This window comes from Anthonomus grandis, chromosome 14 (assembly GCF_022605725.1).
Source record: "Anthonomus grandis grandis chromosome 14, icAntGran1.3, whole genome shotgun sequence".
Lineage (NCBI taxonomy): Eukaryota > Metazoa > Arthropoda > Insecta > Coleoptera > Curculionidae > Anthonomus > Anthonomus grandis.
In genome coordinates this window covers 10,324,896-10,450,065 of record NC_065559.1, presented here as the reverse complement: position 1 = coordinate 10,450,065, position 125,170 = coordinate 10,324,896, and the positions used below count along the sequence as shown (strand labels likewise).

General features: G+C 33.9%; 3 protein-coding genes and 1 long non-coding RNA gene across 5 annotated transcripts in view; 1 reads left to right on the top strand and 3 right to left on the bottom strand.

Moving 5' to 3' along the window:
- Nucleotides 1-20,291: 20,291 nt before the first annotated feature.
- On the bottom strand, nt 20,292-22,094 carry LOC126744711 (uncharacterized). The gene is made up of 3 exons (XR_007663291.1): nt 22,024-22,094; nt 21,699-21,809; nt 20,292-21,131 (listed from the first exon to the last, which is right to left on the bottom strand). It is a non-coding gene; the product is annotated as an uncharacterized LOC126744711 (long non-coding RNA).
- A 2,461-nt stretch (nt 22,095-24,555) lies between these two features.
- Nucleotides 24,556-67,409, bottom strand: LOC126744492 (coiled-coil domain-containing protein 22 homolog). 2 transcript variants are annotated; one of them, XM_050451926.1, is made up of 8 exons: nt 67,173-67,409; nt 62,089-62,314; nt 61,741-62,008; nt 54,210-54,559; nt 53,943-54,157; nt 53,730-53,888; nt 36,974-37,139; nt 24,556-24,987 (listed from the first exon to the last, which is right to left on the bottom strand). In XM_050451926.1, exons 1-8 carry the CDS (start codon nt 67,220-67,222, stop codon nt 24,757-24,759), a joined length of 1,665 nt encoding a protein of 554 aa, XP_050307883.1. In that variant the 5' UTR covers nt 67,223-67,409; the 3' UTR covers nt 24,556-24,756. The 2 variants fall into 2 exon arrangements, with proteins under 2 accessions (XP_050307883.1, XP_050307884.1); XM_050451927.1 differs by having other exon boundaries at nt 67,169-67,408.
- Nucleotides 67,410-67,942: 533 nt separating this feature from the next.
- Nucleotides 67,943-97,069, top strand: LOC126744566 (Golgi resident protein GCP60). The gene is made up of 9 exons (XM_050452022.1): nt 67,943-68,130; nt 76,793-76,940; nt 77,171-77,311; nt 77,375-77,553; nt 77,607-77,761; nt 83,547-83,683; nt 83,764-83,891; nt 85,788-85,928; nt 96,322-97,069. Exons 1-9 carry the CDS (start codon nt 67,974-67,976, stop codon nt 96,516-96,518), a joined length of 1,383 nt encoding a protein of 460 aa, XP_050307979.1. The 5' UTR covers nt 67,943-67,973; the 3' UTR covers nt 96,519-97,069.
- A 6,440-nt stretch (nt 97,070-103,509) lies between these two features.
- LOC126744501 (malate dehydrogenase, cytoplasmic) overlaps nt 103,510-125,170 on the bottom strand; it is a 26,607-nt gene continuing 4,946 nt past the window's right edge. Inside the window, exons 2-6 of the mRNA XM_050451941.1 lie at nt 117,803-118,082; nt 112,891-113,092; nt 112,679-112,836; nt 112,477-112,623; nt 103,510-104,464 (exon numbers count right to left, since the gene is read on the bottom strand). Coding sequence (XP_050307898.1) covers nt 104,256-104,464; nt 112,477-112,623; nt 112,679-112,836; nt 112,891-113,092; nt 117,803-118,082 — 996 coding nt within the window. The 3' untranslated portion in view covers nt 103,510-104,255. The remainder of the gene's footprint in view (nt 104,465-112,476; nt 112,624-112,678; nt 112,837-112,890; nt 113,093-117,802; nt 118,083-125,170) is intronic.

Here is a 125,170-nt window from a genome sequence, read left to right as displayed (position 1 = left end):
CGAAACCTCCGGTAGGGCTCCGCCAGCAGTCATAATAAATGAATGCATGTATTAAAGTGGACCCTATAAGAATAAAGTTACCTAAGATAAAAATAAACAACCAAAACGAAACGCCTACTTATAGGTGTTTCGTTTTGGTTGTTTATTTTCGTTTTGGTATTTAATATATATATTATTAAGTAAATGCCCGACCTATTACATCGAAATGTTGCAGCGTTACTCGTACGCCACCATTCGCCCCCGGACTATAAGCAATCGAATGACCTCGGTTCGTCGCGCTGTTTCTCGTGCTCGTGCGTCGACGCGTACTTCGGAGAAAATCGTCTGGCTCTCCGAAGTTTCTGAGGAATTCGAGATGATTCGATGGTTGCTGGTATAATATAAAGGAGGATTGTTTGGCGCGGAGAATTTATTAATCAAGCAACGTACCGCAAAATTTACTCACACCGCGCTCAGTATTTTATGTTCGCTTGTCTTGTTGTTGTTCGTAGTGGTTGTAAAATCTTGTATTTCGTGTGTCAAGAAATACTATTTGTCATAAAATTGACCAAATCAAATTAGTGTTAAACAAGAATGGAACGCTGGCTTAAAGGTGTTGCAAAAAATGTGGTTCGCTTGGATGATGCGTCAAATTCAAATCAAGGTGATATGACGGCGTCAAGTTCTAGTTTTATGGTTTCAAGTTCAAGTAGTAAAACATCTAATGACACACTGAAGGTGAAAAAACGAAAGTATGACGAATCATACATTAATCTCGGATTTGTTGATTCCAACGGCTTACCTCTTTGTATGTTGTGCAGCAAACTCCTTCCTAATAGTTCGATGGTACCTGCTAAGATGCGCCGACATTTAGAAACTGTACATCCCGACTTCAAAAATAAAGATAAAGAATTTTTTTCTACGTAAAAAAGAACTATTATTAAGAAGCCAAAATACTATGACGTATGCGACTCAGACTGCGAATGAAAAGGCCATGGAGGCATCGTATTTGGTTAGTTACCGCATTGCCCAAGCAGGAGAAGCGCACACTATCGCTGAAAAGCTAATAAAACTATGTGTGGTAGATATAACAAAATGTATGCTCGACGAAAAATCTGTAAAGCATCTTTCTACAGTGCCGCTTTCGAACGATACAGTTACGCGCCGAATTGTCGATATCGCAGCAAACATAAAACAAGAACGGGTCTCACGGCTTCAAAATAACAAATTCGTCTTGCAAATGGATGAGTCAACTAATGTTGCTGGACTGGCCATCTTGCTAGTAATTGTGCGATATCCATATATGTAAACATTCACTCGAAGAAGACTTGCTTATGTGCTCATCGCTGCCTACTAACACAACCGGAGAAGAAATTTTTAACACGATTAACATATTTTTTGAAGAAAACCAATTCGATTGGAATGATTGCATTGATATTTGTACCGATGGAGCCAAGGCAATGACAGGTAGAACAGCAGGAGCAATATCACGAATAAAAATGAAAGCACGAAGTTCTAGTTCCAGCCACTGCATCCTGCATAGACAATCACTCGCGGTTAAGAAAATGCCACCAAATCTAAAATTGGTTCTTGATGAGTCAAGTCACGTCCACTACAATCCCGATTATTCTCAATATTATTGTGAAGATTATAGTAGCGATCATAAAACACTATTGCTCTATACTGGAGTAAGATTGTTGTCTCGGGGTAAAACTTTGACAAGGCTTTTTGAACTAAGAACAGAATTAGAAGCTTTTCTGACAGATGTTCCTTTTAATTTAAAAGACCGCCTGTCCGATAAAAGCTGGTTATTTAGACATTAGCATTTTTAGCAGACATGTTTGGAAAACTTAATTAAAACCTGTCACTACAAGGAAAACAGACAACAGTTTTCAATTCTAACAACAAAATAACTGCTTTTAAAAGAAAATTACATTTTTGTATTACTTGTTTTGGTAAGAGAGAAATCGAAAGCTTTTCATTGCTAAGTGAGTTCCTTAGTCACCATAGTCTTAGTGATACAGAAATATTTCAAAATAATATATTTGTTGAATTAATGCAATATCTCAATGATCTGCAAGGGACTTTTGAATCTTACTCTCCTGAAGAACAGAATACAAAACTGAAAATAAACGCATGGATTCAAAACCCTTTTTCATCTAAATTGCAGAAGCCTGAAAATATGTCAAATCAGATCTATGATTCATTTCTAGAAATGACATCGAATACAAGCATGGAATCATTGTTCAAAACAATTTCACTAAATGATTTTTGGTGCAGGGTTCGTGATGAATATCCACAACTTGCCACAGAAGCTTTGAATGTTCTTCTGCCGTTCCCAAGAACATATTTGTGTGAAACGGGATTTTCAGCATATATGGCTACAAAAAACAAAATACCGCAATAGACTGGATGTCGAACCAAACATGAGAATTCAACTTTCTTCTATCAAGCCTGACATTACCCAGTTAATGAGGAATAAAAACAATTACATGCATCGCATTAAATGAACTTAGTGTTATCATTTGCTTACTAACTCACTACTTACTGTATCTATCTTTTTTTGTATGATTATTAATAAACAATTCACATATAACTGCTTTTGCTTTTAGCTTAGAGTTTAAGGTTCCGTTAAAAATTTAGTTTTTTAAATGGGTTCCGTCACGAAAAAAGTTTGAATAACACTGATCTAAGTGATGAGAAAACTGTAGGCTAATATTGAGAATGTTACCCAAATCTTTAAAAAATAAAGTATCTTCAAAGGTATAGCGACCGATTATGCGGTCGAAATCAATAGTATGTCTAGAACAAGAAAAGGGCATAATTTTACTTCTAGTTGGATTAAATTCCATACCATTTCTTGCACCAAACTACTATAAAGGTATTAAGATTTTACTGTGATTTGTGACAATCATCAGGGGTATTGATTTTATAATTAAATTTTAGATCATCTACAATCAACAAAAATAGGCAGATAGTGAAGCATTCAGCTATATCATTAATAAGAAGTGGTCTATGATGAGAGCCTTGAGGCACTCCAGAAGAAACCTGAATGCCAATTTTACCGATCAGTCTGCGATCAGACTTTAGTAGATTTTGAACCAAGAAAATAAAGGTTTATTCTCATATCAGTCATTTTTAGTTTAGTATGCAACAAAATATTGTGGGATACAATATCAAACAGCTTGAAAAAATCAGTATATCTTGTATCCTCTTGATAAACCTTGTCCGAGGCAAGAAGTACAGTAGATTTGTGTCGCCAAAACCTAAACTGCTGAATAATTAGTAGGGGTTCACGGCTGATAAGGATACCAAGCTTTCAAATATTTTAGGGACTGCACTGAGTATACTAATTGGACAATAGCCTGTAGCAGATGTTTTATTGCCTAAGTTATGAACAGATTTTGGGAAACTCTCTTTTCAGAAATAGTCCAGTTTGAAGAGAGAGATAGAAGTAGAATAAAGTCGGCAAACCAGTCCAGGACCCTTGTTATTATCCAAGAATGAGAGTTTAGTAAATATGTTTTATATTTTAATATTAAGAGGAGGGATATGAGAATCGGATGCGGATAATTTATTAGTGACGACGTTAACATTATGGTGTAAGTAGAAAATTGTACAAAGTTATTCAGCAAACATGTTAGCACTCTCCTCATTAGCACATTTTGTCTTGTTTAATATTTTACTGTATTTGTAAAAGAACTATTTTTCTTTTATACTTAGCAAATGACCAAAATTTATTTATGTTAGAGCCAATAGCTGCTTCGGTGCAATGCATATATTGTGTCACATCCTTGCTTACCTGTCTAAACCTATAAAACTCCCGATAGTCGGTAACTGATCGTCTTTGTTTATATGTTTTGTGCATTTTTTCTTTTTGATAATACAATTGTTATGTTTAATTTAAAACCATTTTGGGAATTCTCTAGCTAAATATTTTTTTAGAAGTACAAATAAATCAATTGCAATAAAGATAATTACATAAAAATCATTTAAGCAAAGATTTAACTTTCAAGAGGAATATTTAAAGTGATGGGTAGACAACTGGAGAAACTAAAAATTAGTCTGCTTGTTTGACATTTCTTGAGGAGTCTTGTGAAGGCTTTTGTGTGAGGTTAGGTATAATTTAAGTTGAAATAAATTATGGAAATTACATGTATTTGACATACGAGTAGCCTGTGTTAAGTGCATAATACTTCTTGAGGTCCTGCTCCATTTATTATTACTAAAGCTGCCTATTTCCTATAAAGTAAAATCTGGCATTTGAAAAGCGAGTAAGTCCAATGTTTTAGCAAAAGCAATGAACAAGCAAGATTGAGCTGACGAACTGGATGGGGTATACAGGAATGTTAATTTCAAAGTTAGAAAAGCGCAATTTGGTACAAATGTTACTCAGGTGAAGCACCACTCCACTATGTTCTTCCCAACCCAACCCAACCCAACCCAACCCAACCCAACCCTCTCCTCTCTATGGGTGGCGTAACTTTTCTAAATCTGTAAAATCCATAAAAATTCTTCTTCAGGTTTGAAGGTTGACCTTTATTTATATTTTTATATATAAAATTACACATATGCGGTTTTCTCTTACGTAACATATTTAAGATTTTCTATCGATTAAGGTAAGATCTTATCCTACTGCTAGCAACTAACTGGTAAGATATGAATCGCCCTAAATAACATTTTCAATTGATACTTCAATTTATACAGTATTGTATATGAGTAAGACATATCACACAGCAAGACATATCACATACACAACTTTTATTTACAAAATCACGACAGGTTAGGTTAGGTGTTTTGTGAATGGGGCACCTTGTATCTCTCCACTGCGATTCTAGATCTATTGTGGCTCATTCCTAGGTGTGTATACTTCCCCAATCAAATTCGCCCTCTTTAAGAGTTTGATAATTTGTTTGGGAAAAGCATTCTTAATGTCTTCTGTCTTTGGTAAGGTATTGCCGAAGATGGCCTGCTTAATTCTCTCTAGTGGCGGACATCTGCATAAGATATGCTCTGCAGTCTTGTCTTCCTCCATGCATAGTCTGCATTCGGCAATTTTCGTCAGACTAATCCTATTCATGTGGTGACTCAGTGGTTGGTATACATTTCCATTGGGGCTTTTAGGTACTTCCTGTGAAATTCCCTTATGGTATCTGTTACCTTCCTTGTTGCGTAAGGTATGAAAACCTTCGCATGGTTGTATCCTGGTGATCCCTCCCAGTAGCGCTTTGGTTTGTTATGCACCAGAGTTGTAATTGCGGGTTTTGCCGACTTGAAGGCAATGCTTAACACTGGTAGCTTGTCATCCGTCTCATTTCCTGTAAGTCCAGCATGTATTGGAATCTATGTTAGTGGAATTCTGTTCCCTTCCCCTAGCAGTATGAGCTCGTTTTTGCAGCTCTATATTGGTCTAGACGTGTAGGTAGGGGATATTAGTGCTTTAAGAGCCGCCTGACTGTCACTTAGATTTTGATGGTTCTGTTTTAAGTTGCATTTGGTTAAGCATTCAGGCACAGATTCCAATGGCATATACTTTCTCCTGAAAAATTGAAAGAGTGTTTCCCAAGGCAGATAGATATTTCTGTCCTTGGGTTAGTGCAGTATATTCGAGCTCCTACTCCAAAATTGGTTTTGAAGCCGTCTGAACCTACTCGGATGTCCGCTTTCTCTAGTTCTATCCGTTTCTCATCCCAATCCGCTTGGTCTGGTATGTTGACCGAGTATGAACTTGGGTTTAGTATTTTTCTTGGCATTAGGTCTGATGGCATACCAAGTGTACTGTAATTGCACACCTTTTCAACCAGTTGAGAAGTTAAGTTGATTCCATTGAGACTTTGTTTGTCGACATAGTGCAGCCTATAAGTAGTGCCTGTGGCTTCTTCCTGCAGGTATAAATGTATTAATGTGAAGAGAGGTCATTCCAAGTAATATTTTTATGGCGGCTGTCGGAGTGATTCTGATCGCCCCCATAATAAGCAAGTAAGCTTGCCTTTGAAGGCTGTTAAGTTTTGTTTTGGCCAATTGTTGTGTTGCTTTGCTCCACCACACCACAGAGCAGTAGGATATCGTAGACCTGTGTGTATAACCACTGCATCTATTTTGGATTCATTCCCCAGGTTTTGCTGCATATCCTGCGACAGTTCCATAGACACAGTTTTGCTTTCTTGATTGTTTTGTCAAGATGTGAGTTCCAATAAATTATCCCAGGATATTTCGCCTCCGTTGCAAATTGAATGGTTTCACCTCTTAGGATTAGCGGTTTAAGTTCGCCCATATTTCTTTTTCTGGTGAATAGCAGTATTACCATTTTATGCGGATTTATAGACATTTCTTCCCGATCGCACCATTTTAGAATGATCTTCAATACTCGTTATAGTGCTGTTGAGATTGCTTTCTCATTTTTTCCTTTTAACAGGATCACCAGATCATGTGCGTAAGCTTAGAATTCGACCACCCACAGTCGAGGAGATAGTTGAGAGGAGATAGTACCTTTCTCTGCGGGCAGTCTTGCGCGACCCTGAAGTGCACACGTTCTCCCTGTAAGGTGGTTGTTATTCTTCTGTCACTTAGTATGGCTTTGATCCAGTTGCAGATAAGAGAGCTGACTCCTTTTGCTGCTATCGATTCATAGAGTGAGCGTGGCAGTGCATTGTTGAAGGCCTCTTCTATGCCTAAAAAGGCCGCCACTGTCACTTCCTTTTGTTTCAGTGAGTTAGTGATGCCCGTTACAAGATTTTTGAGAGCTAAGTTTGTTGATTTACCTGTCTGGTAGGCGTATTGGTGGAAATTAAGCGGGGGTTTCTCCAGCGCCACATCTCTGATGTGTCCATCAATAACCTTTTTCAGGGTCTTCAACAGAAACGATGTCAGGCTCGTTAGCCTGAGTGCAGATGCCCCGGCAATTGGTCGCCCGGCTTTCGGTATTTTTGTTACGTTGGTGGCTTTTTAGCACGTTAGAATGTACTCCCATGCTAGACTGGCTCTAAGTCTTGCTAACAGATGGGGTAAAAGTAAGTCCAGCCCAACTTGAAGAAACGCTGGACATATTCCGTCCCTTCCTGGCGATTTGAAGGACTAAAATGATTTAATAGCACCTTTAACCGCACAACAACAAATTACGGAAATGTACGGATATCATCAGAAACCGTAAGACATATTCTCAAGCAATATGAAATAAAGGGAAAAATAGCTAACACTGCTCCTCATCTCGCTAGACAGCGCATGGCAGCACGGTTAGCATTTGCAAAAGAGCACTGTAATATAAATGACTGGGCTAACCTGCTCTTTACAGATTAGTCGAGATTTAATTTTTACTCCTAATATCGACGAATACCTATTTACAGACCAGCCGGTAAGTGCAATTTTCAGTGCAACATAAGAACTTCCAATTGGAATTCCAATTCCCCGAAATTGGAAGCAACCAATTTCGGGGAGGGTCTATTATATCTTCTGGGAAGGAATATCTTTAAGGGATCACGCGGAATTGGTTTGCTGCTTGATGGGCGTTTTTTAGATACGTTAGAGATTTTTTGGAATAACCAGTGGCTAATGCTTCATTTATTGATAGCGATTTTTTTTTAATGCATGATAATGCACGCTTTCACGTAGCTAGAATAGTTACCGAGTCTTCAAGAGATCGATATCAGAGTTTTAGGCTTGCCAGCATGCAGTCTGGACTTAAATCCGATAGAGCATGTTTTGGCCTGCTTTACAGAAGTGTGAGATCTGGAAACACTAATTCAGCTAATCTTGAAGAGCGGCTACAAGTATTAATTGCTATATAGGAAAATTTTATTACTCAGGGATTTTTTTTTTAATTCAAAAGTAGCTTTAGCTGATAGCTTATCCCAATTTATATAATAGAGTTTATTAAATAGAGCCACTGTTTATGTTGTTTTTTTTCATCAAACCAATAAAAATTTGTTAAACACTACGTGAAACCCTAAAAATCAATAGAAATATTTCTATAGATTTATAATTATACAGTGCGGCTCTTAATAATTGTCCTCCCATCCCTCTTATCTTTTGAATGCGTTTCAAAAACTTTGCGCCATTTTGAGAATTAAATAGAAAGGGGAGTCATGCGATACATCGTTTGAAAGCTCCCACTGAACGCTTTATAGTCCTAGAATATTAAGTCATTACTTCTACCAATAGCAAAATGGCAGCGTTTTAAAATCTTATTTTTCGGATTGTTATTAATTTTTATTTTCTTTACTATACCTGTTCAGGTGTAATTTGTTTGTAGGTGTGTTTTTGTTTGTAGATTAATAATAATACAACTATTGTTTTGTAAACAAGAACTCTTCTAAACTCTCAAACCAGGAGTTCTTGTTTACAAAACAATAGCTGTATTATTAACCTATTGTCGTAATGATGTAGTTTAAAGTTTTTGTAAATCTATGTTTGGTCCCATTCTCATGTATCTTAATATGCGATTTTTATTAATTTTTAGTCGTTTTAATCTTTTAACCTTGTCAGAAATACTAGATCTATAAGATGTATTAACAGAACCCCTTAATTTGTTATCCCTGATGATGGACATGTTATATGTCCGAAACATGTCGGAGTAATATTTTTTTTATAAATTTAGTGAAGGATGAACAAAATACCTTTAGATACCCATTGACATTTTTAAGTTTAAAGGCACAATTAAGTATGTAAGATGCACTTAAAAAAAAACAGAAATTTAAATTAATAAAAAACAAAAATAAAGACAATTATGAATGCATAATAAACTTAATAATAAGACACCACACTCAAAAATATTACTGATGTGAGAAAAATTACACTGCATGACGATATTGCTCCATCATTTTTCTAAATAGAGGACAGTCGGTAAAATAGAGACCTTGTTATCCAGTATTAGTTAATTTATTTTATGCGTGCTTCTGTAAGAAAACATACACGAATAAATTTTATGCTTTTTGATAAAGAGATAAATAGAAAATTTTTTACAATAATACAGACCATACAACAGAATCACACTCGAGATGGGCTTTTACAAGGGCGTTATACTACTATAATTTTATATTAATATTAATATTCCTAAAGAACTTTGTGTTTTTTATAACAAAGTCAAGTACAGTGAAAGTCGCTTATAGCGACGGTGAAGGGACCACGAAAATTACTTCGCTATATCCGACCTTCATTATATACGACCTGTTTTTTTTTCTAGCAAATTCATAAAAGATAGACTTTACGATAGCCAAAAGAAATAAAATTCGCTATCCAATTTGTTTAAAACAATTTATTAACCACTAATTTACAAATTCACAACATTTAACAGATATATATGTTAGATAAGAATATACCATGAAACCCGATACCAAGGCCAACCCACATGTTTACCGTCTCAACCAGATCCGTAGGCGTTTCCGGGAATAAGCAAACGTAGCACCTTTTATGCTTAGCTGTTGTTTGTTTAAAAAGACTGTGGAAAGAACCTTATCTTATTGTTCTCATGATAGTCAGCATTTTCTGTTTGTATAAAAAACCATTGCTTGTTAGCTCAATAATCATTATTATTAAGTATTTAGTGTAAGATAAACCTATGTCGGTTTTTATTTTTGTAATTTGAAATAAAAGTTTTTTAAAAAAGTTATTTTTGAAATCCACAATCTAACATTGGCGCAGTCGGAACGGATAGTTAATACGCCGCGAAAACAGGTTGATCCAAATTCGCGAGTAATATTAGCTACAGTAAGAACCACTAGCACCCTAAGGTAATCCAGCGTCCTCACTCAGCAACAAGGGTACGGAAGGAACACCTGGTGAAGCCCCTGGTATCCAACAAGCAGAGAACAAGACAATGGTTAAGAAGATTCTTTTGTAAGTAAAAGCATTGAATCATTCGTTTATATTTTTGTTTTTGTGTATTTTAATATTTTATACACATTTTATTTTACTATTTTTATACTGTTCGATTTTCTAATTTCGTATTTCGAAAAAAGTATTTAAAATATTACAATGTCTACCACAAATGAAATTGAACAAACTGAACAAAATAATCGACAAGCGAATACGTCAGCTCACGATATTCACCTTGAAACTTATAAACTATCTGAAATTTTTTCTCTAATTCCTGAATTTGATGGCGATGCAATATTTTTAGGCTCATTTTTACATGCGTGCGATTGTGCTTACAACATGGCAGTCGGTGAACAACGCGATCTTTTAGTTATTCACATAAAAAATAAATTAAAAGGAAAAGCCGCACAACTTATTAATTCTAGAAATTTATTATCATATTTAGAAGTTAAGCAATTATTAAGTTTACATTTTGGTGATAGTCGAGACCTCTCTTCTTTAATCCAAGATTTGCAAAGATTAAAACAATTACCAAATGAATCCCCGTTAATATTCTTTAATAGGCTTCAAACTCTTAACTCTAAAATGCACTCTGCCGTGCAAAAACAAAATTTAACCGCACCTCAAAAAATAGCACAAACGAATTTAATAGACTCGATGGCTCTAAACACACTATTAACTGGTTTAGACCCACGTATTGGTCACATAGTACGTGCAAGTAATCCCAACAATTTACTTGAAGCTCAAGCTAGAATTAGGCGAGAATTGCAATTGTCCTATTTTGAAAACCAAAAACAAAATAGACCCATACAACCACATCCATCATCCAGACCAAACACTACCTTAAGACGCCCGCAAAATCCTAGTATAAAATGTTTTAAATGCGGAAGAATTGGCCATACTTCAATTGAATGTAGAATACAGTCAAGCCCCAGACCTAATATTTTTGGAAACCCAGCACCAAATTTAAATAGTAACCCAAATAATTTTCAAAGGCCATATTCACAAAATCAACCTTCATTTCAAAACCCTTCTAACCCCCAACCACGACCAAATTTTGGACAAAGTAGCCAAAACCAGTATCGTCCCAGTGTCATCCAAAGAAACCCAAACTATCAAAGAACCTATCATATGAACTTTGATGATGGTTCACAATATAACTATTTTGACGAAAATAATTATTTTGATGAGAATAGTTATTCTGATAACTACCTCGAGCAGTACAACTATTATTCCGATAATAGTCAAACCTATTATTACGATCAAAATGTCGAAGATTTTTCTAATCAAATTGATTATAATTTATTTGAACAACCAATAGGAAATCAACACGAACCTAATAATAACTTGGCAACACAACAAAATCCTTTAGTAATGTCAAATCGAAATTTTCCATTAATATCGAACCAAAACCACCCACCAGATCAGAAACAAACAGACCAGACAATGTCGCAAATTGCAACACAAATCCAAACATTGCGGATCAACGAACCGAAACAAAATCCCGAACAAAGCTTTCTTTAAATAATTTACACACCGTAAGCTCAAAAAACCTTTACTACATTTACGATGCTTCCAAAACATATAAATTACTCATAGATACAGGCGCGGGAATTTCAGTTTTTAAAGATCATGTTGCAGACGGTTTTAAGCAACGCTTTGCGGAAAATATTGTCGTACAAGGTATCACTGATCAAAAAATATTGATCCAAGAATCCACTTTGATTCCTTTTAATGTAGATAATCCTTGTAAAGTTTATATTTGTAACTTAGATATCGAATTCGATGGTATTTTAGGACTCGATTTTCTACAACACTATGAATGCGTTATCGACTTAAAATCAAAAATACTTAAGACAAATTTTAAAGATATTCCTATGTATAAATTTACACCAGAGGATGAAAAACCTGTAGTAAAATCAAACTTAGCTAAAAACTCTTCTTATCTACCTCAAATTCTAACCCCAACAGTTGCTACTGAAACTAATCAGCATTTTCAAAATAAAACAATAAAAAATAAAAATTTAATATCAATAGAACCCCGTACTGAAAAAGTCTTTAAACTAAAATGCAATTTAAAAAACACCGATGTAATTTTATTAGGTCAAGAAAAAGAAAAAGTAAAAGTCCCAAATGCTATTATTCACGTAAACGAACAGGGCGAATTTTTAACAACCATTATTAACCCTAACGCAATTGATAAAATAATCGATTTCTCGAATTTATCTTTTGAACCTCTACCTGATCTACAATCGATAAATAATTTTAATTATTATGAGTCAGCCGAACCTGTTGATAGACGGCAACTAATAAAAGAACAATTGAGAATTGACCACCTTAACGAAGAAGAACGTGAGGAAATTACTAAACTTTGTTTAGAATTTTCCGATATTTTCTATATCGAAGGTGATCAACTTACGTTTACCAACGAAATTAAACACTCGATTGATACTAATAACGCCAAACCCATTTACACAAAATCATATAGATATCCTCATATTCATAAAGAGGAAGTTAAAAGACAAATTTCTAAAATGCTCGACGAAAATATTATAAGACCATCCGTATCTCCCTGGTCAGCCCCGGTTTGGGTAGTTCCTAAAAAACTTGACGCTTCAGGCAAGCAAAAGTGGCGAGTAGTTATCGACTATCGTAAACTAAACGAAGTTACGGTTAACGATAAATACCCATTACCTAATATCTCAGATCTCCTCGACCAACTTGGTAAATGCCAATATTTCACTACTTTAGACCTAGCGTCAGGGTTCCATCAAATAGAGATAGACCCAAAGGATATTTCTAAAACCGCGTTTTCCGTAGAAAATGGGCACTACGAATTCGTTCGAATGCCATTTGGCCTAAAAAACGCTCCATCAACTTTTCAGAGAGTTATGGATAATATTCTTATGGGAATTTTAAACGAAAGATGCCTCGTCTACATGGACGACATCATAATCTATTCCCCTACTATCCACGAGCACATTAACCGCCTACAAGAAGTCTTTAAACGCCTAAGAAAATCCAATCTAAAAATACAACCAGATAAGTGCGAATTCTTACGCAAAGAAGTAGCCTATCTCGGACATTTAATAACAGAAAACGGTGTAAAACCTAATCCGGCAAAAGTCGAATGTATTTTAAATTTTCCAGAACCAAAAAATCAAAAAGACATAAAATCTTTCCTCGGATTAGCAGGTTATTACAGACGGTTTATTTCAAATTTTGCTAAAATCTCGAAGCCCCTAACAACCCTTCTTCAAAAAGATACCCCTTTTATTTTCAGTAAAGAATGTCAAGAATCTTTTAATACATTAAAAACTGCTTTAATTACTGACCCACTTTTAATTTATCCGAATTTCGAAGAACCGTTCATCTTAACTACTGACGCAAGTGCTTTTGCAATCGGAGCCGTTTTATCCCAAGGACCGATCGGGAAAGATATGCCCATCGCTTACGCATCAAGAACCTTATGTGCCGCAGAAACTAAATACTCCACTATAGAACGTGAGTTATTAGCTATAGTTTGGGCCGTAAAACATTTTCGACCGTATTTATTCGGCAGACAATTCACGCTTGTTACTGACCATCGTCCAATTACATGGTTATGGTCCATTCAAGACCCCGGAAGCAGGTTAACGCGTTGGCGCCTCAAACTCGAGGAATATTCATTTAAAATCGAATTTAAACCCGGTAAATATAATAAAAATGCTGACGCACTTTCTCGAATTAAAATAAATCACCTTAAGGAATGCGTAGATTTTCATAAAAAAGTAAACATTTTTGCTTTAGAAGAAGACACTGTTATCCCTGAACCGAGCCCTCAACCCTCATTTACTGAAGAAGACGATCGAAACATAACCGAGGAATACAATCGATTTGTTGATAATTATAAAACTAGATCTTTAATCGATTATTCTAAAATAGAGGTTACAAATGACCAACTACTAGACAAATCAAATAAAAATATCGTTACATTCTTTAGGCAAAACAAAATGGAAGATTTACATTTTAAAATTATTGACGACATTCTTGAAGAATATTTAGATTTCCAAGAATTAAAAATTAATGTTGCTAATAGTAAATCAGTTAAAAACCGGAAGTATTTAATAATCCCTTTACCATTTGACAATAATTCTTGTAGCCAACACTTGTTTTATTGTTTATTTAAATATCAAGACTTATTTGAATTAAATGAAGTTTATTGCATTGAAAATAATTTAGATCTACCTTCTCTAGAAATGATGTCATTTATTTTTGCCGACAAAGAAATCAAATTAAAAATTTGTCAAAATATTGTAACTACACCTGATGAAGACCAAATACCTATTATCATAGAACAATACCACCTTGGCAAAAACAATTTACACCGCGGAATTAACGAAACTTGTCGAAGAATTAGACAAAAATACAATTGGCGCGGTATGAATAAGAACATCGAAGACTTTATAAAAAAGTGCGAAATTTGCCAAAAAGTCAAAATTGTTAGGAAAAACTTAAGTAGACCTCTAGTAATTACGGAAACCCCCCGAACACCATTCGAAAGAATAAACATTGACATTTTTGAATACCCAACTCGTAACTACGCTTTAACCATTAACGATGAGCTCACGAAATTTGTTCAAGCTTATCCTTTACAAGACAAGAAAGCTTCTACCATTGTAAATACACTCTTAGTTTACTTCCAACACTTTGGTACGCCCCTAAGAATTCATTGCGATTCTGGCAAAGAATTTGATAACACACTTCTAAAAGACCTATGTCAACTTTTTGATACGAAAATAACATTTTCAAGTGTAGGTCATCCCGAATCGAATGGCTCTTTAGAACGTTTCCACGCGACCCTAGGCGAAATGATAAGAGTAAATCTGGCCGAACATCCCGAAGACCAACCCTTCTCGATTTTACCTTATGCTGTTATTTGTTACAATAACACTAAAAACAGAACACACGGCTTTACTCCGTATGAGCTTGTATTTGGCCATACATCAAATAGACCCCCAGAAACACTTTACAATCAAGAAGCCCTTATTTCAAAATACATCCGCGATCTAAATAATAGAATGAGCTATTTTTATAAAGTTGCTAGGCAAAGAACCGAACATGCCAAACAAAAGTCAAAAGAAAGATTTGATCAACGTATATCGGAAAAACAACCCGAATTCTCCGTTGGTGATAAGGTTTACGTCCGAGAATCACAAATAAAATCCAAATCAGAAAACAAATTTAACGGTCCGTATGTCATAACTGAAATCCTTTTAAATTCAGCCAATTTATTAAACCCCGAAACGAATAAAACAACCAAAGTTAATTTCGATAGAATGAAACCATATTTCGAATAGGTTTTATCTCCCTATCATTTCCTTGCAGGTTACTGGGATTGACTTCGATCGCCAGCAGCCAATACCGAATAACGCCCATTAATAATACAGTTGGACTCTTTTTCAATGAAGAAATTAACATTAAAATTTCAAACGACAAATGGACACTTTTAGTATATCAAGATTTACTTCCCTTTAAACAAGCAATTGAGCATAATGATAACATCCTAAACGGTTTATTAGACAGCCTGTCAATCGAAAAATCTAATCGAATGATGGCAGCTTTTGTTGAAATACAAACTCACACTAGTCTTCTTAAGCAAATTTCGAAATACGTAAACGTCAAATATCAAGAATTAATCATCGGTACTAAAGATATTAATTTAAGAGAAAAACGAGGAATATTCGACGGTATCGGAACTGTTTGGAAAGCAATAACTGGAAACTTAGATGCATCAGATGGACAATACTTTAATGACTGTATTGACAAAATCAATAGTAATGAGGCAAATATCGAACGGCTTATGCAACAACAAATTTCAGTTACAACTTCTGTTATAAAGAGTTTCAATTCTACCATACAAAAACTTAAAATCGATGAAGAAACCTTTAATCAGAATATTTGCGAAATAGAAACCTTAATTGCTTCACTTTCAGATGATCTAGCTTTTTATCGTGCACAATTTAAAATCCTAGACTTATGTGAATCGCTAATGGAAAGCTATACATTCATTAAAGACACTATAAATGACGCATTAAATGCAGTCACCTTTGCACGCTTAAAGATATTACATGGCTCTATAATAAAACCATCAGATTTAGAGGATTCACTTGGGGAAATCTCTCACTCTCTACAAAAATACAACTTACCTTTGCCAATTTCAACTTCAACTATTGCTCAATACTTAGATTTAATCGAATTAGATGCTTATCAATCTGATACAAAAATAGTATTTGTTTTAAGAATACCTCTTGTTGAACCCTCAGTATATACCCTGTATCGCCTTTATCCAATCCCGATCTTAGATAATCGAACAGGTCTTTATCACACAATATCAACTACGAATAATTATATTGCGCGTGATTTTGATTCATTGTTTTTCACTACATTTCAAAACTTGGACCATTGTAAAAATATCGACAGGGCAACGAAAATCTGTACTAATGTACTTCCGTACCCCATCGACAGTGATGCAATCTGTGAAGCACAACTCCTTAGGCAACATACAAAACTGCCTAAAACCTGTAGACCTTCCATTTTCTATGCAGAGGGTTACCATGTGCAGCCTATCCGTCAAAACTCATGGCTAGTCACAACATCAAGTCCAGTTCCAATCACCATTAAGTGTCAAAACAAGGGTATAGTCTCAGAAATTCTCACGGACAATACCATAGTAATTCTTGGAACTACCTGTGGTGCGTTTGTTGGAAGTACGAGGATCCAAGCTTCACTTGAACGAGAAACAAATGAGACTTCGTCGAAGCCAAACTCATCTCCAATATTGATTCCATACTCTTGCTGTGATCAATTGCCAGAGAAAACGAAAATGCCGAAACTGAAACCATTACGCATCAGTGAACTAAATGTTGATGACCTGAACATTGCCGAACATAATCTCAATCAGTATTCCGAACAGCTTGACAAACTAATCAATCAACCCTTCATCGAAAAACACATGAATTGGTTCACCATTACAACAATTGTATCCATAATTCTGCTCATAGTCCTTTACATTACTTGCAAATGCCGAAGACGTCGAACTCCAACCATTGGTATAGTGACGAATAGTTCAAACAATGATGACTTCCCACCATTCCAACCTAAGCCCAGAATACGGACATTTAGAGAGCAGCTTTCGAGGATGGTCCCAAGAAGACGTCCTAGTATCCACCTAGGAGACCAAGAAGAAGCAATGGAACTCAACACCAATAAGAGTTCTGCTTAAAAGTTGCTGTTTAGATTAACACCAACTTTTCTTTTAAAAGGGGAGCTGTTAGATAAGAATATACCATGAAACCCGATACCAAGGCCAACCCACATGTTTACCGTCTCAACCAGATCCGTAGGCGTTTCCGGGAATAAGCAAACGTAGCACCTTTTATGCTTAGCTGTTGTTTGTTTAAAAAGACTGTGGAAAGAACCTTATCTTATTGTTCTCATGATAGTCAGCATTTTCTGTTTGTATAAAAAACCATTGCTTGTTAGCTCAATAATCATTATTATTAAGTATTTAGTGTAAGATAAACCTATGTCGGTTTTTATTTTTGTAATTTGAAATAAAAGTTTTTTAAAAAAGTTATTTTTGAAATCCACAATCTAACATATATGTATGTATGTAGTACCTACAGCTTCTTCAGCTTTAAGACTTGAAATAATCTGTGATTTTACTCTGTTTCTTTGTTCGAGTATCATAATAGATGAATTTAATTTATTTCTCTAAATTATTAACATGGTTTATTAATATTTCATCCGATAAATAGTTATACAAAACAAACTTGTGAATAGTATTAGTGGCATGAACAGCTTCTACTGCAGATGGAGGTTGAAATTCTTCCCCTTCTGAACCCTCATCTTCGCTTTCCTCTTTGTCCTGAGAGAAGGATAAGATGTTGTTTATAATTTGTTCTTCACTTAGATTGTCGCATACTTCCAAACTATTTTCTGCATGTAAGAACTCGGTCCATTGATCATCTGACAATGCAGAACACTTTTTTATTACAGCCAGCGGAACCTCACCTTCCTCTTTAAAATTAACATTAATTAATTTAGCCAGTGGAATGTCATCTTCTTCATCAAAGCTATCATTTCTAACATCCTCATTTTCTACGAAGCCTCCATGTCTAAAACAGCTGGCAATTGTTTTTGATGAAACTCTATCCCATGCTTTAGCGATCATTGATACTGCATCTAAAAGGTTAATACAACACTCTTTGCCTTGTTTAGCATTTTCTATGATTTTCATTAAGTGAAACTTTTTAAAATGCACTTTTAATGATCGAATAATCCCTTGGTCGATTGGCTGCAGAACAGAGGTAGTGTTTGCTGGCAAAAACTCGAGTTTTATATTTTTTAAATTATCAACTTTCGGATGAGCGGGACAGTTGTCGTCTAAAAGTAAAATTTTTTTCTTGATCTTCACCAACTTTGCATCCCATTCACGAAGCATACTGACAAATAAATCAGAAGTCATCCGGGTCTTTTTTTTGGACTTGTACACGACAGGTAATGTCTTGATATGTTTGAAACATCGTGGATTTCTCGACTTGCCGATCACAATAAGTTTAGGTTTATTCTATCCTGTCATATTGGTAGCAACTAAGACTGTAATTCATTCCTTTGATAATTTTCCGCTGGTACAAGTTTCACCCTTGAATTTTAATGTCTTATCTGGGGTCAGTTTATAAAAAAGTCCTGTCTCGTCAACATTATATATTTCGTCATCCTTATATCCTTTTCGTATTTCAGGCCAGACAGTTGTTAACCAGTTTTCACGTACTCCTTTGATTATTTTCCCAAACACTATTTTATGTCTTTGACGAAAACGCTTAATCCAACTTTCAGAACATTTAAAGTCCACTTTACCCATAATTCTTCCAAAATCATTTGCTTTTGCCTGTAATATTGGACCGCTTATGGGAGTTCCACGACTTCGCTGACTTTTGAACCACTTGAGTAAGGCTTGATCGATATCTGGGTGTTGAGATAACTTGAGTTTTTTCTTACCTAATAAATTTTCGTTGAACGCTTCTTTAATTTTATCCTTGTTCTTCAAAATTGTGGATACACTTGAGTGAGATAAATCAAATTCAGTAGCTGCAGTAGCATTACTTTCACCAGATTTAAGTCTTGCGATAATAAGACCTTTTTCTTCAATTGAAAGAACTTTTGTTTTCTTTGACACCGAAGCCATTGTACAATGTTTGTAATCACAAAAACAAAATCAAAGCACATACGAAGGTAAAACAACAATAAAAAACAAAACATCAACCCTTTGTAGAAACTGTTAATCCACGCTGGACTGGAATAAACTACGCACAATACGTTTACGTCTATCATGCAGATGTTCAGAAATAGGGTATTCCCCGAAAACAAATCCTGTATTTCACTGCGGCAAGTCGTTGCTCGTCGGTTGTCGCAGTAACCGGTCTAAAAAATCCAAATTCAGCGAAATGAAGTCGTTAAGGTGCAGATCCACGATGAAAGTTTTTCATGACATTTTTGTGTCATGAGTCAAAAATTTCAAGTTTCATAGCGGAAACACTCTTGAAATACGTGAAATATTGTTAACAATTTCATGACACATTATTTCACGAGACATTTATTTGATGAACAAGTCTCAACGTGTATACGTGATATGCGCCGTGTTTCATTTGAAATATTTGTCTTACTTGCTGTACGTGAGTTGCAGTATTGTCTCTGAAACAAAACCGATATTCTGTGTTTGTGAGTTCGAGTTTGCTTAATGAAAATAAATGAATGAAATAAATGAAAAGAAAAGAAAAGCGTGTAGTCTCAATTGGTCAAGAGAACTTACATTAAAATTAATTGGATTATACGAAACCCATTTGAATTTATGGGATTGCTCATTAGAGCAATATAAAAACCGAAATTCTAGAAAGTCCTCCATTGATGCGATTTCAAATGCTATGGGAATATCAGAAGTTTAACAGTAGAATTCATAGCCTTCGGTGCTAGTTTCAGAGCATAAATAGAAAACGTAAAAACATTAAAAGCGTTCAGTCTACAGGTGATAATATTGTTATAAAATGGGAGTTTTATGATGCTTTAAGATTCATAGACTTGCCAACAACTGGTATAAATAAAACTATAATTGACTCACTGATAAGTATGTTTTTATTAAGTTTACAAGGTGCTGCAAAAATAATGGCGAAGTAGTCTTCGCCATTCACTTATACAGTGAGTCCCAGAATTAATAACTAAATTCATTTAAAATTTAGTGATCTGATTTTTGGAAAAACGGTCGGACCTGTCGAAATAAGTAGAATTCAAAAATGAATTTAAATAATCGGTATTTCCATTTAAAAAAATTAAGTTTATGGTCCCAACTTATTTTTTGTCTACCTTGTATATATGAATTTGCCATAAAAAAGACCGCATTAAAAAATAAAAATCGACGGATCCGAGCGTTTTTCCAAAAAGCAAATCTCTGAATTTTAAATGAATTTAGACATTATTTCTGGAACTCCGTATATAATATTTTATATATATTGATATTGCCATGGGACTTCCCCTTCCTCTTGAAAATATTATATTAATACTTCTTGTACTTCCTTGGCATCAAGATTTCCTCTAAGGTTTCGATTAACTTGTAGTGGTAGTAAGACTTGACTTTCCTGCCGCCATTCACCCGGATGAATATTGCCATTTTTGCGATTTTCAATACCAAAACTGCCATAAGGGTCGTAAAGTCTTTGAGAACGGGTTATTAAAAAATTGTGCAAAACGCATATTGCCGACACTATGGTGGACACTTTTCCTGGGTTCAATTCAATAGGTTTTCTTAAAACACGGAATCTAGCTGAAGCTAAACCAAAACAATTCTCAATTATTCGACGTGCACGAGACAGTCGATAAATAAAGACCCTTTGTCCACCATGCATATTTCGTAACGCGTAAGGTTTCATAACATATGGTTTCATAGCAAAAGCATCATCTGCTACGATAATAAATGGAATAACCTTAACACACCGTAGAAGTGGCCTAGGATGTGGAATATTCAATCTATTATCTAGTTTTCTTGCCAAGGAGCACGTATTGAAAACTCCTCCATCATAAATTCGGCCCACGCTTCCAACATTAATGTATATAAATTTATTACCTGCGTCGCCCAATGCCATCAAAACAATACTATGCATGCCTTTGTAATTAAAATAGAGACTTCCACTATGTTGAGGTGCTTTAATATGTATATGTTTACCATCAAGAGCACCTAAGCAGTTCGGAAAGTCCCATCCCTCAAACTGCTGTGAAATCTTTAACCACTCTTCTTCAGTGGTTGGTGTCTGCAAGTATAGCAAAGAAGTTTTGCGAGACTCTTTAACGTCAGATGCTTGCAACACTCCAGTGTCTTCTACATCACGCGAACCACCGTCATCTTGTATGTCTCAAGATACAACCACATCTTTAAGCTTGAGAAGAAAGAAAAAAAAAGACCAAGAACAACTCTTGCTGGACCGATGTCTTGGAGTTGGATGTCTTGGAGACCGCAGAGGCATGCAAAACGAGAAATACAGCGAATTATTTTAAATATGAATGACAGCTATGAGTCCAGGCTACATAATAATAATTTGTCTCAATCGCAGATGTCTATTAATCCAAGAGATCCAGCCATTTCAAGCGATATTTCTTCACGGTTGCAGCTGCCAACTTATAATAAACCTTCCCAGTTTCAATCCATTTGTGTAAATAATCCTTCATTGGCACCAGCAGTTAATGATACCCCGGTAGAAGACATTGTCGATGATCAGGATAATGACATTAGTCTTGTGAAGTATTATGAGGAAAGAGGATCTGCATTATTTAAAATGTGAAATACAACTTTTGTAATAAATATAATTCATGGAACTTACATGTAGGTATTCTTCTTTTAAAATATTATAAATTGTGGACTTCAGGTATTATTCTTGATATAGTACAAACAGGTATACGAAATAAATACATAAGTGAGTGGTAGCTATCACCTACAAAAAATATATATATTTATCATAAAATCAGTTCTTTAAAAATATTGACCTTTTTCGGGTTTCTTATTGGGATGTTTCTAGAACGGTTCAAAGCAATTGACCAAATGTCATTAAAATGATAACATTTGTCAATATTTGTATTGGTCTGCTGCTTTGAACGGTTCTAAAGCCGTCCCATTGTGAAATCCGAAAAGGGCTAATAACTACTTACCTGTTGCTAGAAACCGAAGAGTCAGTGCTAATCTCTCAGCTCCTTGTGAATTGAATTTCGCAAGAATGTATTCTGTTTTGCTATCGCAGGTTTTATTTTGCTAAATAAATACTGAAAATCGGCCGCTGACATCCTGAGAAAATTTTTGTACATAAAACACTCCTGATCCTCTAACTTTTCCAATAAGCTAGTCATTAAATCGTGTGTTTCTCTTTGCTTAATCCAATTGCGTACCCAAAATTTATGAGATCTTTTTTTTCGGGAAGCTAATAAATAATAATAAGCTGCAGCTCTTCTTCGATCTTTTTTGTAACCATCGCTTCTAAATACGCACAAACAATCAAATCTGTTTTTGAAGGTGGTAGACAATGGTACAGTGAAAACATCTTGTCGAACTTGCATTGTCTTATGTATTTAATGTAACACGACGTTTCGGTTGGTAAGTATCTCCAACGTGGAAAAGATGAAAGAAGATGTGGAAAGGAAAGTCATCCGTGAAAAGAGTTGGGGGGATGACACCCCTCCCTCTAGATCCTACACTGTCCTGAGAGTAGAGGCTTCCAGATTGTAGACCTGCTTGGAGGGATCGAAGTCGAGACCAATGACAGATTGGTGAGTTTTGATGTCGAAAGTCTCTACACGAATGTACCCATAGGAGAGTCTCCTAACATCATGCGAGACAAACTAAGCAAGGATGCAGCTTTCTTAACTCAGACCACACTGCCTCTGGACGGGGTGATGGAACTTTTGGAGATCTGTCTTTGTAATTCTTACTTTCAGGTCAAGGATAGATTCTACGCCCAAGACGAAGGACTTCCGATGGGTTCATGTCTTTCCCCAGTAATAGCAAACATCTTCATGGAATGGTTCGAGGAACATGCAATAGATGCCTCCCATTGCAAACCCAAGCTCTGGCTTCGATATGTGGACGACACCTTTATCATCTGGGACAAAGCGAAAAAAGCACTTGAGGAGTTTCTGCTTCACCTCAACAACTTCAGACCAACAATCAAGTTCCCGATGAAGACAGAGAAGGACTCAGCTCTACCTTTCCTAGATGTCCTCGTTAAAAAGGTCGGTGGAAATCTACGAACTTCAGTTTATAGAAAACCAACACACACGGGCCAGTATCTTCACTATGAGTCCAACCATCCTGCAATCACCAAAGTAGGCATCATAAGATCCATCTACAATAGAGCTCGAACCATCTGTAGAAGGGACGAGGATCTCAAGACTGAAGTGGATACCATCAACAAAGACCTACAACAGAATGGATATCCAAAGAAGCTAATAAGTAGGACAATCCAAAGGACGCGTCCAAATCAAATCAGAGACGAGGCCACCACGACAACCAGACTTCTACCCATACCTTACATTAGGGGTACATCGGAACAAATCCGACGCATTGCCAGCAAGTACAATATTAGAACTGCCTTTAGATCTAGCACCACTATCAGAAGCGTGATATCAAAGACCAAACCAGATGGCCTGTTGGATACCAAAAATTGCATCTACCAGATCCCATGTGAGTGCGGTGACTCATACATAGGTGAAACGAAGCGCCCCCTAGAAGTCAGAGCGAAAGAACATCGCAGCTGGACCCAAAGAGGAGAGGTTTCCAAATCCGGAATAGCAGAGCACGCGTGGCATAATGAACACAATATCCATTGGTCAGAAGCCAAGATTCTGCACAAGGAACAACACTGGCGGAAGAGGAAGTTCGTAGAGGCAGTTTTCATTTCACAGAATCAGGGGATCTTCAGCCAGCCAAGCGTCGATGTACCTAACATCTGGAAGCCTCTACTCTCAGGACAGTGTGACCTCCCCCCAACTCTTTTCACGGATGACTTTCCCTTCCACATCGCTGCACACATCTAGTATATAAGCCTATAAAATAGTAGTTTGCTGTCAGTTTACACTTGATAACGGTTGGAGATACTTACCAACCGAAACGTCGTGTTACATTAAATAAATAAGACAATGCAAGTTCGACAATATGTTTTCAACAATCATATCACTGTGGAAACAGCAGAATATAGTACAACGTGTTTCATGAACCAAAAATTTCAAACTATCGCGAAAACTTGTGAGTGAAGAAATTTTATCCTCATTGTGAAAACCCATGATGAAATAAGTGTCTCATGAAATAAAATTTTCATGACATTTTTATTTCAATGTGGACACGCACCTTTAAAAGCGACTTCGTCACTATAACCGCCGACGCTATAGCCGGACTTTTTTACTATTGAAAATATAGAAATCCAACCAAGATACGGGCGTTTGGTCGTTATATGCGACATTTCGTTATAAGCGACGTCGTTATTGGCGACTTTCACTATATATGATAAGCGGTTTTTCCAGCATGTTTATAATGAACATTAAATTTAAGACCACTCTCAAAGTAAACACCTAGGTCCTTGCTTGGCGGAGTGCATAATGTTCATTCACACACATTATCTTCTTTGTTATTGTTAATAAATGTTTTTTGACATTTTATATCTAAAATAGAACTAAAAAATAAAAATCTAAACGTCAACCAAATAAAACAAACTGCGAAACTTTTATTGAAAACTCAAATGTCGATTATTTACGTCACGTTCTCATTCAATATCATATAAAGTTTATTTCCTTAATCATAAGAATCAAACTATAATAATTCACTTTTGAAAAACAACTTAAAAAAATTTAGGTACACAATTAGTATCTACAAAGCTAGACATAATTTAATGTCCTTCATAGCAACAATTGAATTTCTTTTTGTATCTCAGTCAAATCTCTCTGGATCTTTCTCAGCTTATCACAAACGTCTTTATTTCTTTCCGCCTCAGTTTGCTCATCCAAATTCCGGAATTCCCTTTCCACTTGTCCTATATCTGATATTGCCTGCAATATCCGGTTGCATTCTTCACGAAGGGCCGCTAATAGTTTGTAGGCTTTTCTAGCTGATTCATCATGTTTGCAATCCTGAAAAATGCTTTTTTTATTTAATTGAACAAAAAAATTTACTACTTCCTATATCTAGTTATATTTCTTTATTTTCAAATTCAAATGCTTTATTTGCCCATATATAAAATTATAAAATACAGTTATAAATCTAATTAAAATTTCGACAAAAAGGATTAATTCTCGATTATAAAAACCGTTAATCTGTTGGTACAGACGAAATAACCCTTAAAAATAATTAATTTATATCACATAAATCAAAAAGAAACAAACAATAATAATAGTAATAATAATAATAAAGAAAATTAATCCAGAACGGAAGAGCGGCAGCGGATAAAAGAACCAAGGAGGGTAACGCCCAATATTTAAGACCCTAAAAAAAGCAAAAATGCAAAATGTCGATGTCCACAAGGGGTAAAGACAATTTTCAACTAATGACAATTAATAATGTTTTTTTTTATTTGTATATAATGTTAATTAACCTATTCTTTGTTAAACTAGCAACTGTGATTTAATTTTTTTAGAAAATACGTTTAAAGTTGTTTAATGCTGGATGGAGTACTATTCCACATTTTAACCCCCGCAAATTTAAAAGAGCGCTGAAATGGTGCGGTTCTATGGCGTGGCACAACAAAAATATCATTGTTTCGCGTCATGTCTTCATGCTCAAAATTCAAAAATTCATCTCGTAAGTTAGCCGGTTGGCTTTCCTTTATAATCCGATAAATAAAGTTAAACGTATGATGCTTTCGTCTGTTTGTCATATTTAATAAATTTTTATTATTAAGATATTGCGTTATATGGTTTCTATATTTTTTGAATTGCGTTTTTGGTACTTGAACATAAAGAGCGACCATATACCACATCACCGTAATCGAACAGAGATAAAACAAGGCTTTTACAAAGTAAATATTTTTGTTTTGTGGACAAGTTCCGTTTAAATTTAAAAAGGTTTTTCAGGCGTAAATAGGCTACTTTAATTTTGTGTTTTACATGGGGTTCAAAAAAGAGAGATTTGTCAAATATGATACCGACATTTTTTGCCTCTGGGACAATTGGAACACGAGTGTTATTTATATGAATATTTATCCGATTTTCAAAATTTCGCTTTAAATTATTATTCGAACACATCAAAAGAATTTTGGATTTTTCAGCATTTAATTTGAGGTTATGATTTTTTGAGTAGTTTTCTAGATTCATTAAATCAAACTGAAACTTATGCTGAAATGAATTATTATTCATATCTTCAATAGAAACAGGAATATACAGTTGTAAGTCGTTAGCATACTGCTGTAGAGTGAAAAAAGTAGGGGTGATAGTATAGAACCCTGAGGTACGCCTTGATTTGTTTGCCTAAACTGTGAATACTGTTTTTCTAACCGTTGGACTGTCATAACACAACTTTCACGATTATATAGATATTCTTTAAAGAAGTTAATTCCATATTCAGAGATTCCAAAATACCTTAGTTTAGCCAACACCATTTCGTGGTTAAGTGTGTCGAAAGCTTTAATAAAGTCGAGCAGGGCCACACATGTCGCTTGATTTTGCTCTTCATTCACTCTTACATCATTTAATATTTTAACTAAGCATGTTGACGTGTTAAATTCTTTCTAAATCCTAACTGGCAATCGGGAATTAAATTATAAGCTTCAACAAAATTAGAAAGCTGGTTATAAATATGTTTTTCAAACACTTTGGACACTGAAGGCAATATACTGATTGGTCTTAAATCCTTGTATTCTTTAGGTACTAAATTTTTAAAAATACTTTTTTATTAAAAAATACTTTTAGTTCATTTCGTGAGGTGAAGCTCGTGAGGTAATTATCACAATTCTGTTGTACCTCATTTGAACATTACATGTTCGATGTGAAAAGACGCTAAAGTTAACTAAGTTAAATAATTTGAAGCAATCATACTATGAATTATACAAGAACACTAGAGAGGAATTAAACCTTCTTTCTGCTATGGTTTGAAAGTAGTTCTTTTTTCTTTAAGTTTCTTTTGAAATAAATACGTCATATATCCACAGTTACCTTGAAATGCGAATATCTTATAAATTTAGTCTGTATTCTATTTGTGCCATATTTATGATCTATAAAAAATGAACTACTCAAGAATTTCTGCCACTTATTCTTCCCATACAGGGTGGAGACTTTAGCAGGAATAAATTCGCCAGCCCTTTTGAAAAAATATTTCTTGCGACATGTCTACTAATATTTTTTCCGTCTTTATAAATCTATTAGAATTTTTTTCAACCTCTCCGAAAAGGTGAAATCTAACTTTCCCTAACTTTTTTAAATAGAAGGATGCCACTTGTGGCTAGATTGTTGTAAAGCTCATTTAAAAAGGAAATTGGCGACATAGTTTTGAAACAAATTAACCCTTGACATTAAATTCAAAAAAAATGTTTAGAGTAATAATAATATTGGCATGTCTCATTTGCTGTATTATTAAATTTTAAAGCGCTATTATTTTTTTCTCAGCTTATTATGGGTGTTTATACTTCTGAATATAGATTAGGGTTTCTTAAAAACCTACCTATACCTGCTCGAGCAACGGCTACTGCATTGACGAGCCCTTCGATGACATAGGTCCAGTTCAATAAATTACACAGTTGTGATTTACGATTACATAAGGGTTTATTGTACCTTTTGGTTAGTAATAATTTACAGGTATAGACTAATGAACGATTTACAATGTTGAAGTTAGTTATTTAACAGGGTTTACAATATTAGTTGACGTTACCAGCCTTCCAGAATCACAAGACCAATAGCAGGAACTTAGCAGGAACCAGGAACGGCATTAGCACTAACGTCACCTTGGTTTGTGCAGCTATTGACAACCACTGTTGCACTCACAACGTTGCACTCACTTTCAGTTCAGTTTTCCACCTTTACGCACACTTATTCACTATAGACCTTTTTACATAACTTAAACTACTTTATCGTAACAATTAGGTATACATATATGAACTTTAGACAAATACTTAAACGGAAGAGAGTGAGAGAGAGAGGAATTGCTTGAGCCAACTTGCTCTTGACTAACTTATTTTCTCGGTACTTTAAGCTTTGTGAATTCCTTCTTCACTGGTGAGAGAAACCTTGTGTTTCGAGGGCGCGAGAGTAGGTACTTCTTTTTGCGGTGACTGAGTGAATACTGATTTTTTCTCATGGGACTCGGGGTGAAATGTTGGGTAAAAAATGTGGGATGCACGTGTGTCATGGGGCCAACACTTAAGTGAACTTAAGGAGAAAAATGGATTTTTAAGTGCACTTAAGCTAAACTGGCAACAAAGGCATTTCTTAAAAAGTAGGTAAAAACACATGTTGGGATTTGGGAGAAGGTTCAGGCAAAAATTATTTACTTGAGAAAAAAGGTATTATTCGTTTGACAACCATAAACTTCGATTCCATAAAATCATAAAATAAAATAAATTGTTAAAATTAACTTTTAACATACTCCCCCCTTTTGAAGGCTTTGCCTTCAACAAACATTATACATTATAACTTATAGACGAAACTTATCAAGAAATACTATGGTTAAACTAACTTACTATCAGATTTGGGCAACGGGCATAATTTGGTTATATTTCTAGTAAATATTCCATTTTTAGTCCTAATTTTTACCAAGCGTATTTTACCATCTCTATTAGGTAAAGTGTCTACTACTCTGGCCAACGGCCAATCAAGAGGTTTGGTGTTCTCATCTTTAAGAAGAACAAGGTCATTTGTTTCAATATTGGGGACTGGGGACATCCATTTAGGCCTATTCTGAAGATTGTTGAGATACTCTTTGGTCCATCTAGTCCAAAAGAATTGTTGAATCTGACTTAACCTTTGCCAACGATCTAAGCGGTTTTCAGGAATTGACGAGACATTGGGCTTAGGGTACGAAACGAGAGGACTTCCAACTAAAAAATGTCCAGGGGTAAGACAAGTCCAGTGGATCAGCTGATAGGGGAAGAAGTGGCCTGGAGTTTAAAATAGCCTCAATTTGTGCTAAAATAGTGGAAAAATCTTCAAAGGTTAAATTCTGGTTTCCAATTAATCTTCGTAAGTGATGTTTAGTACTTTTTATAGCTGCCTCCCAAAGACCACCCCAGTGAGCAGAGAAAGGAGGTATAAATTGCCACTGTATTTCATGGCATGAGAAAAATGCAGTCAATTGCTCTTGTGTCTGTTGTGACTTAAGCGTGTCATAAACTTCTTTAATTTGATTGCTGGCACCAGAGAAATTTGTACCATTGTCACTAAAAATTGTTGCCGGGCATCCACGTCTTGAAATAAAACGTTTAAAGCATGCTAAAAATGCTTGTGAAGAGAGACTTGATACTAGCTCCAAATGAACAGCTTTAGTGACCATGCATACAAATAAAGCGATATACGCCTTTTCAATTTTGGCGCGTCGAAGAGATGACGATTTAATAATAAATGGTCCTCCAAAATCGACACCTGTTGTTAAAAACGGTCTAGAAGGGACAACTCTGGATTTAGGGAGATCTGCCATAATTTGTTCTCCTGTTTTAAGCTTAAATTTATAGCATTGTATACAGTTTATAGAGATCTTTTTTATTTCTCTTAATCCATTTAGCGGCCAGTATTTAAGACGAATATTTGACAATATCGTTTGAGGACCAGCATGTCCTAACCTAATGTGTTCTTTTTTTAGCAAGAGTCCAACAACATGGTTTTTTGAGGGCAATAAAATTGGAAATTTTTGATCAAATGATATGGGTGCTTGGGATAATCTGCCTCCAACCCTTATGAGATTGGAGGTATCGATAAAGGGGTTTAACCTAAGGACTTGCTTGTTTGAAATTTTTCTTTCTTCTGACTTTAGTTCACTGATTTCCTTTGAAAACGTTTGGTGTTGAACTTGCTTTACTATAAAAATTTCTGCAGCCTTTAATTCAGTTACAGCTAAAGCACCATAAAATTTTTTACCATTACCTTTACAATTATTTACAAATCTATGTATAAATGCAATAGTTCGTTGCAATCGCGAGAAGTTAGAAAACCGATTAAAAAGTGTTATCCAGAAATCTTCGGAGTTAACAAGCAAGACCGTTTTTGCTTTTCCTGCTTCTTCTTCAGTGGAGCAAGGTCCCTTTTCATACATTTTTAAATTTAAATTCGGGTCCAGTAAGAACTTTGGGCCGTTCCACCAAAGCGTAGAGGTGAGAATCTGGTCTGCGGTAAATCCGCGAGAAAGATGATCAGCTGGATTATCCGCAGTTGGAATATGACGCCATTTGCAGTCTTGAGATAAAACCTGAATTTGAGAAATGCGGTTTGCTACAAACATATTGAAACGAGAAGGGTGGGCATTTAACCAAGCAAGTACAATCTCAGAGTCAGTCCAAAGATTAATGTTGTCAACTGAAAATCTTTCTTTTAATATGGAACACACACGAGTGACTAAATTGGAAAGTAAAAGTGCTCCACAGAGTTCCATGCGGGGAATTGTAATTTCTCTTATCGGGGCTACTCTACTTTTGGCAGTAATAAGTTGACAAGAGACATTTTTGTTAGGATAAAGGGCTCTTATATACACACACGCACCATATGCCTTCCTGCTGGCATCTGAAAATCCATGGATTTGAAGTGAACTGGGATTATTATTAGCTAGGAAAAAACGTGGAATTTTTAAACACATTAGTTGGGGAAGATCTTTAATAAAGGTGGTCCATTGGGTTAAAATGGGTTCTTTCAGGGGTTCATCCCAATTAATTTTTTCTTTCCAAATGTTTTGCATAATTAATTTAGCATTTACAACAATGGGAGCTATGAATCCTAAGGGGTCGTACATTTGCGCAATTTTAGATAAAACTATACGTTTAGTAATTATGCTTTCGGACCTAGTATCAGGTAAAGAGATAAAAAACTCATCTGAGTCGGGATTCCAGCCTACACCAAGGACTTTATTTGAAATTTCCTCGGTTTCTATGGTGAAACTTTCTTGGGACCCATTATCACAAGTTTTGGACAAAAATAAATTGCTATTTGAACACCATTTATGTAAGTGAAAATTTCCAATCTTGCAAAGTTCCAACAGCTGCCTATGTAATTCTACCAAATTTTCATAGGTATCTTGCCCACAGAGAACATCGTCTACGTAACATTGAGATAAAATAGCTTGAGACGCAAGAGGATAATCGTCTTTATGAATAATGGCAAGTTCATTCAGGGTGCGTGTAGCCAAATAGGGGGCACAGTTCGTGCCATAAGTGACGGTGAGTAATTCAATGCATTGCATTGGCTGAGAGGGATGGTCGCGCCATAAAATATTTTGCAGGTAAGTTTGATTTGGGTTAACGCGCACCTGTCTATACATTTTTTCGATATCAGAAGTGAGAGCGAATTTAAAACTTCGAAACCTAAGTAAAATATCAAACAGTTCAGGTTGAACTGTATATCCTTTATGCATTACGTCATTGAGTGATAGCCCAGAAGACGTTTTCATAGATCCGTCAAACACTACACGAAGTTTAGTGCTTGTACTGTCCTCACGAATTACACAGTGGTGAGGCAGAAAGTATCGATTTTTGTGATTTTCAGTTTTAAGGGAAAGGGGAATAATTCGTGCATGATTGAGTGAGATATATTCACCGATAAATTTTTTGTATTCAAGAAAAAGGTCAGGAGATTTTTGAAAACGCTTTTCTAAGTGGTGAAACCTTTTCTTGGCTAATGAATATGACTCTCCTAGCGGATGTGACTCTTGGGGCCTTTTAAGGGGTAAGTCGACTTGAAAATGACCATCTTTAAATACCGTGGTATTTTGAAAATTCTGTTCAACCATAGAATCTTCAGGGGATAGGGGTTTTTCGTGAGTGGGCGAGATATCTTCTAGTAACCAAAATTTCTCAATTAATGAGTCCAGTGAGCAATCTGAATTTAATGATTGCACTAAAAAGCAATTCTTAGAATTTGCCAAAGGGGTTTTGTGAACGAGAGCTTGGGAGGGGATTAATCCTGAAAGAATGTGGCCAAAGTAGGTACCTACCAACGTTAAAGAGTCCTTGTTAACCTTGGTGTATTCGCCTGAAAGAATGTGGTAGTATACATCTGCTCCCAACAATAAATCTATTGTAGAAGGCGTATCAAAGTAGGGGTCTGCAAGCGGTGTATTATTGGGAAGGTTCAACATAAATTTGTTGACTTTAAAGTGAGGGGATTTTTCTGTGATTTTGTCTAATACACAGCAGTTAACATTCAGGAAGTAATCGTGATTGTGACAGGAATGAATTCTCAGGGAAATTGCGTGATTAGAGTGCTTAATTTTGCCGCCAATACCAGAGATTTGTATTGGCTGCGTCTTAGGAGAGAGATCAAGTCTTTGAACCAGCGATTGGGTTACTATTGATATAGTACTCCCGGGATCTAATATTGCCTTTGCAATAATAAAATGACCATTCTTGTCGGGTATTTGAATCAATGAAGTACCTAATAAAACTTCATTATCTTCAGTGGCGAAAACTGACAAAGTCACAGGTTTATTAGCGTGAGGGCGATTCGAGTTCATTTCATTGCTTGTGCTTGGGATTTGTGGTTCTTGAGTCTGAGAGGAGCTTTGGCTTGAACCTTGATTCCGAGAATGGGAGCTATTTATGAGAAGCGAATTTCTGTTAAAATTTTGAGATCGTTCATTTTGGGTTTGAGGATTTGGCCTCCAATGTGAATTTCTGCTTTGCAAGGGCTGTGCTGCATCATCCATTGGATGCAAAAGAGAATGGTGTTTCATATGACAAATCTGGCACCTCTGAGATGTACAGTTTTTTACTTGATGCCTTGAACCGAGACAATTAAAACATAGATTATTATGATTAACAAAATCCTGTTTCTGTTTTAAACTAAGATCTTTAAATTTAAGACAAGTATAAATTTTGTGATCAGGGTGCTCACAAAAAGGACACTTTTGTCCTGCAACAAAATGTGAGCGAGAGTTTTGAGGAGAGTTTTGAGGTATGACTTGGTTGCCTTGGCGTTGCCCACCATGAGCATAGTGTGAAATTTTTTTAACAAAGGGAGTGTTGTGTTGAGAAGAGCGTCCATGGGAATAATTTCTAGTTGAAGGGCTTTCAGAGAGATCTTCTAACACCGAACAACGCTTTTCTAAAAAGCTTAGAAATTCTTCAAGCTTAGGGACCACATGTGAGGAAGAGCGCATTTGAGAACCTCTCTCGGATATATATGCCTTTCTTGTGCCAAAGTCTAATTTTTGAGAAAAAATATAAATTAAAATTAAATCCCAGTGGTCTACTGGAATGTTTTGATTTTTCAGTGAATCAAAGTTCTGTTTTATGCAAACTATAAATTCCCTAAGTGTGTGTGAGGATACCTTATTTAGGATAGGAATGTCAACTAAATTTTTAATATGGGCAAAAATAATTGATAATTGATTATCATATCTTTGTCTAAGGGTATTTAGGGCAATTTGGAGGTTGTCAGTGGTCAATTGTAAATTATCGACCAAATTTAGGGGTTCATCTCTTAAATAAGATTTTAAATAAATTAATCTTTGAATATCAGAGAGAGATTGATTATCTAGAATAAGAGTAGAGAAAAGTTGAAAAAAGGCATTCCATTTAGTGATGTCTCCGTTAAATGGAGGTATGCTAATTTGGGGCAAACTAACATTTGGGGAATGAGAGTGTTGGGGAACTATATGTCTTACTTGAGTTGGCGCTTGCGGGGAAAGTTCTAAAATTTTACGTTGCATTTTAGCAACACACGTTAAGTATTTGTCTTCTACATCATCCTTGTCTACTTTACTTATATCTAAAACTACAATTTGTTTTTCTACCTCTTCAAAATCTTTAAAAGCGTGGGTTAACATACTTTCACGTACCTGAATTTCTAAAAAGTCATGTATACTATCATTATTTTCTAAAAACCAATTAACAATTCGTGTTACTTTAGCCTTTAAATATCCGCGATTTTTAACCAACGCTTCTACTGATATTTCTATTCCTTCAGCCATTTAATTTTTTTGTTTTAGGCTTACAGAATAAACACAAAAAATGACGAGACAACCAGATGCTTATTTTTTGGGAATAGATTTTCTTTAAATTTAAACAATAATTGTTAAGAGAAAATAAACTAATTACCAAGAAACAATTTAAAAGAAAAAGTAAAAAGTGAGTTGCTACTTATTTCCAAATAACAATTATAACAAGTAAAAATAACAAAATAACAAGGGACAAATAACTAAAAGGTTTGTTAGTAAGTAATTAACTAAAATACTGTTTACTCGAAGGACCACCGACACATATGTCGGAACCAATTATATACTTTTTACACAAGAAGTATGTTTTGTTTTTGCTTAGATGAATCGTAAAATCACAACTTGGGAAGATCCGGCTCGAAGGACCATGAATATAGATTAGGGTTTCTTAAAAACCTACCTATACCTGCTCGAGCAACGGCTACTGCATTGACGAGCCCTTCGATGACATAGGTCCAGTTCAATAAATTACACAGTTGTGATTTACGATTACATAAGGGTTTATTGTACCTTTTGGTTAGTAATAATTTACAGGTATAGACTAATGAACGATTTACAATGTTGAAGTTAGTTATTTAACAGGGTTTACAATATTAGTTGACGTTACCAGCCTTCCAGAATCACAAGACCAATAGCAGGAACTTAGCAGGAACCAGGAACGGCATTAGCACTAACGTCACCTTGGTTTGTGCAGCTATTGACAACCACTGTTGCACTCACAACGTTGCACTCACTTTCAGTTCAGTTTTCCACCTTTACGCACACTTATTCACTATAGACCTTTTTACATAACTTAAACTACTTTATCGTAACAATTAGGTATACATATATGAACTTTAGACAAATACTTAAACGGAAGAGAGTGAGAGAGAGAGGAATTGCTTGCGCCAACTTGCTCTTGACTAACTTATTTTCTCGGTACTTTAAGCTTTGTGAATTCCTTCTTCACTGGTGAGAGAAACCTTGTGTTTCGAGGGCGCGAGAGTAGGTACTTCTTTTTGCGGTGACTGAGTGAATACTGATTTTTTCTCATGGGACTCGGGGTGAAATGTTGGGTAAAAAATGTGGGATGCACGTGTGTCATGGGGCCAACACTTAAGTGAACTTAAGGAGAAAAATGGATTTTTAAGTGCACTTAAGCTAAACTGGCAACAAAGGCATTTCTTAAAAAGTAGGTAAAAACACATGTTGGGATTTGGGAGAAGGTTCAGGCAAAAATTATTTACTTGAGAAAAAAGGTATTATTCGTTTGACAACCATAAACTTCGATTCCATAAAATCATAAAATAAAATAAATTGTTAAAATTAACTTTTAACAACTTCTTCCGAAAGAGTTCAATTTATTTAATGGTTTCATGGACGCATTTTGGGAATACAATGTAGAGATTTGTTTTTAATTACATTTGAAAATAAACCGGTTCCTTGCGAAAAAACCATATTAAACGTGGATTCAAATTTTGACACATCGTTTTGTTTTCAAGATTATTATAAATGCCACATTAAAGTGCAAAAACCTTCTATCGAAAGGGTCCAGGAGCAAGAACGACTGTTTGTAGTACCAGGAACTGAATTTCGCCTTTAAAAACTCAATGAAAGACTTTTTTGCTTATTAATCTTTACTACCCATGATTTAATGGGTAATTTTTTAAAATTTAATGGGTGTGTAACTAAAGGGTGTTTTTTTAGAGGCGGAGAACTTTCATTTGGCAACACTGTTTTTTATGACAGCCGACCTGACAGTTCTGGGTTATTTTTAGATTAGTTTGGTTTGGCAATTTATCATGAACAGACTCACGCCGGAGCAACGTTTCCAAATTGTTCAAATTTATTTCGAAAGACATGGTTCTATTCGAGAAACATATCGGGCATTACGTGAGTTTTATGGTGCTCATAATCGTCCTTCAGAAAGATTAATTCGAGAAACTGTTGATCATTTTTGCAACACTTTTACTCTAGTCGACAATACGCATCCCGTAAGACGCCGTACAGTGCGCACGCAACAAGCGATAGCTGCTGTGCAGCATAGTGTTGATAATGATCCAAATGTGTCAATTCGTCGTCGTTCTCAACAAGTGAACTTATGTCCATCCACTTTATGGAAAATTTTGCGCAAAGATCTCGGATTGCGAGCATATAAAATTCAACTTGTCCAGGAGTTGAAACCCCAGGATCATCTTTTGCGCCGTACTTAGCTGAATGGGCGGAAGGAAAGATTGCTGTTGATCCACGATTTCATATGAAAATTTTGTTCAGTGATAAAGCACACTTTTGGTTAAATGGCTATGTAAACAAGCAGAATTGCCGAATTTGGGGGGATGAGAATCCACGAGCTATTGGCGAAAAACCGTTACATCCAGAAAAACTAACCGTTTGGTGCGCTTTATGGGCCGGTGGAATCATTGGTCCTTATGTCTTCAGAAATGCTGATGGTCAGAACGTTACAGTAAACGGTGAGCGATACAGAAACATGATAACCAACTTTTTTGTGCCTCAATTGGAAGCCGTTGCAGAAATGTGGTTTCAGCAGGACGGTGCCACGTGCCATACTGCCCGCTAAACAATTAATTTACTGCAAGAGACATTCGAGCAACGAATAATTTCAAGAAATGGACCTGTAAATTGGCCAGCTCGTTCGTGCGACTTGACGCCATTAGATTATTTTCTTTGGGGCTATGTTAAGTCGCATGTCTACGCTGATAAATCCGAAACACTTGAGCACTTGGAAGCTAACATACGATGCGTGATTGCCGAAATACAGCCTGCAGTACTGGAAAGAGTGTGTGAAAATTGGACCTCTAGATTACGCCACGTACGCGTCAGCCGTGGGGATCACATGCCCGATTTAAAAATATTAATGCCAAAAAAAAAATCTTTAATATAAAAGCAAATTCGTTCATATCAATAAAATATTTTGTGTTAAATTTTAATTTAAAGTTCTCCGCCTCCAAAAAAAAACACTCTTTATATAAAGTTCAAATTTCTAGCAACTATACTTACGTGAAAAATTATTTCATCGCTAAGTGTAAACGACCTTTCTACTTGTCCAGTTAGATTTGATATATCCTTTTGCACCTTCTTGGTGTCCACTAAGATTTTCTGGATTTCTTTTTTTTGTTTTTTTATGTTTCCTACTATATCCATTATCCTCTTTGTGTATGCCGCTCTGAAAGAGTGCAATATACATTATGGTTTATAGAAAATATTTTAGGGCTACAAAAAATCTTATTAAAAAGATTTTAATAACTTATTTAAAAATGCAACACTGTGTCAAGTTATTAAACAAATCAAGTAGTTTTCGACTTTTAGTTTTGAAATGGAATATGATGTACAGGGTCTTTCCCCATATATTGACCCCCCCCCCTACAGGGATAATGCGAAAAGTAAAAAAAAAATTTAATACAAAACTTTTGGGCTTTTACTTTAAATTTTTGAATCCGATGTCAAAATTTTTCTTCCGTTTAGAAACGTCAAATTTTGACAGATGATCAGTTTTTTCTTATGGAACACCCTGTATATGATTTCATAGTTAAAAAGAGCTGAATTTTCTGATTTCAAATATATATAGTTTAACTATGTTTTATTAAACCGTTTCGGAAATATCGGGCTCCAAACTTTAAAAAAATAATATATTGAAGATCTTGGTAAGCGTTGTTGCTTGCATTGTTATTGTTTGGCGTTTTTTTTAAGATAAATAAATTAGCATCTTTTTGTTGACAAGGATACATTATTTTAACAATTGTTAAACTTTAATTTAGACGTAATTATAACTATAACTGCTCTATATGACCACCACCATTATCAATACAGTTTATATAATCCTGCTCAATTTTGTGTATTGTATTCCTTATAAATTGTCTATGATTTTGATTGATCATCTATCGCGGTAATTTTTTCTGCGGAGCTCCCCGACATTTTCAGTTCTCTGTTCGTAAACTTTATTTTGCAGGTAACCCCACAGAAATGAATCAAGAGGTATCAGGTCTGGACTGTTTGGTGGCCAACGAATTGGCCCAGTTCGTCCAATCCACAGGTTATATCTTTCATTTAAAAATCTCAAAACAGGTAACACATTATGCGGTGGGCCACCATCTTGATGCCAAACTATTTGCTCGTATTGCCTTATGGGTAGATCTTCAAGTTTAGCTTCAATTTGATAAGTAAGCATCTCTACGTATCTCTGTCCCATCAAGTTGCCGTTCTAAAAAATAGGTCCTATGACCTGGTCATTTAAAATTCCACACCATACATGTAGAGATTGCCGCCCTTGAAACTTAATTTCCCTTGTTATTCGGGGGTTTGTTCTTGACCAAAAGCGAACATTAAAAAAGTAAAGTAATGTAAAGGTGCACTCGTCGGTCCACACAACTTTTTTAAAAAAGTTATTATCTTCTTCTTTTAGCCCTAGCATCTCTTGACAACATTCCACGCGTTTATTTCTTTGCTCTACACTTAACACACTGGCCGATCGATCAAAGTAAATTCTCGCATCTTCTACGGAATGATTTGGGTGTTCTAAATAGAAATTCAACATTTTTGATGGGCAATTTGAGGGAGACAAAGGCCCGAACATGATAACGTAGATCTAAATGTATTCAAAAATTAGTAAAAACTTACCTACCTTCGAAATATAGCAAAATATGTAATTCTTCTTCTGGATCGACAAGAACTGTCCGACGTTTTCTTCGTAGAGTTTTCCTGATGCAAAATGCTCGTTCTATATTTTTAAACGTTTTTTTTGCCGGAATGGCAAGTAAAGGAAAGGTTCGACGATATTCCTCTCTGGCGGCATTTGCGTTATTATTATTTTTATAAAATATACGGCATTTTTTAACATTTATGGGTTAACAAACAAGAAATGACAATGTCATCTGAATGATTTGTTTTTTAATAAATGTCAAACAATAACAATGTAGTGCCTACCAAGATCTTCAATATATTATTTTTTTAAAGTTTGGAGCCCGATATTTCCGAAACGGTTTAATAAAACATAGTTAAACTATATATATTTGAAATCAGAAAATTCGGCTCTTTTTAACTATGGAGTCATATACAGGGTGTTCCATAAGAAAAAACTGATCATCTGTCAAAATTTGACGTTTCTAAACCAAAAAAAAAAATTTGTAAATTTTGTAATTTTGTAATTTTGTAAGTAAAACCCCAAAAGTTTTGTATTAAATTTTTTTTTTAACTTTTCGACTTACCCCTGTAGGGGGGGGGTCAATATATGGGGAAAGACCCTGTACTTCAGGGTATGGTTCTAGGACCACTCCTTTTTATCGTTTATCTTAATAGCCTGTTGAATTTAGAGGTTGGTGGGGATATTATCAGTTTTGCAGATGCCTGTGCCGTAGTCTATAGTGACTGTAATACAAACCTTTTAAAAAATACAGTTGAGAAGTGAAAATTCTCACATGGTTTAATAAAGTTAACTTATTCATGCTATCAAGCCAGTCATAATGTAGTATAGTTAGCTAGCTTCATTTTCCAATTTAAGAATAATATCACAATTTCATCTCAATGTTAAATCTGCTTTAGAACTTAACCCTCAAGAACTTTTGGTATAATTTAAAACAACAAGAAAAATTATAATAAGAGACCACAATAAAAACTATCTCTTTGAACAATAATGACGGATAATATGATGAATCTAATGGTCTATGTTTAGTTAATTTTTGGTAACATTTTGAGATTTATCCGTGCAGCGCATTAGATCTTGCAGTGTACTGATGGCAGGGGTCTATTGGAATCGATTGGAATGGAAAATGATTGGAGAGGCCTATGTTTAACGATGGATACAGAGGGCTGAATGATGATGATGACTTGGATCCTATTCTCCAGATGTTGGGAATATCAACTTTGGGCTAGCTGAAGATTCCTTGGTTTTGCGTGATGCAAGGTGCTTCCAGGAATTTTTTTCTTCCAATGTTGCTCTTTGCACGAATTCTTTGCGTCTACCTGATGTATGTTGTGACCATCAGACCAAGCGTGTTCTGCTATTCCTGAACTAAAAACCCTTCCAGTTCGGGTCCATCTTCGATGTTCTTTGTCTCGCCTATGTATGGTATGACTCTCCACCAAATTCACGGTACTAAACATCGTATGGTTGTCTTCGAAGTAAAAGCAGTTTTAATGTTGAATTATCTGGCAATTATTCTGATTTTCTCCGCAATTCCCTTCATGTAAGAAATCGTTAAAAATCCTGTAGAATCCTCAAGTTGCTGCGGCTCTTTTCTTGTTTTCTTTACAGGAAATCGAACTTTCCAACATCGGAACTCTTTAAATTCATGAGCATTATCCAGCCCCAACAAGAAATACGGACTTCCTTATACAAAACTCAGCTCATTTCGTGAAATTTCTTCAGGCCACTAACGTTAGACACAGCGATAAGCTAGTATGCTTTAATGCTGAAAGTTTATAGTTATACAAATGTGCCCATCTAAGAATCCCTTAACATCATTAAGAAAACTCCGACATGAAGCGACTCTTGCAGAGCGCACTAGACTTCTGCTGGAGGGACTTAACTCCTACTTTCAATTCAAAGATAGGTTTTACGCCCCGGACGAAGGACCAGTATAACAAAGAACCAACATACAGTGTATCCCAAAAGTTATGTCTAAATTCATTTAAAATTCAGGGGTGTGTTCGAAAAAAAAACGCTCGGACCCGTCAATTTTTATTTCAAGTTGCGCATTTTTGTACGTGAAGTTTGTATATACGGGGTGCTCAAAAATAAATTACGACCATCAACTTAATTTTTTCAAATGAAAGCACCTTTTTTTTATTTCATCTTTGAATTTCGCGTGGAATTCTACATATGTTTCATGCATCATGTTCTATACCTAACGTCAACAGTTATCGAAAAAAAGACGATTTATGTAACAAATAAAAAAAGAACAAAAATTAAGTTAAATGTTCAAAATGGTTGCCATTCAGGGCTTGAAAATATCCAAGGCGATCAATAAAGTCTCGTTGCACATTTTCAATAATTTCCGGAGTTATGGCGCGCACTTCTCTGCGAATTCTCTCTTTCAAGCCGTCTAGATTATTTGGCCTATTAACAAATACTTTCGACTTGAGGTATCTCCACAAAAAAAAGTCCATTGGTGTTAGGTCAGATGACGTAACAGGCCATTCGATGGGTCCTCTCCTTCCTATCCACCGATTGAGAAAGGTTTCATCCAAAAATGTACGCAAATTTTTGGGAGGAGCGCCAACTTGCTGGAAAATTAGTTCTTCGTCAGGATAGTCTGGGTCCAATGGATTTGGAAATAAAGCTAGTAATGCTGGAACTAATTCAAATTGGAGAAAATCGAGACTTGTCCCGTTAAAGTCTGTTCAAAGAAAAAGGCACTTATTACTCTTCCGCACTATTTCACACGACACATTAGATTTTGAGGATACTGGGTGTTTACCTTCATCATTCAATGCGGATTTTCTGTTGCCCAATACCATTCAAACAGAACGTGGCTTCATCGGAAAAAATAATATTTGTTACTAAATTATTATTTAGATTGCACATGTTTTGTAAGCGTTCACAAAACTCATTTCACCTATCGAAATCGTCATCAAATAACTCTTGCACAGGAATAACTTTGTAGGGGTGATATTTGTGCTTTTTAACTATTCGGTGAACTATAGATTTCGCCATGTGTAAATTTGCCCCAATCTGCGACAGAGGAGTGCATGGATTTTCTTCCAAAGAAAGCAAAACGTCAAGTTGTTCATTTTCATTTCGAGCAGGACGATCAGATTTCATAAGATCTCTAACATGACCGAATTCTCTAAATTTATTTTTTTTCGAACACACTCCTGAATTTTAAATGAATTTAGATATAACTTTTGGGATGCACTGTACATAGAGTGCTAAGTCCAAACTCAAGGTGTGGCTTCGATATGTCGATGACACATTTAGTATTTGGAACAAAAGCGATATAGAACTAGCAAACTGTCTGGAGCACATTAATAATATTAGGTCAAGAACCAAGTTCACGATGGAGTTGGAAGATAAGTCAGCAGTGCCCTTCCTAGTCATTTTTGCAAAGAAAAGCAATGGACACCTTAGGATATCAGTCTATCGGAAACCAACATACACAGGACAATATCTACATTACAACCCCAATTATCCTGGTGTAACAAAGCTAGGAAACATTAAAGCTCTATATAGGAAGGCAGAAAGAGTCACAGCAGCTGTGGGATTTAACAGGATTTTTAACGAGTCCGTACATTAAAGAAATTTCGGAGAAAAACAGGAAAATTGCCACAAAATTTAAAATGCCTTCACTTCGAAGACAGCTGAACAGCAAGAACCGAGTATACTAAATCTCCTTTAAATGTGGACAGTCATACATAGGCGAGATAAAGCGGCCGCGTGAAGTAAGGACAAAAGAACATCGGAACTAGACCCGAACAGGAGAGATTTTCAGATCACGAATAGCAAAATATGCTTGGTTTAAGGGGCACAACATATATTGGATGGAATGAAAGATTTTGTGCAAAGTACAACATTGAAAGAAAAGAAGATTCCTGGAAGTTACATCACGCGAAACCAAGGAACCTTCAGCTAGCACAGTGCTGATATTCCCAACATCTGGAGAATAGGATCCAAGTCATCATCATTATTCAACCGTCTGTGTCCATCGTTTAACATAGGCTTCTCCAATCATTTTCCATTCCAATCGATTTTGTGCTGTTTGTATCCAATTGCTGCAGATCCTCTTAATATTGTCCGACCAACGGGTCTTGTTCTACTTTGTCTGTTCTAGGTCTCCACCCAAGGAGCTTCTTTTCCCATCGATAACCCCATATCGGCGCTATGTGGCCAGCACAGTTCCACTTAAGCTTAGCGATAGCTCCAACGACACCACTGACACCGATTCTTCTGCGCAAATCCTCGTTTCTTATGTCGTCCCTCACAGTTACACCGAACATGGATCTCTCCATCTTCCTCTGTGTAAGTTTCTTACATGTTGCTGTTGTTAGTTTAAGGGTTTCTGAGCCTTATGTTATTACTGGTAGCACGAAATGATCGAAAGAGAGTACAACTATTTTTATTACTCGTATGTTCATTTAGCATCTGCGGAAGGTTAAAAGTCTCAAGAGTCAAAGTGAGAGGATTATTGAGGTTAAAAAGGTTAACATCAAAATCTCCATTGATCCACAATAGAGAAGCTTACATTACAATTAGGCGGACGAAAAAATACCCCAAAACCATATTTTCTTCTTTGAACTTTTAATTATTATATTTGTCTATACGTTAAAAACAGATGTGTAGAAAAAAATAAACAAAAATTGGAATTTAAAAATAATAAAGAAAGTTCTTCCATATAAGTTTTCCCAGTTTTGATGAAAAGTTCTTGGTACAAATTCCCACATATAGCCAACGACTCTAACAAAGAACGCAAACCATATAAGAACATCATTTAGTTGTAGTAAACCAATCTAATAGTATAAGTTTTTACTATTACAACTACCTTGCTTTTTTTACAATATTATTGCGGATTAGATGAGAAATAATTTCCTTGTTAGTAACCTGTACCTCTTAGCTTTTCTGAAAAACTAATCAGCTCGTATTTTAAAACAGCAGCACTTTCACCACCTAGATTTCTTTCACGACACTTTTTTTAAATGATGATGTCCTCTGAGGTCTCCATATTGGCTTTTTTATTTTCGATACGTTGTATTATTATTGTAATTGGTTTATTTAATAAAAACCAAGAATATTCATTTTCTATAGCTCTATAAACTAAAGTCGGCAGTACAAATTTAAATACTCAAGATGTCCAATTTGTCTAGACGATTTTTAAAACAGTTTACAGAAGGAGCATTTATAACATCTGCAGGTAGCGAACTCGAAACATCGAACACTCTTTTTTGGCAAAAACAGTTGAAGTGTGATGGCGAAGACCCCGATTTCTTTCAAACAATTTGTTTAGATCACAGCCCAAATAATCATAAAAGATTTTGACTTTTTTAAGTTGAATCTTATTTATTTAATAAGGTAGCTGCGGATAATCTGCTTGTATATAACACTACACAGTCCGCGTCCGCGTTAGGAGACATTTTTAAAATCATGTACTGTTTCCGATTAAACAACTTAAAATAGAACTTCCCTGTTGTTTGAATAACTGTCGCATCGCTGAAGAAAAGAACATATGGTTCTTTTTAATTAAAATAAAACAGTGATTCCTTAATTTTTTTCTCCAACGGTTCATTTTATCGATAATGAACAAGAGTGCCTTTTCTATAGTTTAAGGTTCAGGCTAGCCATATTTAATATTTCAGAGTCTTCAGGGGTGATCATACAGGGTGTTAAAAATTTAAGCATTATAATGTACAACCTAGTCCGCCCTTGGTAAAATAAACAAGTTAAATGTGTTTTAAGGACTCCGTTTTAAGAGGTCCTTAGTAGTGTTGATGACGTAAATTTTTTATTAAATTATACCAAGTACTTCACATAATTATTTAAGAAAAACCGATTTCCAGCGGCGTCTTTAAGGGGCCGTAGGGAGGGGCTATAGGAAATTTATTTATAGGAAAGTTCCATATTATTTTCTTATTTTCTACCTGAATCCGAGAGTTTTTACATATTTTCTGGGATACCCTGCATATATCTTTTAACGCCTCTACGAGATCTACCGCAAACCCACCACTATGGACAATGTCATCCAACACTCCTCGAACTCTCGACATTCCTATAAATTGGTATCTTTTAATTTCCTTTTTTATCGCCTTTTTACCTTTCCTCTTTCTAAAGAAACTTTTCTTGTTAAACTAAATATAATTAAACATATAGCTGTTAATAATGATTTTGCACTTAATACAGGGTCCGGCAAAATGATCTCCCACATTTTGATTTTTAATAAAAACGCCAATGTAAATGCTATTTATATTTTATTTTTATCAACTAAAAATATATGGTATGCCATTTTGTTTTTATTAAGTTTTGAAAATTACAGAGTCCAAGTGGCGACCATTTCTTTCGACACACATTCGAAGCTGATTTCTGAAAGTTTCCATTACTCGAGCAGTAATTTGAGGCGATATTCCTGTAATTTTTTTGGCGTATTGCTGCTTTCAATTCGTCAATGGTTCGGGGATGATGTTGAAGAACCTTCTCTTTCAGGTAGCCCCAAAGGAAAAAGTCGCATGGGGCAAGATCGGGTGAACGCGCAGGCCACCCAACGTCTCCACGTAACGAGATTACGCGTCCTGGAAACATTTCCCTTAACAGGTCGATTGTCCTTCTTGCCGTATGAGCTGTAGCCCCATCCTGTTGAAACCACACATCCGGATGTTCAAGTTCCCTAAGTTTTGGTTCCAAAAAATTACGTAGCATGTCGACATATTGATCAGCAGTTACGCAAGAAGGAGGGGTTTCTTCAAAAAAATAGGGACCCCAAACACCAAAAGAACCAACAGCACACCAAACGGTAACACGTTGGCTGTGAAGTGGCCTTTCATGGAGCTGCCGCGGATTTTCTGGTGCTCAGTAGCGAAAATTCTGCTTGTTCACACAGCCAGACAAATGGAAATGAGCCTCGTCACTCGTTATTAAAAGCGCATTTTGTGGGACGTTTTGAAGAATATCATTGGAATATTCTCGGCGATTTTTCCAGTCCCGTTCACTAAGTTCTTGCACGATCATCATTTTGTATGGGTGGAACTTCAGATCGGTGTGCAAAAATCTTCTCCCAGAACGATCTGACAAACGCAAAGCAGAAGCATGTTTAACAGCTGAACGTCTAGGAGATCGTTCAACTGCTTCTCTTACAGCTGCAATGTTTTCAGGTGTCCGAACACGTCAACCTGTTGATTTTCTTTTTAAGGCTGAAGCTGTAGCTCTAAAATTTGAAACCCACAACAGTATTGTTTTGCGATCTGGTACTGGATCATGTCTACCAAGCGCGAAGTGAATACGAAAATTTCTTTGTGTAGTAATCACAGATTCGTTACTTTCGAAAAATGTTTCGATAACGAAGGCACGATGCTCGCCCGTCCAGTCATGGCGACAACAGAAACGGCAAGGCGCGCGCAGCTAACCGACTACGCTAAGCTGGCTCCCTCTTTAGTGATTCGGGCTCAGTGGCGGCGCAAAATGTGGGAGATCATTTTGCCGGACCCTGTATAATTATTCGCCATTATTATAAATTTTACAATAAATACAAGCTCACCTACAACTTAATTCATCTTAATAATGAAAATAGCCACCTCTATAGATGAATATCCTTTTGTAGTAATATGTATTTTCGGCTCGATTTATAAGTATGTATGAAACATTTGTTATACAGGTATGAAAGTACAATATTCGATAAATTTTGATAGACATTTTGATAGATAAGTTAAAGACTATTGTAGAATTCGTCCAATGAGTATGGACAGGTCTCCAAAATTAGGTTTTTCATTACTTGCTTAAATCTATTTAAATGTAGTTGTTTTGTGGTTTCGGGTATTGCATTAAAAAGTTTTATGGCATTAGTCATATAGCCCTTATGGGTCAGACTAAGCCGGTGTTGTGGAAGTAAGAGATTTCCCCCATGTCTGGTGTCATATAAGTTCCTACTATTTACTGTGCTGAATCTAAAAGAGTGTGTTCTAGCAAACATCAGACATTGGAACAGGCCAGGCATTGTCATGATTTTTAAATTTTTGAATAAAGGTCTACAACTATCTATTGGTTTTTTGTTTTCTAGAATTCTGAGTGCCGATTTTTGCAACTTAAATGCTCTCTGCCAGTCAGCCGAGTTACCCCAAAATAATAGTCCATATGACAACTTTGATTGAAGAAGTCCCATATACGCCGTTCTACATACTACTGGAGGCACCAATTGAACAATTCTGCGCAACAGAAAAAGAACCGACGAGAGTTTTATTGCCAGATCTATTATATGGCTCTTCCATGATAATTTATTATCTAGATAAACACCCAGAAATTTGATCGCGTCTATTCTCTAATGTCTTTCCCTTAAAGAGAAATTAACCACCTCTGTTTGATTTAGTTTCAAGCATAGATTATTGTCAGCAAACCATACTTTTAACTTGTGAAGAGTTGCAGATCTGAATGCCGACTGAGAAGAGTTGTGTCATCCGCATATTGTACAGATATCACCTCTGAGAAGTGGGCGGGTAATTCATTTACATAAAGTAAAAACAGAAGAGGACCCAAGATTGATCCCTGAGGCACCCCTGTTGTTATTGGAAGTATGGAGGATGTTCTTCCTCCATAAGTCACCATCTGCTGACGCTCACAAAGGTAAGACTGGATAAGTTCCAGGCAAATACCCCGGATACCATAAAAATCCAACTTGCTCAACAAAATATTACGCGAGACACAGTCGAACGCTTTTGAGAGGTCGCAGAAAATTGCACCCACTGTCTTGCCCCCCTCACATGCATCAACCAGGTAGTCTACCATTACCCTGAGTGCATCAGCAGTGGATCTTCCTTTTCGAAAGCCAAAGTCCGCTGGTGAAAGTAAATTATATTTATCAAAAAAAGATATGAGACGTTGGTTTAGACAGAGCTCAATGGGCTTGGATAATATCGGTATTATTGATATGGGTCGATGATTTCCTGGATCATCCATATTACCCTTTTTAAATATAGGAACAACTTTTCTTATTTTAAGCTTTTGAGGAAATGTACCAGATGAAAAACATTTGTTTATTCTTAGAGATAGTGGTAGCGCCAAACCATTTGCAAGTTGTTTCAATATTTTATTGCTCAAACCAAAGATGTCTTGAGCAGAACTATCACTTAAACTTTTTAAAAGATCAATGACCCCTATTTCGGTAACAGGTGAGAGAAATACTGTTGAATTGTTATGTACATATTTTGCTGTAAATTGTACAGGGTCATTAGATTTTTGCAGTGTATTTGTAATTGAGTCAGCTATATTCACAAAGAATTTGTTAAACTCATCGGGAGTTACATTACATTTCAAATTACTAGGATCATTATTTTTTGTTTCTTTAATGATGTTCCAGATGGTTTTGGATTTGTTATGACTATTTCTAGAGTACTGTTATGTTTATTTAAGGTAGAAAAGAAGTTTAAATTATCTCTCAATCTCTTCAGTTCATTATTAAAAGATTTTTTTTTCTTTATTTGTGGTGAGAATTGTTTTAGTTTTTTTGGGAATATAAAAGTCTATAATAGACATTAGAACACTGAGAAATATTTCAAAAGAATTGTGAACGTTACAATTATCAAGCAACCAGTCAACGTTTAGTAATAAAGTAACACAGCGAGAAAATCTCTCTCCACAATACGGTCTGAACTTTAAGACCGTTGTGTGGGTGTTTTCAGTACTTTCATTTATTGATTCATATGTATTAGTAATAGCCATATGATCTGACATATAAGTGTCCCATAAAGAACATATACAATTAATTGCACAATTTGTTATGCAGTTATCAAGGCAACTACTTTTTGTGGTTTTTGAGATTCTAGTTTCGCTATTTACCAGGAATTTAAAGTCATATGTGCTGACAAGTTGGGTGAACTCGGCTGAAGTGAGGTTATCCGCTAGTAGATCTATATTAAAATCACCATAAATAAAGGTACATTTGCGTCTAAGGAATAAGAAATTTAGAACTGTATCAAGAATCTGAAAGAACACGTTCAATTTACCTGATGGAGATCTGTAGACACTCAAAACTACAACTTGCAAGGCTTCAATCTCAGTCGCAACGACTTCAAAGTGTGTCTCTATTGACATGTTGTCTATAGTTGGGATCTTCTTTACAAGAAACGGTTCTCTGGTGTAGATAAGGACTCCACCTCCTCCTGCTTCATTACGGCTGAAACTGTTAAATAGATGGAATCCAGGCAGAGAGTAACTTTCTACTGCTTGTTGAGGAAGCCAATGTTCGGATTGACATATTATATCAAAATTCTTGTTTTCAATCATCCAGATTGAAAACATCTCCATTAAATTTTTTTGTCAAACTTCGGATGTTAAGGGACATCATTTTGAGATTGGAAGTCGAGTGTAAGCGGGCAACTGCCTCTAATTCAGATTCTGGTTCAGATTTTTCCGTCCATCTAAAAAATTCCGTCCAAGTGAGAAGTTAAACCTTTCAAATGCAACATTCTTTGGCCAGAAGGAATTGCTGTAGATGGTATCCTTAAGTTCTGGAGTCCTACCATAAACTTTTTTTTGTCTGATTGGTTTTGTTTCGGGATACACTGTTTAACGTAGACATCAGTGCGATTGCTATGCTTGGTAACGTAATTTTTTATGTCCATACATGTCGGTGACAGTTTCATTAATTTTTGATAAGACCCAGACCCTTCTATTTTGATGGGCAGACGTGGAACCTAATTGTGTTTCATGATCTTCTCGACTTCCAATTTTAAGGTTTTTTTTCTAAAGGATCGACGTTCTTGTCTTCCTTGATGTTGTTCGAAGCTTCGCCTCTTTGATAAGGATTCTGTTTCAGAGTTTTGAATGTGTTGCTTACGAGATCTTTTGCCTTTTGCAAGCACCCAGGCATCACCACCGCCAGGCTCGAAACCTGGAGTATCATCGTGCGGATTTTCAGAATATTGTAATGAAGAGGCGGCATTGGACAGTCTGGGTACTGGGACCATACTCGAGCTACCGCTATCTTCACGTTGTTCAATGACTGATAACATTGATGACAGTGACACTTCAGTTTGTCTTTGTTTATTTTGTTTTCCCGCCAATTTACTAGGATCGTGGGGCTCTGCTTGTGACTGAGGCAGGTCCTGTTCAGAGTTTTTTACTTCCTTAGGGCGCACTGCGTGCTCGAGAGTCTGTATTTTTTGGATCAGCAAAAGATTATTCTGCTGCAAAAAAGTGTTTTTGCTTGACGATTCATCAAGCAGTTTTTTAAGGTAAACAATTTCTATATTGAGAAGAAGATTGAAGTTTTCTTTTAATATTTCAAGTTTCTGCTCACCTTGTTGGACCAGAGCTTCCAGATTACTTATTTTGAGTTCCTGACTTGCCGATTCTTTTGTGGGTTTTGAGGTTAGGTCTTGCACACAACAAATCATCAAGAATGAATCATCAAGAATGAATCACCTTGAATCATCAAGAGGTGTTAATTTGGGAAAATTTCTTGATAGGCACGATTTGTGATAGGTTTTCCCACAAACTATACATATTGTGTAGGCACAAACTCGCGTTTTACAGCACTCAAACTTATTTTTTGCCGGAGCATTGATTGTTGTTTCTTCGTTTGGCGGCGCCATCACAGTCATTTAATAAAATTTAATGACTGTGATGCCATTTACATAGGGCAATCGGGGCGTAAAATTTCCACCAGAATAAAAGAACAAACAGCTTTGGTGGACAATTACAGGGACATTGCCATGATCGAAATTAAATCGGCATTTGCGAGTCATTTATTAGCCTCCTTATATGGTTTTTTTTAACCCAGGGAATTGATATTTTACAAGAAGGCTCAAAGGGCAAAAAACTGGACTTCTGGTAAAATATTGTTGTGTGAATAGGTGGTCTATGGGTTAAACGCGCGCCTGTGATTCTTAAGGTTGCTGGATCGTTCTCCACTTGTGACATTTTACGTTTTTACTTTTGTATATGTTTATTGTTATTTACGGTGGATATTGTTAACCTAACCTAGCTTTTGAACTAAGGAGATTTTTAAATGAGCATCAAATATTATGGATGTACAACAAAATGCGGTAACTATTTTAACGTAACATGGCAACTTGTATATTTCTGTATATCAAATAAATTTATCGGTGAACAAACTTAAGGCATCATTATATTTTTAATCTGCCAATAAAAGCAGGCACCAAAAAATACATAAAGCTTACAAAAAATCTAAATGAGCTTCTAATTTTCAAAACCAGTTTACCAAAATACCAACTAAAGTTCAAAAACTCTACATGAGCATCTAATTTTCAAATTCATTTCAATTAAAATATTATATATTCATCATTTTTTTTTCTTAAAAGTTTTTATTCTGCATTCGGCAACAGCTTTCGTTAATGAATTACAAAAAAATCCGGCAACGTGCGTTTATAATGGAGCGACAGTTAAACAAACTGCGTTTGGGATTCCCATATAGGTTTATTGGTTATGGTGTGTATAATATTTCAGTAGTATAAACAGTTGTTTTATGCACCGTTTTATTCGTTTTAAACATTAAATAATCATGGAACTCGATACTGTTTTACCCGGTAATAGTTCTGAAGACAATATTCAAATGGAGAATGAAATAGAAATTCCTTCATATCGTTCGGACAGTGATTCGGAGATGGAAGAATTAGAGACAAAAAAAAGCGTGGCTCTTTGTAAGAAAATTTGCATGGGTTAAAGAAGCGCAGGAAGTTGTTCGCAGAAAATACTTGGTCTATTTTAATAACACATATGACTGAAGAAGGAAAGAAAAGGTTTTATCGCTGTAACAAAGTAAAACGTCGTGGCCCTCAGTGTGCGGCACAAATTTATTTACTGTTTGAAGCTACGTCAAATGCTGTTTTGCGCTATCGTGTAGAGGCTGCCCATAACCACGAGTCGATTGGAATTCGTTCTGATTACGGAATAAGTCAGGAAGTTAAGACAGAAATAAACAAACTATTTGATTTACATTTGAAGCCTAAAGCTAATTTAAAAAGTCTTAGTAGGATGGAGGGAGTAAAATTACCATCAATGAAACAATTGAACAATTATCTATCAAGTCGTAGACGTGTTAAATACGGTTCCTCAACTATAAGTCTAGGAGAACTGGAGCGATGGATATTAAATCATACAGCAGTTCCCGAGGACATACACCAAGTGTTTGTACTTTCTTATTATATATTCGAGGATGTCCTTTCGCTTTGCATTGTCTACAAAACATTTACTGGGGTTAGCAGAACGTCATGCAAATATTATCCATGCTGATGCGACATACAAGTTGATTTGGCAAGGGTTTCCGGTATTAGTTGTAGGAACTACAGATAAACATAGAAAATTTCCGAAAATTAAATAAAAAATTATGTCTAGGAGTTTCGACAAACGAGCGGCAGGAAGATTTTACCATGTTATTTAATAGTTTAAAAGAACAGGTTTTGTTTGTATACGGACATTCTCTACAACCGTCGGTATTAGTTTGTGATGCCGCAAAGAGCATCCAAAATGCTTTTACAGAAGTCTTTGGTCCTGAACCCATTGTGAGAATGTGTTGGGCACATGCAAAAATAAAAATGCAAACCAGGGTTGAACAAACTTGCTCAGACAAAAACGCCCGAAAGAATATATTACAAGACATTGTTGCTTTACAGTCCGTTACTTCTCCTGGACATTTTACTAGCGCATCACAGCGTTTTATGAGGAAATGGAAAACCCAAACTAATTTTATTAAATACTTTAAAGAAGAGTGGTTAACTCAAAATCTCAATTAGTACCTAGGTGCTACCCCAGGATCACCAGCCACAAACAAAGCACTGCAATCGTTAAATAGAACCATAAAAGATAGCAATACATTACGCGAAAGATTTCCTTTGTCTCGTTTTCTGGTTATCGCATCGGAGATGGTTAACGAATGGTCCTGCAAAACTACAGAGGAGACCTTTTCAATTACTCCGCTTATTAAACTTCCTGATTGGACAAAAGCATATCAATGGGCATAATTAGACAAAAAATAAAGGCCAGGAGGTCAAGTATTGGATGTTCAGGCTGAAAAACCTTGGGAAACTTTTGATGAATTCAAAGAATTTTTTTTCCACTTGGAGAGTAACAATTCCCAAAGAAAAAGATGATTGGGTGAATGGTAGCTGCAATTGTCCACAGTTTTTTAAGATGTATATGTGCAAACATCTTCTGGGCCTAGCAATTAGATTAAAATATACAGTTCCGCCTGTAGAGGCAAAAAATATTCATATTGGACAAAAAAGAAAGCGTGGACGTCCATCAAAATCCAAACCTGCTTTGGTAATTCAGTGATGTTTTTAATTTATTGAAGTCTTAATAATAATTTGGTTAATGTTCACTCTTTTTTGTTTTGTGGTTCAAATACTGTTTTAAAAATAGCATTTTTTGTTATTTTTGTTTTATAAATAGAAGACAATAAAGTATATTTGTGATGCCTATTTTTGTATTATTTTATGCTCACTAGCTTTTATCATATTATAAAGTATGAAGTTCAAACAGTTTTTAGAAGCTTTATTATTTAAATAGCTATCCAGATTAGTATAAAACAGCTGACAATATTAACTTTATTAGATGCGTAAGATTAGATGCTCAATAAGTATTTTTGTTGCTCCACCCAGTTTTTAAACGTGCTAAAATGTATAAAAACTGATGTCTGATTAAATACTACCCTTTGATTTGTTAGTTGTAATGTGACCTATGTAGCTGTAGATCTAGGTAAAAAGTTGTTTATCATATTTGATAAGCGTTATTTTTGTGATTTTTTTATTTATTTTTAGGCCTGATGATGCTCCGATAGGAGCGAAACACCTGTAGCGTTTAACGATTATATATATTTAATGAGACCGTGACTTGAAGTTTTTACTTTTGTTAAAGTTGTAAGCACTTTTGAAGAATTACAATGATTTGTTAGGCCAATGTCATTTATTGAACATTTATAATTTGCCCTGAGATGTTTCTTGCGTTTAACTATATTAAATAAGTTTTCGTTGATCCAAGGTTTGTTAGCTTTCTGTCGCATTGGCTTTTTGAGAATTCAAAATAATTAGCTAATAATAGGTAAAGCTAGTATTTTTTTAAAAGTAATTAGTTACTTATAATAATAAAGTATATATATAAGATATTTACCTGTTATTTCTATTATTCAAATCTTTGCACCTCTCAATTAGGTTTTCTTCCAAAACGCTCTTTTCTTTAAAATTGTCTACTAACTCCTTATATGTAGCTCTTAAATTATTTAATTTGTTCCTTTCTTCTTCATTTTTTAAGGTCTCCGAGCCGACCGAACTATTAAAATATAAAAAAATATAGATAATTTCAACATGAATCTAAAACACCCACCTTTTTAAAACATTCAGTTCTTGTAGTAAAGGCGTTTGAACTTCATTCCACTGATCGGCTAATTCTACAAGCCTATTCTCCAGTTTTTGAATAATGTTTTTTAATTTCTGTTTATTTTCTGGATTGTGTAGTACAGCCAACGTTTTCTTTTTAACATTAACATTGGCTATTAATTCTTCTAGTAATTTTTGTTCTTCCCCTTTTTGCATCCTGATCTGAAAAATATATATTTGTCACATATTTTACTTAGTTTTTGATTTAACTAACCTTCTCTAGTTTTTCTTCAATTTGACTGACGTCTGCTTGAAGATTAATAAAAGCACATTTCTTTTCACCTAATTCTTTTAAGAGAACGTCACTTTTACTTTCCTCTGAGGTTTGAAGGTTCTTATTCCCAGGTATACTTGTAGTACTGCTAAGACTTTCAATGGCAGTACTATTTGCTATATTGGCTAAAATTTCGTTGGATATACTTTTTGGAACTGAAGCCTTTGAGACAATTTGTTTCCAATTGGAATGGGCAGAAAAATCGGTATCATGAAATAACAGGGACGGGATAAGCTGTCTTCGATTACATTGGTCCGTTATGTTTGGAATGTATGCAGCCTGGTCAGGGCCTGTAATTATAAAATATTGAAAAACATCTTTGTGATAAATAAATTAATCCTACGTAAGTCATAAAGAAGTGAGCACTGGTAAAAACGCGTAATAGAATATAAAAATTAGAATATAAGAAGAAGAAGAAGAAGAAGAAGAAGAAGAAGAAGAAAGAAAGCTTTCTTGTTTCAACAAAGAACATTGTTATAAACAAAGCACAAACTAGGTATATACTACACTAAATACAACAAAAGCACAAATGTTTACAAAAAAATACAAGGTTTAAAAAATATATACAGGGTGTCCCAAAAGTGATGGATCAAACTCAAACAGGAGATAGAGGGAGTCATTTACAATCAAAATCACCCCCTATGTTGTTATGCAATTGTGAATAGGTTAAAAGTTATAGCCATATATGTGTATTTTTTGAATTCCAGCACCTTTGTCAAATAAAGGCTTTTAAAAACATTATACAGTTGATTAAACAATCTTTTTTTTTTATTGTACCTAGAAATGATGTGCTTCTCCAACAAAAATATGTTTCTTAAACATTTTTAAGAGCACTAGAAAAACAATTTTTTGGACTTTTTACAACTTTAAAAATAAGTACTTAACTTTGATGCCATTTTTTTGCGAAGAAAATACAAGACATGCGAGTGACCCTGAACCTTAAAAACTTCTTTAAATCATACTGATTCCAGCAAAGTACAACTTGAATAGATTATTAAAATTTCTTATTGTCTAATTAAATTTTAATTTTTTTAAGAAATAAACAAAAAAAATATTCCATGGCTAAATCAATATTTTGCTTTATTATTTTACGAAAAAATAATAAAATTAATATAGTAAAGTGTGTCAAAAATGTTTAAAAATACATAAGTATGTCGACTTTTAATACTGACCAATTTATATGCGGTTATTTTGAAGAATGTTGATTTGTCGTGTTTTTTGTCGTAAACAAAATTTAAAAATAATTTAAAATAGGTAGTGTTGTGTTGTTCAGGTACTGGCTAAGTACATACAATTTTGTATTATTTATACAACTGAACACATAATGCCTTATACCGTCCGTGAGTATGCAGAAATGCATTATGTTTATGGATTTTGTAATGGAAACGCTCGAGCGGCTGAAAGGGAATATCGTGAACGATTTCCTGATCGTGAACGATATCCTGACTATAGGGTGTTTCAACGAGTGCATAACGCATACGTGGAGAAGCAGATTCCTGGAAATCCTCGCAGAATAGGAAGACCTGATGAAAATGCTGAGGCAGAAGATGACATCATTGAAATGGCATTAGAGGAACCTTCAACTAGTGTTCGCCGCATATCAAGACGGTCTGGTATTCCGAGAACAACAGTACACCGCATTCCACGCAGAAACCAGTTGCATCCCTATCATGTACAACGGGTTCAAGATCTATTACCGGGTGATTATGACAAGAGGGTGGAATTTTGTAGAGAAATGCCTCATCATAATAGGCACAATTTTTTAACAAAATTTTATGGTCAGACGAATCTAGTTTTCAGAGGGCGGGAATATTTAATATTCACAATTTACACCACTGGGCATATTTTAACCCCAGAATTGTTAGAAATGACCGCTTTCAACATCAATTTAGTGTGAACATGTGGAGTGGCATTCTTAACGGTTCATTAATTGGGCCGTTTGAACTACCAGCCAGATTAAACGGTGAACTCTATAGATTTTTAGAAGAAAACTTACCTGTTTTACTTCAGAATATTCCATTAAATATTCGTCAATCAATGTGGCTGCAGCACGATGGAGCGCCCGCCTATTACAGCCTTCAGGTGAGACAGTTTTTAAATGAGGCCTACCTTGGTCGTTGGATTGGACGGGGAGGTACAATTCGTTAGGCACCGCGCTCCCCCGACCTCAATCCAATTGATTTTTTTCTATGGGGGTACTTTAAGGAGTTAGTATACGCCAGGGAAAATCGTAATGAGGAAGAGCTACGCCACCAAATAATTACAGCAACTAGATTAATTACCCAAAATGAACGTTCATTCAGAATGATTAAGAGAAATTTTATACGCCGATGTAGGTTATGCATTAGATTTCGCGGCAGACATTTTGAACACTTATTGTAAATGATAGCAAAGCTATCATGTAAAACAATAAGCCATTTTCTAATGTTTTTTGTACCTTATTGCAATCCACCAACCCAACAAAACACAATTATTTATTTTAAAAAATTGGTAAATATTGATTTAGCCATAAAATTCTTTTTTGCCTCTTTTTTGAAAAACTCAAAATTTAATTAGCCAATAAGAAATAATGTATTTAAGTCATGCCTTGCTGGAATCGGTATGAAACGTAGAAGTTTTTAAGCTACAGGGTCACCCTTATGTCTTACATTTTTGAGAAAAAATTAAGGTACTTATTTTTAAAGTTGTAAAAAGTCCAAAAAGAATTTTTTTTAGCTCTTTCGAAAAGTATTATTTAAAAAAATATTTTTATAAGAAAGGTACATCACTTCTAGGTAAAAACAATCAAAAAAACGCATTGTTTAATCCACTGTATAATTTTTTTTATAAGCTTTTATTTAACAGTGTGCTTGAATTTAAAAAATACATAAAAATGGCTATAACTTTTAAACTATTCACAATTGCATAACAACATAGGGGGTGATTTTGATTGAACATGACTCCCTCTATTTTGGGAAATAAAAAGCGTTTGAAAGGGAGTCTCTTAGTGATGTGCGTCGAGAACTTTAATTATTAATCAATCTAGATATCCAAGAACTTGTAAACCTCCTGAACCTCAAGAAGTTCAGAATTCAAAGTAGCAACCAGCAACTGACACTTAAAGGTTATTATATTTGTCTTAGAAACATTGAGTGCCAGCAAGTTAGCCTTACACCAATCTCCAAGAATATTCAGATCCGAGCCGATAGTTAGAAGTAGATCCTCCTTTGATGTGTTGTTCCACAAGACAGTGGTATCATCAGCAAACATAACAAATTTTGCAAAGATCATCAGATTTGGAAGGTCACTAACAAAAATGAAAAAGGATAAAGGTCCCAATACAGAACCTTCAGGCACACCTACAGTGATAGGTTGAACTTTTGAAGTGCTATTTTATAACACCACTGCCTGTGATCTATCAGAGAGATAGGATGTCTCAAGGAAACTCCACGAAAACCATAAAACTCCAGCTTGCGCAACAGAATTCAAAAAAATTAAAAATCAATATAAATTTAATTTTCAATTTGAACAGTGATCAATAGTAATTATACATCAGCACTATACAGTGTATTTTTAGTGCTCATTCCAATATTAAATGGGGGTTTTCTCAAAATTACAAATTTGCACCTTCGCGGTTTTGGCATTGGAGGGACGATATTGCTGTCTGTACCTAAGTTTTTCCTATACTTCAAATTCAATTTTATCATTATTACGGATCAAAAGTAAGTCCAGGAATGGTAATTTTCCTTAATTTTTTTTTCGATGGTAAATTCAATCTTGGGGTGTCGGCATGTTGATCGTTACTATCATCCCATATTATACAAATTTCATCAACATATTTCATAACATCAACGTTGGGTGAATATTATATTGTTCTAATAGTACCAAAAGCAAAATGAAAAATCATGCACTTAAAAATATCGATTAAATAATTTTTGTTACTGTTGTAATTTTTGGCTAGGAATGTTATTGGTTGTTTTAAGGAGCACATTAAATTTAAGATTTCATTTAAAGTTTCGATAAATATTTATTAGGATTGTTAAAAATTAAAATAAACATTTATCTGATACAACAAAAATAATTTATTTATATCTGAAAATTTACAAAAATAAAATATATGTTCTAACAACATAGAAAAAAACTAATATTCATTAGTGGTAATAATATTTTGTTTAGAAAAACGTAAACAGGGTTTTTAAAAAGGAAAAAACAGGTAACGTATATGTTTGAAACACTACCAAGATACATAACATTTTATTCATTTTTGTTTACCTTCTTTTTTTCATTTTTAAAAACTGGCGGGTTATTGTATTCTTTAAACAAATATTTCATAAACGTTACATCAACAGGGGGCATAAATTTAAATAATCTTGTTAGATCAGCTACTTTGGCAAACGGTAAGAGGCACTTTTTTGGCTCTGGTGCACATCGTACTTCAGGCAGATTATATGAAGTATTTATTTTGGTCCTAGTACTAGTCTGAGATATAATAGGAACTTCGGTAAAAGAGTCGTCATTGTGCTTAAGCTGGTAACTAATTTTGTTTGGATAGTCCCACAAATATGAGTCCCACATATTTTAATTACTGTAATGAAGCATAAGGAACTTTTTTAAAGTTTAGCGCCTGTGAAGCTTCTTTATATAGACCAAAATCTTATGCTTTCATATGAAATACTATAAAAGGTCGTTTCTGATTCACTGAAGGAAAAAGTCGAAGTAATCCCAAAGGGCTAAATATTTCTGCACCAGACAGTTTTCTTTCGATTTGGCTATGCAAATTATCGACTTCCTGGACACTGCTATGTTCCGGTTCTCCAAATTTCTGTGCTACTTCGTTAACAGAGGGATGTTTTTCTAGGAACTTCATCAAAGCCAAACTCATAATAGAGTTTTTGTTTTGAGGTACGCAGGAGTCAGACCACAAAACGATTTTTGAAATATGCGGGTAAGCTGCTACAACGCGTTCTAAAATTTTAATTAATCCCAAAGCAATATCACTTCCGTTCCTCCCATGCGTTCCTTCGCTCCAAATACAACAGTACGCTTGTTTGCGTAAATTACAGTGTGCAGTAAAGTTGTAGGTGTTGAGTTTTCTGCTATAGAAAAAACTGGATATGTTAGAACGCGGTAGTGCAAAAACGTTCTCTATGATGATTTTCAAATCCTTGTTTTTCTTCATCAGTCATACCATATTTTTGTTTTATTCGGTAGTCCTCGCACACATCACAACGATCCTTTTTTGGCTTTAAAAAATCAATGTTGTATCCATAGTTGAAAATATTTCTGTAAACAACCTTTGTAACAGGTTCAATTTGCTTTTCATTGCAAAATTCAGTGTACAAAGAATATAACTTATTAATACTTAGGTTTCCTTCTAAATATTCCTTTTTTGTGTCAGCTCGACAATAATGAGATTCTACTCTCGGAAGTTGACTAATCTGAAGTCGAACGTAGTCTTTGCTTGTATTACTGATAGTTTTCTTGGGATGACAACCTTGACGAGATGGTAAAGGAATTCCTGTAAGATTTTTTTTCTCATGAAAATAGTTGATTCTTTGTTGACTTATGTCCAGTGTCGTCAAAAAAATGTCTTGCATACGCGAATTTTTTCATCTGCTACGTGAAAATAATATTTAAATGAATAACTTCTACGTGATACTTCTCGATTGCTTTCGTATTTTGTTTATTCTTTCAGTATTTTTTGCGTAAAAGTGCCATTTAGCGTCCTTGGATAATTCCCAAAATTTTTGAAATATGGTTTCTCGTTCAGGTAAACTTATCTTCTTGCCACACAGAAATTTGCAAATGCTCTCACAATTTTTTAAAGTTTTTAAATTTTTTCGCTTGCGGATGTTACCTTTTAGATCTCTATGTTCCTTTCCTCTTTGGCACAAAACTTTATTAATATTCATTTTCCACATCTCAGGTTTTCGTTTTCGTTTTCTGGTAGATTTATTTTATTCAAAAATAGCGGAATTTTGCTGATTGGTTTCTTCGGATGTTTCAGAGTTGCTTTGCAAAGGTGTGTCTGCAATAAAGAAAATAAAAAATTATTATTTTTTACTAAAAAGCAAAAATTTAGTTTTAAAAATAATGTATATCTCCTTGGTTGCCTACCATTTTCCTGTGTAACGTTAGACATAAAACCTCTCATTCCTTCCACGCTTTCGTCAGATGGGACAAAATCTGGATCAAGATGCGAATCATCACTGTTCTCTATATACTCCATTCTTTTACGTGGATTCATTCCTGATGTTGATCTTAAATAAAATAATACAATGTTCTAAAAGCAAGCTTTAAAGTTCACAATTACACCACAAAATTTTAAAAAGATATTATTATAATGTTCTAACAGAAAAAAACGCATGGAAAATTGAGGTTAGAAAACCAATGTTTACAGTTAAACCAATTAAAATACAATTTTTTCTAAAATCCATTTCATTAAAACAATTCATTATACTTACGGCTCCATGTCGAAGTCCATTTTTTTCAAAGTGGCTAAAAAAACAGCACTAAATCGTAAAAAACCAGCACACGGTTTTAAAAAACAAAGCTCGATGTTGACTAGTGCGAAATAATATTATATTGTTCTATCAGCAGTTGGCTTTGAAATCTGATTGGCTCATCTGTTAGAACATTATAATACTAATTATTTTTTAAATTTTGCACATAGAACATTTTAATATCGGTTTTAACTTCGGTTGTAAGCAATTCAGATTAACGTTTTGAATTCTGATAGAACAATTAAAAAAATATATATTCAAATACATTCACGGAATGTTTCGCGCCAAAAATGCTGATAGAACAATATAATATTCACCCAACGATATCTCTTATAAAATATGAGGAAACTGGAAAATGCATTTGACATTATGTTCTCATAAGTTAACTAAGTTACTCATAAATATTTCACTTAAGAAAGGGGATAAACGGCCCCATAGCCATTATTTTGCTTATAGATTTCATTATTTATTTACAGTTTTTCTGAACAAATTCTCAAAGTCAAAAATAGTTTATTATTTGTTGTTATGTGTAATAATGTGCACGTCTTTATTTTCTCTCCCGGTTATGTTGGTGGATGTCTTAGATGTTTTGATAATTCTTGTTTTTGTAAGTTCTAATGTATTTAGGTTAAAACTGTATTTTTATTTAGGTCTGAGGATGTCCTGTAAGGCGGAAAAATGCGCGTCACCCCGTTGAGTTTATTTTAGACGCGAAACTTCTGACTAAAACTTTTGTTTTTTTATATTTAAATTAAGTCTCTTTCAGAATTATGGACGATCTTTTTATACTTAATTTTCTTTTGAAAATAAAATTGGAAGAATTAAAATTCCTTCCCCAACTAAGTGAAAACAGACAATTAATCGTATTAAGAACTGAAAATAATGCAAATCTACTATAGTTACGTAGTAAATACTCTGTTTTATAGGCCCAGTTATTTTTATAATCATAAACAAAAAATGCCGTTAAACAAAAACTTTAAAATACGTACTAAGGTTGTCTTCTGGAATAATTAAGCTAACTGTGTCAATAGGAGCACTGTTTCCAAAGCTATTAACGATATAGCCATCCTCGATCGGCCTAACTCCATAATGCAAAATATGCGATGGCAACCATGTTTTACTAAGTGCCTGTTGAAGTCGATCTTCTATTTGTTTGACTATTTTAGGCACATATCCGATTGGTTCTTGAGATTCCGCATTATTCGATTCCTTTGGAAGACGTTCTAAAAGGAACGTTAGTACCCTTCGAACTTCAACCTTTAATAACCGAAAGAGTTTTTAATAATTTAGCATGGCTCAAAATTATTAAACGTAATGTAATAATGCAGTAGACTTACCTCATTGCAATATAAAATTGTTTGATAACCCATATCTCCTTTAAACCCATATTCTTTAATCTGTTCTGCCAAACTGGAGGCAAACTTTATTCGGGCACTCATAGATGCTGGAAGTTTTTTTGGAAGCTTAATTTGAGGATTCATAACCTCTAAACATGTAGACACTGCATCTACCACAAGGTCTGGGTAAAACTGTTTCAGGTTTAAAATTTCTTCATCTATATCGCTAAAAATGTATCAATTCAATCAATATCAGCATTAAAAGTATCCTAAGCGTTTGTTTAGGGAAATTTAATTTCACATTTTCGATTTGTCGAACAATTGTATATTATGAATTGAAAGTGTATTTAGATTATATGTATTAAAATGTAATTTGGATTTACCTATAAATTTAGGAAACCATTGATCTTTATTAAATATAATAAGATTATTAGTAAAAATACTTTCTTTTAACACATTTATTTTTAACTCGAAAAATTCATCCGTTATCCCAAAGATGCTTGCCATACACTTTTATAAAAGGTAAAAACACAAAATCTACAGCATCACAAACACATTTAATAAAATTACAAAGGTTACATGTTTTGCTCGACTAGAGCATCATCAGACCATAACATACATCATAATAAACTATGATTAATAAATAAATTTATTTATATGTTAGGTGTTTTGTGTATGTTATGGTCTGATGATGCTCTAGTCGAGCAAAACATGTAACCTTTGTAATTTTATTAAATGTATTTGTAATGCTGTAGATTTTGTGTTTTTACCTTTAAAAAAAAAAAAAAAAAAAAAAAAAAAATATATATATATATTATATATATTTGTCGAGATAAGAGACGGAAATTGCAAATGTTAGCGGTTTTATTAAGGCTTTTTTCACTAAATTTTTTTAATTGTCATTCATCGAAACATATTTACGTTAGTATTAAAGATAGAATATCGAACTTTCAACATGTTTTCCTGCGCTGCTCTCCTCTGCAACAAATTTAATTCATTCTACCCAACATGTAAATGAGGCATTCAAAGAAGCTTGATATATTGTTGATGTAATTTATGCATAGATTAGATTCTTTGAAACATTGCAAGCGTTCAATGAGTTTTCAATACAAAATAATTTAATTATTTATTAGCTTTTGTAGGGATACTGTGTAAAATACAGCCCAACATCTGGTATGCTGCAAGGGCTAAATAGTATACAAAATTTTGCCATGATGACCTTGTTGTAGAAACAAACTGACTGGCTGTATTTATAATGCAGTAAATAATGTTTGAAAAAGGACCTGAAATTAAAAAAAATTGGATAATATACTTTGGTTCTTAACTAAACATAAATAACCATTGTAGTTCTTCAAGAGAAGATTGCAAAGTTTTTAAATGTTTACTTGATAGTTAATTCATTTCTCCAAACCTTCATTTAGAGCAGCCTCCACACATAGCACAAGATGTACAGATGTAGTTTATATAATAATATAAACGTATAAGTAAAGACAAATTTATATAGTAATACATTATTAGTGAAACTGTGTTTATTTTTCCAGATATATTTCAAGTCTAATATACTTCTATTTATGTCTTTTTATTTGGCATTAGTGTCGTTTATGCATTGAATAACTAAATATTAAATTACAAAGTTTTAGTAAATGTGTATTTTTCAATTGTTGAAAAATACAAATTTAACATTTTTATTTTAAATTTGTATTACATGTATGTTTCTGTTCAATGTGCTTACTGTTTAAATAAATAGTATTGCTTATCTATTTAGTTAGAATATGTAATTACTCAGTTGTACTTTTTGACTAGTAAAGGTAACTTATTAAGGTTTTTATGTTTGCATTTTGTTGCTTTGAGTATAACAATAGATTTTTTAGTTTCAAACAAATTTTAAAAAATGCACCTTACTGTAGGAATTAACTTTCATTAAGAAGTATTTAAGTTTTTAAAATCACTCATTTATTTAGTTATTTCTTTAATATACTTTCCTTCTTGCTAATATTCTTTATGCAAATTAAATAATTTTACACCATACGATTACATACATTTTAGTCGTATTATTATATTAGTACACATTTTTATATAATTTAATGCTTTTCCCTCAAAAACGTATAGATAATGAAATATATGCATAGTTACTATACTGCTATGGCTCTCCATTAATTAAATTTTTTACCTACCAACATATAATAGTATATTCAGTGTTAAGTTCCTGTAATCTTAGTCATTTATAAAAATTTATTAAGCCATTAATTATTGTTAGCTTAATATCTGCTATATTACCTGCAAAGTATAATAGAATAGTCTAACTTGCATACAGTTTAATTTTAAACGACATAAAAAATTGATATATATCAAAATGACTGTCAGACCTAGCCTTGAGGAATATCCCATTTAATGACCTATGAGTGATCATCATATAAGAACATCATTAACATTAACAATTTGATATCTATATCTATTAAATAATTTTTTAAGTGATGCTCCTTATTTGCAGTGTACCAGTGGTACACAGATGATTTTTTTGGCAGGCTTTGCTTTCTGTTATGACTTGCTGTTTTTTTTACTCTGGGAATAAATAAATTATTTTATGTTACATAATATTTAGTTTTATTTAGTTTATCACTTTCCATGTTTTCCTTAATATGTCAATGCTTTATTTAAAAAATTTGTTATATATTTTTTTTGTTGTCCCATTTAATTTCTAATATAAGTTTGGTCTTCTTGGCTTAATAGCTAGATGATTTCTAGATATTTTCTTTTTTTTTTGTTATAAACCATCCCAATTATTAAGCATTAAAAGAATATACAATTGAATCAAAGATAGGCCAAAGTCATTACTTACAACTTACATGTATTCGTGCATTATTAGAATGATTGCTTATCTTCAGAATATCTAAGAACACAATTTTTAATTTTAATTATATAAGAGCTTTCTGATTTTCACGCCAACCCTTAATGTCATATTTTTGCACCAAACAAACTTAAACACTGTATTTTGTTACTTTTGAACTTTGTACATCCTTTAATGCACTTTATTAATTTGTGCCTACTTAACTCTGGTAACAATGGTAAAGAAGCAAGCAGAAGTTGCTTAATTTATATTTGCTTCTATGCAAATACTTATGAAAAATAATACTATACTAACTAAAAAATAAATGAATTGAACATTAAACAAGAACTTAAGAATTACTATTAATACTCTGGAGAAAGAAAGTATTGCTCATGTAAATAATGTTAACGAATTACAGAAAAAGGATATTTCCAACCTTTGTGTTCTCAAGACGCATGCCAATTAGCCAAAAATTTAAAAAATATTCGTATTTGATCAAGAATGTTATTGCACCTTTTAAAACTTTGACTCCAATTTATTTCAACACCCTGTATACTATCATAACCAAAGTTGGTACACTTATGTTTTAAGTAGTCCTGAACAATAATCCAGTACCATTTTTCAAAAATAAATATCGTCAATACTACTCGATTTTTCGCACTTCAAACTTGAATACAGTAGGCCATGACTTGCTTTCTCTAAATGTCGAACTTGTCTCATAAGTGCCATTTTTGACCATCTACCCAACAAAAAAAAGTTTTTGAAAATTGGTCAAGAAACAAAAATTTTAGAGGGGTGGCTAACCCTTAAGTGGGACACACTGTATAAAGTAAAGATCTTAGGCAAAAGGTTAAAATTAACATAAAATTGGCTATCTATGTAATGTAGAAGTTTAAGTAAGTCTTCACTTCAAAATTACATTTGCAACAAATTATTTGATGAAAAGCAAATCTCAGATGCCATTAAAAAACTTACAGGAAATAGATCTATAGGACCTGATGGACTGCCTGGCTATGTAATTATTGACTACAATGATATATTAGTAAAACCTCTTATTCATATTTTTAGTCTTAGTCTACAATCTTCAGTATATCCAAAAGTTTGGTGTTTAAGCAAAGTAATATCAACATGGATTTTTACCTAAGAACTCTACATGGACCAATCTTACACGGTTTGTCAGTTTGTTCACAATGCCCTAAATGAAAAGAAACAAGTAAATATTATTTATACTGATATGAAGAAGGCATTTGATAAAGTCAAGCACATCAGCAATATTATAAAATATCTTTATGAAAACAATGTGACTATAAACTTAATTTATTTATTGCTATTTGTTAAAGTCAGGGGTGCCAAGTCTGATATCTACAGTAGTACATCTGGAGTCATCCAGAGCTTCAATTCAGGACCTTTATTATTTTTGATTGGTATTAATAACCCATGCACTGCAAGGGGTAACTCTGAAGCTTTGCTATTTACTGATGATTTTAAATTATACATGGAGATGGGGTTTGTCGAGGACTCCTCATGTCTGCAGAGAAACTTTAATAATGTTGTAGACTGGTGTACCTAGTAAAAATGCACTCTTCTCCAAAAACAAAAAATGTTCCACTATGTCTATAACCCTGAATCGTGATATTGTAGAATATTGTACAGAGGAAATTTCTTAAGAATATGTTTTTTTAAAAGTTTGGTTATAACCCCAAGCAAGGCTATGACCACCATTTACATTTACGAAATATTCATAAACTTTTAAAAAATGGCATGTCAGAACTGGTCCTATATATCTCTTTAAAATTTTAACCAACAAAATTGATTTCCCAGAAATTCTTTCAAAGTTGCTGGTCTTTGTAAATGTTAGAAATAGCTGACAAAAAAAGGTGTTTCATTTTAGTATTAATGTGTATGATTTGGATTTAGACTTTTTAGATTTAAATAAATTTACCAAAATTTATTAACCCATCTCAGACTCAGACCTATACATTTTAATATCAAAGTCATTTGTTAGCCTAAGAAGATAAGTTGGTGTTATTCTTTTTCTGTAGTGTTAGGTTTAATTATTTTTATTTTTTGTTGAATTTGAATGTCCATATTTTCTTTTATATGTATATTGGTGTCTGTAATTGGCCCCTCGGGCGGTTGTTGATAATAAATAAATAAATGATCCTATTTTTTTAAATTTCATTTACAAGTCGCATATTTTTTTACAAGTTACAGTTCTTTTAGGAATTACTTTAAGTTAACACCAGAACATACCTACCAATTTATGTGTCTGAGGGAATCAATAATTATCTTATCAATTTCTTCCATTTTGATTCTGAATACTAAAAACAAGTGGCACTAAGCAATTAATATAAATGTTTTGTAATTTTATTATTTGAACTATACTATAATTAGGCGAAGGCTAATGTAATTTGCACTCTTGAAATTTGAGTCTACCCTGTGTTTTTAGTTTAAATTTTGTGGTACATTTAAAAGAGTAAAAAACAACAAAAATCAGCTGATTTTGATTACCGACGGTTGACAATGTTGACATATAATCAGCTGACTATTAACAGTGTTGGCACTTTCTCGTAAAACAGCGAAGTGTGGCTCATGAAACTATTGTGGAGGTTATATTGAGGAGCTTCTACTCTTTTTCTGAGTAATCATACAAGAAACACACGTATATTACACTCAGGAAATATTACTATATTAGAATAATTAGGAAGAAATCCTTGATTATGAAGTCTTATTCAATTATTCATATACGCCGTGGGAAAAGTTGTGTACTGTGTAATAGTATTTGAGAAGTTAGTTTTACTTAGACTCATTAAAATTTAGCTTTATTTATTGTGGTACATACAGAAATTTAGTTTTCTAGATACCTAATAACACAAGTCTTTAGAAATTATTATAAAATTAGCGACAAACTTATTGTAAATATTTTACATTCTGTAATATATTGAGTATTGAGTGTAGGATTAGCTTAATATGTCTTTGCTGTCAATTGTCGTCTATGACAACTGACACTTGTATTGCTTGTAAACAAAATATTACAAAAAGCAACAAAACGTCAGCAATGGCCGAAGAAAATTCTGATGTGGCGAAAAACCTAAAAAAGTTATCTTTAAATGGTGATACAAACGTGCCATACCCTGGAAATGGAGAAATTAATAACTTAGAAGATGGCCTACCTTTAGCTGCGGTTTATAAGCTAGCCCTTAGCTTTTATAAAGGTACTTTTAGGGTTCTGTGGGTGGCATTGAATTTATCACAAAACCTATCTATGGATTTATATGTATCTCTTCCATGGAAAGCAAATCATTAGTTTACTAGTCTGGAAACATTTATATCAGTAATCTTAATTCAAATTATTAGAAATATACTGGCAAATAAAAATGAGACAATTTTCTTGATAAATTTTAAAGTAAAGCCATTGTATTAAGGATTTGTGGTAAAGATATAGTTTAGACCTAGCAGGATTGGTTTTCTAAAAGAAAAGCAAAAAGATTAGTTTTTACATTGTCGAGTACATTTTAATCATATCTGGAGTTAAAAATCCCTCCCAACCCAACATTCCTGCAAATCGCACTTAAAATTATGAGAAACAGGGTCTAGTTTCAACATTAAGATGTGAGTAAAGCTTGCTTTAATGTCATTTTACGAAAATGAGTAAATTTTTTACAGTAATATAAATTTTCAAAAATTCTTTTTCTGCTATTATTGGCTTTGCTTGGATTGAGTTGGGTCAAGTTGGAATTTTACACATATTAAGCTTTTTCCCATAATTGTAGGTGTAATTTTCAGAAAAGTTAAAGAACTTTAATGCAGGGGTTGACAACTTTTTTTACATCTATTAGTTTTCAATTTGTATGGCCATTTTGAGCTATTAAGTTCTATGTGTCTGTCAAACAAATTAAAAATCCAAGATTAAACAAATCATAATAGGGTTAATGCGCTAGTTCTCTATTATTTTAAATAAATATTTTTAATTGTGGAGTAATCTAAATATTTTTTTTTTACTAAAATTGTAAAAAAGTGTTATTTTGCTAGTTCTCGACCACCCCACATGATTCGTGACCATTTAAATGTTAGTTCTCGACCACTCTTTTTTTAAACAACTTTAAGGCGATTGGATTGCATAGTATAGACAACCTTAATAAAAAAGCCTTAACAAAAAATAACACAAAAACAAATATTTATTTATTTAAAAAAAAACACAAAACAAATAAAAATGCTCTATATAAGTAAAAAAAAACCAGATAGGAAATAGGAACAAAAAAGTTAAAGAAAAAAACATGTGGGTTGGTTTTTAATAATAAAAAATAAAATGAAAATTAGCGCTTACAAATAAAGTAAAAAGTTAAAACTAAATTTGAAAATAATGTACTTTAACATTCATCACATTTGTAGTCTTAAATTGGGGCAATATTATATGGGGTATCAATGAATTTGGTGCATTTTTTATGATACCATTTTTTACAATAGTCGCATCCTTTTTTTTTTTTATCATTGTCGTCCGTATCACTGTTAAGTTCTTCGAAGCATGTTGCAGATGGTATCTTACTCTGCTCTGTCAAGCTTTCAGGATTTTCACCATTTTTTTTTGTTTTTTCTTCAAAGCCTTTAAAGGTTTTTGCTTTTCTCCCTTTAATTTTTCTCTTTCTTCTTTTTTCTGAATTGTTTTAAGTTTCTTTTCTGTTTTCTCATTTTCTTTTTCCTCATAATATTTCCTCCACTCACTAGATGAAATTGCGCTAGGTGTATTCAAGATCGGTTTTTTTCTGTTAGTGTTACTACTTTGCTTGATTGGCTCAGGGTATACCAAATGATTGTCAAATGCTTTTGTAAAAGAACATGATGGTTTATTTGATGTTTGCAGAGGTAAGCTGTTGGTAACAGCTGATAATTTTAAGACTTTAACCTTTAGAACATCATCACAATCAATTCTTGCTTTTATCAGAAGTGGTATCAACATTTGCATCACTGGAAAAATGATCTCTTATAATATTAGGGGTAATATTAATGACATCATCAAGGTCATCACTTAAATATTCTCTAGTAGAATCAATTTGTATAATATTAAGGTTACCAGTAGTACTATCATTGTTAATATTAGAGTTATTAGATGTAATTAATGTAGGAGTACTTGACACAATGTGATCATTAAAGTTAGGAAAATCAAACACTACAAGTTCGTTATTTTCTAAGTCCTTCATAAAAGATGATGTAAAAGTATCACCTAAAGTAACATCTGGCAGTAAGTCAACTCTTATCTGATTTATATCATTATTAATTGATAAATCATTATCAATTATTTGCAAGTCAGGTTTACTTCAGCAAGAGGGTTTTATTTCTACTTCATGAGGCGTAGCTGCTTGACTAGATGGTTGAGAATCATCGAGAGCTTTTGGTGCTTCTATCCTATCACAGTATTTTTCGTAATACTATTGCGTTTTTTTGGACTTTGTTTTTCAATATTCTCTTGCAGAAGTTGTATTTCATTTAGAATTACATCAGGGTTAATTCCATAAGATTGTAAATTTTCTTTAATTGTTAGAATTACTTTTTTTGCTGATGTTAAGTCTCTTTGTGAGATCCTTTCCTCACTTGATCGCCTTTGCCTGGGTAATTTGTTTGTTGAAAGAGCTTCAGCTATATCCATTTTGTATAATCAACAGAATCAGCATCTAACAGAAACAACCCACATTTCCTAAACCCATTTTTGATACTCGCTTGAAATTCTTCTACATTGTTCGACAATACTTCATTGAAAATACTGCAGAAATTTATTTTGCTTACTGGACAATTAATATTCTCTGGTCTACTTTGCCAGTTGCGAACCGTTTTTTTCCAATCGGTTTTCATTGGTTTGAACAAACTTACATCTGCAGGTTGCATTATATGGGTTGTATTGGGGGGTAGCGCATATAAAATAACTTGGTTTTCATCACACCATTTACTTAACGACATAGCCATGTGTGATTTATGCCCATCAATAAAAATAATTAGTGGTTTAGGAATATTGTTTTCCAATGTCCATTTATGAAAATCATTCACGATGTATTCAAAAAAAACATCTGAAGTCATCCATCCTTTCTCAAGTTTCCGTAACTCCCATCCTTGTGGCATATTTTCAACAAGAGCTCTTGGGGGTCTCACATATGGAAATAATACTAAAGGTGAGGAAATGTTTCCACTTGCATTAAACATCATATATAAGAACAGTTATATTTTCCTTTTTGTTTCCAAGTTTAATGTCATAAAGATTTTTGTAGCCTTTAGGTCCCAGAACTTTTCCTGATTTAGGGCATAAACAAAACCCGGATTCGTCACAATTGAAGATTCTTGTGGGATCACTAAATATTTGCATAAGGTTGTTTTTAGTTAAATATTCTCGCAAATCTAAAAACCACTTTCGTATTGAAGTCTTACTGACCACTGCCCTAGCCTTATTAACGCGTTCCGCTTCTCTTAGAGATATTTCCGGATTCCTTTTTAAAAGTCCTAAATACCAGCTTTGTCCTGGTGTGTTGTCCTTAAATATTACCTGGCCAGATTCTTTCACTATCAGTGAGACCGTCTCTATAAGAGTATCTTTTTGTATTGGAAACCCGCATTTAGCAATATTTATAATCCAATTCCTAATACGTTTTTCCCCTTCCTCAGTTAGGAGGGGAGCAGGTCCAGGTTTTTTAAGTTCTTCCTGATAACCGATCAAGTAGTGTCGTATCGTCGTATCTTATCGTCTTTGGTACCAGATATTTTCTACTGGCCTCATGCACGAATTTTAAGTCCATTCTCTCTAATGTCTTTTAAAGCCGTTTTTAATTTTTCTTGTGAATACGTAAACATCTTTCTTTTTGGAGCAGCATTTTTTGAGTGAGTGCGAGAAGAATTTTTCTTGTTACGTGCCACTGGAAAAATAAAACATTTGCAATCAAGATAGAGGACAGTTCCGAACGAGCGGACTTGCCCGAGGCATTCCTTAGAGTTCAACAGTATTATAAATTTTTTCTGATATAGTGTGACATACTACAACATAACTGTTAGTACAGAGCATTTGCACAAACGACCCTGTTTGCCTCGCGAGGCAGTTTAACGCTCCAGAAACACGATGGGTGGTCAAGAACTAAATTTAAACTTTTGGAGTTCTCGACCATCAAACTTCAGCAGTAAATTTATAATTTATATGTTTTGAAAAGGGTGGTCGCGAACTAAACTAATGGAAATATCATATTTTTATTACAAGATATAAGAACTACCACCACATATTTAATTGAAATGAATATTTTAACATTAACAATGGTCGTAAAACTTTAGTTCTAGACCACCCGGCTGAGAACTAAAAATGACTATTATTTTGAATTCAGTTCGCGACCACCTAATATTTAGTATAAAAAAATACATTTTGAGCATAATTTTGTTGAAAAAATTATCAAAAAGTCTTTCTAAAGCATATATAATAAAGACACACAATTTTTTTTAAAAATCTGTTCACTTACTCGCTATTTTCTCTTGCAACACGCTTTACAAGTTTTTTTCAAATATACACAATAATGCTAATGCGTTTGTGGCACGATGTCAACCGATTTTTTGAGGTAATCCTTTTAGTATCATGTAGGAGGCGCTAAGTGTTACCGATGATCAAACGGTGTCAGAAGCAATTCCAAATAATTTTGGCGCGAAAAATCTGATTGTTTTCTTATTATTAATGTTTAAACACTCAAGTGGTCGAGAACTAGCGCATGGTCGCGAACTAGCGCATGGTCGTGAACTAGCGCATTAACCCTATATCATATGGGTGATTTGTCATATACATGATTTGTCACAAAGAAAAATTGATAAGTCAAGTGATCAGTTACCATAGGCTAAAGATGGCATTTTTTATAATTTTGTTTTGTTCATAATGTAGGATGTAAATCTTAACATTTTTCAATCTTATAAGTTATCCATTATTAATAATATGCCTACATAACAAAGAGAGCATTTTTACCCCTATAAGTTAAGTAAAATAAACTTGAAATAGTATATAGTGTGTCTACTTAAATTGGCAACATATGGGAATTTGTTTTATTGTTATTTTTATAAAAAAAGTTATTCTTTATTAAAAGTTCTGCATGGTCCAAAATCTAAAATACAATAATCATATATCAAATCTTTTAGCTGTATGCAAGGTTTGTTAAAAAATGTGGATTTTGCTCAAGAGCAATGTACCTTTATTTTTGACAATACCGAAAATTGTTATAAAGACAAGTTGGTAAGAGCTAAAAATGTTCAAATATGCAATTACTTAAAACATATTTTTTAAGAATTTTTCTGTAAATTGCCGTCGAAGATATACCTTTTGCTTTAAATAACTCCATAAGAAAAAATCGAGTGGCATAAAATCTGGAGAGTGAGGTGGCTATAAATTTGTGAAAACCTATGTATAACTCTTCCATTAAAACAGTGTTCAATACATTGTCTTATATCTAACTTCCTGTGGTATGGAGCACCATCCCGTTGGAACTATATTAATTTGTTGATGTTGAAGCAGGGAAATGTTGTCAAGAAAATCTTCTAATTTATTTTCAATAAAATTCGGGCTTGTATGGATGAAATCGGTTCTTTTTTAAAATTTTTGAAAGTGTATCTTTGTTAATAGGGTATATATGATATTTTACTTTGTTATATGACATAGGCGCTGATTTTTTAGGAAGTTTGATTATTGAGAGCATTCTTTCAAATTCCATGTCATCATTAACAACCCGTTGTCGGCGTTTCTTGGTAAATTTATTACTTACATCACCAAAAATCTTGAATTTGGCCTTACTGTGTAATAGTGAAGATTTTTCTCAAGGTGTTGGTTATTAAAAATTTCTGTAATTAACACAATTGCAATTTTATCTTCAGTACTTAATGCTGGTGGCAAATTTTATAATAATTTTTTGTCAAATACTAAATACAACTAATGTCTTCAACCTTACTGTCAAATATTTTTTGCTGTAAACAAATTTGTCAGTGCATCCTAGATTTCACATAATTACACTTACATTAGAATTGTTATTATAAATGAGATAAAAAATAAGTAGTAGAATATAAATGCATATTCAGTGTAGTTTTTAGTTCTTAACAACTTCATTTTATAACAATTTTTGTTATTGTCAAAAATGAAGGTACTTTACTTTTGAGCACATTTTTTGACAAACCTGCTATAGGACTAATAAAATTTGATATTTGGTTCTTGCATTTTAGGTCTTGGACCATGCAGATCTTTTTATAAGAAATAACTTTTTTCCTAAAATTAATCAGAGAAAAGTTTTCTATATGTTGCCAAACTAAGTAGTCACACATCACACTGTAACTTACCAAGTTATGAGTCAACATTTCTGATCAGTCTATCCCACAAAGAGATATCTAGTTATCTGACAAAGGTAATAATTTTGAATGCTCAATTTTTCTTCTAATAAAAAACAATACTTACACTAACAACTGAAGTGCTTTACTTCAGTGATTAGAGTTCAAAAAATATTTCTATTAGATTATCACTTACTTAATTCCTACCTAACCAACATATTATGGAACCAATAAAATTATGACAAATGAATATTTACTAAAATAAAAAAACAGACAGGACAGGAGACTTATTATATTTCTAACTTGCCATATCCCAAAGGAGATGGGATTTTTGGTCATATATTGAATTGTGAGTGTCATATTCTGAATATTAGTTTATGTTTATAAAAACTTAATGCACTCATAAATATAGAGTCCTGTCCTAAATTTCAATATGTTTAGACATCTGAATCTAATTCTACATCTCAGCCTGTATACATGTGATGACAAGACCCTGATTGCTTGTTTTTGATCAATCGTAAAGGCTCCAACACTCTTTTTCCAAAACATTCCAAACTAGGGAACAGAATGAACATTTGTAAAATAACTTGTTCTCAAGTTCTATTATCAAGGTTGCTGAAAATAATTCTTGGACCTTGTTTCATCCATTTCAGGCTAGAAACTTGGTACTGGTGAACACGATGTTATGACTTCTTGGAAACCTTTTAACACAAATACTTTTCTAACATTAATAGTTTGTTCTATGTGTCTTCCTTCAATAGTAAAGGTGTATTGTTGTCCGAAAGGTTCAAAATGTAGAAAATAAATAGTAGTGAAATTGGTCGGGATGTTGGAAAAGGATAGTAAGTAAAATGGTCAGACTGAATATACATAATAAATAACCAATCTATGTGGACAATACCACAATCACATGTCATGTGGAGCTTTTGGAACTGGGCATGCTTTGTGAAGATTTGGCTGTAATCAGGCATTGGAACATCAATGTGTTGTAATTTCATTGCTCCTTGAATGATATCTGCTTAGTTTTTAATCTAGTGGCCGGTTTTTGGGAGTAGGCTAGGCAACATGGACTGCTTACATTGCTTTAGTTAATTCTCAACTTTAACTCTGCCTTAAATCATAATTTTAGAATCTCTGTGCTTAACTCATACACACAAATATTTGTTGTAATCCACTTCAAATCCACACAGTAACAACACTGAGTATACAAATTTGGGTAATACTCCCACACCTCTCCCAAGATCCGAGTTAGCAAGGATTTCTTTTTGGTATATGGGGTGAAAATCACCTATGACTAAGCATAAGAAGCCTTAATTTCTACTGTAAATTGAGGCAAGCAGTGAAAAAAAGCACGTTATTGCAACTTTGTCACCAACATGTAAAAACCTTAGATTATAAAGTTTCCATTGATTCCATTTGATTTGAAACTATTAAGTTTTACACATGTTGCTTTCCACTTGTTTCAAGGAGAATCCTTTGACTGAAATCATCACCTTTTCCTCACAAGTTGTAAATATATATATTTTTATTAGAAGCACATTGAATGATCAAGCTACTGCATCTTGAGGATTTGAAGTGATTGTTATTATTAGTTATTTAACAATAACTCTCACTATGTACCAATTCCATTTTTACTGTTTCTAATGACATCAGCTGTGACTATTTGATGATTATCTTAAACTTTTTAGAACAATTACATCTAATAATGATTTTCTTGAGCTTCAGCAGGATTTAATTTGATGATTTGCTTATGATTATCCAATTTGCTTATCCCATATGTCTTTAAGCAGTTATATTTTTCTTATGTTTGATCATGTCTAGAGTATGTTTCAGTTGAACATGAGTTTGTTAAGCAATTATCATTTAGGAGAAAGTTGGATATTTCTGAATTAAAATAATATGTAATAATAGTAACACTAGTAGGTATTGTAGTGTGTATTATTTTTTCAAAACCTTGCTAAAGGGAAAGAGTGCTGGGTCTTTTAAACCTTCATGTTCCAATCCAACAGATGTCATACAGAGAAGTTATAATAAGATTGGCAGTTGGTTTGACCTCCTCATGCCTTTTACTCAGTCTTGTCAATGTAAAAAAAAACCTGACCTGAAAGATTTTTTGTACATTTAAAAGCCTTTCATTTCTTGCACAAATAAAATTTGAATTTAATTGTACTGTTTTTTTGCAATTTTGACTGAGCATTTGTAGAAGAGGGTCATGTTTTACTTTACTAGAACTTAGATTCGTTCGCTTTAGAAATTAATTCAAAAAGTAATTAATTAAGCAAAAATTCTTCAATAAAATAAATACTTTTATTACTACAGTTTTGGGCAAAATTATAGTCACAATTAAATGACAATTGAAAAATTCAATATTAAATCTGGAAAAATTGCACTGTTTACTTATTAGGGGATAGTAGCATGCACTAGACTGTTTCTTGTGGAAAATGTTTCCCAACTCTGTGACTAAATTGTTATAGAATTAAATGATTTAATTTTAATTTTTTTGACAATTTTCTTACAGATTCTTTGTCTGTCATTATAATTCTTATATTTAAATTTCAGAAAAGGTTGGAAAGGCTTTTCACTTTAGCTATGAAGACAATCTCCAATTAATCGCATTCTCACAACAAGTAGCCCATGGACCATTAGCAGAGGCCATAGATAAACTACCACCTTTAGGCACATTAGATGTAGTTGGTAAAGACAGAAGGTAAATTCATCATTTACAATTTTATGAAAAATTCAATTAATGTTTCATATGGCTCTAATACAGAGTCGTCGTTAGATGATTGATGATTGAAGTCAAATTTTACCCAAATACATTTTTTTGTTGATCTACATTTTATAAATAATGCAAAAGTAGATAAAATAAATACTTTATTCATATATTGTATTTCTTTATTATGTCACCTATTGGGAAACTGTTTTAAACTAACTTAGGGAGGCATGGCAAAAACTTGGACAGTTATCGAAAGATCAAGCTAAACGAGGTTTTGTAGAACTGCTTAGCAGAAGATGCCCTCTTTTTTCAACCTATATTGAAGCACATAGACGAGAGAGAGATGAACAAAAGAGATTGGAGTAAGATAATATTGGAAGTAGAAAATGTTTTAATTATTTTAATTTGTTCGTATTCATTTAAAGAAAAGAAGAACTAACAAAAAAAATAGAAGAAGATGAAAATAAAAGAAAACAAGAGGAGGAACAGAGGTTGTTATTAGAAAAGATGCAAGAACAAGAGGCTATCAAAAGGCAGATTCAGTTGGCCTTAAATCAACAGACTTACGACCAGTTTAGAAAATATGCGATGCAACAATATCCAGGTAGGTTACAACTTAATTTTTCTTCTAAAATTACAACACGTCTTTATTTTTAGGAGATCCAGAAAAACAGGGAAATTTAATAAGGCAGTTGCAGGAGCAGCATTATGTACAGTATATGCAACAATTAGAATTATCGCAAAAGGAAGAGGCTACAAGTGATAAAAAGCCACTTGAGAATCAGAATATTGAACAGATAAGTAACGAAACGGTAAGTTGTATTTTTTGTTCACTTAAAGTGAATAGAAATTTGCTGTATTACGTAATATATAGTCGTGGGTACGAGCATTCTTTAATCTAGAGAAAATACATATGAAGGTTGAAAAATAACATAACAAAAAAACAAAATACACAGGTATTGCACATATTAAACTGTTTAGTGAAAATAATATAAGAAGGTTAAAATAAATAGAAACTTAAAAACCTAAGCATAGTTAAAATAATAAAATCCATTAGTATTTTTGTAAAAAAAAACAGCTGGCTCCAAGATAAAACATGAAGTTCAAAGTTAACATTATGTTAACCATTTTTAATACATACGTATTAATGTATCGCAATGTAACAAAAAAAGATATCTTTTAAGCAACCAATAAATGTGAATTGAAATTATTATATGATGATTCTGAAATTTTAGTATTATTTTTCAAAACAGAATAAAAGTTTATTCGTAAGTATAATATGCCTAAATATATTATCTTTACAGGTCAAATATCAGTCAGAATAGGAAAACATATAGGTTTACATATTATGCACCACATTTATTGTACAAAAAAATCACAAATATTAACTTAATTTAAAATATGGCAGTTCTGCAAATACGTCTCAAAGTCATAAACAGCAAAGTTCAGTAGGAAGTTCTTTATTATTTTTTTATAATTTATTTATAAAAAAATAATAAAGAACCAATAGATAGCCCAAAATTCATAACGGATATTTTACATTCTTTTTCCAAATTTAAATTCATGTCATCATTAAATTTTACTCATGGATATAGGCAGATTCCGCTCGCGAAAGATAACTGGAAGTATACCGGTTTTTAGTTTGGTGGCCGGACATATCTTTTTTGTACTCTACCATTTGGACTGTCTACAAGTATGAGCACCTTTACGCTCTGCCTTAATAAAGTTTTGGGAGACGGATTTTTTTCTTTTGTTGTATTTTTTATCGATGATATTTTGATTACCTAAAAAATATATCAAGAACATCTAGAGCATGTTTGAAACTCGACTAAAACAAACAGGTTTTATCCTTCGCTTGAAAAAACATAATTTTTTTCCCAAGTAGATATTTTATCTGGGATATCTTATTACTTACCGTTATACAGGGTGATTTTTAAGTTGATACTTTTTTTTAACTGTGTATAGAACTCGGTAAAATATAATTTTTTTTCAAATAACTTTTTTCGATACACTCAAAAACAAGGGACATACAGAATAAAAAAAGTGAATATGGGTTTGTTTCTCATCGTCTGTTTATGTTTAGTTTTTGCTTGAATTTTTTTGTATTATCGATCACGCATTGTACCGATCAGTTAGTCTTAGACACTTTTGGTTTATTGTTGTTAATTTTAAATTTGCAAATCCTAAAAATGGCACATCGTTATGAAAACAATGAACTTGTGGATATGCTGCTTATTTATGGAGAGTGTCTTCAAAGTGCTGCTGCTGCTTCGGTATTATACGCAGACCGCTTCCTTTGCGAAATCATCCTACACCCAGAAGTTTCATAAATCTTATTCAACGGGCTAGGGATACTGGCGATTTACGGAAACATCGTGGAGGGCATGCAGGAAGAGGAAGGAGACCTGAAAATGTTCATAGGGAAGAACAAATTTTAAATCTCATTAAAGAAGATCCAACAACAAGTACTCGAGTTGTTGCAGGGCAGGTCGGATTAAGTCAAACAAAAGTATGGACAACATTGCGCGAGAATCAATTTAATCACTTTCACGTTCAACGTGTCCAAGCGCTACTGCCTGAAGACTTCCCCCGCAGAGTTCAGTTTTGTGAATGGTTCCTACAACAACATGAAAATGATCAACATTTTTCGAACAAAATTTTAGCCATGGACGAGGCAACATTCACCCGAAACGGAATTAACAATTTTCGAAATACGCATGTTGGGTCTGTTGATAATCCCCATGCAATTCGCAGAACCAATTTTCAACACCGCTTTTCTGCTAATGTGTGGGCAGGAATTGTGAATGGGATACTTGTTGGACCATTTATCTTACCAGACGGTTTGACGGGCGATGTTTATTTGGACTTTTTGCAAAATAATCTGCCTGTTCTGTTAGAAGACGTGCCACTGAATATCAGGCAAGCTATGTGGCTCCTGCAGGATGGAGCACCTGCCCATTTTAGATGAGAAGTGAGCGAATTTTTGGATATGTTACCCAAATCGGTGGATTGACCGAATAGGACCAGTTGCATGGCCACCAAGGTCGCCAGACCTAAATCCATGTGACTTTTTTTTATGGGGGTATATGAAAAGTTTAGTTTTCAAGACACCTATCGACACACAAGAAGAACTAATAGCACGTATTGAGCAGGCTGCGGCAACAGTTAGACAAAAACCGATTTCTCTATTGCGTGCCGTTACGGAACAGTAGTTACGTCGAGCAAATCGTTGTGTTGAAGTTAATGGTGACAACTTTGAACAACTTATTTAAATTAAAGAGGACCGTATTGGACTCATTTTATAACATTTTGGCAATGCAATTTTTTTATTTTTCGCTTTTTTGAATAAAGTTGTTTGAAAAAAATGTTTATTTTACCGAGTTCTATACACAGTTAAAAAAAAAAGTATCAACTTGAAAATCACCCTGTATAGGTCTCTTAAATTTTCCTTCAGTTCTTGCCATAGAAAGTTTGCATAAAATTTCTTGTATTTTTTTTTTGCTTTTTATGTTGTTAGTTTTTGCTAATCTGTCCGGATGAAGTCGTATTTTTCTCCTTTTTTCCCTGTTTTGCATCTATCTTAATCATGTATGTGACGTAATTGTGTCCGCTCAGAGTTTCCTCATCTGAGACGTCTCAATTTTCTACTTTTATGCCTTTACCAAGCGTGATGTCTATGTAACTTTGTTCGTTTGGTCCTTTTGTATCGTTGTTTATTATGTTAAAATGTCTTTGGATTGCCCAAGTTATGAGTTTTAAACCTCTTTCGTGGGTATTGTTTCCGCCCCAAGCTTCCTGGTGTGTGTTTATGTCCCCAGCCAAAATATGCCTGTTCTATCTCTAATAGTTATTTATCCAGTTCGTCCGTCTTCTATTATTTTTCCCCCTTGTTCATTATATAAGTTTGTTATCGTCCAAATCAGGCCGTCCTTATTTGTATTGTATGTGCGTTAATAGTCGATAGGTCTATTCTCGACAAGGCTGTTCATTTGTTGTATACCCAAATTTCTACCTTGTCTTCGTCTGTTTCCTTATGTCTTTTATATCCTGTTATCCCTTGGCGTATGGTTCCTGTATTAGTATAATGTCCGGTCCGTATGTTTAGCAGAATTGTAGCTTCTCTGCCTCTGTCAATGTTTATTTGTAGTATTCTGAAGAAAAGGTCTTACTTTGAGTGTCTGTAGTCTATTCTACCCCGAGTCCTTTCTTTACGGTCTTTAAAGACCGGCCATTTTTTGTCCGTTGCGGTGTGGAGTCTTAATGCCCTCATCACACCGAAGTTCCTACAATTTTTGCAATCGAAAAAGCTTTTGCATCCTTTCGGATCGAGTCCGCCTTTTCCGCATTTGAAACACAATTTTTGTTCTTCATTTTTCCGACAATGTTTGATTATGTGCCCGTACTCCAGACATCTGAGACAATGTGCAACACTGGCCGCTTCTTTTATGTAGTATCGTCTGAAATCTATTGTTAGTTTTCCGTCCCTTAGTATAGATCTTATTGTTTGTGGGTCGGTCTGTATTATCGGCTTTTCTTTGTTTTGAATCTTACATGGCTTTCTCGCTAGGAGTTTCCATGTGCTCAAACTGCCCGGGGATCGGTAGTGACATGAAACACTAACGTTACCCACCTTTCGGTATTTTATTTAACAAATTTTGTCACCTTTATGGCTAAGATGCCCACGTGGACGTGCACCAGTCCTTCGTGCCACGAAGCTCCGCTTAAAAATCAGTGGGTAAAAGAGGGCTTATTTTCCTTTATTTTATTTATTTATTAAAGAAAACGTTACAAAGCATTATATTGACCCTATATCTAGTTTTGTTTGAGACAGATTTCCAGCAGATCACAGTTATTAACAATCTAAATTACTTGCGAGGTGTTTTATTTGTACATAGTTTTTCATATATGATTTTTTCTTCTTGTTACCGACATACATTAATTTATTGCTTTACTTTCAGGCTCATCGACTATGTTTGCCCATGCGTTTAATTGTTGTATTTGTAGCTCTACCTTTTTCCCCTTCTTTCCTCTTAGGCTTATCTAGATCCCCGTATGTTGTTTCTATATATTGTCTTATTTCTAGTCTCGTTTGTTCTCTACAGTCATACATTATATGTTCGTTTGTTTCTCGTCCTTGTCCATATGTATATAGTTCGTTTGTGTGTTTTAATTTAAATCTGTATAGGTAGTGGGTAAAGTTTCCATGGCCTCTCGCTAACTGTATTGCCTTGTGTGATAATGATATAAGTTATTCTCCTATATAATTGCAAAACTTGTAAGTTGTTCTACCTTTTTTCGACCGTTTCCCAGTGACTTTGCCACTTTCTACCTATTGTCTCGTTTCTTGTTTGTCGTTTCTTATCTTTTCTGCTTTTCCATTTTATGTCTAATTGTACTTTTCTATTTATTAATTTTTCTATATCCTTTCTTATGTGTCTGTCTAGTTTTGATTTTACTTTATTGCCATCCCATTACTCTATTATATTTTTGCAATGGGTGTATATTGTTATGTTTTTATATTGATTATTATTTATCACTTCTTTAATGGCTTTTCAGACTGCTACTTTTTCTGTTTGTGTTGCTTTAAAGTTCTTTGATATTGTTCAGCCCGTTATCTGTTGTTCCTTGGTTGTGCTTTTGATGGCATTCCTATTTCGTTTTTGTATTTCCCCTGACTACCATCTATATGTGGACTGACGAATTTTGGTTTTCATATTCTATTTTGTCTAGGTAACTTATCGATGGATAGTTTAGAGAGCCTAGCGCAGACCTGTTTTATATGGTTCTCCCAAGAATCTGTTGAGCTCAAGTAAACACTCAAAAATTTGATCTCATCAGAACAGCTACTTATCAAAGGATAATCTTTATTCTCTGAATGCGTCATCTATCTTTATAATCAATAAATACCCATATACAACACTGCAATAATTAAAGTTAAAAAGCACCAAAAACTTACAGGTTTTAGGTATATGATTTAAAATGTGTCGATTATTGTAGAGAATTTTTAGGAAAAATAGGATTTTTTAAAGAAAGTTTTTATATATGCTTATACATGCTTGGGAAAATCCAAGATTCCTGGCACTCTGGACCACCTTTACTTTTGTATTGTCTAAAGTTATCTCAATCTTTTTCTTTATAGTATTGATTTTATTTTAACTTTTAACATTAAATATGACTGATGGATTCAACTTCAGTCAATATAAATCCTGATTAATCAATTCCGCAGCCAAAGGATTGTTTTCAACATTAAAACTAAATTAAATCTGAGTGTCATCTGCATTTGCTTGTACCCTGCACCACTTTAATGATATCAAGATATCTGAGGTATAAATAAGAGATAACAAAGTCCCTAAAATAGATCCCTAAGGTAAGTGTAAATCACTGGAGTTTGCATTATTTAGTGCTGTTGTGTATTATATTTAATTTTAATTAATTATTTTATTTTAACCACACTATTTTTCTGAAGATGTCAGAATATGTAAACTGTTATTACATAGCATAAGCACGAGACCAATTTCTATGAGTAAAGTTATTTTAACTTAAAAAAAATCATTTGAAGCCTTTTGAACAGATTTTGTAATAACCTATTTATTGCAGATAGAAGAACAGCAAAATATCAGTAATATTACTGAATCTGAACAAGCGGATCGCAGATCTCAAGCCGATGAAAATGAATATCAAATATCCACAGCCAGTATGTGGACATTGCCTGATATAGAAGCTTTTAAACAAAGGTCAGTCCTCTAAAAACTCCTTATGAGTTTTTTTTTTTTTTTTAATTTAAATCGGGTTTATTATTGTGTACATTTTATAGGGTATCGCAGACTGAAGGTGATGGTGTGGTGAGGGTAGGGCATGGGGAAACTGTAACGGTGAGGGTGCCTACTCACCCTGAAGGATCTAGGCTCTTCTGGGAATTCGCAACTGATCACTATGACATAGGTAGGTTTTTATTTTTTTTCTATGTGGAAATTGTAAAAATCAGTGCAATTTATTAATATTTTCGATAGCATTACTTGAATATAGAGAAGTGATTTCAGTTAAAAAGTGATTATAAAAATATTTCCAATAATAGTTTAAACAATGGTGTCCATGTTCTGGGATGTATTTTATAAGTATTTGCAAGCAAATAGGGTAGGTAGTAAAATAAAGGTCTTATTTCACCAGAAAATCCTTTTTTATTATGACGACGCGCGTTTCGCGATTACAATCTTATCGCATCATCAGGTCGAGGACTAAAAGTAAAAGACTAAAAAATTTTTACGTTACAAAGATTTCTTTGTAACGTTCTTTCCTAATTATGAAAACTAGATATAGATGACTCCGTTGGTCGGATTAGCTTGAATGGCGGTTTTTATAGTTTTTTGGATTTTTTTGTTTATTGAGTTGTAACGGTGCTGTTTAGATGTTATTGTTTTAAACCTAAGTGTATTATTTGTTATTTTATGATGAGATTTACTCGTTTAATTTTAACTGTACCGTTAAAATTAAACCTATATGTGCTTTTGTTTTGACAAACCTTGTTTTTAACAATGTAAGTACGCTTTAAAATTTATTTTTATTCAGTATTTTACTAATTTTTAATAAGCGTAGTATCTATGTAAATTTTGTCTTTTACTTTTAGTCCTCGACCTGATGATGCGATAAGATTGTAATCGCGAAACCGGTCGTCATAATAAGAAAGGAATTTCTGGTGAAATAAGACCTTTATTTTCTACTCTATTTGCTTGCAAATACCTATAGAATTTCCAATAATGCTTTATTCTTACTATACCTCAATAATCCTTTAGATTAACTACAAATAATTTCACAGTTTAAGGACATTGGCATTCTGCAAGCATGCTTAATTAATCCAGTTACACTAATCAGATTTAGTATTGATAATTTGGACCTATTCCTAAAAACTGTTTTGGAATCATTCTTTACTTTATTAGATATCCCGATCTGACACTTTTTAACCCCGTCGTCCATCGTCTTCATTTGCACTTCATCACCTATTTCTTCCTCAAATACCCTAAGATCTTCTTGATCCTCATCGATCACTCAAAATGTAATTTTGGTCTGCTTCGCTGTTAGTATCCGAAAAATCCATTCTATCTTCACTATATAATCAGTTTTCCCATATGGATTGCAACTACTTATCACTAAGAGGTCGATTTCGTCGTATTTCAGGTGTCAAACTCTAAAAATACAAAATTTTGATATATTTACTACATCGGATAATGTTGCAAATACGTAACAAAACAAAAATATAAACTAGGCGCTAAATGCACCATGTTGCATATATACAACGTCCAGAAAACTATTTTTTTTGCATCTGCAGAAAAAAATTACGATTTTTGACTGAGAACAAATAAAATACGTACCTTTCTTATAACAATATTATTTTTTTCACAAAAGTATAAACAAATATGCGGGTTTTCCAGCAAGAGCAAAATACGTATATTACAACCACAATACTGACAAGCAGGGGACAACTAAGAATATAATTTCTAAATATAAGTATGTAGCATCATCTATGAGTAACTCTTTGTATTACACTCTTTAAGATACTGCGTTGTAAATATGCAACGATATGCACTCGCGAAATATTTTTTTCGTTAGCAGTTAAGGACACATGACACATAAGAATTATGTGTGTTCTTATGTGTTATGTGGTTAAGGATAGGTGAAATAGGTATGAGGCATTTTTGCAACATAATGCATTAAAGGGTTAAATAGAAAAAAAATTGTCCTAGACTGCAAATTCAATCAGTGGCGAAGGTTATCTGTAATTAGTAATATTGAAACAACATTTAAGAATGTAATGTAATGTAATTCTAAATATTTTTTCTTAAGGTTTTGGCATATATTTTGAGTTCGGTACACCCATGACCGATGAAGTGTCTGTACATGTTTCGGAGAGCGACGACGAAGAAGTTGAGCTCGATGAGGAGGAACTTTATGATGAAACCATTAGGTGCGATTTAGAATCTGGAGGTAAGTCGTCTATTATTTCCAGGCCAGAAACATTTTTTTTAATATCTTATGAGATTCTCTTCAAAGAGAAATCAAACCCAAATTTAATAATGTAAACCTTCGTTTTGGGAAAAATTGTGTTTAATGACCCGCAAACGTCTATACATTATTTTATCAGAAGCTACATAGTGTTTAAAAAATCAATGCAAAGCCTTTAAGCTTCAAATGAAATTTTATTTCATTTGATTTTTCTATATACAGAGTGTTTGTTAAGATATCTAATTTGTTATTTTAAATAAGATACCTTATACGTTATATTAGTTTTGCATTCTACTTTTCAATCAAAGTAGTTTTTGTTAATATATACAAACTTTTACTTTTTTGTAGAAGATATTAAGTGTTTTATGTTTTTTTTTAGCTGAATTCGGCCCTGTGTTTCACATTGTGTGGACTAAAGCAAAGTAGTTTTAATAATTAAAAATATTTCTTATTAATAAACTAAGAGACGTTTTCTTAATTTTTTGTTGGTTTGGGTACTAAAAAGTATACAGGGGTTAAATGTAATAAAAGTTCTCCCGTTCAACTTAACCTCATTTTGCTTGTTTTGTTTACTTTTATTTTATTTAGTTTTGACACCGGATGTAATGTGAACGTCAGCATTATATTTTATGTATTTATTTTTGTTTCAACTTAAATGTTGTGTTAATCTAATAGCTTTACTGGTAAGTCATATATCAACATTGTAATTTATGTCTATGCATTGTTGTTTTTATACTGGGGTTGCCTTCTTTTTTCTTTTAGATCTGACGATGCCTTATGGCGAAACACGTGTAATCATTTTTAAAAAATAAACATAATTTGAGACCATTGACTTTGTGTCCCTCCAATCTCTGAATTTTTATGTAGTAAACGTCTAAAATATTACTCTTATAATATTTATTTTTTTTTATTTATTTGTTTAAAGTTGTTATTACATGAAAAAATGTTTACATATGTCCAAATAAAATTCAGCACATCAATTTTCTAAAATTAATGCATATTTAGGGCTTATATCTATAACATATACAACTAAAAGGGCTCTAGAATAAAATAAAGAAAAATTAGGTTAAAAAAAAAAACGTGTTTACAATTTAAATTATATAGTTTTTCTGCATAAACTCATCTTTGCTGTAATAAACTTTACTAATTAGCAGACCATACATCCTTATTTTAAACTTATTTATATCAAGACCTCTGACCTCACTTGATAACTTGTTGTAAAATTTAACAACAAGGAACTCGGGGCCATTTTGGCATTTTATAAGTATTTAGTGTGGCACCGAGTGCTCTTTATTGCTACAAGTGGTTTTGCCATGGATTTCTCCATTTATGGGGTGTTTGATTTTATTTTGATTTATGTGAATTGAAAGTCTTGAAAATAATATAAAAATGGAAATGTAAGGATTATCAAGGTGATAAAACTGGTCTTGCAATCATCTCTATATCGAATACCAGCCACAACTCACATAGCTTTATGTAGACCAATGCAATAGCAGCATAAGGCAGTGCAGAAAAACGTGTAAGATATGCAGTCTTGGGAAAGAGCATAGATACCCTTGTGGCAAAATTACTTAATGCATATAGGGTTATGGATATCTTAAGAGCCACTGATTTAATGTGTGAACCCCAACTAAGGCTAGAGCCCAAATAGACACCAGTACATTTTTCACTTTTTCACAGGAAAAGGGGCCTTATTTGTCCGACATAGAGAGAATATTATATTGTTCGTCTTATCTTGGTTAAAAATAAGACTTTTTCGTGGCAAACATTGCTTAACTTCCAATTCATGCATCACATGCTTGGTCCATAGTCTCCTAAAATGTACGTCCACCCGCAGATGCAGAGGTATCTGCCTATCTGGTTAATAACTGGGAGATCATTGATATATGAGGAGACTTGCAATTGCTTTTGAGCAAAACACAGTTTGCCCAAATTTCATTTTTTGAATTATAGATGGCGTTATAATGTTTCCTTGATTGGCTATCATTTCATACAATATTGGATATCCAAATCGCATGATATCCTACTTAAAAGGTACTTTGAAAACTACTTAGACATGCAAAATGCATTTAGTCCATTACCAATTGACAAACGAAAAGCATTTTGTCCATAAGAGGAAGCAACCACATTTAATCCAGCTGTTTGTGTTTGGAATCATTGTTTATTTTGCGTAGTTTTTACAATACTTTAGTTAGTGTAGTGGAATCCTTAGATGGTGAGCACGTTGTTGGTGATAGTGACCGTGGCAGCAATGAACGCCAAGTAAATTTAACGTCAATCATCAACCAACATCATACAAATGTTATGATAGATTTACTTACTAATACAAACCCTGATCCCGATTTAGAACAATGTATTTATTTTTCAACATAATCTCCTTTCAGCTCTATACACTTTTCCCAGCGATGTTTTATAAGTTCGATACCCTTTTTATAATAAGAACTCTCTTGCGCCTCGAAATAGCCATTAACTGCAGACATCACTTCTTCATCGTTGGAAAATCTTTGACCACTAAGCCAGTTTTTTAAGTTTGGAAACAGAAAATAATCTGAGGGGACTAAATCTGGCGAATAGGGTGCATGAGGTAGCAATTCAAACTTTAATTCGTTAATTTTGGCCATTGCAATAACGGATTTGTGAGCTGGTGCATTGTCTTGATGAAACAACACTTTCTTCTTAACCAAATGCGGCCGTTTTTGCTTGATTTCTTCGCTCAAACGTTGCAATAAGTTCGCATAATACTCGCCGTTGATAGTTTTACCTTTTTCAAGATGGTCATTGAAAATTATCCTTCGCGCATCCCAAAAAACCGACGCCATGACCTTGCCTGCAGATGAAACGGTCTTCGCCTTCTTTGGAGCCGGTTCTCCCTTTTGAGTCCATTGTTTTGATTGTTCTTTTGTCTCAAGTGTGAAGTAATGGACCCATGTTTCATCCATGGTTATGAAACGACGCAAAAATTCTGCTTTGTTGCTATTAAATTTCGCTAAACACTCAATTGAAACATCTTCACGATACTGTTTTTGCTCCAGTATGAGCAAACGCGGCACCCATCTTGCACACAGCTTTCTCATGTCAAAATTTTCAGGTGATATGCGATGTACCGCACTTTTTGAAATGCCTACTATGTTCGCTAGCTCGCGCACTTTCAGTCGACGATCATCCGGTACCACTTTGTGAATTTTCTTTAAAATTTCTGGAGTCGTCAGTTCATTTGGTCGACCACTGCGATGCTCGTCTTGGCAGCTCGTACGGCCTCGTTTAACTCTGCTACCCAATATTTTACTGTTGTTAACGAAGGAGCAGACTCACCCAGAGTAGAATCCAGTTCAGCTTTTATATTGGTTGGGCTGAGGCCTTTCAAATAAAAGTATTGTATCACATAACAATGACCAATTTTCTCCATTTTCACAAATTCACTAAAAACGTTCACTATTGATGGCTGCCAAAAAAATACTAAACAACGTGGCGTCTTCAAACTTGAAACATATGCTTTATAGATTGTAGACTTTTTAATACACTGATATTTTTCAAAATTCTACCAACATCTCTAGGGCAGGCCGGGTACTTTTGAGACCACCCTCGTATGTAACTAAAATGTGGGCAAGTAGATCGAGAAGATGTCATTAAAGTTCGGGAAGTTTTTTATAATAATCCAAATAAAGTTATTCAAGATAGAATTAAAATATTATGAAAGTAAAAATAAAAGTGCATATATCATGTTTTAATAATAATTTTTCACATTTTTTTTCTATTGAAGAGAAATGAAGTTTTCCTTGTTTTATTGCTTTTTTTCAATTAGTGTGATCTTTTGTTTCTTCGGAATATAATAATAGATAAGATTTCTATATTTTGGCAATTGTATAACAAAAATGCTCTAGACAGTCTGAATGTAAATCAATAAGTATTTCAGCCAAGTATTTAGTAAATATTTTAACACAGGGTTTGGCAGTCCTGCTACTGATGTTTGTAGCTATTGTGTAAGAACAGAAAGCAAAATAGTTATGTCGCAAAGCTCTTCTGAAAAACAAAAAATTACCACTGAGCTAGAAGTACACAAATTTCGTGCATCACAATTCCATAAGTTAATGAAAGCAGAAGAACCAAATACAGTTTCATATTGCTTCGATGTACAGCAAATTCAAGCATTCCCTAACGTACCTATTCAGTAAAGAATTTTACGCGCAACAGTTGTCAATATATTTTTTTGCATTACCAAACTTTCAACATCAAGTGGGCAGGGGGGCTACTGAGACATCATCGGCTGTTGTCGATTTTTTGAAAAGAAAAAAGCTGAATTTCCTGATAACGTGACGTAAGTTAATTTTTTTGCAGATGGTTGTGGAGACCAAAACAAAAATAGTCATAGTCCTATGGTTGGAACCTTTGGTGTGATGCTCAAATTATGAGACAGTTTTACCACTAATCAAAACTCTTTATTTTCAATCTCGACACGTGTTTCGCTAACGATGTTAGCATCTTCGGGAGAAGATTAAAACTAAACTAAAACTACTTACAAATAAGGAAGGGAAATAGAAATTATATTTCCGATCAGAGGTCATTCCTATCTTCCCCCTGATCGTATCTTTGGACACGTTAAAAATATATTAGGGTTTCACAGTATCATAAAAACTCCAGATGCCTATTGGAATCTATACACTAAATTGGGTGAGGGATGAAAACGTGGAACCGACTGGAATTTGCTTCCTGTCAAAAATATGTTGTTGTGCCTGAAAAGTGAATGGCATAAGTTCTTGTCGAAGATTTTTTTACGAAAAAAAATGTTCACACTAACAATATTTTGGTTAGAAGTGAAGTACTATATCGTCCTTCAAATGAGACAAAAAAATTCCAATCTCTACTGAAACCCCACATACGATTCGCTTAAGTAGATTCACCGGGGCTACCTTTGGGTCATAAGATAAAGAAAAAAACTAGATAGTTTGAAAAAATTACTAGAATCATTATCTTGCGAAAACTAGAACAATGCTCCAGACTTGGAATGGTCAGTTCCAATTTTTGGAGAATGAGTTATTGAAGAAAACGAACAATGTGAGTGTAATGACATGGAAGCAGTTCATTTTATTTACGGTTTATGAAAAATTTAAATAAAGATGCTGCTAATGGAGAATATGGTTTTGTTTGAGTTCCTTATTTTATTTTACAAAACAAACTATATGAGTGATAAACAAAACGCTCTTTGTCCACTAGAGACATGCAAAAAGCATTTTGTTGAGCAGTTTTTTTGAAATATTAATACTATTTTTGCGTTTTCTAGTCTGTAAATCTATTAATTATTTATGCTATTTTTTCTTACAAATCGCAATTCAGGAACTAAGACCGTTTCCAAGCACCAGTTTTTCGCCTTTTCTGAAAATTTACAGTTTTGACCAAACCGCATTTTGCAAATCTTCTCCTCATATATTAAAAATAGTAGTGGACCCAGTATTGACTCTTGAGGCACTCGACTTCTGATCTAGCAGAAGCGACATTCCCTTAAGTCGAAACTATCTGTGAACGGTCGTTTAAGTATGTGTATCATCTTTATAGAAATACTACTAAATTGATAACGAGTTGATGAATTAGCAGAAACATACAATCAAAAACCTTACTTAGATCACAGAAGGTGGTATTGACATATTTTGTATTACTGAAAGCATTATTGTATGACACCAAAACCATTATACCAGAAGTAGTATTTAAACTTAATACTAAATCCAAATTGACGATCAGTAAATAAATTATTCTGCTCCAAATACTCCCAACATTCTTTTGGCGAAGCATTCTTCCAAAATATTTGCCAGAACTTCCGAAAATAAAAGAAAATTTGCTAATGGATTTGTGAATAATAACCCTAATTTGAGACATTAAAATTACCATATGAATGTTTTCAGTCAAAAACAGCAAACAGTTTATTTCAAAAGTCAATAATTTATTTCTAAGGAAAAATGAAATTCTTGTTTCTTTCAATGTATCTTCTTTGTTCTCAAGCATCCCTATATCAGAAACCTTGAAATATCTGATTGAACTTTTGGAAACTAATGGTTTCGATAATATCCAAGAAATAATTAAATTAACAAAACTTTGCATGTCACAAAATATTTTTCAATATAACAACTCGTACTATGAACAACTGGAAGGTACAGCCATGGATAATTGCTTCTCTCCCTTCCTAGCAGAGCTCTTTTTTGAGTTAAATGCAGAAAATACATTCCAATGATTTCTATTGCCATTATTTTTGACATTGCGTAGTCAAAGTCAAAATATACTTTATTTGCTAAGTTTACAAACTTGTGCTAAAAGCTTCCTAATCCTAGAATTTATAATACAAGTATTTATTTGGTTATACAGGATACAGGACAAAAACAAATTACAGAATCGATTTTGATTGTACATAGAAGCATATTTTATATAATCAAAGAAAAAACCAAAAAAGAAGAAAAGAAAAGGCGAGAACCAACATAAAACAAGAATAATAAAAAAAATAAATCTGATCAACAGATATATAATTAATTTAAAATGAGTCGTTAAAATACTCTTCAATGCTGTAGTAAGCTTTTGATAAGATTAATTTCTTTAGTTCTGTCCTAAACTTTTTAAGGTCTGTAACAGTCCTAATCGAAAAAGGAACATGATGAAATATTTTACGACTAATAAATATAAGAGAGTTTCTCGTAAGTGAGGAGGTGGGGATTGGAAGAGATAAGTTGCCCACTTGACGAGTATTATGACTGGTACAGGATGGTGGACTTACGGATTTATGTATAAGTGTTGCAGTTTCCAATATAAAGAGTGAGAAAACTGTTAAAATTCTTTCAGCTACAAAAAGAGGTTTTCAAGAGACTCTCAGACCAACACGACACAGATACCTTAATGCTTTTTTCTGAATAGTAAAAATTATGTTAAGGAGTCCCTTGGAGCACAAACCCCAAAATGGCAACCCATAACGGATATGAGAGTCTATTAAGGCGAAATAAACTGAGACGAGCAAAAAACCCCCCCAACTCATGCCTGGCAACCCTGACTGCAAAACAACCAGATGAAAGTTTAGCAGCGAGGCCTAAAACGTGGTTGTCAAACCTTAAACTCTCATCAATAAAGAGGCCGAGAAATCTGAGTGGGCTCTGCTCATCAAACAAAAAACCCTTTACATTACACTTAAAGCCCAGAACAAAAGTCTTATCAACATTGAATACAAGCTGATTGCAGATGCACCACTCTTTAATTTTGTGAAGGTCCTCTACTATGAGAGATCTGACTACTTTTTGATCTTTGTTATGCCACAGAATTGTAGTATCATCGCAAACTGAACCACTAGTCCATGCAGTGATAGAGAGCTTAAGTCATTAACGTATAATAAAAATAGAATAGGACCCAACACTGACCCTTGAGGTACACCACATTTAAGATGTGCTATCCCTGACCAAAATCCAGATGCAACCACCCTCTGGGTGCGGCCAGGCAGGTATGACTTCAACCACCCCAAAGCCACTCCCCTAAATCCGTAAAAATCAAGCTTTGACAGCAGTATTCCATGATCCACACAATCGAAGGCCTTGGACAGATCACAGAACACCGCTGCTGCAGCCTCCTTGGAGTTCATAGATAGATACACACTCTCCAAGAATCTGAAAATGGCATCCTGTGTGCCCTTAGATGACTGAAATCCATACTGATTAGGGGACAGCACATTGTATTTGGTCAAAAAAGAGACAATTCTCTTTTTTGCAAGCCACTCAAGAACCTTGGAGAGGGTAGACAAAATTGATATGGGACGGAAGTTAGAGGGTCGGTCCAAGCTACCACCTTTATGAAGAGGGATAATCATAGCTTCCTTTAAACAGGATGGGAACTCGCCCTGAAGAAATGACTGATTGATTGCCCAAACCAAAGCACCTAAAGCGCTCGCAGGCAGAAGTGACAGCAGACGTGAAGAGATACCATCGGAACCCGAAGACCTATGATTCCTCAAGCACTCAATTGTTTCAAGGACCTCGGTGGTATCTACAGGGTGGAAAAAGAATGATTGGTTGATAGCATTCCGATTAAGATACTGCAATGGATCGCCGTCTCTGGGAACTGCTTCCAGTAACTTCTCAGCAATATTAGAAAAATAGTCATTGAAATCATCGGGCCCCAAGTCCGATTCAACCAACCGCCGACGAGAAGACTGCCTACATTCGTTAATGATTAACCAACTTTCCTTCTGTCTGTTACCGGACGAATCTAAGCGCTCATTGTAATACAGTTCCTTTCTGACTTTTATCAGATGCCTATAAATTTTCCGATAGTCCTGAAAATAAGACCTGATGAATTGATTGTCAATAGATTTGCGAAGTCTTGCTAAGCATCGCAAATTTTGGGCAGATGTTTTTAGTCCCGCGGTGATCCATGGTTTTCGTCTCTTGGATTTAAGGCTAACCAAAGGAAAGCAGATATTTATTTTATCACGTAATGTTTAATAAAAGGAAGAAAATGGTCGTGGGGCAGCCCGAATTGCATTCCAGTTAACAGACGAAATGGATTGAGATTGACATAATTGAAATTGTTCTCACTAAATACTCTCCCAATGCGGCGGCCAGATTTGTTTTTAGAATCACCAGGGAATTGGACATACACCCCCTCGTGATCCGATATACCCACTGAGTGCACTGAACAGGTAACACCGTCCAAATTACTGCAGAAATAATCCATAGTGGTCGATGAAGAGGACGAAATACGAGTGGGTGCATTAACATGCATGGTGAGTGCAAATGATTTAAAGATTCCATCAAGAGAAATTCTTTGCGGTAAGGAAACCTCTGAATAATTAATATTAAAATCTCCAGCCAAGATAACACGCGAGTGAATAGGGAGCTGGGACAGAAGACAATCTAACCTGTCAAGAAACACACTGATATCCCCAGAGGGCGGGAGGTATATGCAAATAACGTACATATTAAACAATTTACAAAAACACACCGAACACTCAAAAACCCATTCAACTGAGGCATCACCAAACTTATCAACAGTACAGAAAAAGTTTTGAAAATGTCTCCTAATTAGAACAGCAGTCCCTCCATGCAGAGAGTTTTGTCTATAATAAACTGACAGTGGTACATACTCATCAATACAAAAACATTCATTAGGTCTAAGGCAATGTTCTGTTAATATAACAATGTCAGGAAAATTAAAATTAGCAAGCAGAAGTTGAAGCTCATCCACCTTATTCCGAAGGGATTGAATATTTAGTGAAAATGCACTACAATGCTTTAATTTTGATATTGCAGTTGAATGAAAGGGAGCGTCAACCTGTACCGTCTTATCTATAAAAAAGAGTCAGAACCAATCACACGCTCAGACGCAGTTCCCACGCTTTCGACAAAATTAGGTGATCTGTATAGTTTTAGATCCTTAGAATTATACAGTGGGTTTAGAAAATATTTTTTTATGTGGCCATGTAATATACAAACTAAATCAGCAAAATGATTAGCATAATTGCATTCAAGTATTCGACTTAGGTCAATGTTGTTTTTATGGAAAGCTTTATATAATGACAGATTACTATTATATAGTGGTCCAAAACAAGGGCTTGTCATAACGAGGAAAGTAGTTTTTTTACAGGGAATGATAAAATCGTTTATAATAGATGTAGGAGAATATGTTCCGTTCAACCACAAGATCACCAAATCGTTCTTGGTAAAATTGGAAGCAAGAGCTGAAGTAGTTAGTACCAAATCACGAGTCAAGCAACCAGGTTTTAGAAAATATTGAATGTTGTACACATGTCCCATTTTGTTACGTAAAAGCTTAACAAACAATCTATTACATTTTCCAGCTACAAACAGAAGCTTTGGACGAAAATCATCATGTTTGTTGTTTTGTTTATTGATCTCAGTACGCACATTCCTGGAGTCAGAGACTGTTGATACCACCTGCTGAGTTTTCAAGAGCTCAATCTCCAAAAGATGGCTTTCTTTTTCTGCTTCTAAAACTCTTATAGAAGTCACCATCCCTTCATTAATAGAAGAATACTCATCAACATCTCTTTGTAGCAAAGAAATTTGATGTTTATATGCAAGACTCTCGTTTTCTATAGCATGAATGTTGGTAATTAGGTCCTTATTTAAATCCGTTAATTTGTCCATTTTGAGTGAAAGATCCATCCGATATCTTTGATTTCCTGACCTATTAATAATAATAATAAAAACACTGTAGACTCTAAAAAAAGAGATGGGTCCTCTAATTAAAATCCCTACTCTGAGACTCTGTCCGAGACAAAATTCTTCTATCTAGCCGAAGTAAAATATGAAATTGAAAAAAAAAAACAAAAAACTGTTCATATATTGTCTGTTTAATATTTATGAGCTATAATAGATAATATTATTGGTTTTAGGTATAGATTTGTCATCGATAACAAAACCAACCGTAGTGGAAATAGTGCCAGTCTACAGGAGAGATTGCCAAACCGAAGTGTATGCCGGATCCCATCCCTATCCTGGTAAAGGTGTTTATTTACTAAAATTTGACAATTCATATTCTCTCTGGAGGTCTAAAACTCTTTACTATAGAGTTTACTATACGCAAAACTAGTATTTTTTTTGTTGCTTATTTGTTAATAGTATTAATGTTACGTGTTGTTATGGCTGTTGAAGCACATATTTGCGCTTGGTTTAACCCAATATGTTGAATTATTTTTTCAAGTCTTCCTATTCGCGATCCAAATCAGTAGAAGTTATGTGTGCTTAAAGTCATTTAACTTAATCCTAATTTCACATGTAATGTGTAGGTTTTAAAGATAATCAAATCTGTTTTTAAACTGGTCAGAGTACAGGGTATTTCTTACTTACCCTTTAGGTTTTTGGTTTTGTAAATAGAATTTTATTTGTAAGCACGTACATTTTATAGATTAAATCGATCCTTTAAGATCTCAAATCAACCAATAACATTTTGCTAAATAGAGGGTTGATTATTATTTAAAAATTTTATGTTGTAATTTATTTTTTTTGTATAGCAGACACGGTGGGTTAATCTAAAGATGAGCGAGACTTTGCTTTCACTTTTATAAAATAGTAAAAACTATTCCCACTGTCCCAGTTGGTCTGTTTAACTAATTGAATAAAGTATGTTTTGTGCAATACCAATATTTTGAATTTTTATTTTACTTTAGCAAAAAGGAGAGTTTCCATTGATGTTTGGTGGCAGGTATAGTAGAACATCGACCTCTCAGTATAGAATAACAATAGTAGTTTATTTTCAAAAGTTATAAAACCAAATTGTGGTATGCCTTAAGGTACATTGTCAGACCGAGTTGTGGAGGAAGGAGGTATTTATAGTTTTGCTCACCAAAAATTCACAATAATTGTTAATAAACGTTCATAAGTTAGTACTGTCGAAAAAGCAAAAGGCATTTTGCTTCTTGTATTACTCTCATCCACTTTTCCCTTCATCACTTTAATATAAGTCTCTAGGTATATAATTAAGTATTTACTTTTCGTTTGATTCACAAAACTATTCAATTTTTAAACACTATGACACTTTTTTCCTAAAACTAATAAAACTTTTACAACATTTAATGTCATTTGGTTATTTATTATACAGGGTTTCCATCTATAACCTGACACATTTTAACTGCTTATAAGTCGAGAACGGAAAATGACAACAATGTGCGGTTTTCACAGAACTTCATCAATATTTTTAAAGTTTTTTTTTGGCAGTGTTGCCAAGTTTCAAAATTTACCTGAAATAGGAGGAAAAAAATTGATGATTTTCAAAGGCCGATTTCTCAAAAATTTTAAACGTAACACCCTGTACTTTTTAATTTCACATGAAAGCCTGTTAAATCCCCTTTTCGAAAATGTATAAATTGCCTTAAATTCATTATTTTTTTTTACAGAGCCAATTTTAATAAATGACACCTTTTCGAAAATTTTCCTACAATAAATACCTATTAAATAGCATTCTCGATATCAAGTGACAACAATAACAATTGTAGCTTGTCAAGGAGGCTGTGACTTGCACAATTTGTTTTGTGGGCTTTAACTACTGTCAAATCTTTTTAACGTCATTCGTTGGGCAGTCTCAATAATTTGATTTCTTAGCTATTGTGCAATAAAAGTTATTGAGTTTAGCCGTTTATTATTATTTGTAGCTTCGCGGTCTTTTATGTTTAATAAAAAAAATTATCAAAAATTCTGAGGAGTTTTTCCTAAGAATATGCAAAAATCTGATATTCCTCGAACAAACCTTGATTCCCTTTATCACCCATGTCTTCTTTGTTTTTTTGTTTTATGATTTTCGATGGCAAATGCTTCTCAAATAAACTGACTAGTGTAGCATTAAATTCGTTTAGAGGATCAGATGGCCTATACGTTTTATTGCAATCATTTCTTAATATTAAAAAACTTGATTTGTTATATATCCTTCCCTCTCTTACGAAATTTCGAATTTTTAAATTAATTGCAAATAATTCTGCTTCATGGTCTGACAGAGCCGTAGTATTATAAGAGATTCATCAAGTTCATCAATCATTCACATCATTCAAGTTTATACAAAAATAATCTATTAAAGTGCTTGACATACGGGTTGGACGTTCTACTAACATTTGTAATTTAAATGTTGAAAAGAGTGCATGTATCTGGGTATGCATATAGTTCCCGCAATCTTTGCTTTAATAGGCAAACGAGAGAGTAAAAGTCTCGAATCTATTCAAAAAAATCTATGCAATTTCAGCGAGGAGGCCTATAAATACAATGTTTATCTCTTTGTTAAATACAAGAATTCGAATTCATTTTCCACTAGTAAATCTTTATAATCAGTACATTATATTTATGCAAATCTTCCCGAACAAATATTGCTGTATCTCCCCCCATAGTACTCTTCTGCAGAAAGAGGCTAGCATCAAATAATCACATATAGAGAGGGGCTCACCAGGCCTCAGGCAGTGTTCGGTCCTAAACAAGATTGCAGGCATATTATGATAATATAAAAATACAATCATCTTATCAGCTTTGTTTCGTACCGATTACATGTTTAAAAGAAGACATGACACACTGTTCAAAGATCCAAGTTTAATAGGTCTGCCTGTCTTGGTTTATTATTTGAAGATACTGAAAATACCTGCTACCTGACACTAGCAAAATCAGCATTGCGATCTCCCACCAGATTAAGCCTAGGAGGAGAACATAAATTGTATTAATACTCGTTTCAATTTTCAAAATTAAAAAAATCCGGCACTCTTTTGTATAATAAATAAGCCCCTTGCCCCTGGAATTGAGATAAATGCCATTTCTATGAAAACATGTGTAACCAAACCTATCCTGCAAGTCTAAAAGTTTAATATGATTGGAGTAAAAACACAAATTTGACACACAATTTAAAATGGATATTTGCAGAATTTCAGAAAATCTCTAAGCGTGGCACAGTTTTTTTCCGCTAGAATTTTTCAGCAATCTTTTTTCAAACCTTGCAACGTTTGACCGATATCGCTTGCACTAGCAAAAAAAAAGTTATCCGGGTAGCGTATTGGCATTCTCTACTACGATAGGACACGGGCCTAAAAATTACAGCGTCGAAACGCAGTAGAAGGTGCCAGACATAGTTGCCCGAAAAACGTTGGCCATTCTCTAATGCGATTGGACGCATATCTAAAATTTAAGCATCGAAGCACAGTAGAAGATGCCAGATATCTTAAATGACATATTCATATGGGAAAATACTGAAACGTAAGAGAAATGACACTAGGATTCGTGATAAAAACTGCAAGGCCCAAATCGACATTAAAATTAAAATAACAACTCGGAACAGTATAAGGAAAGATATTTTGTTAAAAGAAGGCCTGAATACCATTATAAAGGTAAGTTATAACTGTAATACTATAAAAAAAGTGGAAAAATATGATTTTTTAAATAATTATTGCGTTTTTTTTAAGGTATAATGTATGTATAATGTATTAATGTGGCCGAAGCTTATAGTTTTCTTAGAATGGCTATGGAAATTAACCAAAAATTCACTGGTTATTTCGAGTATGGGGCCAGCAGCTGCTAAAGCATTTCATGAAGTTTTTCTTTTAGAAACCTTCAATTTCCAGGAAGCTCTTGCTAACGCAAAATTGAATTCCACCGATCGGCAAATAAAAAATTTTTGTAATATATTTGTATAATAAATGAAGGTAAGAGTATATTATTATCCATTATAAGGCTTCATGTCGATACAAAATATTTATCTGTATCGTTAAGGAACTTTTTTACCTTAGAAACATTAACTGTACAGGGTGTTCCATTAATATTGCAAAAAAATTCAGGATGGGTTTCCTTGTTTAAAAATAAGAAAAAAAAGTTCATATGAACCTAAGTTCGAAAATAAAATATGTTATAACGGCTAAAGCAAACATAGACATATTATATGTTTTTGAAATGAGAAAGAAAAGGAGAATCCAATTTTTTTACTAATATACGGGGTGTTCCATTTAAAATAACCAAGTTGACAGTCATTTGTTTATGTCAGTGGCGAATCTACGTGCCAAGTTAGGAGGGGGTAATTAAGTTTCAAAAGTTCTTTTTACTACTTAATACAGGTATTATTAGGTGAATAAAACACAGATATTTAAATACGTTAAAAGAAAAAAATAGTAATATACCTAATATGTGAGCTTTTAATTAGCCAACAAATTATTATTTATTATTTTTTCTTATAGAAAACAAATCTTTGGGATGGGTTAGGGGGGTAATTACCCCCTTTACTCCCTCCCTGGATCCGCGCTTGGTTTATGTTCCGATAATAATTTGTTTTTTGGTAAAAAATAAATTGAAAGATGTTTTAGAAAAAATATCGGATTCAACATTAGAGAAAGATCGTCTGTGAAATTAATTTGGATCCAGATATTATTTCCATTATTAGTGTCGATATGGAAAAAAAATTACAGGTATAAATATTATATCTTTCATAATTTAACGAAGGAACATTTGAAACAGTATTTAGTAGTTAGGTAGTTGTTTTTTTGAAATGTCTTTCGTTTGGATTACTTACATAATTTTTTCTATAAAAATAAATGCTATTTTAAACATTTAATATTTTTTATTTATAAATATGAGAAACTGTTGTATGTTAAACGATAATTATTTTTTTCGTTTTTTTTGTTGCTTTTTTGGCATTTTTTTTGCTTTTTTCACGAAATATTTAGCTTTTTTAAGAACTTTTTTTTTATTTATTTTTGCTTATAAATCCGGTCTTTAGTTATGACTCTTTAAATAGGTGAAAACATAAATGTATTTGGCGCTACTTACAGGTAGAGGCCAAACTAATATAAAATTTAAAGTTCTCATGTCAAAAAAACAGTAGGTAAAAAAATTTACTAAAATATTTCAAAAGTTATTTATAAAAAACTAAAATTACACCCTGTATACATAATAATATCTTGATTATTTTAGAACTGACAATTTCGGTACACGGAGTGAAGAGAGTATATTTGAAGTACTTTGCAAGAACAAAGCTGCACTAGAAGCTAGAGGTGCTAAAATTATTCTGGAAAAATAAGGACAATCCATTAATAATCGTAGTTTTAACTTCCATTATGAGGCGAACGCATTTTCAAAAGAAATTGTATTTGTTGATTCTAGCGGGTCATGTGACCAAATGAATACATGCGTTACATTTATGAACACAGCCACCAAAGTTGGTGCAGTTCCTTTAGCGTGCATACTTCATACATCGCAGAGCGAGAGTAATTACACCCTAGCTTTTAACACTCTTAAAGAACATTTATCTACCAAAGGATTTGGTGGTTTAGGATACCCACTAGTCTTTATGACTGATGATAGTCCTAGTTAACGGAATGCTCTAAAATCAGTTTTTCCTTCTTCTCATTTGCTCCTCTGCTTATTTCATCTTGCCCAAGCATTCTGGAGGTGGCTTTGGGCATCTAAAAATGGTATTTCAAAAGAGCATAGAAGACCTATAATGAAAATGCTTCAAACTATAATTTATTCATCTTGCATTGAAGAAGCTGAATATGAATATAACAAAATGTTGAATGATGAGCGATGTAAAAAATATCCTTTGCTTTTAAGCCATGTCGCTTCTATTTGGGAAAGAAGAGTCGAATGGTTTTTTTTTTGAGGAAAGATTTTATTATAAGGGGTAATAATACAAACAATTACGTAGAGAATTTGCTAATTCTAGACGAAGTCAAATAAAATTACTTTATTTAAAATTTTCCCAAAAGGCAAAGAACCTAAAATGTTTATCAAATTGATGCACAAACATTTAGAGTTTGTTCGGCAAACGACAGCCTTCTATTTTATACGGTATACACAGATATAGCACTCTGTGATTGTCCCTTTGGCGTAGGAGGTTGATTTTGCAAGCATTTGTGTGCAGTCTAAGAACAGTTTTCATTAGTCATTGATACTTCGCCATTATTAAGCTATGATGATAGAGTTTTACTGGCAAAATTGGCCTTAGGAGATGAAGCAAATGTAAATTTTTACAATGATGTGGACATAACTACAGAATGCAATAAATCAATTTCAAGTACACAATATAATATGAGTATGATGGATTTAAACTAGAATGAGCAATCCATGGAATTGGAGTAAATAGAAAATGATGATGCAAGTTCAAGCAATATTTTATGTATCCAAGAAACAGATGCTTTAAAAGATAATTTTATAAGAATCTTAGATATAGCTGTTAAAAACCCCACACCTGATGTAATTGAAGCTATGCACAAAATTAACGTTACACTAAATAAAGTACAGTCCGCGACAGAAGTGCAATCCTGCATTATTAATATAGCAGGCAAATTAGGAAAAAGGTATTGTAGACAAATTGGGGTACAACTACTTCTACGGCCAGACGTAAAAATCGAGATGGTTTGAAGAGTGGTTCTAAAAGAATTCAATCAGAAAGACCCTCAAACGTCGAAAATAAACGAGTACCAAAAAAGAAAAGAAATCTTTCAGTTAATATCAATAAAAATACCCCAAATGCCAAAGTGTATTAATTTAAAGAGGTTAAGTATTTTTTTATTTGTAAAAATGTATTTTTAGCTTAAATTAGTTGTTCTTTTTTTTATTTAATAACAAGATTTCCAAAACACTGTCCCTATTTACAAGATGAAAATCACTTTGTCAGCAGTTCGACGCTGTAATTTTTAGGCCTGCGTCCTATCGTAGTAGAGAATGCCAATACGCATCGCCTTTTTCGTTAAGTCTAAATTAAAAACACTATGTCCAAAAATAGTCAACTTATTTATTTTACAGGTATAGACACTCATTAACACTGTATTTATTAAGTACTATTTATGTCGATTTAAAAGTGGCGCCAATATTCCGACTTGATTTTCAACTGAACTGTCAACTAGCCGAACGCGGCTCCTTATATACTCGGTAGACCCTGGTTCCGGAATATTATCTAACCTACCATGTGTCTCCAGAGATGTCGTGCGGTGTCTCCACTTGCGTCATTCCGGAATGACAAAGAACAGCTGAGATTCGCAGCGTTGCCAATATCATTAGATTATTTTTAAGTAAGTGTACAAAAGTATGTAAAACTATGTTCAAAAGGGAAAAATAAAACAATATGGTAACAAAAATATTCTGTATTCCAAAACAATGATTAATTACATAATATGGCCGTGCAAAAATAATTTTTAACTGCCACTAAAAAGTTTATAAGAACACCAATATTCAAATTATGTTTATTCAATATATAAAACAGAGTATATATATTTTTTAAATATATAAAAGTAAAATCCGAGGAGCTTTAAAAGGTTAAACTAAAAAAAAACAAAGACATTGCAATAAATTATTTTAACAATCTATGGAAATATCAAATACATATCTAAGTTGCAATAATACCAATTAAAACGTATGTTACCACACAGAATCTTTAAAATTGTTACCAATAAAATTAGATGTTATGGTTTTTTTAATATTGCCACTTTAAATATCAAAAGCTTTTCGAAAAGGATACTGATATTAGTTTAGAAGTATTAAATATTTAATAATTCGTCCGACAGAGTAAGTATGAATAAAAAGCCATAAATATAGTGGATGTTTCAGTCATTTTTATGATTTCTTTTAAATATTGGCACTATTTAGACTCAATAACATTCGAAAGTGGGAAATTAATTTAATTACACCTTTACTGCTACTATAATGATTGTTAAAGTTCGACTTTTACAAGGATATAATGTTAAAACTCATTGGTCTTAGATTTCAGACTTCCAATTAAAAAAAATTAAACAAACGGAAAATCTTTATAATGCTACATTCTACTTTGTTTTTGTAATTTTTTTTTCTGTTAAACATTTTAAAGCTTGTTAACGAGTCATGCCTCAATGATCTGAATGGCTTCTTGACGTTCTTCTTCCAGCTCTTTACCAGTAACCTCCAAAAGTTTCTTGGCGAAATCATTGATTTCCAAACCTTTAACGATTTCCCATTTGCCTCCTTTAATGCTCACGGGGAATGAGAAAATTACATCTTTTGGTGCCCCGTAGCTGCCGTCGCTCACTACACCCATAGAAACAAACTTTCCTGTAAAAAAATTGACAGTTGTAAGACATTTTGGGACTGTTAAGGAGAAGTGGGTACTAATAAAATTTAAAATAATTAACAACATACAGATATTATTGAATTTGATTAAAAATTAATTTTACATATTTAGAAAACCGCACAGTCCACCTTAAGTAGGTACTCTGAACCCCTTTTTCACTCTTTCATATTAAAAAAAAAAACTTTTGGTAGTAAAGTACACAAAGAAGGAATCCCAATAAGACCGGTGGTTTCATACGTCAATTCCCCCTGTTATAAATTATCTTCCTGGTTAAATGACATCCTCAGAGATGTAACTGGTTTTAACAACGAATTTTCGATTAAGAATCCCATAGACTTTGCGAACTACGATAGAAGCGAAGTCCTGATAGAAGACCTTAATCTAACTAGCCATCCAAAATTGATCATTAAAAACCTTATTTCTCTCTTATCGTTAGTCTTAGATCAAAACTTTTTTAAATTCAACGAAAAGTTTTATAGACAAACTACAGGTCTCGCCATGGGCTTTTGTCTCTCTCCCTTCGTGAGCGAAGTGTTTATGGGAAAATTAGAAAAGAAAATAATGGCTAGTAAATTTTCTCAATTCATCAACGAACCTCTTGTAGGTACGTTGACGATGTTTGTCTCGTTTGGGGAGGCAACGATAATGATTTGTCCGAATTTTTAACGTTTATTAACTCCCTACACAAAAATATAACTTTTACGCTGGAAAGGGAGGTAAATCAATGTCTGCTATTTTTTGGCTTACTTGTGCGAAGAAAGGACAATAGCATTTCCTTTGAAGACTATAGAAAACCAACCGCAACGGACAACATCATTCAATTTGACTCTCTTTCTCCTGGAAAACATAAATCGGCTGCATTTAATTCTTTCCTATACAGATTATTTAAATTACCTCTGTCTAACGGAGCATTTCAAAAAGAACTTAACATCATAAAATCTATTGCTATTAATAATAAATTCCCAATTTCAAGCTTAAATAAAATTTACTTCAAATATTAACATATTAGCTTCAAATAGTTCTATGGGTCGGTCGGTGAGAAGCGGCCGCGTTCCGATGCCATTCCACTTTTCGGTCTGTATTTTGAAGTAAATGGTTTATTTAACTAAAACTAATGTCAGTATTTCTGAATCTCGAGTGATTTGTCTTCAAGTAATTTAAAATGCCTTTGAGTTGAAAATGCGAAGGAAAAATCAATAAAAGTGCACCCGGCATTTATTGCGTCATGTGTTTTGTATCATATCATGCCAATCAACAGTGTTCCGATCTCAAACGAGACCAAGGGATTTTGTTGTCAGCAAGCAACGGCCTTCAGTGGCTTTTGCCCATCATGTCGATCTCGCTCGCTCGCTGGGGCTAACAGCAGCAGTACCAGTACCAGTACCAGTGCTTCTAGTCGAGGAGAACTGGAGAGCGCAACAGGAGCCGTCGCCGCCGCCGTCAGCAGCGCAAACATTACGCAACCCAACAGCGTATTACCCGAGAGCGCGCTTGAAATGGAACTGAGACGTCTTCGTGAGTCAGTAACGTTCTGCTCGGACAAAATGACTGATTTTCAGAAGACTATCGACAGTTTAAACAAAACCATTAAAACTGTTGATCACTTAAAGGCAGAAAACCAGGCCCTCAAAGCGGAAATTGCTGTTCTCAGTAATAAAATCGAAAACATGGAACAGTTTCATAGGGAAAATAATGTGGAAATCCATAATTTGCCTGAAATCCAAAATTAAAATCTTGTCACGGAGTTGCAAGGTATTTTCTCTGCAGTGGGGTTCAAGTGCGACCTAAACAAAGTTAATTATATTCATCGAATTCCGTCTCGAAACCCAGATATCCCAAAACCCATTATGGCTAGGTTTGTATCTCGTACTGATAAAGATAACTTTTTGGGTGCGGTGAAGAATAAAATCCGCTGTACCGTGGACAGGTCTCAGCCGGGATTGTTGCTGCCTGGTAAGGTAAAACCTGTGTTTGTTAATGAAAATCTCACTTCGGTAAAAAAGCTTTTATTAAAGAATACAAGGGTGTTTGCCAGGGAGCACCAATTTAGGTTTGTCTGGACCAAAAATGGAAACATTCTTCTACGCAAAAATGATAAGTCCAAAATTATATATGTCAAAGACTCCTCAGTATTGGATCAGTTAATTAATAATTGATCTCTTGGCAATAAGTTTCCATTTTTATTACAATCAATATCAATTAATATTATTCGTTTATATACATTTTTTTCTTGTCATGGTACTTAGTATTTATTTTCAAAATACCCGAGGTCTTAGGACTAAACTGTTAAATCTTAAGATTAGCATCGAATCATCAGACTACGATATAATTTGTATAAATGAGACTTGGCTTAACGGAAATATATCCGATTTCGAATTTATAGATCTAGATAAATATGATGTTTTCCGCCGAGATCGCGAATCTAGTGCTTCTTTAAAAAAGGATGAGGGTGGTGTGCTAATAGCGGTTAAAAAAGATTTGGGAGCAATCGCCGTGTGCCATTTTTTCAGTGAAGCTGAGGATGTGTGGATTAATTTTAGTGTGGGGAATGTTTGCGTTTTTGTTTGTTGTGTTTACCTCCCTCCGACATTAATGCTTATTCATATTTTTCAACTAAATTAGAATCATTAAATCAACGAATAAATAAAAATAATGTAATTTTGGTTTGCGGTGATATGAACTGTTCAACTGTGCGATGGGAAAAGGAAAACCATAATTTATTTTTAACCCCTTTTCAAGTATTTAAGGAATACTTCGATGAAAACATCTTGTCGAACTTGCATTGTCTTATTTATTTAATGTAACACGACGTTTCGGTTGGTAAGTATCTCCAACCGTTATCAAGTGTAAACTGACAGCAACTTGTACTGCACTGAATTCGTCCGGACTAGCTACTGGGCTCTTGCCGGTTTCCTGATTTACTTTGTTGTTGATGTTTTTTTTTTGGCGCCTATCTTTTCTTTCTTGGTCGCATCGAGGTGCTCTAGCTTTTGATGGCTCGGAAAGCGGGGACGGACTGAATAGGATGAGGAAGCGTAGGTTATATTTATACACTGGGTGGGCGGCTGGGATTGGTTGGATACGTTAGTTTAGGACACGCCCACCCAGGTCGTAAGTTTTGGACCGGTGTTGTGTTTTATTTATTTATGTGTTGTTTTTTTTTTAAATATGTTTTTTTTTATTTTATGGAGAAGTAAGTTTAGATTAAAGAAGATTATGAGAGTAATAATTTTAATGCTGGATTTGAAGTTAATTTATTCAGTTTAGAGATTAGATTGTTTATTTTGAGATTTATTTCGTCCTCCGGCAAGGATAAAAGAGATAAAAGAGTATTGTGCTGTGCTGATATTTCAATCTGCTTGGTCCCCGGGTCGGGTTTTTTTGTTGTTTCTGTCCTCCCGGACATCGGGCCCGGTGTGGGCACTCTTTTCAACGCTTCAGCGAAGTTTTTCTTGCTGTTAATATAATTCGGATTTTTGGGGCAGCGCCAATAGCTAGCCGGGTGGTCGCCGCCGCAATTGCAACACTGGGCCGGTGCTGCACGTTCTTTTTTGCATTCTGTGTATATATGATTGCCTTTGCACTTGTGACATCTCGGCCCCGCATTGCAATTGCTTGCGGCGTGACCAAATTCTTGACAGCGATGGCACTGCCCCATCTGTCTTATGTTATTAACTTTAAACGTTCTTAGGTGCTCCACACGGACCCTTATGTTCAGGAGGTTATCGATTTTATAAATTCCTTCTTGGTCTTTGCTGAGTAAGAACCGGATGAGATCTGTTTTCCTTTTTCGGCCTGGGCCGGTGTTAAACCAGCCCATTTCTTCAGGTTCAAATCCCATCCGGTTTAGTGCCTCTTCTATCTCTTTCAGGTCGAACTTCCTGTCAAATCCTCTCAGGATCAGGTTCAACTTCCTGTCCTCCTCCAGGAAGAAGGAGTGGAACTCCACCTCCCTTTCCCTGAGGAGAGCAGTCAGGTTTCTGTGATCCTGAGCCGTTTTGGGAAAGAGTGCCAACCCTAGCCTCTCTTTTTGTACCTTTAATATATTTATTTTATTTTCCATGATAATTTGGTACTTTTTTGCCCAGTTAGAAGTGTCCCTGATGACAACTTTCGGTATTTTTGAGCTGCTAGGTTTAGCACTCGTCCCCCTTCCTGCAATTGAAAGATTATTCAATGGCATGTAGAGAGGATTCTTTTCAGGTTGTTCGTCCCGCCTTGCCAGATTTTCATCCGCCGTGTCATCTGGGCGCGCCGAGGGACCAGGTTCTTCCGAGTCAGTATTAGATTCTGAATCCTCAGATTGCAACATCTCCTCCTCTCGTGGGGAGGAGATGTTTGCCTCTTTTCTGGATCTTTTACGTGTTTTTATGTTTTTTTGATTATCGTTTAGCTGGTCTCTCAGCGCTCCCAGCTGCTCGGCAAAGTTTTTATTGTCATTTTCGAGTTGTTCATTTATTTTCAATACTTTCTCCATGTTATCATTGGTCTCCCGCAATTGAGAATTGAAGATACGAACTTGATCCTTAAGGAGATCTATCTCTTCCTCGGTGTCTTTGAGTTTATTTTTTAATCTTTCATTTTCGCTTTCGAGCGTTTTATGTTTGAAATTTTTATCCTCAATTTTCGATTGCAGGTCTTTTATCTGAAATTCAAGAGCTGTGCACAGGTCTTTATAGACCTGAGCACTGAATACTGGACTGTTATCTTCTTCCATGTTTGGGGCAGGATTTGAGGACTGGGTGAGAGTTTTTTGGTATCTCCGTTCAAGGAGAGGTTTATGGACGGGGTAAGGAGTGCCAGCTAGAGACTTACCCCGCTCTAGTTCTTCTCGGTTTTCATTGTCTATTGTGCTCTGACGTCTTTGGCGTCGGTGGTTTGGCCCCCCGCTGACTATGGGGGGCGAGTTCGCGCTGTTTTCCGCCGTTTCTGGTGGTTTTTGGTATTCTGCTTCAGTTTTAGGTTCTGCTTAGGAACTGCCGTTTTTGACTGCTACTGCTGCAACTGCCAACTGCTAACAACTGCCATCAACTAACTGCCAACTGCGAACTGCCAACTGCCATCAACTGCCAACTGGAAAGTCATCCGTGAAAAGAGGTGGGGGGGGAGGACACGCCTCTCTCTAGATCCTACACTATCCTGAGAGTAGAGGCTTCCAGATGTTGGGTATATCGACGCTTGGCTGGCTGAAGATCCTCTGATTCTGTGAAATGAAAGCTGCCTCTACGAACTCCCTCGTCCGCCAGTGCTGTTCCTTGTGCAGAATCTTGGCTTCTGACCAATGGATATTGTGTCCATTATGCCACGCGTGCTCCGCTATTCCGGATTTGGAAACATCTCCTCTTTGGGTCCAGCTGCGATGTTCCATGTATGTTGAGGTTTCCAAATCCGGAATAGCAGAGCACGCGTGGCATAATGGACACAATATCCATTGGTCAGAAGCCAAGATTCTGCACAAGGAACAGCACTGGCGGAAGAGGAAGTTCGTAGAGGCAGCTTTCATTTCACAGAATCAGAGGATCTTCAGCCAGCCAAGCGTCGATATACCCAACATCTGGAAGCCTCTACTCTCAGGACAGTGTAGGATCTAGAGAGAGGCGTGTCCTCCCCCCCCCCCAACTCTTTTCACGGATGACTTTCCCTTCCACATCGCTGCACACATCTAGTATATAAGCCTATAGAATTGTAGTTTGCTGTCAGTTTACACTTGATAACTGTTGGAGATACTAACCAAGCGAAACGTCGTGTTACATTAAATAAATAAGACAATGCAAGTTCGACAAGATGTTTTCACTGTACCATTGTCTACCACCTTCAAAAACCGAATACTTCGATATCATCGAAAATCTTTCATTTGCAGGTCTAATACAATTTAATTACCTAAAAAATTATTGTAATAATACATTAGATCTAATATTATGTAATGAAGAAAGAACGTGTTTCAAATTTGTTGCATTGTGATAGCCCTAATTGTGGAGGACCCTAAGCATCCAGCCATTGAATTTAACTTTCAGGTTAACAATATAAAAATGTTAAAACATAAATCACTTTCTTACTTTAATTTTAACCAGGCAGATTATGTGGAGATAAATAATGTATTAAAAAACAAACCTTAGCCAAATATTTTTAAAAATTCCTTAAATCATAATTTAAACACTTTTTATAATATTTTAAATAAAATTGTTGAAGAGAAGATACCCATCGTGCGGAAAAATGCACGTTTTCCGGTTTACTTTACACAGGCCACAATAAAGGTTGTAAAAGAAAAAAATAAATTCCACAAAAAATGGAAAATTTACAATAATATTTCTGACTACAATACTTTTAGGCTTTTGCGGAGTAGATCTAAAAAACTTATAGAACAAGATTTAAGGAATTATGTACAATCCTTAGAAAGTGATATTCCGCATAATAGTAAAAAATTCTGGAAAATGGTTTCTATAAATAAAAAAGGCTCAGGTATCCCAGCTAAAATGAAATATATGGATAGCGAGTCCTCGAACAATCAAGATATCTCTAACATGTTTGCGGAGTTTTTTGAGAGTGTTTTTGTTAGACCCAGCTCTTTGGTATACGATAATAGCGATGATTTAAATACTAATAACAATTTTTTACATTCTATTTATCTTTCTGAATCTGAAACTCTCGAAGCATTAAAAACACTTGATCCCAAAAAGGGCGCAGGCCCAGATAATTTTCCATCCTTCTTTGTTAAGAGTTGTGCAATGGGTCTCGCCCCTCCCCTGACCTTAATTTTTAATCAATCACTGTCGTGCGGTGTTTTTCCGGATAAATGGAAACGTTCATATGTCATTCCAATATTTAAAAACAATGAAAAAAACCTCCGATAAGTAAGCTTTGTATTTTTGCCAAGGTTTTTGAAAAAATAATTTATAAATATATTTTTAATGTTGTCAAATGTTTGCTAATTTCTGAGCAACATGGATTTCTACCAAATAAATCCATTGAATCTAACCTTCTTGAATATACGGAATACATTAGAGAAAACATGGATAGCGGAGTTCAGGTGGATGCTATCTACACCGGTTTTAGTAAAGCTTTTGACAAAATTGATCATACCATTATGAAATATAAATTAAAAAGAGTCGGTGTGGATGGCATTTTTCTGAACTGGTGCGAATCCTATTTAAGAGGTCGTACTTTTTCTGTATAGGTAAATGAGGTTAAATCTATGAATATAAAAGTTGCCTCTGGGGTACCGCAAGGATGCCATCTAGGACCTCTGCTCTTTCTTATTTATCTTGATAATGTAAAACTTTGTTTTTAAAACTCTATGGTTCTTGGATTCGCCGATGACTTAAAAATTTACAAACAAATTAAAACTCCGCACGATTGTGAATTGCTGCAAAACGACTTAGATCAATTTCCTAAATACTGTCTTAAAAATAACTTGTTTATAAATTCAAATAAATGTAATGTTATCAGTTTTACTAGAAATAAAAATCCAATTCAATACAATTACAGAATTGGTAACAGTGCCTTAAATAGAGAAAATTAGGTTAAAGATCTGGGCTTGACACTTGACAATAAACTTACATTTGAAAAACATATAGATTTAACAATTTCATAGAGTATTAAAATGTTGGGCTTCATAAATAGACAATCTAACTTATGTTCAAATCCAAATACATACTTAACACTCTATTATGCTTATGTACACAGCAAGCTTAATTTTGCTTCAATAATCTGGAGTCCTTATTATCAAATTTATAAAGACGCAATCGAAAGGGTACAAAAAAGGTTTTTGAAGTCATTTTTATTCAAATATGGTAACCAGCTTCAGCTTACTAGTATAGCATCTGTGAGAAATCATTATAATATTTTAACTCTTCAGGATCGAAGGATTTTATTATTATTATTATTATTTATTATTTTATTTTATTTTTATTACTTAGTCTAAACCATTCCCACTTTACCCTAAAGTAAGGTGTAGTTAAATGTAATAGAAAATGTTTCAAAAAGACACACTTACCTGGTTGAGTTCCCATGAACCAATCCCTCATATGATCAGATGCAGCTTTAGCGGCCGACATCGCCGATGACATTTTTCTAGCGTTAATAACTGCAGCGCCTCTTTTTTGAACTGTCTCAACGAATGTAGAGTTCAACCAAGCAGCGTCTATAAAGAAAATTATTAAGAATTATGTGTTTTTTAATAAAATCATAATAATTACCTTTAACTACTTCAGGAACAGGTAAAACGCTTCCATTAATCTCAACTCCGGCATGAGATGCATCTGGTACTTGGGTGGAAGAGTGATTGCCCCAGATGATCAAATTGCTTACTTGACGAGAGGGAACTTTCAATTTTTGAGCAATTTGTGCTTGTGCCCTAAATAACCCTTTTATTAGCAAAATTTCCTCTGAAATTCTTGATTAATTTTACCTATTTTGATCCAATCTGGTCATAGCAGTAAAGTTTTCTTTTGGAATAGATGGAGCGTAACGAGAACAAATTAAGGCGTTGGTGTTGGCCGGGTTTCCAACAACCAATACTTTAACGTCTTTCTTGGCGTGCTGGTCCAAAGCCTCGCCTTGGACCTTAAAGATTTTGACGTTGGCGCTCAATAGATCTTTACGTTCCATACCTAGATGAGAAATGGAAGATTTATTGTAGGCTGCAAAAATGATATTTTAAAGACTGATAAAAATGATCAGAAAATATTCGTTATACAGGTAGAGTAAAACCAGTAGCAAACAGAAATAAAGTAAAACTATAACACATATACGTATGTATTTTTCAGTCTATATGAATATTTTAGCATCCTGTTATAAATGTTAGTGTTAAAGGCATAAAGCAGTCAACTATCGTAGTAATAATATATACGCCTTATACAGGGGGCCCATAAGAAAATTCATTTTTAAGAAATTCAGAAAAAAATAACGACAATGTTTTGGTATTGTTTATTAACTGAAATATATAGAGAGTACATGGAAATTTATGTTTTAAAAATAAAATCGTCCAAATGATGTCCTCTGCGATGACGGCACTCCTCCAATCGTGTGCGGAAACTTTGGAATACCTTAGTAAGGATTTCTTGTGAGATTAATCCAATTTCCTGTCGGATATTGTCCTTAAATTGAGGTATAGTTGTAAGATTATTACAATACACTTTACTCTTAAGGTGTCCCCCATAAGAAAAAATCAGCTGAAGTCCGGACTTCGAGGAGGCCATGAAATATCGCCTCTGCTAGAAATCAGTCTTGCGAGAAACATTTCTTACCACTGCAATACTCAAGTTAGAAGTATGGCAGATGGCTCCATCTTGCTGAAACCACATATTTAGGTTATAGTGGCGCGAGTTTTACAAATATGGGGCTAAAAAATTTCTTAACAATGCTGTGTAGCGTTCCGAATTCACAGTAATGGCTTGGCCTCGATTATCTTCAAAGAAGAAAGGTCCAATAATTCCCCACTTAGCAATTGCAGCCCAAATAGTAACTTTCGGCGAATGAAGTGGTTTTTGATGTTTTCATTCTCGGAACTCCAGTAACGACAGTTTTGTCTATTCACAAATCCATTTAGATGAAAGTGAGCTTCATCGGAGAAGAGCATATTCTCAAAGTCTTGAAAAGTATCCTACATTACATTTGCAAAAGTCATTCTTGCTTCCAGGTCCGAAGCTTTTAATGCTTGGACTAGCTGGATCTTATAAGGGTGTAGTTTCAGTTTCGTTCCAGACTCGTCCTCGGAATCATTAGAGTTGAAGACCGTTTGCGAGTCGACATTGTTGGTGTAGCACGTACCGATTCAGTCACCCGTTGAACATTTTCGACGGTTCGTGTAGTCCTTGGTCGACCTTGAGCTCGACTTTTCTGTATTGAACCAGTTCTCTCAAATCTTCTAACCCACTTCTTAATTATATTTGAACTGGGAGCCTCATTAATGTCATACAGTCTAAAATGTCGACGGAAAATTCGACGAACAACTACGTACGCATGATTATTCTCATAATACGCCCGAACGCAAAAAGCACGCTGCTCTCCCGTGTACTGCAGCATCGTTACTAAATTCTAGAGATGTTGAAAAAGTAACTATTCGTTACAGGAGTACTCGTTACTCATTGATACCCGAAGTAACGAATGCCGAATTCAAAAACATATGATTACTTTGATTACTACCTAATACCTATTTATACATCATCAAGCGCGGACCACCGTACGTATGTATGGTGTATGTAATCAAATGCGAGTTATACGAAACGACTAACAAATGATGACGCTGGAGTTAATAGGTAAATACCAACAAATCAGCATTTTCATTTTTAATTTTTTTTTATATTTATTATTAATTTTTGTGCATGATTATTGTCAATCGGTACCGATAGCGGTATTTTATATGCAAATACCAATAAAAGTAACACAATCGGTACAGTAATCATAGTAATCAAAGTAACGAATACTCTAAATGATTACTTAATAGTCGAGTAACGATTAGTAACGAGTAATCAAAAGTAACGAAAATCAACATCTCTACTAAATTCCCAAATATGAGCTATACGACAGTTCCACTGTCGCATTTCTCCCACTATACAGGCACAATCTACGGCGCAACGAAAAATGAATTTTCTAATGGGCCACCCTGTATAACAAGCAGCATAAGAGTCAAATAAATCTGATTTTTGGAATGCACCAGCTGCACATTTACTACAGACGTTTTAAAAATACCAAATGATATAAGGCACAATGTTTTCGATAAAGACTGTATATGCTTTAAAAGAGAGCAGGAAACAGTCAAATTACGAATTCAATACGTATATAGCAAATACAGTTCGCATCTCCTGAAAAGTCGAAGGAAAACGTTTTTATTGGGCATATTAATATACAGGGTCTATTGAGTAATTTTTCAGAAATTTACAGTTACTTAATGACTGTAGCCCTTTAGCTCTTTGTAAGTGAAACTGATATAACAGGGAATATAAAGCAAAGTGAATTTTTAATTGCCGGATATAAAGCAGTTGTTTCCTTTTCTAATAGTAGACATACTGGTAGATGGATAATTTATTTTCAAGGAAGTACAAATTATAAATTTAGTTGGTGTGACTCAGTAGCTAACAACTTTTGGTTTGTAGGAGTAGAAATTAAAATTAAAACCGAGCATATTACAACAGAATGCATTTAAAGGTCACCAAATGAAGCAGCTCACAGATTTCTGTCATTTTTATATGATAAAATAAATGAAAACGATATTTAGAGTCAAATAACGATTATAATGGCAGATAATAATATAATCGATTGATTAAAAGATAATTCCGTCTCTAGAGATTTTAAAAATGTAATTTAGTCAGCTGGCTTTAGACAAATTATGATTAATCAATCGCTTTGCCACCTTAATAGATTATATAATAACAAATGATTATAAATTAGTTGAAGCTCGATGCGTGTTTTCTAAAATTACGGCCCATGAAACTAACTGGTGGTCAGATGTCATTACCCCATCAACATCCGTTAATTGAAGAAACGTCTTTCTACCGTAATTTAAACCGAGAAAATGTCAACCTTATTATTGGAGCCTTAGTAAGGCAACACTGCAATTATAGATCTACAAATGTTGATGTTGTTTATGGAAACTTCATAAGTCTTCAAAGAGGCCATTGATGACCATAGATATGTACCGCTTCAGAAAAAACATATGGCAAGGCAAAAATACCCTTGGTGACAGGAGAAGTAAAATACAACTCAGAGACGTCGCATATAAGAAGTTTAATATTACAAGTGCAAAGCATGACTGGAATGATTACAAAAGTAAAAGGAATATGGTTATTTCTGTTTTAAGACGTGAAAAGATAAAATACTTCAACAAACATATTGATGAGTGTAGGGGTGATGAACAAAAGATGTGGTCTTCACTTAGTCGATAATTAGCAACCAGGATAAAGGAGCAGACGAAATTATTTATATTTTCTTGACTTTCATGCTGATAGTTTGCAAGAAATATCTGACATTATCGAACATAAACCATGGGTTACCAAGGTAAGTTAAACCAAGGTAATGTTCACAAGATGCAATGTGAGGTGACAAATTTCAAAATAACATTGTCTAAACTCAGAAATCAAGTGCTTAATTCAAAAAAATTAAAGTAGTAATGACAATATCTCTCTATGAATTTAACAAAGGACTTATTTTGTGTAATGGTGTTTTAATACACTTTTGTATCTTATTAATACTTCTTTGATTTCTGGAAAATTTACAGATAGTTTAAAAAGTAGCGTCATAGTCCAAAGGTCTAGTTGAATTAGCGACCTTTGCCCGATAAACTTATTATCAGTGGTAGACGAAATCCTAGAAACCATAGTGTCTGAGTAATTAAAAGACTATTCTGAGAATAATGGACTGATATAGGAAGGCAGATCAGAAACTTAGTTTATATGGTTTAAGTGAACTGATATTTGTAAATATAGATGTTTGTGTATTCAGTTTGTAGTAGACTGCTTGACAAGTTGTTTTCTGTGCAATATTCATGACACTGTATGACATTGCTTAGTGGTCATCAGCATAGTTTTTCTCAGGATAGACCTACGGTGACTAACTTGTTGACATACCAGTGTGATTTGATCAATGATTTTGAGATGTCTGTACAGGTTGATAGTGTGTATACAGACTTCCTAAAGGCCTTTGATAGGACTGGTGATGATGATCGGGTTAGGAAGTTTGTAGTTGTAAAGAAAATAAATCATTTGTTCGAAAGTTTGTCGCCATGGTCTAGAATGTTAGTGTATAATAGCATACTCTTTCCCCATTGTATCCCCTATGTTTCTTCATTGTTAATTTTTTGTACAAAGGAAAATATTTATAAACTTCAAATACAACAGAATAAAGTAATGAATATTCTTCTACAAACTCCTATACAAAGTATCCTTAATATATTAAACTGGCTTGGTGTAAATGAGTGTATTGAGAGAGAGAACTATATCCTAAGTTATAGGATTGTGAATAATTTCCAACTAACTTATTTAAAATCATGTCTTGTGCGTCAGAAACTTTCATAGACATAATTTAAAAACAAATCAACACTTACAGCCCATCAATGGAGGACCACAGCACTGCAAATCATTATTTTAGAATGAAGTCTGCGCTTATAATGCTTTACCTGACTGCGTAAAAAGTGCAAATTCAGTAAAGTTGTTTAGTAAGTGTTAGTGTTTACTTAAAAAACTTAATTTTGAGTTGGATTTTCTTTGTGTTAATTAGTATAAGCTAGCAAAGTAAACATTTATTTATTTATATGTATATAAAAGCATCAATAAATCAATCAAAAAAAAACAAAAATTATTAATACAAACACGAATCGTACAAACCTTGTTTACGTGGCATGGCACCAACCAAAAAAGCAGCAGAGACGTCCTTAAATGCCACGGCGGGATCATCGGTGGGTACAACTCCGTGTAAAAGGGGTAGAGCACAATCGTCAAGTTCCATAACGACACCCTCCAAGACGCCCATCATTGGTGGAATGTCAAGAAGGTGAAGGATCAAAGGTTGGTTGGGTCCAAACACATCCCCTTTGGCAACCATATAGAGGAGGGAGTAGGCAATTTGGCCGGCTGCGCCGGTTACTACAACTCTGATTGGTTCACTCTGGAAATGTAAGTTTAGTGTTAGATTTAATGATAGGCAATACTATACAATGGCAATGCTATTTAAGGAATCATTAAAATTACTGAAGACACTACGTCTATTATTTAGGCACAGATATATTGTTCAGATACATACATTACTTATGTACACATATAAAGCTTGTAGACGTACAAAATGCATTTAGGGCAAATGTTGTTCGTTTATTGGTAAAATATCTTTACAAACATATTCTTTGGACCAAAATTGGCCGATTCCAGTAAATTTACCTTACAACAAATTCGCTTGGTTTGGGCGTTAGGCGGCGCTGAACCGACAATTTTAAAATCGATTTTCTTCATAAATTTAAAAAGTTCTCATATTATTTTGCCGAAATTTGGTACATTTGCGTAGCCTTATGCCCCGAAAAAGAAACCCAGGTTTTTTAAATATTTGCTTGTTTCATAATGCTATGCCAATGAAAGAAAAGGAATCTAGGTACAAAATTCAAATAATTCTAGCAGTTTTAGAGAAATTTGCATTTTAAAAAGTGCTCATTAGATATTCTTTAGGCCAAATTTATTCTAGTTGAGCAAACTGATCTCAGTACAAAGCTGCTTAGTTTGGGCCCTAGACGGCAAAAAAAGCAACGTTTAAAGATTGTGAAGTGCCTTCCTTAATAGTTTTATATCTGGTATGATATCTATATTTGGATATATCCATTCCGGGTCTACATTTAAACATTTATGTGAGCAGGTATTTCCTACAGTTGTTAACTTGTCATCTGTAGATAATTTTATTTTATGCTTAGATTTAAATATAACGTTGCCTACTTATACCGGACTAAAAAGTTTACCGTCAATTGGCAGATTTACGAATGTTATTCTGTATATTAAATGTGGTAGTAGATTTAACAATAAGAATAAGTACTCTAAAATAATTAGTTCTATAAGTTCATATGTACTAAACTTAAAATTGTCTGTTAGAATGATTGTGAATGAGTTGAGGGAACATGAATTTCGTCACACTGTAGTCTCAGCATGTCAGCTTTTATCTTTTTATGTGATGTCTTTCATTAACATACACAAAATCAAACTAAGGTCTATAAATTGCATTAATTCTATTATGTCTGATAGTGCCATAGTAGTGGACTTGCATAAAAAAACTTCAAAAGAATTGAATAAAAAAAAAAATTATTTACAGAAGCTAATAGAAATACCACCATAGCTCTTTTAAACATTCAGTCTGTATGACCCAAAATTGATGAACTATTTATATTTCTCGAATCACTTAATTTTCCTGGTATTGTGACTTTAGTTGGGCATTGGTCACGACCCCTTTGTATATGACAAATTATGTAGTAGTAGCTAGATTTGATAGACTTAGTACAATTCATAGTGGTACTTTAATTATGGTGGAACAATCTTTACATAATAGACTTAAAAGTGAAAATATTGACAGCTTTAATTTTTTGTTACCTACAGGATTTTTTGTTACGAAGTGTTTGCATTTTCTGTTGTGTTTTTTGAAATAATTAGGGTTTATGCAAATGTTAGAGATTTTTAGAGAGCCTAGAAGTTTTGTTAAGTTACTTCTCAGTTAATTCAACAATATTATTAACACGAGACTTCAATATTCATTACCCAAATAAGTTAGATCCCAATGTGCAATCATTAACTAATTTGTTAAATTCTTTTAATTTGTTTATGCATGTTAATGAGCCTACTAGATTCTCTGCCTTTTCTTGTTCGGTGCTAGATTATGTATGTACGTCTTTTGAGACTGAAACTGTGAAATGCAATACAGTAAATGCTGGATTATGAGATCATGAGGCTGTTGTTGCATCATTGCCACTTGATCATTATGGTCAAGGTAAACTTCAAAAAAGGGTGGGTTGCATATTTTCCAAAAGAAATTTTTAAAGATTCAGTTTAATTTGTACCCATTGGGAAAATGCTCTAAGCTTTGATGATCCACTTCAGGAATTCCACAATACTCTATGTGTATTATTTAATGATTCTTTTCCCATAACAGTTATGAAAAATAAAGAAAAGAAATCTTGGATTACAAAAAGTATAAAAACATCAATTAAAAATATGAAGCCATTACATTATATAAAAAAGTATTTCTCTCAAAATGTACAGTTTATATCATTTTATAATGAATATTGGAAAATTTATAGGAAAGTTATAAAATCTGCCAAATATAATTACTATCAATAGAGTATTTTACATTCAAAAAATCGATCAAAGGAGTCCTGGAAAATAGTCAACAAATTAAAAGGCAAAACCAACTCATCATCTCAGACTTCAATCCTTCATGCTAGCCAGATAAATGAGTTCTACTGCAATATTAGACATAATATGAATTATGATGCTTGCACTGATCATGCGGATTTTCGGCAATACTTGGATCATTCGTCTGTTTCGGATGCTTTCTTTTTTGCTCCGGTTTCATCATTAGGAATTCAAGAATTATTTAGACAAGTTAAAAATAAAAATTTTTCTGGGTATGATGATATGTCATTGAGAGTGCTGTTTCTGGGAGAGCTAATCTCCCAGACACAGCTTTGGAGGTTTTGGGCCGAAGCTATTAATTCTTAATTTTTAACAGGTACCCTTCCTTCTTGTTTAAAAAAAGCTTATGTAAATACAAAGGTGGAGATGCAAATAATCCTTCAAGCTTTCGACCAATATGTTTTCTACCAACTTTATCAAAAATTGTGGAAAAACTTATCAAAAATAAGGTCCTTTAATTTTTAAATATGCACAACCTTATAAGCGTAGAGCAGTTTGGCCTTCAGGCATCCCTAAGGACGACTGATGCTATTTTCAACTTTTAGAAAAGTTATATATTGGACTAAACAATGGTGATTGTGCTGCCGCAGTTTTCTGTGACTTGTCTAAAGCCTTTGACTGTGTCAAAGCCACGGCATACTGTTAAGTAAATTGGAGGCTTATGGATTCAGGGGAATGGTCTTGGAGTGGTTCCACTCATATTTGATGGGAAGAGTTCAGACTGTGAACTTTCAGGGCCAAAGCTCCAATGAAATGAAGACTAGCATAGGTGTCCTTCAAGGATCAGTTTTGGGACCTCTCTTATTCTTAATCTATGTTAATGATTTGCCTCATATTTCAATAAATGGCAATTTTACCATCTTTGCAGACGATACCACCATTCTGTGGCAAAATAAGAATTGTGAGCAGCTATGTGAAGCAAATATTCGGACGGATTTATGTAAGGTAAAAAGATGGTGTGACGCTAATAAGCTGTTCTTTAATATTTCTAAAACAAATATGTTAAAATTCAAATGTGCATTTAATGATGTCTTTTTAAGTAATAATATAGTATTGTCTGCTAATGTGAGCAAATTGCTTGGGTTGTATATTGATTCTGGGTTAACATTTAAAAATCATATAAGCACATTATGTAATAGAATTTCCTCTGGCTGTTATGCTCTTCATGTCATTGTGAATAATTTAAACAGCTCAGTGGGTAGCGCTTTTTATATTTTTCTTTAATTAAATCCCATCTTCGTTATGGTATTTGTTTTTGGGGATCATGCTCTCAGTATGTCTTTAACAAGGTATTTATGTTGCAAAAGAGGGCTATTAGATGTTTATTTAGGGTCGGTCCTCGAGAGACTTGTTGTCCCTTATTTTGTAGACACAAAATTCTTAATTTGTACTGCATTTTTATTTTGGAAACAGTCTGCCTGATTTTTATGAAACATAATGGTGAACTCTCGGATGAACTAAATGTGGAGAATATAGGTTATAATACCCGGCATGCCTCTTATATCAGATTGCCAATCCCCCGGTCTGAAATAAAACAATCAGTGGTGTATAATGGAAAGAAAATGTATTGTGGTGTATAATGGAAAGAAAATGTTCAATCATCTACCCTTATCCATATGCCAAAGTAACAACAGCTTGAAACTTAGGCTTAAAAAGGGCTATAGCCTCACAGAATACTTTTCTGAAGTATTTTAATACAAATTATTAAATAGGTTTGCAAGTCACATCTTTCAAATTTAATTTTATTATCTTTATTTTAATGTATTCATGTATTATTTTTTTAGTTTAACATTTTAATTTTATTGTTTTATGGAACTAAAATTTGCATGAATGCATATTTTGTTTTGACATTAAAGCATATTTTGATTTTGATTTTAAATATTAAATATCTGGTCTAGCCTGATCAAGAACAAAAAATGGGACATAAAATGATAGCTGTGATGAAAGAAGACTTTAAATTTTGTAGTTCAAAAGTTAAAACCAACCCTAAAAAACCAATTGAATGCTGCATTCTATGCAAGACCAAGGGCATATCTCCAAATCTTGGGTATAAGAGAAATATAGCCTAATCCTCATGATAACCCAGATACTTAAAGACACTCACATGTGACACTTGGACCTGATAATATGTATGCCAACTATTGAGCCAGTCTCATTTTACAAAGTAATAAAATTTTATTATTCCAGATATACACGTTAGTTACAATTATTTCTTCATTACAAGTCCTAATGTCTTTGAAGCCTTTGAGACCACTTCCTCAGTTTGTGGGACAAACATAATGTAACTATCAAATACTATGTCAAGACCAGGATTTTTTTGAGGACAACATTGTAAATTTAGTAGTCAAATATTATTGGGGTTTTATTCTATGTACTTTAATACATTTATACTAAGCTTATTTAAAAGACACCAATCAAAGTCAAGACTATTTTGCAGCAACATTCTTCAACGACGATAATTCTCAAAAAAAAAAGCAAGTTAACTTCTGACAAAGAATATGGTTCAAGAGGTCATTAAAAAATAAAATAAATATAGTAGCAAAACCATTAGGCCCTTGTGGCATACCTGAAGATGAAGTAAAGCTATGTATCTAAAAGCATCAACCTTTATTATATTGTTCCAATGAGATTTGACTAAAGCAATTTTATAAATATGTACGTATGAGAATCCAGACAGTTTTTTTTTGGTTAACATGTGATGCGAAAAGAAGCAAGGATTTTCTGGAAAAAAAATTATCAGAAAATCAAGACTGAACTTGGCAAAAATATCATGGTGGATAATAGTCACAAACAGTTTAGGAAAGTACTAAGGATAGTTTTCTATCAAAATTGAACCCCTTCTTCAGAATACGGCCTACCCTCACAACCTTCCACCTGTCCGGAAATGTGCCGGTATTAAGATTCAAATTAAATATATGACATAATGGTGATGAAAAAACATTTATATTATCTTTGGCAACGAAACTTGGAAACATCAGGACAGCGGTTGGGTTATTATATAAAGACTTGCTGGCTGAGATAATATTCTATGATTCTAAAGGTTCAAGAATAAAACCAGAATCAGGTGTCATATCTAAATTTTGATAATGTTGTGGATAGAAATACTGCAGACACTCTTGCATGTCGTAATTTGACTGAAATCATGTCTCATTTATCCAGGAACCCTTGAGCTTTTTTGCTTTGAATAAATAACTTGGTATTTAATAGGATCTGAATCTAAATTTTCTGCATCATAATACAAACTATAAGTGGTATCCACTCGAAATTTTACGATACGACGCGATTTAAATTTGTAATAAGGAAAAATTGGTGTGATATGTTTTGAAATCCTCTAATGCTTTTTTCATATTTTATCAAGATTTGGAGCATAAAATATTAAAAAAATCTTCAATATACAGAAAATACATTTTTAAAATATCTGAAATAACATCCTTAAATGTTATTTTTAACTCATGTATATCACTAAACAGTGCAAATTCAACAGAAGAGAAAGAAAAAAATATCTATTCACCTTCCACAAGCACAAGCAAAGCTTTAAACAAACTCTCTAAGTACAATTTATCTGTAATTTATTTTGAATTTTAAAATCCAAATTTTTTGGGATAATTATACACGAGTCCAAACCAGTAGTTTTGCTGTATGATACATCAGTAAATATTATTAATTTTTAGAAAGTAATTTGCATCTAGACTAACTGATATTTAAGTTATGTATATTTAAATTAAATATGTTTTAACGTCCTGTTATTTTATCACATATTTCACTTATTGTGCATTTCTGGTTCTTATAATTTTAATATGAATAATAAAAAATTAAAAAAATAACAAATTCAGAAAAATAGGGTAATCAAAATGACATATATCTTAAAAAATATTTAAAAAAAACCTTGGTATCTAATGGGATTTAAATAAACATCAAAGTTTGCCAATGCTTATCCAAGTAAATACTTATTACTTCTACTGGTTAAATTAATTGTTCGTTTTGTGTACTGCACTTAGCATCATTCAAATAGCTAGAAATTGTAAGCCAAGACCCATCCTGCTACGTTTAAATAATGCAATTTATTTTACACTAGTAGGCAATAAATGATATATATCATAATCATACAATTTTTTCTAGTTTTTACAAAAACCAAAATACATAACATAAATGGTGTATTTATTTCTAAGAGGCCTTAGAGATCTAACATCGTACAACATAAATCATTAATAGAAAATAAAAGGCTGTTATGTAACATTGTTATCTTGTAGAGTTAAACCTTGTCATGCATAAATCTCTATATTTTAAAAATAAGCTGGTAAAAAACGTAAACAAGATTAAAATAAATGTGAACTTGAACTGAGAATCTATATGTTTATCAGTGATGAAATTGGAGAGTGAATATATACTGTTCTATTCATATTTTTAGTAGTGTTAGGTTATATAACCCAATAATTTTTTGAATGTATAAATATTTTATTTTATTAATAATTTATTAATTATATACTAAATGAAATCCTTAGGATCTTTTGTTTAATAAGACATTATTATATAAGAACAGATATTTTAATATAACATTTATTTTGAATTGATAAGAATGCTTCATCTATAATTAGAAACTTTATTAACCATCCAACACTTGTACTAATTAGGCTTCCACCTCAACATATCTGGGAATTTCACTCTTTTTGCAGATAGCACTTCAATTTTTTGCCAAGGGGATATGGGGCTTTAAAATATATAATATCAGGAAACTTTAAACTTTTTTTCGGAATTTTTCGATGCCGATCGCCTTTCTCTAACCTTTAGTAAAACACATGTTGTCGGCTTTAGGTG

Excerpts from the sequence above, each read along its gene's own strand:
- LOC126744492 (XM_050451926.1), bottom strand. The coding sequence starts at position 67,222 with ATGGAAGAAATTGATAAGATAATTATTGATTCCCTCAGACACATAAAT. Across the intron at positions 54,158-54,209 it reads TTGAAGAAAAACTAGAGAAG|ATCAGGATGCAAAAAGGGGA; the intron begins GTTAGTTAAATC and ends TATATTTTTCAG. Across the intron at positions 24,988-36,973 it reads GCGATGAAATAATTTTTCAC|GATTGCAAACATGATGAATC; the intron begins GTAAGTATAGTT and ends AGCATTTTTCAG.
- LOC126744566 (XM_050452022.1), top strand. The coding sequence starts at position 67,974 with ATGGCCGAAGAAAATTCTGATGTGGCGAAAAACCTAAAAAAGTTATCT. Across the intron at positions 76,941-77,170 it reads GTAGTTGGTAAAGACAGAAG|GGAGGCATGGCAAAAACTTG; the intron begins GTAAATTCATCA and ends AAACTAACTTAG. Across the intron at positions 83,892-85,787 it reads AACTGATCACTATGACATAG|GTTTTGGCATATATTTTGAG; the intron begins GTAGGTTTTTAT and ends TTTTTTCTTAAG.